This window comes from Sphaerodactylus townsendi, linkage group LG01 (genome assembly GCF_021028975.2).
Source record: "Sphaerodactylus townsendi isolate TG3544 linkage group LG01, MPM_Stown_v2.3, whole genome shotgun sequence".
Classification (NCBI taxonomy): domain Eukaryota; kingdom Metazoa; phylum Chordata; class Lepidosauria; order Squamata; family Sphaerodactylidae; genus Sphaerodactylus; species Sphaerodactylus townsendi.
In genome coordinates, this window is record NC_059425.1 from 95,425,716 (window position 1) to 95,555,313 (window position 129,598).

General features: G+C 42.3%; 3 protein-coding genes across 10 annotated transcripts; 2 read left to right on the top strand and 1 right to left on the bottom strand.

Moving 5' to 3' along the window:
* Positions 1-10,345: 10,345 nt before the first annotated feature.
* Positions 10,346-64,319, top strand: EZR (ezrin). 5 transcript variants are annotated; one of them, XM_048487961.1, is made up of 14 exons: positions 10,346-10,480; positions 12,025-12,120; positions 33,379-33,462; positions 43,951-44,046; positions 46,252-46,526; positions 47,851-47,934; positions 48,412-48,558; positions 55,111-55,207; positions 57,584-57,747; positions 59,229-59,359; positions 61,069-61,229; positions 61,482-61,574; positions 62,023-62,274; positions 62,940-64,319. In XM_048487961.1, exons 2-14 carry the CDS (start codon positions 12,109-12,111, stop codon positions 63,102-63,104), a joined length of 1,761 nt encoding a protein of 586 aa, XP_048343918.1. In that variant the 5' UTR covers positions 10,346-10,480; positions 12,025-12,108; the 3' UTR covers positions 63,105-64,319. The 5 variants fall into 5 exon arrangements, with proteins under 5 accessions (XP_048343918.1, XP_048343901.1, XP_048343927.1 ...); XM_048487944.1 differs by lacking the exon at positions 10,346-10,480 and adding an exon at positions 10,554-10,710; XM_048487970.1 differs by lacking the exon at positions 10,346-10,480 and adding an exon at positions 10,902-11,027.
* A 1,928-nt stretch (positions 64,320-66,247) lies between these two features.
* Positions 66,248-116,624, bottom strand: SYTL3 (synaptotagmin like 3). 4 transcript variants are annotated; one of them, XM_048488007.1, is made up of 16 exons: positions 116,449-116,624; positions 105,020-105,393; positions 103,591-103,806; positions 100,803-100,867; positions 98,097-98,148; positions 94,200-94,266; positions 91,253-91,325; positions 88,198-88,325; positions 87,607-87,741; positions 87,040-87,218; positions 84,298-84,400; positions 79,666-79,836; positions 75,774-75,885; positions 74,205-74,313; positions 69,823-70,028; positions 66,248-66,498 (listed from the first exon to the last, which is right to left on the bottom strand). In XM_048488007.1, the coding sequence occupies exons 2-16, from the start codon at positions 105,127-105,129 to the stop codon at positions 66,368-66,370; spliced, it is 1,857 nt and encodes a 618-aa protein (XP_048343964.1). In that variant the 5' UTR covers positions 105,130-105,393; positions 116,449-116,624; the 3' UTR covers positions 66,248-66,367. The 4 variants fall into 4 exon arrangements, with proteins under 4 accessions (XP_048343964.1, XP_048343956.1, XP_048343948.1 ...); XM_048487999.1 differs by lacking the exon at positions 116,449-116,624 and adding an exon at positions 110,531-110,644; XM_048487991.1 differs by lacking the exon at positions 116,449-116,624 and adding an exon at positions 105,968-106,025.
* DYNLT1 (dynein light chain Tctex-type 1) lies at positions 116,600-121,632 on the top strand. The gene is made up of 5 exons (XM_048488042.1): positions 116,600-116,750; positions 118,480-118,521; positions 120,237-120,360; positions 120,830-120,907; positions 121,257-121,632. Exons 1-5 carry the CDS (start codon positions 116,724-116,726, stop codon positions 121,325-121,327), a joined length of 342 nt encoding a protein of 113 aa, XP_048343999.1. The 5' UTR covers positions 116,600-116,723; the 3' UTR covers positions 121,328-121,632.
* Positions 121,633-129,598: the final 7,966 nt, after the last annotated feature.

Consider the following 129,598-nt stretch of genomic DNA (forward strand, 5'->3'; position numbering starts at 1 on the left):
CTTGCCAAATGGCCTAGTATGACCCAAGGGATCTTCCTAGGGCCGTGGTGGCGAACCTTTGGCACTCCAGATGTTATGGACTACAATTCCCATCAGCCCCTTGTAGTCCATAACATCTGGAGTGCCAAAGGTTCGCCACCACTATCCTAGGGCTATACCACAACTTTCTGGTCAATGCTCCCTATTCAGCTTATCGGTGGCTTCAACACATATGGAAGGAGGCCTGTCATAGCCCAGAAGGCATACTTTGACCTGGTGATAGTTCTTCTCTCATCTAGTATTACTGGTATCTTAATGTCCCCATTTCCCTGGAGTGCTGGAGGAATAACAACATACAAATTGAGGCTTATGTGTGCTAAGTGGAACAAAAAATACGTTCTGGAATTCTGATGAAACACAATAGATAGAATTCCCCCTGCAACACAATTTTGCTTAGAAAAGACCAGAAAATTGTAGCTACTCAATTCAGTGCTGTTACTTCATTCATCACCCGCAAGAATCAAGCTGCTTGATATGGGAGGTTGCCTTCAAATACTGTGAACCAAATTCATTGAGGGTTTTAAAGGTCAAAACCAGCCCCTAGAATTGAGCCCAGAAGCAAATGGAAAGCCTGTGCAGCAGAAAGAGAACAGGCTGTACATGTTCATAACAGGTTCCAGTAAGGCCTTCAGCTGCAGTAGTTTATACCAGCTGAGTCTTCAGAACTGATTTAAAGTACAGCCTCTGTGTACAGCATGTTGCAATTTATTACTCCTTCTCTTTTGTCAGTAGCTATTAGACATTTTCTTGCTCAATACTGGGACGGTGCCCTTTTGGTTATTAGTGGCTTTAGTCATAGGTCTTGTTATTTTCTATTTACAGAATTGGTGATTTATGGTAACCAAGCTGCTTCCCATATAAGCCAAAACTGGGCATGCACTTGGTGGTGGTAGAAAGTGCCATCAAGTTTCAACCAACTTATGGGAACTCTGTAGGGTTTCGAGGCAAGGGATGAACAGAAGTCGTTCGCTATTGGAACATGCACTTAGCAAGGTTTAAAGAGAGAATGTGGAAGTCTTTCACATTATTTACTACCTCATCCTTTAAACAGGAGGCGCCACGGATTGAACCTGGGACCTTATGCATGCCAAGCAGATGGTTTTTCACTGAGCCATGGCCCATCCCCAATAGGAAATAAGGATTGTTTTTAAGTTGAAGAAGAATTTTAATAAAGCAAATGGATACCATTTAGTTACTGAAAGGGTTAAACTGACATATCTATTCAAGCTTCTGGTGATAACAGCAGATAAAATTTCTGTTTGGGGTTCATGAGCAGAGGCACATCTACAGTAAACAGCCCCCGGGGCAAGCAGTGAAATTGCACCCCCTGTGGCATGGTGGTTTGTGCCTCCCATGGCAAAAGCAGTTAAATTGTACCCCCTCCCCCCTGTGGCAAAAGGCAGTGAGTTATGACCTACCAGGTCTGGGAGCATGGGCAGCAGCGGGGCACCTTTCTTGCTATGAGAACAGAGTTCCGATTAAGCCTTGCAATGTCTAGGTGGGTTTCGCTGACACCCGTGGGATCCTAGCCCTGCCTAGACCTTGGGGGAGGAGGAGAGTGGTGAGACCAGCCGCTTTGAAGTGACAGCACTGGATCCACAAGTTCACCCAGTTTCCCACACCAATTCCTCCCTGTGTTCTCTGGCCTCACCAGGTCCAAGTCTCTTTAAGCGGCCAAGTGTGTGGGGGGAAGGGGGGTCAGCAACCTGAGAGTGGCCTGGAGCAGCGGAGTTGAAGCAATGTGGCGACGGCATCAGCTGCTGCTTCACCAGGTGGACCAGGCTGAGCTGAGCTGCTCAAGGACAGGCTACGGTGGTGGCAGCCCCATCAACAGTGGTGTGCTTACTGGCTCAGCCGGCAGGACTTGGTTGGCCAGGGTGTGGAGCTCATTTGTCCCACTGCCAGACTCCCTCCCTCTTTAGGGGCAGCAGTGGCGTAGTGGTTAAGTGCACTCTAATCTGGAGAACCGGGTTTGATTCCCCACTCTGCCACTTGAGCTGTGGAGGCTTATCTGGGGAACTAGATTAGCCTGTATACTCCAATACACACCAGCTGGGGGACCTTGGGCATGTCACAGCTCTTCAGAGCTCTCTCAGCCCCACCCACTCCACAGGGTGTTTGTTGTGGGGGTGGGGGAGGGAAAGGAGATTGTAAGCCCCTTTGAGTCTCCTTAAAGGAGATAAAGGGGGATATAAATCCAAACTCTTCTTATTCTTCTTTAATGCAAGCGCCGCCTCTCCCCTTCCCGTGGCTGGAGGCAGGTCCCAGAAAGCGATCTACACCCCTGCTGGGAGCCGTGTACCCAAAGGAGTTGCTTTCTCCTCCTGAATATGTCCCTAGAGGAGCTGAGCCATGCTCAGACTGGTGGGTGAGGAAGAGGTGGGCAGGGGGCTGGCAGTGTGCAGCAGAGGTGAGAGGCAGAAGCATGGGGCTGGGTAGTGGAGGAGGCTCATGGTGGCGAGAGGCAGTGAGGCACAGGCTGTGATGCCTTGGCTGCCTTCTTGACTATCGGGGGACAGGGGAAGAGGGACGGGGCATCCAAATGTGCCCCCACATGACCCAAGCAAGTTGTGCCTGGGGCTTGTCCTCTCGTGACCCCCCCCCCAGGTATGCCAGTGTTCATGAGTAGGGCCAATTATACACTGGTGCTCTGCCCCACAGTGAAGGTATAGTTCCTGTGGGGCAGAAATTTCTGTGCTGACACTATCCAAGTTGCGATGCCAAAGATCCCAGAAGCCCCACAATTAGCAAGAGTGAGGAACCCCTAATGTTTCCCTCTTGCTTCAGGGTTTCCCTCCTTCCAGGTCTCTCCTCTGTCAAAAGCCAAGACTGAAGGTTGCCTTTTTAAAAGCCCTTAAAATGTGATATCAATATTTCTCATATCAATATTGTGCAGGCTGCTTTCATTGCTTTTGTATTTTTAGGGAATTGCCAACCCTGGATCCCTGCCAGAAGTGGCGGGGGGGAGGGGAAAGACCTTTCCCCCGCCCTGCTCCTTGCAGAGATTCACGGCCAGCATTTCCCTAAAAATACAAAAGCAATGAAAGCAGCCTGCACAATATCAATATCATGTTTAAAGAGCTTTTAAAAACAAAACAAAAAAGGCAGCCTGTGATCTTGGCTTTTGGTGGGGCAGCAACTCGGAAGGTAGGCAAGTGTGCAAGCTGCTCAGCAGGCAGTGGAGCACCTCCTTGCATTTAAACAGGGAAACTTGTGGAGACCCCGCTGCGAAGGCATTGTGGGGTGAGGGGCGTTGCGGAAAGCACTCCATGCATAATGGGCCGAGTACAAAGTTGGTGAGGCGAAGTATTTATCCAGCATTATTTATTTGGTCTAATTGCTAAATACAGTAACTATTTGTTCTATGAGTCAGCCATCCTCTGCATGCTAAATTAGGAATAAGCAGGGCTTTCAGCACATTCAGTGAGGACTAAATAAAAGCACAGGACCAGGCTGAAAGTTTCCTAAAAATTCTGATAAGGACAAGATTATGCCTACCTGCCCAGGAACTAGCAGTGGAATGAGATAGTGTGCAAAGAGACATACTTCAGATGTTGCCAGGGAGACCTAGGGTGAAAGAAAAATATGAGGTGGGCCTACAGCATTTGGAATTAGGGTCTCAGTGCCCAGTGTGTAAAGTCAACAGCAACCAGTGACATATCAGATGAGCCAGTTCTGAGGCCAAACCACATATAGGCCCTGAAGAGTGCAATGGGGAGAATTTGTGCACAACAACGGGGACTTTTGTTAACTCTCCCTGAATAGCAGCATACTGAAGAGTGCCACAGAAACTTTTTTCTTAAATAAATAAATAAGTAAAACAGCTAAAAGTTGGTGTTGGGATATCAGCTGTTTAGAAAAGCAAACCACCATGAAACCTGCCTACACAATTCTTTTTATGCATGGGTAACAGTGAACTGGATCAGGGCCAAAGACCATTAAGCATGTTAGACATTAAAAAGTACAGTATGAATAATTCATAATTATGGAAGGCTAAATGTTTCCTTTTTGTGATGATAGTTTCCTTTTTGTGATGATAGCTGAACTGATTGCCAATTTGGCACCACTTACAACAGCTGCTTTTCACTGGGATTGTATTTAAATACATCATACGTTTTGAAAGCTACTAGACGAAAGGGTGGTCTTTTCTCCTTTCAGTCTCTATCTTGCTGCTTATGTGCTCCCCAACACTTCTGTCATTTTTAATTTATGTGTCCCTCACAAATAGTGCAGATCAAATCTCCAAGCATCCAGGCCTTTCTATAAAGACATACCATTAACAGTATAAGAACAGTTTAGGCTTAGCAATGGTTTCAATGTGGTGAGTTCCCATTACCATTCCAACCCAGGTCTTCCCTTGCTGCTGCTTTCAGAGTTCCCTGCAGAAAGTGAGGCGACAGAGTGGATAGCACTGTGGATGGCACTAGTTTTGAATATTCTCCATGTAAAATCTCAGTGGAAATGGCTAGAATTTTCCTGTCTCAGACTTTTGCCTTATTCCCCATTTGCAGTCTGGAGTGGTGTAGTTCATTCTGCCACCTCAGGACTTGACCATCAAATTCTGCTGCATGTATAGATTAAGCCAGAACTAAAACCTCAGCAGTTGTTCTCCTCCAATAGAAGCGAATCACTTCCAGAATTATAGACCTTCTGCAGGTATCTCACATCCCGCTCATAGGAGATTCATAGTAGAGATGCTGCAAAATTCACAGCAAATGCATTAATCCGTTGATGTTATCCTGTTCGATAGAAGCGATCAAGGTGAGGGGATCTTAAGACTCGTTCACTTGGGCAGCAAACGACTCAAACAATTTCTGAACAGGTTGGTGGCTGCATACTGGATGTGCTTGCTAGTGTTTAATCACCTGTAGAAAATTAGAGCAGCCCATACTCATGATGCACTTGTCCCCTGTAATGGTTCTGTTTATATATCTATGCCATCACACGTTCAAGTGGTCGGAAACCACTTGCATACCTGTGTAATGCACACACTGCAAACATGCATTGTATATATACTGTTCAGTTTTCTGGAACGGTTTGCCCTCCATTACAGGGACTGTGCCAGCATGGTTTGCGCTCAGAACAATCAGGCAAGGTGTACTTGCTTTTAACATGTTATTTTCCCTTGGGTGGGGAGGGCACTTCTCACTGGTGAACTTTGCCAACAGTTCACATGTTGATTTAAAGCTCTGTTTTTGCCTGTGGAGCAGAGCAGTATGCAGCCATGACTTGGGTAGGAAGAGAGCTCCTTCGTGCTGCATGACAGCAGGCATGACTGAACACCAATCATGCTGTACAGTGGTGCCTGGAGTAGAGGGCAGTGATCTTTTCCATAGGTGTGAATGAGTTGTGAGCTGTCACAAAGATCACAAAAAACCTGGCTGCCTGCTCAGGATGTGATCTGAACGAGCTGATGCTTAAGCATCCCCAATGCATAGTTTGATAGCCTAGGTGCAACCATCAGCAGCTGTATAAACAGAAGCTACTACTTGGCTTGCCAGCCAGTTGACAGGGTGCCATAAACAATGGGTAGTTTTCATCAACTTGGTTACAGATTTTCTACTCTGATTAAGGAAGTCTGTTTCATGTGAAAGTAATACAGAAGTGAATACAGTGATAATAATAAATCTTGATTCTTTTTATTCGTCTGTTGCCTCCTAGGTCCAGCCTGACCCTCGTCCCAGACACTAGGCAGACAGAAAGAACAGGAGGATTACATTAATGAATAGCCAACAACAAAGTATCAAACAGAAGCAATGTTTTTTTTCAAAACATTTCATAATTTTGTTTCATGTGCACTTCATTCATGTAACTTCACATTGTAGCAATATTTTTACATGGCCTCAGCAGCAAGTTAAAGATGGCATGGAATAAAATAGGTTCTGACCATTTCTATATTTGGGCTGGCATGTCTATAATAATTGAATATGCAACAACATCTTAACGTGGAGACTGAAACTCAGTCTATTACTGTAATGTTCTAATTAATATGAGAGTAAATGTGATGAGGTTGATGGACCTGTTGATGGACCATAGAGTCCTACCTTCTAGGTCAAAATCCCCTACAGAGGAGCCATTTTTGATGCTTTTTGTAAGGATCTGCTTCTAGTACATACCTGTACTTAGCAAGGACACTATGCCCCCTTATTCCTTTTGCATACATACTGGGAAGAACAGAAGAAGAAGAATTTGGATGTATAACCTGCTTTTCTCAACCATAAGGAGGCTCAAAGTGGTTTACAAACTTCTTCCTTTCCTCTCCCCACAACAGACACGTGAGATAGGTGAGGCTGAGAGAGTTCTGAGAAAACTGTGACTGGTCTAAGAAACCGGACCGAAAAAATATACAAGACTCACGTATGCTGCTATAGTGGCTTCAATGTATTATACACTCATATTTCTCAACATACGTATCCAAAACAGTAATACACACTGAAGGATAAGAACCTTGCAAATATAAGGAGAATACCATTAATCTGGATATGGACATATAAAGAGCAAGATTGTTCATTTTTCATGATACGTTGGACTGAGCCGGGTGCAAACTGTGTTTAGCACATAAGGAGTGATTACAACGCTCCTTCCAAGGGAGTCTATTGAGAATAGAAATATTAATAAGCATTGTGTATATTGCATTTTATGTATGTTGAGAAATATGAGTGTATAATACATTGAAGCCACTATAGCAGCATACGTGAGTCTTGTATATTTTTTCGGTCCGGTTTCTTAGACGTTCCTTAAGACGCACGTTTTCATTCATAATTTAAAACTGTGACTGGCCCAAAGTCACCCAGCAAGCTTCATGTGTAGGGGTTGTGAAACTAATCCACTTCACCAGATAAGAGTCTGCTGCTCATGTGGAAGAGTGGGGAATCAAAGGTGGTTCTCCAGATTAGAGTCTACCACTCTTACCACTCCAGACTAAACTGGCAATGTCCACTCATTCCCCCTTCCCATGGCAGACCCCCCCACCCACCCCATGACATTCCCTAGGGTTCCCTATCCCCAAGGAGACGCATTTTAGTGGTGATCAGGAGGCTGCAGAGGGAGGGGATCGCAGGAAAATTCCATTCTGCAACTGGAAAATTTAGTCTGGATCCAACCATATGGATTCTTTCAGCTCTGCAGGTGAACTTAACAGGATAGCATCAGTTGAGGATGAGTATTTCTTTGGCAGATTATACTGGGTGTATGTATTCAGTCCCAGAAAAGAAAAAAGCAAATGCACCCTGCCCCCCGACACACACACAGAGAGCCGCCACACATCATAGCAAGTGGAGGTTCTTAGAAATGCTCAAAGAACATGTGCACATCCAAAAAACACATGGCAGGTTTGCAGTCAACAGAGGCCGTGTGTGGGTGGCGTTTAGTAATTTCATACATGCAAATATATCTTCAAATGTTGCAGAAAAAGACACAGCTGGGTGATAATGCAAACAAAAGAAACTTATTTTGCTGTACATTACTTTACTTTATATGCACCATTTCTCTCACTGATACTGGGAGATTTGATTACTATCAAACTGTTTCACATAACAATTCATCATGTGTACTAGGAGGTTTTAAACCACCAGTAATGTGGAGGCTGTACACTTCAGTCCCAACCAATGTTAATGATATTTATGCCACATATTTGACAGCAATACATAATATTATAATGTGTATACACAACAAATGCATGTTTGCAATATGTGTATTATACTGGTATGCATTTGGAAAGCCAAGGTTGGGTACAGATTTCTGACCATCTGAGTATGTGGTATATTGGATATATAAATGGAACAGTAGCATAGGAGACAGGCTTGTATGGTTGGTAATACAGCAACAATGGGGCTTTCATTTCAACAATGGGGCTTTACCCTCATTTTCCCAGCCCTCAGTCTCCCCTGCCCCCACTGAAACTTTTCCAGTTTGTTTTTTAGACTGGCAATTGAATATTGTTATAACAAAATGTGAATCAGAACTTCTGAATTCTTGAGGTTGTTTTGAACAAGTCTCTAGTCCCTTTGGTTACAGAGACATGCCTTTCCCTTTATATTTCTTCTATGAAAGGGACTAGACATCTTTAAAAGGGTGTCCCAGGGATGTCAAAACATCTGGCCCCTTGATGTGGCTTATCAGGCCCACGAGTCAGCTGATGCACCCCACCCCCACTTTCGATCTGGAGTGAGGGAGGTTGCCTCTGCTGGTTCATGGGCCTGATAAGCCCTCTCAAGGCCCCCACTGCTGCAGGTTCTCCTGTCCATGCACCACCACCACCACCACCACCCACCCACCCACCCACCCACCCAGTACCATTCTGGGACCAGCTGAGGCACTCACCCCCACCCCCAAAGGCCTGGCCCAACCAAGTCACATTTATGTCATATCCAGCCCTTGTAACAAATGAGTCTGACACCCCTGGTCTAGCCCCTTTCATTCTGGAGGCATAAAGGGAAAGGCATGTTTTTTTTAAAGCTTGGAATCCAGACACCTGATAGAAATAGTGTTGTAATGCTATAGCAATACTAGATTGCTGATTTTAAAAATTAAAAAGCCCACCAGTGGTGGCGGCGAAAATGACAGCCACAGGGACTGGAGCAGGGGAAATGGCTGCCACGTGGGCAGGACCAGGAAGATCTGAAATTTCTCTCACCCACAAAGCAGGCTTTGCTGCACTGGTGGGATTCAAATAATTTAACAAGCACCATCTTTAACAACCGGTTCTGCTGAGGTGGTGCGAACCTGCTGAATCCCACCACTGCTTTGCTGCAATCAGCAATGGGAAAGATTGAAAAGGAGTCAGAAAACCGTGGGAGGTCCACAAATGGACCACAATGTTGTGGGGACACAGTGAGGGGGGCACCCACTTCCCAACAGCATTGAACCCAGGGCATATAGTCCATGCAGAAATTGTGATAGATTACTTTTTTCCCTTCCTGAAACTGCACAGTTGTTTGTTCCTTTCCAACTTCATCAGTGACAGTAATAGCAAAGATTATTTATTACCTGGTTCAGTGGGCAGAGTATGGAATCTTAACCAGAGCTATATCTTGCTAAGCCCATTGGTATCAGTGGATTCAGAATTATGCAACTCTGCTTTTGATGGCACTGAGAGGGTACCTTTAAATTTAACAATTGCATACCACACAGAAATCAATCAGTGTAGTTTTATGCTGAGGACATTTTCATTTGCAGATTTTTCAGCTGTTAGGTTGTAAAAGGCACAACAGTGTGTTTTTTTATTCTTTTTTTAAGTGGCAAGTGTAGCCTCAGCCAGAAGTAATTGGGGTGGCTCAGAAAATAATACAGGCAGAACAAATAGTACCTTTATAAGGGCCAAACAAAATTTGCAAACTTTTTGAGTTCATCAGAAACAGCATTAAACTGAGACATTCCAACATATGTAGTGAGATTGCGAGAGTATATAGAACACGAGAGTATGATTAAGATTAGAATTATATTACATTTGAATTATATTACTTTGAAATTATAAAAAAGTAGATGTTCTTATAAAAAAAGTGTACACAGATTCCTTTTTTATTACTATACATAAACTGTAACTTGGGCTGATTTGTATACAGAGTTAAGATGGCCCCCTATTTTCTTGAAGACACATATGGCAAATACTAGTCTTCCTTTCAGGTAAAAGAAAAAGAAAAAAAGAAACAGCATTAAACAAAGAAGAGAAAGATCTGTATGCCACATGTTTTCCTCCACCTTCATAGATCTATGGCTTAATCGATTGCTGCTTCTGATGAACTCCTGAAGTTACACATCACCTTGAGTTTTGGGGCTGGAGATGCGAAAGGATTAATTTTATTTACTACTGCCAGTCTAGTCTAGTGCAATGGAGAAAAGCTGTGGACTCTTATTCAATGGACCCAGATTCAGTTCCCCACTCCCCCCCCACATACACACACTCATCTGATAGGTGACCTCGGGCCAGTCACAGTTTTCTCAGAACTCTCTTGGCCCACAAGGGGGTGGGCAATGGCAAACCACCTCTGAACATCTGGTCTCAAAAACCCTACCTAGTTGCGGTAAATCAGCTGTGAACTGACACTTTCCGCTGCGCACATAGTAGACAGGATTTTTTTTCCTTTGTCAGCCCAACCCAAATGTGTTTAATCGTTGGCCAGGTATCTGTGTACCAATCATAAGATTAATTCGAGTGGTTTGTTCTCCCGGAGTCTCCGGTTGCTAATGCCACGTCATAGTTGCACACTCAGAAACCCCGCAAAGTAATTTTCCAGGTGGGAGAGCAGTGCGGAAATCACCCAGGGAGGGAACGCAGAGAACAACCCAGACGAGACTAGTCCTGCCCTACTCAAGAAAGACTGGCACTGCATCCCCCCCGCCCCCCGCAAGCAGTCAAGGCACTGCGGGCCCGGAAAGAGCTGCCTATCCTTTTTCAATCACGGAGCTTCGCGGGGACTCTCACCTCCGCCTCCTTCCGCAGGTGAGCAGCCAGCTGAGCCCTCGCCAGGAGGAAGGTGGCGCCTCCCTGGGGAGGCGGGGTAGAGGACCAGGCTGGAGTCCTGTGGCGCTGCCCCTGCCACAGTCAGCCATATTGCGGCCATCGGGGAAGGGCAGGCAGCGACGCCCACAGGGCTAGGGAGCCTCCGGGGTAGACGCGCGGAGCTGCGGCCGTCGCTTCGCTCAGTCGGGTAGGGAGGACGCGCCTACGGGGTAAGAGTTGTCGAGTCCCGTCCCCCCCCCCCCCCTTCCGCTCGAAAGGCTGGTTGGGAGAGACGGCGGGGTCGGGCGGGACCGAGTGGCGCGAAGAAGTGGCTCGGTGCGGGAGAGACGTGGCTTTGGCAACAGGTGTTGCGGGCGGCGGCGGGGATTGTCGGCGCTCGGCTCGTCTCTCTTGGACGAGGTTGGCCACGTTCCGCCAAAGCTTTCCTGAGAGAGCCCTGTAGTTTTGAGCAAGCTTTGTGCTTTTCCCGGACTCCCTTCCAGTGAAGCGCCCTGCCCTTCAGTAGCCCCGATCCTTACGCAAAAAAGTGAGTCCCCGCCGTTTCGTTTCCTCCCGAGCGAGCGTGCGGAGGCTTGCAGCTCGGTGCCTTAATCTGCTGCAGATTTAATTTGCAAGGAAATCCTCCTCGGTTCGGGGGCGGAAGCTCATAGAAGGCGTCGGAGCGGGGAAAGGGCGAGTCCCGTCCTCCTTTTGGCGCGTTCGGGCGAGAAGTGGAGGGAGTTCGAAGCCACTGAAAAGGTTGCAAACTGGCGGTGGGAATTTACTAAAGATTAAGCAAGGCGGGGGGGGGGGGGGGCATCTTGCGTGTGTTTTGTCGGGAGCGGGGGGTCTTCCTTCGACAACTTGTTCGAACAGCACAGGAAGCTTGCAGTAGTTCCTCTCTGAGGTTGCAAGAGCGTCTCGGACCTACCGGGAAACTCTCTTGTGCCCTGCTTAAGTTTCAAGACGAACGCAAGCAATTGTTTCCTCCTTTGCGACAAAGAGACTTCCCCTCCTCGGTCTTCTTTTGTCCTTTTTGTAGAACTTGGCTTCTTCTCTAGAGTAATCTCAAGAAATCCCATGGATCTCTGATCAGGTAGTAAAGATACGGTAGTATTCACCGCTGTTGCAGAGGGGGGGGCCTCAAGGATTTTTAGATGTCCCCCCACACCAACCAAGACAGGCAGTCATATTTAGTTATTTCGCTTGGGTATAGCTGGGAGAAAAGTTTATATATATTAAGATATATATAATATATCTTTAAAAGATTATCCTCTCCCTCCTCCTTCCCTTAAAAATGAGATTATAGTTGTTCATGTGGGTGTGGTAAACCAAATGACCTTCTCTACTTGGGCTCTTTTTAAAAACTGGGTGAGGCTGCCTGTTTTATATTTTCTCTGAAGCTGTGGCGTTACTAGGTAATTATTGGTCATGAGTGAATCATCCTTGCTTGCTTAACATGCTGCTTAATCCTTAAAATTTATGTACCATGCCTGTATCTTAGTTATTACACAGTTGTTAAACTACTTGGTCTTTCTGTTCAGGCTGCACAGAGGAAAGAAGGAACACTGTAGGCTGCTGCATGACTATTTCCTTTTGGACCAACAGAAAAACTTCTACAATCCAAAATGCCAAAGCCAGTAAGTGTTTCTCACTCTCATTACCTTTTTAAGAAAAAGACTGTAGAATAATTGTAGAAAACATGGGAACTCTGATTTGCTAGTTTCAATTTTAACATCACCCTGTTAAAGTATTTTCTTTCTTTCACAATCTCTGGATAGTAGTAATTTCATGGGCATTTTTAACCTTCTGTTTTCATTCTTCTGCTTGTAAAATCCTAATAAAGTTGCACATCCCTTCTCTGTTGAGAACGTGAGCTTTTTCATGTCATGATATGTGTAAGACTAAACAAGCTGAGTTTAAATGTGGGGATTGTGCTTTCTGTGGTTTTTATAAGCTTCCGTATTTGTTTTTGTACTCTGACTTGAATGCCATTTGAATTTTTCTGTGACTTGAATGCTATTTGAATTTAGTTCTAGGTTATTCTTTTCTCTTCTGTAGCCAATGTCATGTAAGAGGATGTGAAGCATGCTCAGTAGGTTCTCTGTCCTATTTAAGGATGCCTATTTCCTAGAGAGTTTTTTAGGACCTACCCATATTTTTTTCCAGATTTGTTACTGATAGCTGTGGCTTCTCAAGTACACTTGAGTAAAGCTTGATGTCTTCTCTAATTTTGACCAGAATCATTGCTGTGGCCCTTTTCAGACCTTGGACTGTGTGTGTTCACACTGAACAGTGCAGTGTTGAATTACTTTTCACTGGTCACATGGAGACAGAAAGAATGTGCTTCTCCTGCAGAACTGGTATCTAAGAAGCAGTTTAATAATGAACTTAGGTTGCATATGGATGGCAGAGTTCAGAAGCATGATAAAAGGGAGTGCCTTCTGGAATCATACTGATATGTTAACCTTTCCCATTCATTCTCAGTAAATGGGGTATGCCAGATGAATAAGTGGTATCTAACTGCACCTAGACATAGATTGTACAATTAAAATGTTCACAAATACAGCCCAACTCTATGAATCCTGTGTAAGTTCCTCAGTGTAGTAGGATCAATTCATCATAAATGTCACGCAAGATCAATCCATGACTGTATCCGAAGTCTTTAGTGGCTATTATGATCCACTTAGCACACATATAGCTGCTAAAGACTTCCAATACAGTCATGGATTGATATCGTGTGACATTTATGATTGGACAATTGATATGTCAGAATGTCTTTTTCGTAGCATTGTATTTATTATGTTTAAGCAATTGCTTGTATATACTGCACTAGAGGTGATGGATTTAGGGTGTATATAGTATTTCATATAGACTGCATTCAGATAGAGATAAAAAGCCAATAGCAGCAAAAGTTTGCAACATGTTTTCCTTTTTTCCTTGCTTCCATTCTGTATTTTGTCTCCCTAGACCACTACCTGCTGTAGGCACAGTTGTAAGGAAAGTCTGTATTTACAATATCAAGTGAGGATGAACAGAGGATTGAAAAGTTGCTGTAATAAGGAGGTTGGGTTAAACAAAGGAGTTTTACCTGGGGTTTTCTCTGCATGCTTAAATGAGAGCAAGTTCTCCTGAACTTGGTGGGATGTACTTGTGAGTAAAAAAGCGTAGGGAGGGGCCGGAATAGTGAAGTGACTGCTAATATTTTTGTATATTTATAAGCGCTGCTAATATTTTTGAATATTTGATAGTCTGCAGAAAACTTTAATGGTATGCTTAGACTGAATTTTTCTTTTTTTACAAGAACACTTTCTTGTACAAGAACACTTTTACAAGAACATTTTCTCTTGAAAAAAAATTATTTGGTCCAGTTCTGGGAATTTTACTCCAGTTTTATTTGTTCATTTGTTTTCATTATATTTCTGCCCCACCCATCCCAGCCAACACCAGACTCAGTTCAGCTATGTGTGTGTGTGTGTGTGTATGTGTGTATATATATATATATATATATGGGCCAGTTCCTTATTCTCTTGAATCTAAACAGGTTTAGTGAAAAGGGCCTAACTTTTCAGAGGGAAATTCTAAGTTCTTCCTTTCAGGGGAGTTGCTCTCCCAAAATGCTAGGAAAATCCAGCTTCTTCAGTTAGCTGTTTGACTAAGAACCAGTTTTGTAATCGTGCACAACCTTTACAGGTCTGTACTCTTTTCCAAATAAAGATTAAAGTGCTGTTAGTTGTGGTACAGTGGAAGAGAAAGTAGTCCTGAATGCTTAGGAGCACTAAAATTCATTTTTAAGCGCAGCCTTTGTCAAAACAATTACTCTGCACAGAATTAAACATAGTACTTTGAAGAAAGAGTGTTTATAGTGCATCAAACAACTATTGGCAAATCTTGCCTTTTTAAAATGGCCAGGAGTCGCCACGCCCAGCTCAGATACGGCAGACTGCTTTCTCCCCCAAACTGGGCTGGAGGCTGTTCTTTGCCATACCAGAATGGGCGGGCAGGTGTTGTGGCCCTGCAAGGCTTGGAGCAGCAGTGGGGTCTGTCCTGTTCATTGTCTCTCAGCGGCAGCAGACCTGAATCTGGCTTGCTTTGCAGCCAGGAAGAGTCATGTTAAAGACTCCAATTTCCTGCCCTGGGGGGATGTCAGAGGGGATTGATTGGTCTCTGGGCAGCTGTTGGAGGTGAATTTCTGTCCCTGAAGACACAGAATGGTTCACACATGGAGCTGGAGTGCCTCTGCCACTTGCATTCCCCCAGATGCTGAACAAGAAGAGTGCCCACATGCAGCCCTGCAGGTGCCTTTCCAGAGCCCACTGGCACTCTGTCTCTGCCCCTGGTTTGCAGGGCTAGAAGAAGTTCCAAAGTGGCCTCTTCCTTGGTGGGTTTTTTCTTTATTTTTGTGTTCGAACAGGAGGTGGGGGGGGGGGGAGACAGAGCTAGATAGGCACTAGGACCTATGTGGAGCATTTTTAATCAAAGAAGGTCCAGCATCTGGTGGATGAATGTACAATTCTGCTTTAATCTTTATGTGGAAAAGAGTACAGCAGGCATAGGTCAGAATGGTGCAAAGAATGTGCAGTAATGGTTTGCCCTGTTTATGGGCCCTTTAGGACAGCATAACTGCACAGGTGTGGCAGGTTGGACCTGGAGCTTTTATAATATCTAGAGCTGTGACTTGGGGAAAGGGAAGATAAATATGTTAGTTGTTGACAACTTGAGTTGTCATCTGTGAAGAACCACAGGTTGGTTTCATTATACATGTAGGTGCAAAGTGGATACATTTTTGCTTCAAGATGATTTGTGCTGCATTCTGATTAAAAATGATGGCCTGGAAATTGAATTTGCTGGTCTCTGAATCTTGTTCTGTTTGTCATGTCAGTTTCATTGACAGTTGTTCAGCAGTATAAACTGTGTTTTAGTCTTCAGTTTTCTTATTCTTGGAGCAGTTTTTCTAAAGAGGTTTGATTCTCGTTTTATACGTATGGTGGAATTGAAACTGAGACAGTAAACTTTGCAGGGACATTCATCTGTAAATGAACAGGGATTTGAATTGATACACACTCTTCATGACTCACCATAGAACTAGTAGAGAAGATGTTCTTCCTTCCATCCAGTACATATTTATCCCACCCTTCCTTTAAGGATCTCAGAATGATGTCCATGGTTCTCTGTTCCTTGTTTTATCCTCACATTAACCCTTTGAGATAGTTTGGTTCGGCTGAGAGGCAGTGACTGGCCCAAGGGCACTCAATTAGCTTCATGGCAGATGGGAGAGGAGGTGGAACCCAGATGCTAATACCCTGTTTCCCCTAATATAAGACATCCCCGAAAAATAAGACATAGTAGAGGTTTAGCTGAAGTGCGAAATATAAGGCATCCCCCGAAAGTAAGACATAGCAAAGTTTTTGTTTGGAAGCATGCCCGACGAACAGAACACAGAAAAATAAGACATCCCCTGAAAATAAGACATAGCGCATCTTTGGGAGCAAAAATATATATAAGACACTGTCTTATATTCGGGGAAACACGGTATGACAACTTTGAGCACTGCTCCCCGCTGGCTCTTCCTTCCTGGCCTGTGGTTTGTTACACAAATACAAATAGGGCTACTTGTTCACACAGTTTGCCATCGGCACAAAGTATGTTTGTCCAGAGTTCCCCCAATTTATTGCTGGATTTAATATCCATAGGAGTCTTTCCAGCCTCTGCTGTCATAATTTGGCTTTAATCAGTCTGAATCGATTCCATCCCTTGTGCTCCATTTGTACCCTTGGTATTGCTCTGCTGATACAGAAGGCCCTCCTTTCCTAATGCTTTCTACACTTTTCAATCAAGTTGCATGGATCAGTGAGAAAAATTTGTCAATCAATCTCCATAATATGACCTATTCACAGTATCACTTCCTAAACTCTAGTTAGTTACACAGAAATGTTCTGTTGGTTGAGGAAAAGTTATTTCATCTAATTAAAAAAGTTGCTTACAACTATGTTCATAATTTTATCTGAACTGGGATTGTCAGCTGGCACCAGGAGCAATACCTAGCAGAGATAAACTTGTTTCTCTCATGCAGCTGACAAACGTCAGAGGGCAAAATGCTGACTTAACAGTGATTTGAGTCACATGGTTCTGCCAGAGATTTATAGATTCTGTGTCTAGTAGTACAGGGCATGCTCTGCTTTGTGCATAATCAGTACTTACTTAGCTATTTGGCTGGTAATAGTTACTGGGAAGGGGAAAGAAGAATCATATAGGAATTATGCGTGTGTGAAGTGCCATCAAGTAACTTCTGATTCATGGCAACCCTATGAATCAATGTCTTTTAAAAATATATTCATTTATGAACACATACAAAATTGAAAAAAATTAAAAATCATACCATTGAGAGGGAAGAGCGAAGGAACAAAGGCATTTAAATAGTTTAATGGAGGAAAGCAGCCTTTTGACGGTGTTTCCGCCTGCCTGCTTTCACTGATCTTGGAGTTTCTATGAATACAGGGACCCCACCAGGACCCCGCTTACAGTGGCGTAGGAGGTTAAGAGCTCGTGTATCTAATCTGGAGGAACCGGGTTTGATTCCCAGCTCTGCCGCCTGAGCTGTGGAGGCTTATCTGGGGAATTCAGATTAGCCTGTACACTCCCACACACACCAGCTGGGTGACCTTAGGCTAGTCACAGCTTCTCAGAGCTCTCTCAGCCCCACCTACCTCACAGGGTGTTTGTTGTGAGGGGGGAAGGGCAAGGAGAATGTAAGCCCCTTTGAGTCTCCTGCAGGAGAGAAAGGGGGGATATAAATCCAAACTCTTCTTCTTCTTGTCAAATTGTGGGTCCCCAGAACTGGGGAGGGAGGATGATGAATGACTCACCCTCAACCAGTGATAATTACTCCTTGGTGGAAAGCTGCCAGAATCTCTTCTCAGAGAATCCTGAGACAAGGCACCAAAATTCTGGAATCAGTGTCTATGAATCAGTGTCTTACCATCAACAGCCTTGCTCAGGTCTTGCAAACTGAGGACCATGGCTTCCTTTATATAGTCAGTCCATCCCATGTTGGATCTTCTTCTTTTTCTGTTGCTATCAACCTACTCTAGCATTATTGTCCTTTCCAGTGATTCTTCTAATTTTGTGATCTAAGTACAGCAGCCTCAATTTAGTCATTTAAGCTTCTAGGGAAAGTTCAGACCTGATTTGATTTAGAACCCACTTATTTGTTTTTTGGCAGCCCATGGCATCCATAACATTCTTTTCCTACATCACATTTCAAAGGAATCTGCTTTCTTCCTGTCGGCTTTCTTCATTGTTCACACCCATACATAATAATAGGGAATACCACGGCTTGAATTAACTTGGTTTTGGGTGCCAATGACATATCCTTACACTTAGGAGTCTTTCCTAGCTCCTTCATGACAGCCCTTCCTTGTTTCAATCTCCTTCCCATTTCTTGGTTGCAGTTCTCTTTTTAGTTGATGATGCAGCCAAGGAATAGAAGGTCTTCAACAATTTCTGTTTTCTCATTGTCTACTATAAAACTGAGCATTTCTTCAGTAGTCATTACTTTTCTCTTCTTGATGTTCAGCTGTAGTCCTGCTTTAGCATTTTCCCTCCACCTTTATCTAAATGTAATCCAGTTTTCCTTATGAGCTATTCTGCATACAGATTGGGAGATAAATACATCCTTGTCTAACACCTTTGGCAATTGGAAACCATTCTGTTTTTACATATTCTGTCTAACAGTAGCCTCATGTCTAGAGACAGGTTGCACATCAAAACAATCAGATGCTGTGGCAGACCCATTTCCTTTAAAATTAGCCATCACTTTTCATGATCCTCCAAGTCAAATGCTTTGCTGTAATCTATGAAACACAAATTGATTTTCTTCTGAAATTATCTCATATGTTCCAGCAACCAACATAAACTTGCAGTATAATCTCAAGTGCTTCTTCTGAATTCAGCTTGAACATTGAGCATTTCTTGACTATATATAGTAACAGTCTTGGTTGCTTTTGAGCATTACTTTACTCATATTAGAAATTAATGCAATAGTCTGATTGTTGCTGCAATCTTTGACAACTCCGTTTTGGGGAATCAGAATATAAAGTGATCATTTCCAGTTTGGAAGCCATTGTTTTGTTTTCCATATTTGTTGGCATATTATTGTCAAAATTTTGATGGATTTTGTTTCTCCGATTTAAAATAGTTCTATTGATTTCTGGAATCTTGTGTAACAGATGTTTTGTTCTTCTTTTTTGTTTCTTTACACTGGTTATTATAGTAGTTGTCTTTGTCTCTGCATGTGAATTGCTGGAACACTGCATTTAGATTTTTTATTCTGTTTCTGGCACTTTTTACTTTTGCTTCTTATGTATCTTCAGCAAGATAGTTGAGCTTCCTCAGTCATCCATCAAGTCTTTTAGTTCCTTTTGACTACAGGAATAGTCTTTGAGAATCCTTCCTTGCTAACATCTTTGGTTTCAATCCATAGTTTTTCTGGTTCACATTCACTTGAACTTAATAATGCAAATCTGTTCTTTGCATGGGTTTTAAACTGTTCAGAAATGTTGCTTAGATTGTATTTTGGCACTATGAATGTTCTGGTGTTTTTCTTCCGCTTTAGTCTAATTTTCAGTGTTAACAATTCATTGTCTGTATCATAGTTGGCTCCTGATCTTGTTTAAGCAGAGTGAATAGAGATTCTCCTTCTGCTTTTAGTTATGTAATCTATTTGATTTGTATACTCACCCTCCGGTGATGTCTATGTATACAATCATCTATTTGCTTGCCTGAACAAATTGTTGTCTTTACAAAATTCTATGAGTTGCTCTCCTGCTTCATTTCATGCTCCTAGCCCAAATCCACCAGCAATATTTGATCCTGCTTTGTTTCCTGCTTTTGCATTCCAGTCACCTATAATTATCAGCACATCTTATTTAGGTATGTGATCACTTTTTTCCTGGACACTTGCATAGCAGCTTTCAGTTTCTTCCTCATCAGTATCTGTAGTTGGGGCATAAACTTAAATGATGGCTGTGTTGATAGACGTTCCTTGTAGTCTGATATTATTTGGTCAGACTTTGCATTATAGCTTCTAACTGCCTGAGCTACATATCTCGCTATTAAAGCAGCTCTGTTTCTTCTGTTTTTGTAATTTCCTTTTCAAATTCCTGACTGAAGATGTCCTAATCCAGTCCACTTCAGTTCACTCGCACCCAAGATTGAAATGTTTAAACATTCCATTTCTTGTTTACGGTTTCAAGCTTATCCTAATTTATTCTTCTCGCATGTTTCTGTTATGTGCGTTGAACAATTTTGGATGTTTTTGCCTCAATTCACTGCAACAACTGAACAGCCTTATGGCTTTAGTCTAGTCATATAATTAAGAAGGGCCTGACTCGCAGTAGTTCTCCACTCTTCCCCAGTGGCTGACTGAGTGCCATCCATATGGGGATTACCTGGCTTAAACATTTAATTCTCACATACCAGTTTCAGAAGAAAAGAGATTATCTTTTCACTCCCCTAGCCATTCTTTCCCGTGCTGCTCTCCACCATTCTTGATGTGGTTGAAGGAGAGATATATGACCATTGGAAGTTTACTGTGATAGTTAAAGTGTTACAGTTGCAACACTGGGATCACTTTATACTCTTTGAAGCATTTTATGGTATTTATCCAGACTTCGGCCCTTTGATATTGGTTGCGTTCTTTGGCTGATGACCAAAAGAACAGAGCTGAGAGTGACTTACCTAATATATCCATTGAACCTGTGCCCTACCAACAAGATTGAACTTGCACCAAGTAATTTAAATAAATAAAGTGGTACTGGCAGATACTAAGATTTTCCTTTCTTGAAAACACATGTGGTGTAATCTGATTTTATGCATACATACTCAGAAGTACGTTCCGCTCTATTCAGGAGGACATTGCAATATAGGTATATGCACAGATTTTCAAAAGCAAAGACTGAAAAAAGGGAGATGAGAGACCACGAGACACAAAATCCACAAAGTCTGGATAGTGTTCTGGATGCCTACCAGGGCAGTTCTGGTCACTGGCTTGCTGTACCTTGGCAGCATTTGTTTTTGGGTGGGTGGTTGCTGTCTCCAACAGAATCACTGCTTCTGGTGCTTGGCAGATGGGAGCAGTACTAGAAGCCTTAAACTTGGGGCAAAAAAGAAACGTTTGTTCTCTGTAGGACCGGCAAAGTTGTAGCAATAGACTCGAGTATTTAACAGCCATTTTATTCATATTCTTCATCTTTTCTGATTTAGTCACATGCAAGCTTAGAAGTTAGAGTGGAATATGAGTTGTATAAGAAGCAGCCACCAGTAGGCTCATGCCTACTAGGAACACGTGGGGGCAGTATGTTCTATCCTTTTATGAATTTCTAGTTTTCATGGTTTTAAAAAAATGTCTAGCCCTTTTCTTTACAGAGATATGAGGAGAAACGTGCAAACAGTTCCCTCATTTGGGTGCTGTGTGGTTTCCGGGCTGTATGGCCGTGTTCTAGCAACATTCTCTCCTGACGTTTCGCCTGCATCTGTGGCTGGCATCTTCAGAGGATCTGATGTTGGGAAAGCGAGTGGAGTATATATCTGTTGGAGTGTCCAGGGTGGGTGGGGAAACCTTGTCTGTGAGTCACAAAGGCGGCAACCAGGTCAATAGTTGAGGGCATCTGAATAGAAGTATGAGTAACAATGAAGACTATAGCCTGGGAGTAACCCTGTAGATAGCAAGGTCACTGGTGGGAGCATCTGAATAGAAGTATCCTGGCCTTTGTTTCTTTTGTCTATGGTCATCCTGTGTTTGTGTGGAGCTGGTTTGACACAGTCTTGACCCTAGTATTTTTCAACACTGGCAGCCAAGTTCTGTTCATTTTCATAGTTTCTTCCTTCCTGTTAAAATTGTCCATGTGCTTATGGATTTCAATTGCTTCTCTGTGTAGTCTGACGTAGTGGCTTTCAGAGTGGTCCAGAATTTCTGTTTTTTCAAATAATATTCTATGTCCAGGTTTGTTTATCATGTGTTCTGCTATTGCTGATTTTTCTGGCTGAAATAGTCTGCAGTGCCTTTCGTGTTCTTTGATACGTGTCTGTGCGCTCCGTTTGGTGGTTCCTATGTAGACTTGTCCACAGCTGCATGGTATGCGATAAGACTCCTGCAGTAGCTAAAGGATCCCTCTTATCCTTTGCTGAACGTAGCATCTGTTGAATTTTCTTAGTGGGTCTGTAGATGGTTTGTAGGTTGTGCTTCTTCATCAGTTTTCCTATGCGATCAGTGGTTCCCTTGATGTATGGTAAGAACACCTTCCCTCTAGATGGCTCTTTATCTTTGTTCATGTGGCTTGTTCTTGGTCTTGCAGCCCTTCTGATTTCTGTGTTAGAGTAACCATTAGCCTGTAAAGCCCTGTTTAGGTGATTCAATTCATCTTGTAGGAAGTGAGGTTCACAGATTCTGTTTGCACGATGTACCAAAGTTTTTATGGTGCTCCTTTTTTGCCCTGGATGGTGATTGGAGTTTTTGTGTAGATATCTGTCTGTGTGAGTAGGTTTTCTGTATACTGTGTGTCCCAATTGCTGGTTTGGTTTGCGGATGACTAAAACATCTAAAAATGGCAGTTACTAAACATCTAAAAATCTTGTTACTTTTCTAGAAATGATGGAAGGAAAATTACAAGACTACTGTGGAGCTGGAGCTTGTCATGAGATCACTAAGCCGCTGAATTAATGCATTATTGCTGCCTTATTTCATAACATTTTCTCCTTTACTTCTTTCTTTCTTTTATTTTCTGTTTCTCTCTCTATGTCACCAGTGATAATTGAGAGAACTAGACAGAAAATTGCACTATTATGGATTTCTTCCTCTGTTTACTGTGAGAAATTTACTTCAGGAGTAGTTTGGACCTTGGGGAGGCTGGATGAAAGAAATGAGTCCCTTGGCTAGGTAGGGTATCTTGTTTTAAAAATCATCAATTACCAGCCTTCTTGCTATAGCTTGGCTGTGTGGAAGCATTTTTGCATCTGAGCATATGCAGAATTCTTTGACTCATTGGCAGACTATTACTATCAAGTTCCTGTTCTCACCTCCCCCAAAATCTGTAAATATGGCAAAAGAACTGCAGAGGCATAATGCTTAAGTGGGCTTAAATTCCAGAATCACTTGCTACAACAAAAGAAATACGCGGTTGATGAGTACTGATAGCTAAGGGAGCAGTTTTAAGCACTACCTCCTCTTTCTACAGAAAAACACAACGTTCAGGGTAAGGATAACATTTCCTCTCAATGCCAAGAGAGGTGACAAGAGTACTGTGGTCATGTGCAAAGTGCCTTTTCTTCAGTGCACAGTAGTAGCATGCATTTATCTGATTGATATTATGGGAGGAATTTCCCACTTTAATAATTAAAGCACTGCCCCCTCTGTTCCTTTCACAGCATAGGTCTGAATCCTTCTGTATCTTTCGCTCTGCAGCATTTCGTAAGAGAAGAATATAGGAACACATATTAAATCAAATATAGTAGTGCTGTGTAGTGGTTAGAATACTGGACTAGGGTCTGAGAGATCCGGGTTCAAATCTCCAGTTTGCCAGCTTGCTGGTTGACCTTTGGTCTAGTCTAGTGGTTCTCAACCTTCCTAATGCCGCGACCCTTTAATACAGTTCCTCATGTTGTGGTGACCCCCAACCCTAACATTTATCCATTTTACAGATGGAGAACACTGATGCAGAGAGTCTTAGGCGACCCCTGTGAAAGGGTCGTTCGACCCCTAAAGGGGTCACAACCCCCAGGTAGAGAACCGCTGGTCTAGTCACACACTCTCAGCCTTAAACTGTCACACGATTTTTGTGAGAATGAAATGGAGGAAGGGAGAGGTGAGCAATGAAAGCTACTTCGGGTTGCTGTTGGGTAGAAAGGCAGGGTATAAAACATTCACAAGTATTGTTTCAACTTTTCCCTGAATAGCTGATTATGTGCCATACTACAGATATTTTGGTTTAACCACCACCCCCCAGTCCAGAGCACATCTTTAGGTTTTAAATGTGTTGTGTTTGTACTCCATCATTTCAAAGCCACCATAATTGCTCCTGGGCAGATGGTTGACATGTTTAAAAAATTAAGGAATAACTAGTAAAATATGAGTTAACATAGTTTCCAAATAAAGCTTGCAGGATTTTATAGTTTACATATAATTGAATGATATGTCCAAGGGCTCGTCCCTGTCAACCTCCTTCTCTTCCTAAAATCCCCCTGAAAACTTGAATTCTAAGATGTTCTGTCTGTTAAGGAATTTAGAACTGTGTGTTTCTACATTATTGCCCTTCCAGACAAAGGCCTCTCCCAACTTAATCCTATTAACATATAAATCCATTCAGTTCAATGGGATTTACTCTCAAGTAAAAATAGATGGGCCCTGTGCCACAAAAATATATATACGTTAGAATAAGACTTTGTTAGTCTTTAAGGTGATACTGGAGTCTGGCTTGTTTCTGCTCCAACAGACTAACAAGGACTTACCCTCTGAAGTGACACCCACGCGAGTGTGCCTAGAATTGCAGCCCTAATCTGCTTTCCAGCCCTTGCACACTAGGCACTGTCACAGCACAATTTTTTTGCCAGGGGCATGGCACTTCATTCATCCTTAGAAATTCCTGTACAGTGTAAGAATGTGTGTGTTTAATAGGTTCATTTCAAAAATAAATAAGAGTTTCATGGCACTGAAGAAAACTGGTCAATAAAGTTGGTATTTTGTTTAGATCTGTGCCTTGTGAATAAGGTATTGATACTGGTTGCACAATTTTGGAGGTTGCGCAGTTGATCTGAGTTTGTCGAGGCCTGCTGTCATATGCCATTAAGCCAATGTGCATACCCATCTGTTGTCTGCCTTTGGCTGCGCCAACAACTTGGTTTCAGTACTGCCCTGCTCTGAACCCTCTGTCCTTGTGCGTCCCACCTTCTGTGGCTATTTGTATCATGAAGATCAGCACTATAGAACTGAATAATTTGGGAATAGTTGTACGAACAGCATTATTCCAGAAAGAGGCATCTTTTCCCCTCAATGATCTGGTGTTCAGAAGACTTAGGCTCTGCATGTTCCAAATCATTTATAAATAGCTGCATCAAACATCTTCAGATTGCTGTCTTGAATATTCTTGCTTCATAGGCATTATATATCACTGCTGTGTTAATTGATAGGAATTCAGTTTAAGTCCTTGGTCCCTGTCTTTTGCTGACAGGTAGGTTACTATAGTGCTTAAACTACTCAAATATTTGGGAAACACATACATTCTCTATATGTAGACATTGTTTAACCTAAATCTCAAATGAGATACAGCTCAGGATACGGGTGGCCCACATGTATCATAGTCAAACATTGCAGCAGGGACTAGCCTTGAAAAAGGTCTTATTGCCATTCCTGGTTCCCAGATGCTGCAGGATGAAAGGACATCATTCTTCCCTCATATGCTGTTCTTGGCACCACCCTCTGGCTCTGTGTGTCCACTTCCTGTGTTTGCCAGACCCACCCCCCTCCCCTCAACCATTTCAACTGACAAACATGGTACAAGAGGCAAATATGAAGCCCTTCCTTCCCCTTTGCATTATTTGGAGTAGTGTTGGGTTACAAGAGACTTGAACATTGGGCTCTTCTGTAACCTTTGACTACAATTTGGGTTGGGTAGTCATGGATATGTGTCAAATGTAATGCATATTTTGGCCCTCCTGTTTAGGCCTTTCACTGAGTTGTAGTTTGACATGCCTCATTGCTTCCAGCAGTAGATCCTGAATTTCTGAGGCCAGACTTGTTCTGTGTATTACAGTTTGAACGTGGAACAGAAGGCTAGATTTTGAGTTGTGCTAGACCTCTGCTCCTTAAATTGCATGGTAACTTTTTGTGTCAATATTGTCACATTCTTGGGAGTGCAAGGTAGTGCTGAGCTAGAGATGTAAATTATCTTGAAACTTTGAAGGTGGAGATTTTTTTTTCTTCCTGGAAAAATGTGAACATGTAAGGGGAACACTCAAGTATGTGCAGTACTTTCTTATCAAAATAAATTGTAATACTGTAGGCATAAACTTTATCATAAATTCATTATGTAAAATAGTACAGTCTGGCATAAGCCTAAGGTGTAAATACTTTGCAGTCCAATCGGGGAGGGGGGGCAGTTCGGTGGTACCCAGGGACAGTGCCACTGCGGTACAGCCATGCCATCTCCAATGGAGTGCTGGTCAGTGCAGCTCCAATGGAGTGCTGGTCCGTGGGGGAAAAGGGAACCCACTGCTGCCTGGAAAACTCTGTAGAAAAAAGTTACTTAATGCCACATATTGTCGTGCTGCAAGACAGAGTGTTGTATCAGGGTTATTCCTGGGCCAGAAGGCCTTTGGATTCCACTACGGTCAGGTCCTCCCCCAGGAATTCCCCTAGCCCACGACCAGCTGTGCTGGTGTCCCCTTTTACACCAGCATAGCTCCAGGGTAGCATCCTCTTCCAGGTTGGGTGCAGTGAAGTTGCATGGTGCCTACTTGCCAATATGTTCATCTCCACTGGTGTACTGGTGGGGTCAAATGTCCCCGGGCTGCAGCCATTTAGTCATGTGGGAGGTGGAAAATCGCCCCCCCCCCTCCTCCTCCTTTACACTGACTTCAATACGTGGTGCAAAAAAAGTTGTTTGGTTGTGGTGGGGGAGGACGGCCGCTCATACAGGGAGGGCGGAAAACTCAGATTTTGCACCAGGCTACATTTTCCCGAAATACACCTCTGTTTAGTCGATTTGATATTTTGTTTGAATGTATCGATGGAAATCTATTGGTTGCAGAACAGAGATAGAGGAAGCTTTTGCTCCTGTTCCCATAATACTAGGAGGGACACTCAATTAAGTTGGTGGGCAGTAGATTCAAGACAGACAAAAGGGAACAGCAAGCAATTGGATTATGGAATTTGCTGTTAGTGGAGTTCATGATTGCCAGAAGCATAAATGGTTTTATTTATGCTTGTGGCATTTAGCATTTTGAGTGAGTAAATTCTTATCTTAAAGTTTCTTATTCATTACGTACAAGATTATTTCATAGGATAAATATTTCATTTTTACAGTGGAAAAGCTGAGGATTAAGTTCTTGTGGAGGAGAGTATTTTGGCTTTAATTTTCTCCTCCAACCCCACGCCACTTTCACAACTTTTTCTTTTTACTTTTTTTGTCTGTTAGACAAGAGTCAGGTATGATGTCTAGTCCTGAATTATGTTGCTTCTTCCCCCAACACACACCATAAGCTTCCTTCTGTATTATATTGCTTCCTAAATGAAACTGAACATCTGTTGTCGTAGCATTATCAACTTCTTTGTTAACGAACTTTCTATTTACATATAGTTATTGTGTCAAAACAGTCCAATTAGGGAGGAGTTTAGTACAATTGCCCACTCATTCTCTTTCTATTTGTTTGACCTCTTGTACAATGATCCTGTTGTTTTCTTGACAGCCTCTGTGATACAAAAAGCACATGAATCACTTGTCACCCAAATTTAGGCAGTGCTAACTGATGTGTGTAGATAGAAACATGTGCCTTGTTTCTAATTTTCAGACACCTTCATTAGAATTTCCTTCCCCCTTGAAAATAAAGGTATAGTGTTTGGACAAGCTGTACAGATTTGTGAAGAGTCTTCTTAAGTGGAAAGTTTATACTGACTAGATCAGGGGTCTGCAACCTGTGGCTCTCCAGATGTTCATGGACTACAGTTCCCATCAGCCCCTGCCAATTGGCCATGCTGACAGGGGCTGAAGGGATTTGTAGTCCATGAACATCTGGAGAGCCGCAGATTGCAGACCCCTGGACTAGATCCAGATCTAGGGTTTTATCCTACATAGAAACTGTTTTTTTAGATATGCTGTGATATCCCCAGGTCTTTGACAATGACCAACAGTGCTAAATTTTAAATGATAATGTTATGGAGTCAAACATTTCAGCATCCTTTTGAGAAGTGTCAATTATACACACAATTCCTATTTTCAGATGGTAGACCACAAAGCAAGCTTTTCTTTTTAAGAAAAGAAACCTTTATTTTCAAAAGTTGTTGAAATTGTTTAATATCTGACAGTGCTGGAAACTATAGTAACGGGTTGAATAATTGATCACACTCTTTCCTAGTGTTTTCTGCCATTCTCACACTTTGCCAGTAGTTGCAATATTACATATACCCTATATTTTCCTCCATGTAAGAGGATCAAGACAGACTGAAAAGCAACTTGCTTCAAAGTACCCATTCTATATTTGGGATCAGATCAGCTGTGATACTTGTGTCTCTCATGAGTTGTTGTAACAGTGACAGGCCCATCTGGTGAACCAGGTTTGTCTCCCTGCTTCTATTCATGAAGCCTGCTGGGTGACCTTGGGCTAGTCATAGTTCTCTCAGAACTCTCTCAGCCCCACCTACCCCATAAGGGGAGAGGAAGAGGAGTTTGTAAGATCCTTTGAGACTCATTACATTTGAGAAAAGCATCCAGACTCTTTTTCTTTTTCTTCATATGGAAAAACTTTGAATATATGAATTGCCAAGCTATGAATAGTTATATCCCAAGCTATGTTCAGCATTGTTGCAACCACAAGCAGACAAAGGGCATCAAAGTTGGAAGAAAAAACTATGGGGAAATGAAGTGGTGCTGTAATGTAAAGCACTGATAACTGGACATGCAGAAGGCAACAGAATTTAATATTCTGCCCTACTTTAGGTCTGCTGTTTTTAGAATCCACAAATCATGACCTGTTAGACATAAAAGTAAAGCTCAATCCCTGACATCTCTAGCTAAAGGGATCAGGTAGTAGTTGATGTAGAAGACCTTTGCTTGAGACCTTGGAGAACCACTGCCCGCCTGAGCAAACAATACTGGCTTTGATGGACCAGAGGTCTGATTCAGTGTAAGCAAGTTCATTTGTTCTCTTATTGCTGATCCATCACTTTCTGTTTCTGAGTATTGACTTAGTATTAATAAATAGTATCACATATGACTTGACTTGCCATAGTTTCAGTGGGAATGCCAGCAGTTTCCATACTCTCAGTTGTTCCATGTTCTCCATCACAGGAATAATCTCAGTAACCTCTAACATATAGACATTTGCAGCAAGTTTGACATGTCTGCTAATGTGGTACAGGCAATAACATTGAGCTTGTTCAGGCTGACTGAGTTTCTGGATGTACTTCTGTTGAGGGGAATGTACTTTGTGTGTTCCTAATTCTCCTTCTGCTCCCAAGTCAACAATAGTTGGAAGGCTTAGAACAGGGATTCTTACAGTTCAAATCAGAAGTGTCATATTTTATCTGGATAAGAATTTCATTACTTACATGTTGAAATCTGTGCATTTTAATTTGATTCAAGATTTACTTTATAAAGTGTATATTTTGAGCAAAGGTAACATGGAAGTATTAGTTCATTATAAGAAAATTGGAAGTCTGTAAAGTATCTTGTTGAGATTCTACTTTTTGATTTAGCTGGGATCCTTTAAAAATGTCCACCTAGTTCCTTGAGCCCAAAGGATCTGCAGGTGTATGTTTCCAGAACAGTAGTACTCTATACCATGTGGCAAAACACTCTTTAAAACATACAAAACAAATATGACACGTTATTGGAGTCCTCTGGTCATAGAAAAACAACTCAGAAATCTCACTTCATTGCCCAGTCCCTTGAGCAAGCCTAGCATAAGCTTCTGGATGCCAGCCTATCAGTTGGGTAGGAGGATAAAGATTCTAAAGATGCATTGATCTGATCACAGCATAATGTTGAGTGTCTAGAAATGGTTGGTTGACCAATTAAAGCTCTTCTCTCGAATATCAAGGAGACCATGGAACTTGCAAATTTACAGACGTTCCATGCAACAAAGACATTCATCAAGGCATCAACAATTCCATTTCTCATTTTCTGTACAAAAACAGCTTAAATTTTAGATGCCATCCCACCCCTTTAACTCTATGTTTTCTGTACATTTAGTCATGCTGAAATGAATGTGGTTCCCCAAAAGCAAAGGTGGGGGGAAACAGCAAATCCTCAACCTCACTTCCCTCCTGAAGTTATAACAAACAGCTACTCCTATCCTCCCTACTTTACATTCATCTGTGTTGTGCTACCATCCAGCATGAAATGTGTATTGCAAAGAGAAGATGTTGCGTTAAAGAGTGGTATGGGCCATTCTGGGTCACAATTTTTTTTAAGCATTCTGTCATCTCATGGCAAAGCAATTGCAGGTGATGGGAATCTTGAGGTTATGCTGCTCCTTTCCCCTCCCCCCACACAGACAAGCTTCTTAGCATTAACTTCAACCTGTTCTGGGAAGATGGCCCACATAAGTCTCCTGACCTTGATGTAGCTGATAAAAGACAATTTCTGCTGATCCCAAGACTAGCTTTAATCAGCACCAAAATAAAAACATGCTGCTAATAAAACATTCCAGTAAAACTGCAGCAGATTACCTAACCTTCAGTAGGAGGTATTGCCTAGCTAATGTATTGGAAAATGTATTTCTTAGAATCTCTTGGAGCATTTGGCCTTCAGTCATACCACCCTGAACATGTGCAGTCTTGTCTGATCTTGGAAGCCAAGCAGGGTTGGGCCTGGTTACTACTTGGATGGGGGAATCTCTTATAGCACAGGTCAAGATTGCCATAGATAAATAAATGTTTAAAGAACTTCCACACAGTGCCTTTAATATAGATAAGCGAGAGCAGTAATTCACCCTAAAGCCATCATGGACATGAATTACATACCATATTCTCTGGCTCTTTGCCAAAAGCTGTCTCACACATTGAACATGCCTCCATTGAAAAGCACTGGTTGATATCCTACCTTAGGCTGGGGGAACTTCCTGTAGCTCTGAGGAACTTGAAGTGAGAAAAGGCTTGTTAAAAGCTTTTATGAGAGCCACTTCAGTGGGCAAAAGGCTCCTTAGGCTGAAGGAAGGTTCCACATGTTGCTCAGGACTGCTTGGCATATGGTGGTGGTTGGCCACCTGGAAGTCTTTAAGATGAGGGAATCCAAGTGATAAGCATTTGCATGCAAGTGTGGCACTAATTTTTAGCTGTAGACTGGACTTTTAAGTTTCAATTACTTTCCCATTTGTTGGTACTGAAAAGGAACTTGGGTCATTGTGTCCCATGCTGAGTGGGGAAGTATGAATGTTCCTCTGTGGTTAGTGTTTATTGTTAATCTTGTAGCAAACTTGTAAGATAGGAGACATTGCTAAGGTGACATGCACAGTTGACTTCTTCTATGCATGGGTTTGTGCTTTTATCCCAAAAGTTCTTTCCCATCCAAGTATGAAATGATGATTCAAAAACCTGTAGGGGACTCAGAATACATTGATTTTCTTTAAGCAGGTTGTATGTTTTGGAAAGGGGCAAGTGCAGAGAAATATGAAAGAAACATAGCTCTCATGCTTTCCATAGCAACTGAGTGTAAATTTGCTTTTCATGGGTGGGTATTGGTTAACACCAGGAAGCATAAACAATATAAGGGAGTTCAGCTTTTGCAAGGAATAAAGTTACATATGTTCTTCAAGAAGAGGCTAGAACTAAATCTTATCACTTAAACTAAATTAACCCAAGTGGGGTTGGGAGTTAGATTTTTTTTTTTTTTGTACTGTGAAATGGCTTCTTAAAACCTTTTGGAATCATTAAATCCACACACTGCATAGATGTCCTAAGATACATTGAGATACTTTTTTTAAAAAAAAAAGGCTTTGGGTATGCACTTTCAATACACTGGCTGCTGGTGTTTGATATGATAGTGTTTTGAAAATCAAAATTCATTCAATATTTCTCATTTCCTTTAACACATGTATAGGGCTATATCCGAATATATTACTTGCATGTATTCCCTTAAGCACTTTACTACTTATGAGCTTGAAATACTCAGACTAAGAGTTCTGACCACAGCTTCCTGATTAAGAAATTGGTGGTGGTCTTGTACCATTGCACTTCTTCATATAATATCTTTCCCATTTCTGAGAGGAGTCCTTGCTGTATTGGTTTTCTTCATGGAGATATTTTGTAAGTAAGCTGTGTGGTCTAGTGTCTTGTCAGCAGCTTGGGTGAAACTTGTTTCTATTAAAGCAAAATATCTTTAGTGTTTCAAAGTGTTTTTTACACAGACACAAAGGGATTCAATCCATCTGTCTCTCATATCTGATACAATGCAGCATCCACTGCCCTCAACTTGGGTATTCATGGTTGGTTGGATTGGTCTGTTGGATTTGACAGCTGAATAGAATCTCCTATTCAGAAGTAATATACGAACAAGGAATGTCACTTTTATAAATTGCTTGTTCCTCTAGGATGGCTATCAGAATCAGATCTCTCTTCTGGCTTGTGGGCTTTGGTATGATCTTCATAGTTCAGTCTTAATAGTAATATATTTGCCTCACCAATGCACTTCAATCTACAAAGGAAAATAAAGCATGTGCAGTGAAAAGCAGCCATCTTAGCATGTTACTTCTGTATGAAGTAACTTCTCTGTCTAGGTCGATTACAAAATATAAAAACAATTCAGCTAGATTGCATACCAATAAATGATGCAATAGAGCTAGGTTTGCATATCTGAAGACAATGCAAACAAAAGCAGTACAGAAAGTGGATTACAAAAGTAGAAGATGGTATTGTAAAACCAAGATGGTCCATCCATCCAATAATCATCACGGTCAAGTACTGTCCCTATACATAATTTGCTAAGGGTTTGGAATGTCCAACAATGAACCCCCAATGGGTTTGCAGGACTCCCATTGGTTGGAAGTGTGTCCCTCACATTCCAACCCCCCCCCACCTCCCTTCCCGAGACCTGCAGGCCTTGGGAGGTGAGGTGGGGGGGGGAAGCACAAAGGATTGCCACCCCACCTACCATCCCTGTTTCCCAAGCTATGCAGAGCTTGGGAAACAGCCCAGTTCTCCTTGTAGGGCTCAGCTAGGATCTGGGCCCCTTCCTTGTTTCCCACATTGCATAGGGCTTAAAAAACGGGGGAGACATCCCTCTCCTGCCTCCCTTCCCCTCCCCCTATAGAGTCCATTATATTTCATTTTTAAATGGGCTTTATTGCTAGTTCTCTTATAAAGGACCTTCTGGACTGTTTCATAGAGGTCCTTTCCAATTCTGTGTTTCTCTGATAATGTGATTATATTGCAATTCTAATCCCCTTATAAAAATACTTCCCTGAGCATTTCTGTTTCTCACATTCTGTTTCCGTGAGAAATGTATTCTATATATCTGAAATAAATTAAATTGCTTGTACGGAATTGGCTATTCAAATAGACTTCAGTTGTCAACTCTGAGCTCATTGGAGCTCTACTGAAAGCAGAAAGAGGCAAGATAGTGTTGCATGTTTATTGGATTAATGTCAATTGGCTTGGAGGAAGAATCTGTGTCCTTTTGCCTGCTTAAAATCCCAGAATAACTCCTGCTCTTAATGAAACCAGGGGGGAGGGTCTATGTTGTGTTTTAAAGCCTTCCCCTTAATATGATCATTCCTTGTTCTAATTCCAAGAGGATGTTAATTAAGATGTCATGGTCCACACATATAACAGTCCTGACTCAGTATAAAAATGTGCTGCAGAATTAAAAATGCAAAATAACACAAAGCTCAGTCGAGTGCAACAATAAATTGCACCTCTTGTAAAGCACTCTGGATAATGTTTGGTTTATTGCCTTTTGTAAACAAAGCTGTGGGTAATGAATCTAAACAACTGGGGTCTTGAAAGAAGTGCTGTGATCATGTTTCTTAAACATTGCAAAGGTCATTAATATGTTTAAACATTGCAGTGTATTTTGAAAAAGTGTAGATTTTATTCCCAAACTATAGAACTCCAATATGTGTTCAAACTACATTCGGTTGTGTAATTCTTGGATTTGTGGCCCTCATTTGTCACTTTCCTATCTCACTTTTAGGTGAACGTTCGCGTTACCACTATGGATGCAGAGCTGGAATTTGCCATCCAGCCTAATACTACAGGCAAGCAGTTGTTTGACCAGGTTAGTATGAATGAGTGCGGTACTTTCTATAAAACTACAGTACTTTTCCGCAAATTACTCAAAGAGTTGTTTTATTATTTTTTTTAAAGAAAACTGGTTTTTGAGTAGCTTCTTGAAGAGCTACATTCACACAGGTCAATAACAATAATAATAATAAATAAGTATCCATGAAAGAAAAATTATTCTGTGGGTGCCTAAAATATTTAGGGTAGAGTAAAGGCCTTTAACTTCTGAATAACATTCACATTACATGCATTGTTTCTGGCATACATTGTTTTGTCCTGTCAAGTCATTCTATCAGATCAAAATTCCATCAGTATAGGGATATGGCAAAGCTGTACTTTGTGGACCTTGTTAAACCAAATCAGTTCCTGTGTCAGGTCTGTCACATGAAGAATCCTCTATGCATGAAGAAGTACAACGTAAGTCCTGCGTATGAAAAGGAATCTTTAAGTCTTGCTTATGCATAATTCCCAGCTTGATACAAAACATCTCATAGGGAGGAAAAGATGGAAGGGAGACCAATGCTTAACTAGAAAGTAACTTTATTGCCCCATCCAAGAGGTAAAATAGAAAAGGGGCAAGCAAGACAGCAGCAGAAGACAGCAAAACTGAACTATTCAATGAAAACAATACAACAGCAATTCACATTTGGCAATTCAACAGCAGTCTTTCCTGTGTACAGTCCTAGTGTTAAGTTGTATTTTAAGCTAAATAACTAATTAAAGTCACTTTGACAACAGATGGTGTTCTTCCACAAGGCTAATGCAAAGAAAATCAACCTAAAGACAGGAGATTTTGAAATGAAAAGAGCAAGAGTCCGTGGATAGGCTACGATGCTATGAGGAAGAAACAGAGGTGGGATTCGGCCCAGTTCGGCCGAACCAGTTGTTAAAAGTCCCCTCACTCCCCCTATCCTGGGAGAGGGAGTGATGGGGATTTTTAGCGCCTTGGATCCCAGGGCGGGGAGGAGATCTCTGGCTCAGCTCTCCTTCCCCCTGATCTCCTGGGTTGGTGAGGAGACTTCCCCGGGGGGGGGGATATGGGGGCAGCCAGGAAGCACTGGGGGGGCTGGCTGGCCACCCTCAGAGGCCTTAAGCGGTTGCAGTCCTACTGGAGGTCGCCAGGCTTCCCAGCCACTGCCCTAGCCAAGGAAGACCACCCAAGTGGCCTTCCCAGGCTAGGGCAGCGGTTGGGAGGCCTGGGCAATCTCCAGCAGGGCTGCAGCCACCAGCAGACCATGTGGCAGTGGCCTTCTAGGGTTAAGACAGCCACAGGGAGTCCTGGGCAAACTCCAGCAGACCTTCAGTGGCCTTCCTAGGCCGAGAAAGGGCCCTCCCCAGTGGCGGCACACAGGCTGAGCCGCAGTCGCTGCCTTCCCTCACCTCCCCCCAGCCCAACATTGAAAGGTGGGGCTCAGCAGCCAGGTAAGTGGGTGGCGGCGGGGTGGGGCGGGGCCAGGAGGGGGCGAACCAGTAGCTGAATAATTAGAATCTCTCCACTGGGAAGAAATGAATGGCTGTAATGCAGATCAGTGGCATAGGAGAGGCAGGAGCAGAGAGGAAGATATGGAGTGTGAATTCTAGGGCAGGGAAGCAACTTATGAGATAAATATTACTCTGTCTTGGTGAGGGATGAGTGATTTCAAGCATCTAGTGATTGCAAGAGAAGTAGGGGAGGGGTCAATCCTGTGATTTCAGCACTGTAGGATGACCTAACAACAGAATCCATGATGAAATTGGAGGGCTAGAGATAACGTTTATAATATATACTCTTTTCTATCTCAGATCTCTTCAGGGAGTACTTGGGAACTAATGCTGTTACCTAAAAAATCAGTGCTTTAATAGTCCTGGGAAATATAGATAGTCCAAGAGCTGAGCCTTTCTGACTGACCAAATGGTGGACTGATGGTTAGGTGACTGAATTAGAGTAGGTGGCAATCTTGTCTCTGATTTGCCTTCAAATGGCTTTTTCTGGGCTCACAGCTGAATCATCAAGGAAGAGCTTTGACTATTGTTCTACAAACATGGGTTTGTTGCATTGTGTCCAAAAAAGTGTGTGAGGGGCTCTGGTAGGATTGATGATTGGTGTTTGTCAGCAGGGACGTAGGTATAGATTTTTTATGGGGAGGTTCGGTGTGGGGCCATCCCATCACCCGCCCCGGGGGGCATGGCCACGCCTCCCCAAGCCCCACCCCGACCTCAGTACTTATAAAATCAGTTCTCTAAGGCCAGGGACGGCAGACTCCCCTGCCCCTCCGCCCCCCCCCCCCCGACTGGGTTCCCAGCCGGCAGTCCCTTCTGTCCTCTCCTCCGGGCAGAGGTGTAGCTAGGGAAAATGGAGCCATGGGCGACTTCTGTGATGATGGAATCCACCCCCAAACAGCATCACTTTTAATGGTGTTTAAACTAGGGAGCCCAGATTCTCCTTTAAATCCACCATCAAGGGAGAATCTGGGGTCCCCAGTTAAAACAACATTGAAAGTGATCCTGTTTTTGGGTGGATTATCCCCCACCGTTAAACAGCATCACTTTCAATGTTTAAACTGGGGACCTCAGATTCTCCCTTTAAATCCATGCCGAAGTGGGTGGATTTAAAAGGAGAATCTGGGGAAATTTGGGGGGTGCCTGCTTTCAGGGGTGCAATTGTTAAGCTAGCACAGGGGTCTGCAACCTGCGGCTCTCCAGATGTTCATGGACTACAATTCCCATCAGCCTACCAGCATGGCCAATTGGCCCCTGAGCTAGCATGGCCCCTGAGCTAGCAGCATCAAACTTTCAGGGTATCTTTAGGAGACCCTCCTGATGATACCACCCAGGTTTGGTAAAGTTTGGTTCATGGGGTCCAAAGTTATGGACCTTCAAAGGTGTAGCCCCCATCTCCTATTAGCTCCCATTGGAAACAATGGGGGATGGGGCACCCCGTTTGGGAGTCCATAGCTTTGGACCCCCTAGACCAAACTTCACAAAACCTGGGTGGTATCAGTGGGAGGTTCTCCTGGTGATATCACCCAAGTTTAGAGAAGTTTGGTTCACGGCGGCCAAAGTTATGGACCCTCAAACATGTAGCCCCCATCTCCTATTAGCTCCCATTGGAAACAATGGAGGATGGGGCACCCCCTTTGGGAGTCCATAACTTTGGACTCCATGGACCAAACCTCACCAAACCTGGGTGGTATCATCAGGAGAGTTTCCCAACAAATCCTTGAAATTTTGGTGCTGCTAGCTTAAAAATTGCACTCCCTGCAGGCCAGAAATCGAAAGAACACTTAAAAATGCAAAAAAACCCCACAAACCGGGGCGGGGGCTGAGCTTCAGGATTGAACCCGAGGGGGAAAAAAACCCTTACCTACGTCCTTGTTTGTCAAGCACATTCAGACAATCTGGCAACTTTCCCTTGAAAGCTCCCAGGAAACTTGCTTTCTTTCAAATTGGACTGGATCGATTTCCCTGCCCCTAAAGCATCTGAAGACCAAAAGATCTAGGGGTGCAAGCAAAACAGGCCTGTAGTGTTTTAGAAGTGAGGACCACATATAATGTTCTGTAGTAATGCTCTGTTTTGGAGTAAAGGACTGTCACTTTTGTAAAATATGTAGAAATCCTCCTGTGTCAAGTTGTGTGGTGTTTCCTTAGACATCTGAAACATCACTTTTGTGGGTTGATGTTTCTCCCTACCCCCACTGGCCTTGTAATTTAACAGAGTACTTAGTTAATAAATATGTTGCTAGATTAACTGGCTGCTAATGAATTATTGCTAGGGTTCAAGTACAGGTTCTGCTATGTTAAATCAACAGGAGTAATTGTAGAAGTATGTATTAATCATACTTAAATTACTTAACACCTGTCGCTGCTGTGGGATTATCAAACAGAGAGAAGAAAATACCCTGTAATAAAAGGAAGTGATAATGACCTAATGGTCTACATCCCGAAGGGTGTTAATATGTTTGTTCTGTATAATTTGGAAGCAGGTTCTAGTTTTGTTTTTCTTGCTTAGCAGAAATGACATCGCAAAACTAGTGAATAGATAGCCTCCATTATCCTACCTGGTTACTTCAGAATGTTCTTCAGGGATTTTTGTGGTGTTCGTGGTTTTAGAAAGAATATGGAAGACTTAAGATAGAGCATAAATGTTTCCTGAACATTATTGCAAGATGGTGAGACAGACAGAGAAAATTGTCCTCTTGATAAGGTTATTGTATACAGATGTGGGTGTTTGCACATTTGCAGCTTTCTTTACCTTTTGTTTCCTCAGCAAGACACAATTGGTAGGTCCACACCCATAAGAAGTTGCTGTATGCAGTTAACCATACATGGGGCCTTCAAATTGGACTGATACCATTAGTATAATTGTAAGAATGTCTGTCTCCACCAATGAAAGTTGAAACTGTTTTATGGGTTATGATACCACAGTGGTGGGGACCTATATTTGAAATTTAGTAATAGAGGTTTAAATAGCTATCAAAGTGGGGAGAAAATTGGTGGGTTTTTTTTAAAAAAATAACAGCTTAAAAGAGTTTCAGAGGGGAGCTATATTGGTCTGCAGGAGAACAGCTAGTTTCGAGAACAACAAGATTTTCAGTGCATGAGCTTCCAACAGTCAAAGCACTCTTCATCAGATATCTCAAAGATCTTGTTTGTCTTGAAGGTACTTTTGGACTCAAATGCAGTTGTTCAACTGGAAGAGTTATTAGCTAAAAGTTCCCTCTTGGTGATCTAACCCAGTGCTTCCCAACCTGTAGGTAGGGACCCAAAAATGGGTCACAAAGCCTCTGGAAGTAGGTCACAAGCTAACCCTCCCCAGTGGCTGCTCCTGCCCTTTACATCCCTTTCATTCTTTCTTCCTCCTTGCCAGCTTTGCATATTCTCATCTCCTTCTTTGGGACAATAACAGGGAGGGGGAAGCTGTCTGGCAACCATTAAATGCATAGTAGTAGCTGAAAGAAGCGGGGTGGGGGGTTGGAGAATAGGAGGGAGGCATGTGTTCTATTTTGGTGCCGCTCCTTCAGCAGCCCAACTACTTGCCCACCCCCTGGTGTTCCTCTCTGCCCTCCATCTTCTGTGGGAAATGTACTGCCCTGTGCCCTTAGTGCCAGCCTGTTCCCTGCCATCTTCATTCATTTCCTCAATCCAGCATCCTCTCAATATGCCTTCTCAAACTCCAACTCTGTCCCAGCTGGCAGAGGAGGAGATGAACCTTTCTTGCTTGGAGTTCATGGTGTGGGGCAGCTGCACCCATTGTGTGATGACAGTTGATTTCTCAAAAGCATCTTAAAACAGAATGCTGGAATAGATGGGTTCCAAGGTCATAGGGCACCATAATAACATAGGCCAGCCCTGGATTGGTCACCGTACAAAATAATTTGGATTTGTGAGCTGCCGTTCCCAAAAGGTTGGGAACTGCTGTTCTAACCCTTTATAGCAGCGAGGTGTCTCTAAGAATCTCTTCTCCATAGTGAACCCCACAATGAATTCCAGTCAGTGCCAGTACCTTGCACCAGAGCATGCAGATTTTCCTCTCCTATCAGTCCTTTTTGACCCTAGGAAGGATTCTTTCTAGAACAGTGAGAACTGCACAAAGAGACAGTGGGAGGGTAGGGGGAAAATTGTTCTTGTTATGTCAGTGGGGTTTGTCCTTTATATGAATAGGGTAGCCAGCCTCCAGAAGATATCTTGCTATTACAAATGATCTCCAGGCAACAGAAAACAGGAGAAAACAGCCACTTTGGAGATTGACTTTATGGCATTTTACCTCATTGAAGTCTGTACTCTCTTCAAACACTGCCTTCCTCAGGCTCTATCCCCCAAATTTCCAGATATTTCCCAACCCAGAGCTGGTATTGTGTGGAATTTGTCATCAGTAACAGTGTTTCTGGTGTCACACTTGTATGTTTTCAGCCAGATTCCAGGCTCTGCTTTAGAAAGCTGAGAATGTGACTATGAAGATGCAAATGTTACTTATCTAGAGAAGGTAGTCTAGTTTAATAGTATTATTCTAACTTTCTTTCAGGGCTTCTGCCTGGCATCAGTTGCTTTCTGCTGGCAATAAACTTGGCCTAGCAGGCCTACAAACATTGCCCTAAGGGTGTTTGGAGCAGTAGAGTGAGACCGAAGACTGCTTGACTGGGCACTAACTGTTATATTTCAAGGTCTGGCAAAGATTGATCTCAATCGCCCTCAGTAATTTTGTCTAATAGCAAACATTCAAGCTTATTTTTCTGGTGGTCAGTAAACAACAGAAATGGATTCTGATGAAGACTTTTTCAGTATTTGACATACATAACTGCAGTATGAAGAGGTAAAGGAAAAAGATGGGAGGAATGTAGTACAAGCTTTCGGATATTTAAAAACAATGTTGTGGTCATCCTCACACAGTTAACTAGATAATAACTTTTCATGTCCCATAAACAATATGAAGATTTGGAACATAATTATCTTTATTGCTCAGAGGATCTGAGAAAAAGTTCTGAGAACCCTGTTCATTCCATCCCCCCCCCCTTCAGTATAGATTGTATACCACTCTTAGCTAGATTATGCCCTGTTGCCAGAAGTATGTGGGATCAGTTATGCATGTCCTTCTACACTGCCGCTTTTATCACGTAATTCAATCCAAGCTTATTAATCCATTGTTAATAGGGAGTGGCAAGCAAGTGCGAATAAGGTAGCCTTCTGTATGACTTCTCAGGATAGTGATATAATAGATTTAGTTGCCAAGTTTCTGCCGCAAGCAGTGAGGATTTGTCAAGATTATATAACACCATTTTAACTGTTAAATACGGTTCCCACAGTGCAATTTTACATTCCTGTACTCTTTTGGATCCCCTTTTATATACCAACAAAGGTTTTTGTACTTGTATTTGCTGAAACTATAGATTGTTTTACTTTACATTCAGGAATTTTTCATAGTTGTTACTTTTTTATTTTTCACATGTGCCTTGGAATCCTGCACTTGACAAAAGCCTTCAATTGATATCTAACTTTTTAATGGCCTTTACAGGATTGCCAGTGTGGGTTGAAAGGGAGAAGGATAACATTACTGGTAGTTCTTTTTTCTAATTGATGAGCGCTGATTGATGGTGTTGGTGGAAAGTGCCATCAAGTCACAGCTGACATGATGACCTTGTAGGATTTTCAAGGCAAGAGACTTTCGGAGGTGGTTTGACATTGTCGGTAACTACATGGGCTGAGAGAGTTCTGAAAGAACTGACTGGCCCAAGGTCACCCAACAGATTTCATGTCGACGAACGGGGAATCAAACCTGGTTCTCCAGATTAGAGTCCACCACTCTTAACCACTACACCATGCTGGCTCTCTGAAAGCTGGGATGGGGGAGGGGCAGCCATTAAGTCATAGCTGATATACGGCAGCTGGATAGGGTTTTCAAGACAAGAGGAGTTTAAAAGTGATTTGCCATTGCCTCCCTCCCTAACACCCTGGTATTCTTCAGAGGTCTCCCAACAAGAACTACCCAGGGTCAGGGCTGAGAGTGTGTGACTGGCCCAGAGTCACCCAACAGACTTCCATGGTAGGAGTAGGGATTTGAACCACCTTAACCACTGCATCTAGCTGGCTCTCTGGGATATATAAGCAGTCTTTAAGCCATCATTCCTACTTTGCTAGTCCTGAAACTCGGCTACATGATAAACTGAAGTGCTGTCATGACTTTGGTGCTTTGTTATTTCATCTTTAAATCAATATGATGCTTTATCATGACAACTGAAACCATCACCATTCGAAAGAACAATCTTACCAATCACTGGATAGTGCATGTGGAAAGGGCTGTCAAGTTGCAGCCAGCTTGATGACTACCCTGCTTAGCTTCTGAGACCTGATGAGATCAGGCTAGCGTGGGCCATCCAGGTCAGGGCTACTGAATGGTAATATGAAGAAATGGATAATTTGGTTACATCAGGCTGAATATCATTAGCCAACTTCACTTTCACAGGAATTCAGCACGTATATACAAAAATGGGGGTATATATAATTTTGTTTTTATTCATATTTGTTCACATTCACAGCAAGTCTTCCCTAAGCAAGCATGGAAAGGGAGATGACCATCATTAAAGCCACTTCATCTTGTAGCCGAGCTATAGATGAGGCAAATATGTGGAACAAATGGGAACAAGAAATTACAATAAAGATGGAGTGAGGCAGAGGACCTGAATAAGTCATGGTTCCGGCATAGTCAGTGTTTGTCAAGGATATAGGTATTGTATGGGAGAAGTTATTGGTTTGAACAGATTCTATAAAAGGAGTCAGTTTCGGAGGAAGTTGACCTATACCTGTTATGTGACTAAGATTATTCTGTCATTTCAACCGATGTTTCTAAAGCAATGGTTGTCTTTTATGGGAAAAAAAAAGAGATTTGGAAAGAACCAGTCAGCCCAATTTAGCAAAAAAGATCCCCTAATAGTGTTCAAGCACTATTGATTTAAACTTAGTCATGCAGAACATAAGTTAACTTAGGCCCTTTCCGCAAAGCAGAAAGGGTGCTCCTCCACCGGCAGGAATTATGGATCCACACGAGTCTCCTCTTCTGCATCCCCCCCACACACCTCGTCCTCCAGCATTGGTCTGGAGGCTTCAGGGACCCGCCCATGCTGCCCAGGGGTCGGAGGGCAGCGTGGGCGGGTCTCAGCAGCCCTCCAGACCAACGCTGGAGGACGAGGTGAGTGGGGCGGACGGGAAAGCGGTGAACCGCACCAAGCCGATGGGAAGGCGCCGCTTTCCAAAAACTTCCCTTGGGAAGGGAGGTGGAAAGCGGCGCCTTCACGCCACTCGGGGCCGCACAGGATGGCGCTGCTGCATTGCAGCAGCACTGCCTGTGCGAACGGCTGCCCAGGGACTGGTGTTTTTCCGTCCCTGGGCCGCTGTTTTTGGCCCCGTGCAGAAAGGGCCTTAGATTCCATGCTGTTAAGCCAGTTTAAGGAACTCAAATACATCTGTAAAACATATCTGAGTCTGTTGCAGAACTTGTGGTTCTAGATATTTGCTTCTCTTGGGACCTTTTAGGGTCTCTTCCTGTGTCTCTCTTTAAAAAGGTTTGTGCTACAGAAAATATTTGGATTTCATATTGACACCTTTATATTTAGGTATTGTGTCACTTTTTGCTGCTGATAGGCCTCTAGCCAAGCTATTGCTTTTATTGAAGAGGCTAAGTAGAGGTCACTTTGAGAGGACTGCTTTTTATTACTCGCATATAAGTTGATTTTTTCAGCACATTTTTTGTGCTGAAAAAGCCCCCTCGACTTATACGCGAGTGTGGTGTATTTAAAAAAATATTTAGGGTTTTTGCTTTGGTGGCTGCCAGGGGGTGCAGTTTTTAGACTAGCGGCACCAACATTTCAGGGTATCATCAGGTGACACTCCTGATGATACCAGCCAGGTTTGGTGAAGTTTGGTGAAGTTTGGTGAAGTTTGGACCCCCAAATGGGGTGCCCCCATCCCCCATTGTTTCCAATGGGAGCTAATAGTAGATGGGGCTACATTTTGAGGGTCCATAACGTTGGACCCCTTGAACCAAACTTCACTAAACTTGGGTGGTATCATCAGGATAATCTCTTGCTGATACCAACCAGGTTTGGTGATGTTTGGTTTTGGGGGTCCAAAGTTATGGATCCCCAAAGTGGGTGCTCCCATCCCCCATTGTTTCCAATGGAAGCTTAGTAGGACCCTTTTGTAGGGTCCATAACTTAGTAGGACCCTTTTGAGGGTCCATAACTTTGGACCCCCTGAACCAAACTTCACCAAACCTGGGTGGTATCATCAGGAGGGTCTCCTAAAGATACTCTGAAATGTTGGTACTGCTAACATAAACATTCCTCCCCTGACAGGCACCCTCAAATTTTCCCCAGGTTCTCCTTTTAAATCCCCCCCTTCTGAGTGGATTTAAAGGGAGAATCAGGGCTTACAGAGCTAGTTTGCTGTTTTCCTTTTAAATAAATATTCAAAAACATTTAACCTAATGATGCCTCAATTAATGTTATTCTATTGGTATCTATTTTTATTTTTGAAATTTACCAGTAGCTGCTGCATTTCCCACCCTCGACTTACATGCGAGTCAATAAGTTTTCCCAGTTTTCTGTGGTAAAATTAGGTGCCTCGACCAATATGCGGGTCGAGTATATACGGTAGTTGTAAATACCTGCTGTAACATTGTCCCCTTTTGTGAGAAAAGTATTCTCCTTTGATAATGAGTCGAACAGAGGATCAATCTATCATTTGCTCCGCCGCTCAGATCTTCTTTTTTTTAAATGCCTAAACCATGCACTTTCAACTTTCTTCCCTTTGTCCTTTGTTTCTTCCACACTGGAATGGACCTGGAATTCTTTGATGTCCAGAGTTGGCTGCAAGAAGGCCAGCATGTTTTTGAGTTCATACAGTATAAGTGAATATATTTGGTCAAGCAATTATTTGGTAGTCAGCTGTAGCAGGAAGCTTGGACTAGTAGATGATTTAACCAACTCTGAACTCTTCCCTTCTTTTCTTTCAGGTGGTCAAGACTATAGGCTTGCGTGAAGTGTGGTACTTTGGTCTTCAGTATGTTGATAATAAAGGCTTTCCAACCTGGCTGAAGCTTGACAAAAAGGTAAATGAGAGTTAACAGTTGATACATTATCAGATTTTTGAAGAATTATCTGTGCTTTGTAAGCATTTTAGTTCAAGAGCCAACTTAAAGGTTTGTAAACAGGAGTACTAATGTAAAGGTTTGTGTTTTCTGTATAGATCAGCTGAAAACATAGAAAACAGCATAGCCTAAATCTTACTCAGCCATCTTATCCTTGGCCTAATGTCAATTGGGGAGGGGCTGTAGTTTATTCTAGAACAGGGGTAGGGAACCTGCGGCTCTCCAGATGTTCAGGAACTACAATTCCCATCAGCCCCTACCAGCATGGCCAATTGGCCATGCTGACAGAGGCTGATGGGAATTGTAGTTCCTGAACATCTGGAGAGCCGCAGGTTCCCTACCCCTGTTCTAGAATCTTAAGGATTGGGCACTGGCAGAGAAAGAAGTTGCCACAGTTGTTGATCAGCGACCTAGACATAAGATACCATGCAGTAATTAGTACCAGATTGGAACCAGGAAGACCCAAGTTGAGATCCTTGCATTCTGTAGAGCTCATTTTGTGACCTTGGATTCATCATCACCTGTTACCTCAGGACCACCCTGTGAGGAAACAAGTGATGCAATCCAGGGTTACTTAAAGGAGAGGCATTGTAATTTTTTTCCTTTGTTCTATGTGACCTCTTTATAAGTAAAGTCACCTCGCTGGAGTGTTCTGAAGGGACCTGTTATGCTGCCTCCTTGCCTTCCTTATTTTCACTGCCACCCAAGGCTCTCTCCTTAGAATTCTCAGTAGGACCCAAATAACAGGTTGGCTTAGTTATATATGGTAGAATGACCGAATGGTCAGCATGTGGGGGTGGCTGAGGTAAAAGGAGATCCATTAGTCTAGAATTAAGAGTTGTTTTTCTGAAATATGAATAGAATTTATTTGTATGCAAAAAATATATGCTGTATGGTTAATAAGGGTAATGGTTTCAGGTTCCTTAAATAGACCTAGCCACACAAGCTCATGTTCTCACTTGCCACCTAGGCTAATAACTTTCACATATAACACAAATGTTTCTTACAACACTTCACTCTTCACCCACTTTCTTTCACACACTCCCATGAAGCCTCTCTGAACCAACCAGTAACTCTGCCCCACAGATACCATCCAATCATAACACATTTCAATTACCCATCCAGCTGCCCCTCCCCCTTTCTTACTCTGTTAAGCCTACATTTTATATCGTAGTAATGTATGTTTAAAACTCCACATTAAACCAAATAAAACACATACAGTATTTACATGGCAAAACATCACAGGCAGAATTTTAAAAACATGATAAATTTTTGGGTTCCCTTGATACCCAAATTGCTGTATGTTTAGCATTCTCAAGAAGATAGTCAGGCATGGAGGATAAGGCACTATTAAAAACATAGCATATATTGAATTGTGTTTAGCCAGTGATGGGAATCTAGCAATGTCAAGCATTTGATCTATTAAGAGAGATTGACTTACCCACTTGGTATGCGGTGTCATTTTTAAAAAGGATACAAGTGACAATTTGTACCAGTCCGATGACTTGTGGCCTGGCAAACTAAACAGACTCTTAATTTCTGTTCACTGATACTAACAGTCTTAACTGTTTGTACACAGTTTAGTCCTAGCATGTCTCTGCCTGCTGGAAAATACCTAGCTATTGTTCTTATTTCAGTTAGTGGAATCTCTCAGTGTACCCAGCTTAATTTTTTTAAAGGCTTTATTTGACTAGTTGCCAGGCTGCATAGAATAGATTGTTCTCATAGATGAATTATAGCTGAAGTACTCCATGTTCTGAAGGTGTATGAGCCACTGTTACAGTTAATGCTATGCTGGAAAATAACATGAAAGCCTTTTAGTGTCGCTCTCTCCATAACTTGTTGCCTTATGGTCGCTTCCAGTTTTATGAAAACATGTTAAAAAGTAAAGTAAGCAGTGATAGCTGGTTGTCTGAAACTTATGTTCCCTGGACAGATCCCTTCCATGCCTAAATGGAGTCTTTGATTTTCAAATGTATCTAGTGAAATATGGAAACGTGTCTTTCAGAATAGAGAAGGGCCTTAGTCAGAATTTCTGAAATGAGCCTGTGTAAGATTTTTTAAAAGATATTTAATGGTTTTGTAAAATTGATACTGTTGTGCTTAGCAAACTGGTCACTGTTGTTGCTTTCCTCCTCCCCCCACCCCTTGCCATCTTCCTATTAGGTCTCTGCTCAAGATGTCAGGAAAGAGAATCCCCTGCAGTTTAAATTCCGTGCCAAGTTCTTCCCTGAGGATGTGTCTGAGGAGCTAATCCAGGACATCACGCAAAAGCTGTTTTTCCTACAGGTCAAGGAGGGAATCCTGAGTGATGAGATCTATTGCCCACCTGAAACTGCAGTCCTCCTTGGGTCTTATGCTGTGCAAGCCAAATTTGGAGACTACAATAAGGAAATGCACAAGCCTGGATACCTCAGTTCTGAGCGGATGATCCCCCAACGGTGAGGCTTTCTGCTGAATCGAGGGGGACCTGGCATTCTGGAATTCCAAGCTCTTTCCACAGAATAAAACACAAAATAGGGTGGGAAACCCCTTAAAAACCAGGATCTGCAACTTGTTCAGTACAGATGATCAGTTTAGAAACCCTACTGTGCTACAATTAACTTGCTTTGTTTTGGGTGTGCATACATGTCCTTCAAATATACCCAGCCTAATTGGAACAGAAAAGTAACAACCTAGTTGTAATTCTTCGAACAGTTTGAAATAGGAAATAAAGGGACTATTCTTACAGTATCGTAGATATTTCTTCACTGATGAGTTCCCAGCAATTAACATGTTAACTAGCAAATGAATACTGTGGAAAATCATGATTTGTTTTATGAAAACAATGCCGGTCTTCTTTGTGTGTGGGGGGGGGGGGGGTAACTGTCAAGTCTCCCTTGGTTGGCTGATTTCTGTTTCTGTTCAACCTAATTCTGATTTACCAACAGCTCTGAAATAATCATGAACAGCCTTTTAGAAAGCATGATGCCTGAAGACTTAAAAGCAGAAGTGTTCTTTTTTAGTTTGGTAGTCATGAGGCATCTAAACCTTGAATTCAATATATATGAATTCATATTTTGAACTGGAATTCAGTATTTTAATTTTAATGTCAAAGTTATTTTAGTAGTGTTGAGTGGGAGGCATTCCCTGTTCCACACAGACCAAAATCTAGATCAACTGGCTTGTACTAAAACTGGTGACTACCATACTTCTGAAAATCTTGTGTAGGAGGAAAGCTGCTTCCTGCTCCGCCACCTTTGTACAGGAGAGACCTTCCATAACCCTTTCTTAGAAAAGTTAATCATCCTGGTGTTCTCTCACCACTCCCTGCAGTTAATCAACATTAAATAAAAATCCCACATGTCACCATGAGATGTGCAACCTTCATAGACAGTATTTTGCAAGCCTTGATTACTGTGTAGAACTGCCTAATACTTGCCACTTGCCAACTTGGGGGTAGTGTGTAGAGTCAAGAGGTTTTTGATGCAGAATTCATGGGGCCATACATCTGTACCCTTGATGTTCCTAAAGAATCATGTTGTCATGCCAGGTCAGTGGGAAGGGCCGGATAATTTTCAGAGCTTTAGTTCATCTTTTTTTTCCTGATAATAACTTGTAAATGTAAAAGTCTTATAGGCAATTTGCTGTTTGTTTTAAGTTTTGCTAATAAAATGATGGTGCTTTTTTATTATGCAGAGTGTGAGAACACAGGCCTTTATATATTGCTAATGAGGTTCCCTATAGGAATTACAAATCTCACAGTGTTTCTTTACTCTCTGTTAGAGTAATGGACCAGCACAAACTCTCTAGAGAACAGTGGGAAGACCGGATCCAGGTCTGGCATGCTGAACATGGGGGAATGCTCAAGTGAGTGATGACTCTGAAATGCCTGACTGTTTAGTATCCTTAAGTGGTTTGTATTGTGTTCAGTTTTTTTTAAAAAATAGCATTTCCAAGACCCTTAAGAAGCCAGAAATTTGCAGCTTCCCTTATAACTGGGCCCCACTTCTGAGAAAATAAACTAGTAAGAACAGTTCAGAGCTCTTGCAGAATGTGTGTTTGTGTTTGAGCATGGAACATAAACTCAATGAACGCATACATCTCAGTAATGTGCATACAATGAGGCTCAACGGGATTATGACTGAAGTTGCTGAGATATCTCAATAGTACAAGGAAACATTTTGCCCAGCAAATAAACATCTACTATTTGCTGTAAAATGAAGTGTCTGAACACCTTTTATGAGGACCTTTCCTCTATTTCAGTGAGCATCAATATTCTTAGTGGCCTTTGGGCCAATCTTAGAAGGTTTGGTAACATTTTTGTGTGTGATTTCTGTCAATCAGAGAGAATGCCATGCTAGAATACCTGAAGATTGCCCAGGACTTAGAGATGTATGGAATCAACTATTTTGAAATCAAGAACAAAAAAGGGACAGAACTTTGGCTGGGGGTAGATGCCCTTGGACTAAACATTTATGAGAAGGATGACAAGTAAGTTGGTTTTTATTGTTCCTTTGACAATTTGAGGAGTAGACCCTAGTGTAGGGGTGGCCAACCTATGGTGCTCCCAATGTTCATGGATTACAATTTCCATCAGCCCCTGCCAGCATGGCCAATTGGCCATGGTGGCAGGGGCTGATGGGAATTGTAGTCTATGAACATTGGGAGCACCATAGGTTGGCCACCCCTGTCCTAGTGCCAAAGAACTCTCTATAGGTATTTCTGTAGCAGTCTTATTGGTGCAGATCACCTTGGCTTTCAAAATATCACTGAATGCATGTGGTGTTGGCTTTCAAAAATATCACCTTGGCTTTCAAAATATCACTGAATGTTGTGGTGGGATATAGTTGCACCAAAATAATGTATTTGCCTTTCTTCAACCTATGACTGGATTTTGCACTTAAGCTCATTTACTAGCATAATACTTTGGAATGGTAGACAGGCAAAGGAAAGGATCTGCATGCATTGGCAAAGATAAGGTAACATTGGGTCTGGGAGAAACTCCAGAGGACATGAAGTCCATTTTCAGTGCCAAAACATTACATAAAAGTAATATTAATGATCTCTGGTAAATGTGGCAAAGAGGGGAGGTCTGAGGCTATAGAGGACCAGGAGTGGGAGTCAGAGCCAAAAGATCCTGCAGAACAGGACCCTTCTTATACGGTATATCTCTACCCTATGCCTATTCTGCCTGGGATGATGCTAAAGTGCAGCATGACAAACTTCCTATCCTATTTAGCTCTCTTTAGGGAATTAGAATTAGTATACATAATGTTAAGTCTGGTAAACATAAGGAACTTACATCATTGATAGTAATGTGAAGGAGGGAATAAGGGAACCTTTGAAGGAAAAATGTTTTGTTCTGAGGACTTCTCAATGTTCCATTTTTAAATATGTTCCAAAAGAAAAGAAAGGGGAATTTTGAGGCAAAAAGAAATATTGCAGGGCAAAGTTTAACCCATTCAGTGTGCAATACGAAAATTTTATATAAAACCTGAAATAGGTAATGATGCCTGTGTATACTCTATAGACATACATAATATGTTTTTAAAGATATATTAGTGTACAAGTAACGAATTTGGCCATAAATATGCTATGAGTATATAGTGATACAGTGCTGGATAGTTCAGTTTTCGCTTAAAGTTTAACTTGAAATCCAGGTGTTGCTAGTGTTATTGTAACTGTGCAAAACAATTTCTGTTCAAATAATTTTCCTTGATTTAGTATAAAACTGGTTTTCAACTTCTGTTTTTTTCTACCTCTTAGATGACAAAAACTAAGATACACCTGCAAAGGCAGGCTAGGGTGCAGCAGTTCGCAGCTCTCCTAAGTGTTGGGCATATTTGCAGATTTGTATGTAGAAACAGTCCCACCACTTGAAAAGTTAATCCAGTTAAAGCCTATTAAATCAATGCTCTTAGACTGGAATAAATTCTTATAAGATTTCATTCTAAGAAACGTATACTCTTTATATACGCTAAATAGTACAATTGATAAAATGCTGTTCACATATTTTCTAGTTTTTTTCTCCTGGAAAAAGTCCCCCTGGCCCCCTGTTTAAATTTTTTGGCACTGGCAGCCCAATATAGATGGGAGAGGTCTAATGGCTTATGGGAGTGGTAGAGGGCCATGCTAACGCATTTGCCCCACCCCCACCAGCGTAAGGGGCACCCACACCAGTGGAGGGAATGAACATGTCACTGTCTAGCCCACAGGTGTCAAACTCACGGCCCTCCAGATGTTATGGACTACAGTTCCCATCATGGGAACTGGGAACTGTATGGAACTGGGAACTCCATGGGAACTGTAGTCCATGACATCTGGAGGGCCATGAGTTTGACACCTATGGTCCAGCCACTCCACAGCTTTGCAGCAGGTAAACCCAGAAGTGAGTGCTGTCACAGAACTATGCTGGTGCCCAAGTGGATGCTGGTATGGAGGGGCTTGGGCATTCCTGTGGGTGGAGCCAGCATGTGAATGCCACCCTTCTGGTCTGCAGTTTGCGTGCTGTAAGCCTGTTTAGGAATTACCATCCTTTCCACACTGCCCAAGATCCCTTTGGAGGCGGCACCACGCCCCCAGGACACGCTATCCCCAGCCACCTTAGCCCTCCTCACCCCCAGTTTAGATTCCACTGTTAATTTGGGAGAAAGGTTCAAATTGCTTTACTATGTTCCAGTTTCTAGCTGGCAAAATTGGTGTTAATCTGGAACATAAATAGGCTGCATCCTTTGTGCATGGATTTGCAATCTGTCTTTTTGGGAGGAAACTAAAAGGTATTAATTATGATAAAGAGATTAGGAAATGATATGAAGATCTGAAAGCAAAAGAGAAGAAATGTCATGAGAACAAATGGTAAAACTTTTCCTGTACACATGAACATTTGCCGAGTATCAGAAAGGAAGCTCAGGATCAGGAGCTGAGGAGATATAAGGAAGATGCGTGACTTTGTCATTTGCATCCAGTGCAAGCTATAAGCCATGTAGTCACACAAGCAGGAGAGTGGCACATACAAGTGATCTCAAGGAGGAGGTAGGCTAATTCCTGGTATTGCCTGGAATAGGGATTGCATTGAGGTTCCTGTTGAAACTGCAAAGTAGGAGACTGAGGCCTTTCTGTGACGGTAACATTCTCCACTGCCTAGAAAACAAGGAGTGACGCTCTAGGTATTGCATGAGTGAAACTGCTTAAAGCTGCTTGAATGATGAGTCTTTTTGTTCAGCCACAGTCACACAAACAGGTCTTGCAAGCTACATAAAATGCCCACAAAAGGGAGTCTTGGCCTTCGCAGAAAAATTAAGGGAATTGTTTCTATTAAGAACCAAGAGACTAAATATTGGTATATTTCATTATTAGTTTGTACTGGTAATATGAAGTAGCTGGCGAATTTCTCCTGTCTCCACACAGTTATGCTTCAGTTCCTTTAAGGAACTGGAGCAGAAATGTATTGAGAGAAAAGAACAGGGCAAACCACTCCTGCGGTAACCCAGTGTTTAACATAAACATATTTGTGCCTCTTCTTTTCATAATGAAAACAAATTCTTGCCCTCCCACATTTAATTATTAAGGTAGTATTTCACGATGGGGAAGATTACAATTACCAGATTACAGCTATAATTTAGTAAATTACCTTTTTTATATCAGCAATGAGGTTAGCTTGATTTCTCTTCTCCCCCTCCCAATGATACTTTTAAATAAAACATGTAAGTCCATGATTATTTCAGAAATATCTTTGAATGCATAGAATACATAAAGATAAATAGGTGCTATATTTTTCATTTTGATAAATTGGTCATTAAATGGAGGTGAATTTGTATTTAACTTATTCACACCATAAATGATACATGAAATTACACATAGTCTAGAAAATGGCGTTTCTGTAATGCTTAGTAAAGGCATGATTAGTAAACATGTTGCAATGGAAAAGTAAGATTTAGATAATTATTGTAATTAAGTCCAACAACTTAATATTAATGATACATTAGCAAAAGAATATTGTAGATACATTTTTAAGACATATTGACATGTTACTGAAGTGTAGTATCATGAGTAATTAACATCATCAGAATCAAGGTGATATAGTGCCTACTAACTTAGGCAGAAGACACTAAAGCAAAAGGTATGAAACAGTTGAAAATGGGCATAGATTTTCTTATATAATTGAGCAGCATGTTCCTGATAATGAACCAGAAAAAGTGAAGGACTCTGGGAGATGTAGTCCAGAGGGTACCATTTTTCATGTACAAAGGGGCTGACAGAACTGCAACTCCCAGACTCCTCGTTCAGCTGGTAACACTTCTTAAAGCTTTGGGGGCACTTGCAGGGCTGTCCTATCCGTTGCCTGAGCCAACACTCAAATCAGCAGAGAGCCTAGTGCCAGCAGCCAGGCTACCTTGTCCAGGCTGTTTGGAGGGAAGGTAAGTCCTCGCCACAGCCAGAACCAGCTGAGTCAGACAGGACAGAGCTGTGGGAGGAGAAGCCTCCCCATGCCCACCCAGAGCACTCCAGGTAACCTATCAAGAAGAGGGGGGGGGAGAGAGAAAGAGAGAGCCAGGGTAGGTGTCCAGAAAGAGAGAACGAAAGCTGGGGTAGGATGGCAGAAACATAGAGAATTGGGGTAGGAAGAGAGCAGGACTAAGTAGTCAAACAGAGAAAGCTGAGTGAAGGTAACAGAAAGAGAATTGGGGTAGCAGGGCAGAAAGTTAAAAATAGCTGGGATAGGGTCAGAAAGAGAGTCAGGGTTCCATGACAAAAATAGAGAAGATTAAGAAAAGGGTTTGCAGGTGAGAGGTAGAGAAGAAGGGGAAGAACAGAAGAAAATAGGTGGGGGTACTGTCCTCTCGAGTCCCCACTTGTTGGTTCTTACTTCCATAGCCCATTGTATTGTGTCCATAGCCCATTGTATTGTTTCACACAACAGTAACCCATCTTCACAGGCACTCTGCTGCCTCTCCTTGGCAATGCTGGGATATTACGGTGGGGGGCAGAGGACACACACACACAATTGCAGTGTTTGTGCCAGGCGCCATTGATATGCCTCATCCATGACTCTTACCCTGGAGGATTAATTTTCTAGAGCCTTTTGTTATTTTTTCACACAATGGACTTTATTGCTAGTATCATCAGTTAATTGGTAACTCCAAATGAGTCAAGATTGCCTATCTTTCAGGAAATGGATTATTTCTCCATTTGCACATTAATAAGTGATGTTAGGTAGTGCCATGTCCCAAATTCAGTAGACTGTTTAGAAATAGGTCAATCGTCTTCCCAAAAATATTCAGCTACCAGCTTCTGTTAGAAGTTTATCATGATTTCCATATCTGTCTTTTCAAAAAGATTTTCCAAATAATGTAATATTTGAAAGTGGATCAATTGGAATCTCATGTCTAGAAATCTATTTAGCATTCCTCGGACCAAATGCTGAAAATATAGCTTTTATTAAATTTCCAAGAGATGTAAAACATCTGCCTCCATATTGCCAACAGAGAAACTTTCCAGTCTGTTGAAGACAGTGTAGCGTGCAAGATTAGTCATGCAATAGTTTAAAGCAGTTTTCTTTTAAACATGCAGAAATCAATTTTTTTAGAACAGTAGGCTGAATAAGACAGATCTGCTCTGCTAATGGCAACTTCCTCTAACACATGAGGTTCTTCCATTGCATTAGCAGAAGAGATTAATAGGATCCAACCCATTGGTACTAAATAAATGAATTTCCTTACCAATATCTTTAGCACCTTTTCTCATACAGATTGTCTACTCTGATAAGTCTTATAAATTAGCTCTATAAATTCTTGTCCATTCAGTTGACACAGAGGCATATCAGCTTGCGATAGACTTCTTAACTTACAGTTTTCGTAATAAAAACATTCACTGAATGACTAAACTCATTACTGGAACAAAATGTGATTAGTTGTGTTGAAGTTTCTTAATTCTAAATATGAAAAATATTCTCCACATCTATGAGATCTTATAATGAAATTATCTTCCTCGTCTTCCAAGAGAACCCTAACACTGTGATACCAGCCATCTTTTAATTGTATATGGAGAGAGACCTAGATGTAATATTTACTTACTTCAACCACATTTATGCTGCATTTGGCTGTTGAAAAGCATGGGCGACAATATGGAATCTTGCAAAGTCCCTAAGGGCTGGAGGCAGAGCAGGAATCCTGCAGCATCAGTCAGAATCCTGTGTTTCAAGTAGTACTTGAACCACTGCAGATCAGGGCCTCCTAGTCCCAACACCAAAAAGCAGTCCAGAAGGATATCATGATCTATGGTATCAAAAGCTGCTAAGAGGACCAGGAGAATCAACAGGATCATGCTCTCCTGTTCATCATCTACCAGGACAACCAAGGCTGTTTCAGACTAATAATCAGGCCTGAAACTGGGCTGGAATGGGCCTGAGCAATCCATTAAACAATCCCAGAGTTATATTTTTACAGATCTCAGTTACTGGATTCCCTGCTTAGTTGTGTTACATTTTTACTATCCTTTCTATTTAGTAGAAGTCTTAAAAGGATGTCCAGTTTACTTTCTTTCATGTTGCTCTGGTTCATAGAATGAGTGTGCATACTTCATAATTCCTGAAGAAATCCAGAAAGGTCACACCACTTGCATGTGATGATCTATATAAGGCAGGAAAGGTTATTGTAGGCAACAGTCCATGCAATTAAAAAGAGAGAAATATTTCCTGCCATTCACCCCTAAATTATTTACAGCTACTGGGTTGTTTATCAGCCCACCAATTTCAGGAAGTAAATTAATCTTTATAAATGACCTTTTGCTGTAATACAGACCGTTTCTCCAGATCTTTGGTGATAAAATTACAGTGCAGTGGTTAAGATCCAGTGTTTTATCCATATCTTATTAACCAGTTTCCCAAATATTTAACTGGTGAATTTGTCTACAGAATCTTATGTTGCCCATTCAGATTTAGCACCATCTTTCCAAAGCATTTCAGTAATCACAGAGTATATAGGCACCTGTGTTATATATAGTGCTATATCATTACAACAATAGTAATAATAATTCTGTTTTCAGATTGACCCCTAAGATTGGCTTCCCTTGGAGTGAGATCAGAAATATTTCTTTCAATGATAAGAAGTTTGTTATAAAACCTATTGACAAGAAAGCACCAGTAAGTATAACTGCTGACCTTTTTGAATTTAGCAGAAATGCTTAATATATTCATTACTACGGTAAAACTCTGCTGAATTGTATGTGTCTTAGCCCTTGTAAAGGAGAACTTATTTCTGCACACAGGCTGTTGAGGATAGTGTTATTGAAAATCATTAAAGGAAACCGTGAGATAAAATGGCATATTATAAGCAGACACCTCTTCATGAAAATGTATTTGTCTTCTGTATGGGAAGGAAACATTTCCTCCAAGACATTTAAATAACTTATATCACAGGGCAGCAGCTTCACATAATTTGTGTTTGTAAATTGCTTTGATTACTGATGCTGTTCTTTGTGTTCGTCAAACTTCTCTAACTTTACATTTTTTGAACAGTGTTGCCAGGCAAAGTCATAGCTATTTGTTCTGTGCTGCTGGCAGCCATCTGTATATGTCAGAGAGGGGATTGTTGTGGAAGAGTGCACTTGGGAGGTTCCTGTACATAGGAATTGGGGTTCAGCTGCCATGGATTGGAGGCAGTGCTGGTTAGCAAAACTGTCCCACCAAACCATTCTGAGTATTTCCCAGAGTCAGATGATACAATAAATAGCCTTTATTCCCATGAGAGGCATATGTTAGACTGTGAACCAACAAAGTCCAGAATGTTCTTTTACCATCTTCTACAAATAAGCAACCCATGCCATATTAATCAATTTGGGAATCTCGTGCTCTTGCAAGTTATGCTGCATGCAGAATACTTGAGTATATCTTCGCCACCCGCCATCCTGGGCAAGGTGGAATGCACATTTTAAAAAAGCAATAACTTAACTGACAGTTACAGCAAGTGACTTAGTTTGCATTGATCCTTCATACATGTCTCCTTGTTTAAATTGCTTTAAAATTTCTGGTGTGGCCCTGTGTAGTGAATAGGTCTGTCTTACTGTTGGCAGCTCTGCAGGATAGCAGGCTGTATGCTTTACAGGACTCTGCATTACAGCCAACTTCCAGAAATTTCAAAGCAGACAGTGTTTTCATTTTTTGTCCCTCTTGAATATGACACTTTATAATAATTCACTGGCTTTAGCAAGCCATTCTCTCTTCTATTATCTGCATAAAAGATAAATACTCCTTTGCTTAAAAAGCAACCTATATTGATTTGAATAATTAACTTGTTACAAATCTAATGAATACTTAACACTGTTAGAAGAGGCAGTGTGATCTAATGGGTTGGGTATGAGTCTGAGTCTCACCTTGTAATGAGAGTGAATATCAGTTCAATTTCCTATGTTCCAGTGTGAAAAGTTTCAGAATGAAGAGGCACCACTTTACATCCACAGGCAAAAAATTTAGAATAACTGATTTAGTCAGTATTTTTAATAATTGGAAGCAGCATTACTAGATAGTGCATTTTTGAACAGATCAGCTACAAGTATGGCGAGGGGTTGCTTTTTGTGCCCTTCTGCATGGGTGGATGAACTAAAGCAATGCTGCTACTTAAAAATAATTTTCTTCCCTTTTAAATGTTGGCCGTGTAGCACATGGCTTGAAAGGAAAACAATAGTCATTTGTACATTGGTACATAATGCTTTAAATATTTATTAAAACAGCATTGGCAGAGTAGGAGGATACATCTCTGCCTTTTCTTTGTTACCTCTTCACCATCAAAATCATATGCTGCTTTACTTGTATCCCTGAAATTGCACACTCAGGCATGACTTACACCTAATGGTTAGTCATGGGGGGTGGGGGGGACCGTTGTTATGTGAATGAATCTGGGATTCTCACACTCACGTAACTCCCTTCATGTGTTGCTAGTTAGTTACCTTTGCTTTTGTGGCAAGCCCTGGTTTGTCTCTGCATCCACGCCACGAAATTGCAAATTGGGATTTCCTTTTAAACCAAACTACAAAGACTAGTTTGGAGTCCTGATCTGAAGGCAAAGTGCATGTTTGAATATAATTATAAACTTGGGTTTGCTTAAAAACCAGACAACAACTCACTAGCTGGCCATATGCACAGAAAAGAAGGAGTGCATGATTCAACAGGATCACTCATGTCTGAACCATGGTGCATAATCCTGGCACTTGTAAAATATTAAGCTTCAGTACCCTTCCGTACCTTTACTTATACACATTCTATCATCCTCAATCATTTCAGAGAATAAATTAGAGGAAGTGGTGTTAACAGCAGTTGCAGAAAAATCAGATATAGATATTAACAAATGTGAGTTGTTGGAATACTTTCAGGAAAACAATAAATATCTAACTAAATGTATACGTTATTGGTATCATATTACTACCTGGATTTTCACTTAGAACTGAGAGATGTCTACAAAAATTGGCAAGTAAGAAAGGGCCAGGTGTATCTTGCATTTTGACCAGTTTTTTTTCCTGCTAGGATTTTGTGTTTTATGCTCCTCGTCTGAGAATTAACAAGAGGATCTTGCAGCTGTGCATGGGAAACCATGAGTTGTACATGCGTCGCAGAAAGCCTGACACCATTGAGGTCCAGCAGATGAAAGCTCAAGCCCGTGAAGAGAAGCACCAGAAACAACTGGAAAGGTGAGGGTGAAAGGAGAATAGGAGAAGTCCCAGAAGACTGGAGGAAGAGTAATGTTTTCCCCATCTTCCAAAAAGGGGAAAAAAGAGGATCAAAACAGTTAAGGACCACTCAGTCTGACATCAAAATCAGGAAAGATTCTAGAGCAGATCATTAAACAAACAGTCAGTAAGCACTTAGAAGGGAATAGTATGATCACTAAAGTCAAATGGTTTTCTCAAAAACCAGTCCTGCCAAACTAATCTTATCTCTTTATTTGATAGAGTGATAAGTTTCATAAATGAAAAGAATGCTGAGGATATAGCATCCCTTGATTTCAGTAAGGCCTTTGACAAGGTCCCCCGTGATATTCTTGCAAGCAAGCTAGTAAAATGTGGGCTAGACAGTGCTACTGTTAGATAGATTTGTAATTGGTTGACTGATCGAACCCAAAGGGTGCTCACCAGTGGCTCATCTGTATTCAGCATGGATTTAAAGGGAGAATCTGGGGTCCCTAGTTAAAACAACATTGAAAGTGATGCTGTTTTGGGGTGATTATCCCCCACCCTGAAACAGTATCACTTTCAATGTTTAAACTGGGGACCTTAGAGTCTCCCTTTAATTCCATGCCGAAGGGTTGGCCAGCCGGGATGACCATCTGACCCCCATACCATCTTGGTCTCCCGTGGGCGGGAATGGGGTTGGGATAAGTCGCCATCTGTAAATTGTAAATTTTAAACTGTTTAAATTCTATTAATTTAAAGTTGTTATAGATTGTTTTATATTTGTATTATTATGTTGATGTACACCGCCCTGAGCCCTTCGGGGGAGGGCGGTTTAAAAATGAAATAAATAAATAAAAGGAGAATCTGGGGAAATTTGGGGGGTGCCTGCTGTCAGGGGTGCAATTGTAAAGCTAGCAGCACCAAAATTTCAAGGTATCTTTAGGAGACTCTCTTGATGATACCACCCAGGTTTGGTGAAGTTTGGTTCAGGGAATCTAAAGTTATGGACCCTGAAAGGTGTAGCACCCATCTCCTATTAGCTCCCATTGGAAATTATGGGGGCACCCCCTTTGGGAGTCTGTAACTGGACCCCCTGAATCAAACCTCGCCTAACTTGGGTGGTATTATTAGGAGAGTCTCCCAAAAAATCCCTGACATTTTGGTGCTTCTAGCCTAAGAACCTCACCCCCTGAAGCCCAAAAACTGAAAAAAAACACTAAAAAATACAAAAACCCCACACACTAACCTGGATTTTTTTGCGCCCCCCCCCCCCCACTCCCGGCGCACACCCAGTGCAACACACGCACTCCAGCCCCCTGGTAGCTCCGCCTCTGCTGCCATGTTTCCAGGATCCTTCTGCTTCAGTAACAGTTGGGTGTTGTGTAGTGCTTGAACGCTACTACTGTTCCAGAACCTTTTCTTCCCTCTCCAGCCCAGTCATGGTTTTAAGCAGAGTAAACAAATGTCTAACTTGGATTTAAAATGTTACATCCTAAAAGGCAACAATTAGAAAATGAAAAGAAGAAGAGAGAGACAATTGAAAAGGAAAAAGAGCAGATGTTAAAGGAGAAAGAAGAGCTGATAGTGAGACTGCAAGAATATGAACGGAAGACACAGAAAGCAGAACAAGGTACAACTTGAGCTTATGCCACTGGGCCCCACTGTAACATATTCACTTTCTTACGCTTGGACATCCAACCATATCATGCATTTCAACAGTCAATTATTCATCAAAGCGATGTTTATTCATATAATAGAGTTACCAAAGTAAATTATACACTTTTATACTACTGTCAGCGTAAATATAAGCCTTGAACAAAAATTTAAGTACGCTATGTGTTGTCTCTTTAAATTCTATTTCTTCTTATTTTCTGTCCTGACAGGAACTGGTTTCTCCTTGCTTCGCCCATGGCTTATTTGAGACTTGTAATCTCTGTTTATTTTTCTCCAACTTGTACTTCCATGTGAAGATCACAGTTGATCTTATCCGAAAACCAGTTGGTTAGGGACACTAGTCTTCTTAATGCTATTGTTGGAAGAACAATAACCTCAAGAAAACTGGTGTCCCTAGACTACTGGTTCCCAGATAAGATCACTTGTGATGTTCACATGGAAGTATAAATTAGAGAAAAATAAACAGATTACAAGTCTTGAATAAGCCACTGGGCAAAACAAGGAGAAACCAGCTCCTGTCAGGCCAGAAAAAAAGCAGAAAGAAATAGAATTTAAAGGGACAACACGCAGCATACTTAAATTTAGGTTCAGACTTATGTTTAATCTGACAATAGTGAAGAAGTGTGTTATTTACTTTGGTAACTTTATTATATGAATAAGCATTGCCTTGATGAATAATAATTGACTGTTGAAATGGATGCCAATTTTACATAATCTCATTAATTTAGCTTGCATGTTTTTGGTTGCACTAGCAGTGTGTTTATAACTCTTAAAAGTACTACTTTGACTTTTCCCAGGCCGGCAATTAGAAATATGTCTGCATAGAAATATGAATACAAGGAATCACTGTCAGCTGGTGCTAAGATTTTAATAGTACCACCTTCTTAATCTTTGGCTTGGCTGTGACTGATGCGATTCTGTAAAATGCAGTTTATATTGCTGCTACTAATGCTACATGCAGAATGAATGAGTGAACAATTTCATTAAACAGCAGCTGTGTTTTTCATCAGCTGCCCTACCTAGCAGACTGACTTCATTTGTTAAATTAATTAATGTGTTCCCCCTGCAAAAAAAACTATATCAGGGCCACAGAAACTATACACAGATTAAATGGTTTCCATAAGAACTGGAAAAGTGTATTTGAAAAGATAATGCAAGGTCCAATATCTGACATTAAAGCTGCACATTTCGGCTTCTTGTGGGCGTCGGCTGACAGGAAATTTTACTATAACTGCCCACATTGTATTCTCAGTTTCCCTAGTAGGATAGCAGGATGGTTTATTTTTAAAATATTTAGGTTTGGAGGCTGCATTGAACTACTTGGGGAAAACTAGATAAATTGATAGATAAGATACTTCATTTACAGTCAGTGGCCAATAATAACAATGGTAATAATTTGTCTAAAAAGGATAAAATGCAAGTAATCATACCTAAGTCAAATAAATATGTAGATATAATTGATTATACAAATAGAAAGATATAACTATTTACCTTCTTGCCATATGGCATGCAAACTCAGAAAGCTCTGAGGCAACCATTTCTCCCTTTTTTAAATTGTGCTATACGTAAGTAGAAGACAGTAAGCTGAATATCTTTAACCACACACCCCAAAAAAGGACAAAGTTTTATTGTGCCTGGGCATGTATATGATTTCTTTCTCTGCAGAGCTGTCTGACCAAATCCAAAAAGCCATGATGCTCGAGGAGGAAAGAAAAAGGGCTCAAGAGGAATCAGAACGTCTAGAGAATGATCGTTTGGCTGCTCTGCAAGCTAAGGAAGAACTAGAGAGACAAGCTGCCGACCAAATGAAGAGCCAGGAGCAGCTGGTATGAACATTTTGTAGATAAACCTGGGAAACAACTATGCCTCATCATCTAGCAGGAAGAAGTTATTGGCCAGACCAGTGCCAGTCTTATGGTGCTGTTATTGGAAGCAAGTACAACCTGAATAAATTTAAATAGTGAAACAGAATGTAAACCATAGGGGTTAATCATAGGAATGCATTTCTAAATTTCATGACTGAGAATGATAGGGGAGGAAATCACAAGTACTAATACAACTCCCCCCTTGTTGAACAGGCTACAGAGCTTGCAGAATACACAGCAAGGATTGCACTTTTGGAAGAAGCAAGAAAGCGCAAGGAGGGTGAGGTGGAAGAATGGCAGCACAGGGTAAGAACAACGTTTCTTTAGGGTTGTGGATCTGCCTGTCCTGCTTTCAAATGCATCCATAGATCACACAGACTGGGAGAGTAATAGTTTTTTGATGTTCGTTCAACGTTCCACAAACTCTATTGGGAAATGGAGGGCACTGCATGTTATCATTGCAGATTAACTAATATTGCATTAGACTAATGTGGGTGAGACTGTTTGTTTCCTTCCACCTAGTATTATATGCACGGATATTTGTAAGTAGCAAAATACCTGAAACCATGCTAAAGGAAATCATGCTGATGCGACTTAAGCCTCAAGCATTAAAAAAAGGGACTACCATGGGGCTTTTAGCAAAATTATCTTCTTACAGCTTGCTGAGTTCTGGATGTTCGTACCTTAGGAGCACAGGGGCATTCGTATGCCCCAGTAAAATGTAGGAATTCATTTCCTGATTCTGATTTTACAGGCTAAAGAAGCCCAAGATGATCTCGTAAAAACAAAAGAGGAGCTGCACTTGGTGATGACTGCTCCACCTCCTCCTCCCCCACCAGTGTATGAGCCAGTAAACTATCATGTCCATGATAATCTACAAGATGAAGGAATGGATTCATTTGGCTACAGTGCAGAATTCTCAAGTGAAGGCATACTAGATGATCGCAATGAAGAAAAGCGTATTACAGAAGCTGAAAAGAATGAGCGTGTTCAGAGGCAGCTGAAGGTTTGTGTTTTTAGCAGCCACCCCACTGTTGAAGGTTATCATTAGTAACTGGCATTACGCATTGAATTATTCATGTTTTGATGTATTCAGAAATATGTCCTGACCAAGTCAGGAGGAAGCCATGCTTATAAATATGTTACATGTTGTTTTTTTACTCCCATTGGTCCTCCAAAAAGGTCAGAGGTAGCTTAGACTAGGGATCATTCAGATTCACAAACAAATCAGTTTCACTATTGCTTGATTTCTGTTTTCTTCCATGTGGGCTACTACTAATGGAGGCTTGTTCCTTGTTGTTTTTAAGATTTTTTTTATTTTGCTGCAATAGGTAGGTGGTGCTCAGGTTTGAGACGTTCATGCATATTTAAAATGAACCTAAACTGGTTATTCAGTTTTTTTCTTTGGGAATCTTCTCTATGGTGTTCCTTGTTGTATACTGGAGAAGGTTAAGTAGACTCATTAGGAATAGAACAACAGAGGGTTTGAGATGTTTTCAGTCTCTGTTACTACCAACTACATTTTCTATGTAAGTGGGAAACTTGAGCCTTTGTTTTAAGAGTGTTCAAACTCCAGGGTTCCATGTTTGCATTGTTAGTCCCATTAATAATCATGTATTGATAGAACCCTGACTCTTAAAAGTATTTGCACATTCTGTGTTAATATTGCAGACCCTGACTGATGAACTTGCCCAAGCCAGAGATGAGAACAAGAAGACCCAAAATGACATCATCCATACAGAGAACATACGACAAGGACGTGACAAGTACAAGACGCTGAGACAGATTCGACAAGGCAATACCAAACAGAGGATTGATGAATTTGAAGCCATGTAAAAGCACCAAGAAGGCAAGATGGCAAATGCAGATCTTGAATACTGACTTTTCTGATTGAAGGGTCACTGAACAGACACACCAAATAATATCCCCACTCCCTCTCACTTGGATGCTACCTGAACTTAGCAATCATCAACTTCAGTAAGTGCACAGGGGTTGCTGCCAGAGAATATCAGTCAAATCTTGGAAACTTCACATTTGGCCATATCCTAGTGCCAAAAGGCCTTTCTTTGTTGTCTAATTTTAAGATTTACATGAAGTTAAGAACAGGAACTTCCACAGTGGCAGACACATTAGGCTAAAAAATTAGTAATAAACCTACTGTTAGTGTGGTGTGCCATGTTTCTTATTGCTAAGCATCACAACAAATTAGACCGCACATAGGGCTATAAAAGCCAGCATGTCTGCCATGTAATCCCCCTGCCCCATTGCACAAATGTCACAACAAATGCAAAGAATCTTCTTTTTCTAGTTCTAAGTCTAAGCGAAGTTAAATTACCATTTGATCTGGAGACATTTCCACAGTGACTACTCATATACTGTGTTACACTTGGATACCCTCCTGTGTAAGAGGTAGGCAGGAATATTATTGTCCTTCAGCCTGATTGAAGTGTGGTACTCCAGCTTAACCAATCAGCTGTAGTGTAGTATTTATATACCTATATTAAAATGTAAGTGCAAATATGAATTATAATTCTAGTTTGAAAAGGGAGGATGAAAGTTTTTGCTTTGTATATTTTGTTACCTCTTTCAGATTTAATATTAAAATAATACGTTAGAATTAGCTCCTATTTGCTGCAAAGCAATGTAGGGAACTGATTACTATCTAGAAGACATTTGTAAAAGTGATTTTTTTTACTTTAAAGAACATTGTGATACATACCTATGATTCAGTATATACAATTTCACTGTACCTATTTTTTCTAACCATTTTTGAATTTTTAAAAAATGATAATAGTTTCAGACTCCAACCATGAAGGGACCTTCTGTCATCTTGTTATTCTCTATTAAAGAGTGTTCTATGGATTTCTTCCACCACTTTTCCCATATTAGTCTTCATCCCCCAAAACAATTCCCCCTTAAGACTGGCAATCTGATAGAACACCAGAGTAATGTATCAGTTTGGTTCTACATAAACTCAAAGTTTAAACCTTCATGTTAAGTGTTATGGGATTTGTTTGCAATTCACCAACCAATAAAAAAATCTTAAGGCAACAGGACCTTGAAGTTGCGTGATTTCTTCCTGTCCTGAGAGTCTTTCCACCTTCAACTTATTGCAGTACATGTACACACACTGTCTGCCAATACTTACAATAGAGTGAAAAATAATAAATGACAAAACCCCATATAACCGCCTTGAAAGGGAATGAGGAAGTAGAATGGCTGATCAAAATTATCTCTGGTGGTTTCCGCACATGTGGGCTTGCATCAGCACAATTGATGCTGATGCAAGTCCTGGGACCATTCGCACGAACGGCCGCACAGCCCCCCAAACAGCGGCCTACCTTTCCCCTTTTCCCTTTTCCAGAGCAATGGCTGAAGTGACGGAGGCAAGGAGGCTTGTCCCCTTCCCTCCTCAGAGCGACGAAAGGCAGGAAAAAGGTAGGCAGCTGTTCGGGAGCGCCACGGGAATACGCCGGCATCCACCCACTGCTGTTCGCTTGGCAACGGGTGGCAACCAGCGTATTCCATAAAGCTCACCCCCCGAGCGAGTTTCAGAAGCGGTGTCTTCACGCCACTTCAGGGGAGCCAGGACGGCGCTGCTGCAATGCAGCAGCGCCTCCTGTGTGAACAGTGCCCCAGGGACCGTTTTTTTCCTGTTCCTGGAGCACTGTTGTTTCCCCATGCAGAAAACACCTCTGATAAGGAAAGTAAATTCTTATCCTTCATTGCCTCCTAGCACAGAAATTGGTAACTCAAAGATCAATTTTCCTAAAGATAAGAGTGGGCATGGGTGTGCTGTTGAAGGGGCAAAATGTTTGGTTGAATTTAACGTGAGCTGTATGTGAAAACTATCATGTGAGTACGTAGTTTTACAGATTTAAGATGAATGCTTATAAAACTGAATGGCAGCTTTGTGTCATCACTGAAATCCAGATTGATCAAATAAAAATGCTGACAAAATAGTACAGAAATATGAAGGAAATAGCGGTGCTGAACAGAGGAGCAAGCAACTGTGGAAGAAAATAATGGTCTAGTTTTGGATGACTTGACAGCCTCTTGTGCATGAAATAGGCATTACCTGTTGCCTCTCAAACCACTCTTATCAGGTTTGAGGTGAGATTGATCCATTTGCATTGTTTACCCACAACTAGGCCTAGCTTCAGGAAAGCAATGGAACACGGAAGTACATGTTTTCTATGGAATATACATCCTAAACCAGTGATGGCAAACCTATGGCACAGGTGCCACTCACAGCCCTCTCTGTGGGCACGCGCAAACACGGTCCCCCCACCCCACCCCACACATCTAGGCTGGCCTGGGCCACTGGGCTCAATTATTAGCATTAAACCTAAGACCTAGTTTTGGGGAAGTAGTGTAGGTAACCTTGTTAAACCCCACTGGTTTTCATGCGAAGAACTAAAGCGCAATCCTTTACCTGGGAGTAAGCTCGGTTGCTGGCAATGGGGCTTGCTTCTGAGTAAACCCTCCTAGGGTCGTGATTCACCCGTTGGAAGAGTTGCACAGTTGCTTCAAAGCAAAGCCATCGACTACCAGCAAGCTTACTCCTAATGCATGCCTCTGAGCTGTTTTTTCTAAACCTCAGTATTCAGGTTAAATTGCCGTGATGGCACTTTGCGATAAATAAGTGGGTTTTGGGTTGCAATTAGGGCACTCAGTCTCAAAAAGGTTCACCATCGCTGTCCTAAACAATAAAGCACTACAGAATCAAATGTTGCAACATCGAACCCTTCACCAAGGGGGAGAAGGACTCATAAAGTGAGCCTGCTCCCTGCGGGCCCCCAGAAGCCCTCCTGCCCCAGCCCCCAACAGCCAGCTCAGGCTGTGAAACAACTGATCTGTCTCAGATGCTCTGCAAATAAAAATTACTAAGTGGTCTCCTGTAGATGTGCCTTATAATGACTTAAAACTTCAGACTTCTACACAAAAGTAGTTTCTAAAGGAAGTCTGGGTAATCCTGTTCTTCATGACTTTATTCCTTGGGTTGAAACAACAAGCAGATTGTACCAGTTATAAAAGAGTTAATGCTGCAAAAATAGCTTTCTATTTACGGCAACTGGGCGAGACAGTCTGAAAATGGTTCAGAAGTTAAACTCATGAGCATTGGAATGTAAAGTAAGTGTTATCTCTGTCCATTCGTTTGGGCTGCTGAGCACTTTTTGCCACTGAAGACATGCCTGGGAGTTTGCATCTGAGGTTCTGGTTTGGAATGCTGCAAAAGTAAGAAAACAAGAATTAACTCCTGTGACTCTTTTGGTTCTTTAGCTTTCTTAGTTTACATCCTGCAAGATGCAACTGCATATAAAACTTTCAGGTTTCAACTATTTTACCCATCACTTTCCATATATATCTTTAATGCTGACATGCAAACCTTGACGTAAGGAAATTGAGTGATGAAGTTTCCTTTTTATCACTTTATTTAACCAAGAAAATTATCAGGAGAGGGAACCCAGGGAATAATCAAGAAAGATAATAGGTTAATTCAGCCTGCAGCCACTAGGCAACAGGCCTGGCATTCCTCACTTGCTCAGTGGGACTAGATGCGGTGAGAATACTCCTGCTGGCCTGCCATTGGCCAGCTGAGCTGCAGCGCTTGTGTGATGGAGGTAGCCTTGGGAGGGATTTTCCAGGCCAGCTGGTCGCCTCTGAGCTCAGAGGAGGGGTAGGCTTGGGTGCATTTTAATTGCTTGCTCTAGGCAGGTCACTATGCCCTTCTCGCTGCCTGCTCTAGCTTCAGCAGGGTCTTACAGTGGGTGGGGGGAAAGCAGGAAGGCCTGAGGAGAGTTACCCTGCTGGCCACACTCTCTCAAGCAGGAAGGGATGGTGGAGGATGCCAGGGCCAGCAGGTAGTCTGCAGAGGTGGGCAGTCCAGGTGGCTGAGGCTAAGGCTGGTAGGTGAGGGTGCTTTCTTAGTTTACATCTTGCAGGATTCAACTGCATATAAAACTTTCAGGTTTTAACTATTTTACCCATCACTTTCCATCACTTCTAGGGTGCAGGAAGAGGCTGTGAGTCGGAATTGTAAGTGGCACTGGGGGAATTGGTCTACTCTGTTCACCTAAATACACCACTGGTCAAGAACTTTCTATAGCTGAAATTCTTGATTAGTTTCACTTTCAACCCACTGGTACAACTTGTGAAAACTGTGCCAGATGCTCTGCAAAGCAAAACTACTAAATGGCCTCCTCTAACCATTGAACTGACTTCAAAATATTTAATTAGAGCAGCTGTAAAACCTCCATGTCTGACCTAATTGAATTAGTCTCTGGCAGTGGGAAAAAAGAATAGTTTGCTACAGGGAAGGTCTGAGCAGGCAGACAGCAACTCCATTTAACATTGCTAGAGATGTGACAGTTTCCCTTTTATCACTTTGTTTAACGAAGAAGAAATCATTAGGAGAGGGAGCCCAGAGAATAATGGAGAAGTACAATAGGTTAATTCAGCCTGCAACAACTAGGCCAGGCCAATGGTTCTCGGTCTCTGGCCTCTGAAAGCAGATGCAGACAGCTGCCAGGAGGGAACTGAAGTTCCCTTCTGATTCCCTCCTAGTACATGAGGCTTAGCCAGCAGGCCAAGTACCCATATTTTTTTGTTTGTTGTCTATGCTGGGATGCCTGATGGGTTTTCCAAAACTTTTTGCTACTTGGTGTGTGCTTCACGTTCATCCATTTCAAAAATTCTCACATAAAATGAAACCTCGGGGGAGACAGCCGAGAATCAGACAGCTCATTCCCAAGGAATGTATTGTCTCATTTCTCCTATCCTTGCCTGCCCACTCCTTTCAGAGGGAAAACACATAATACCCCACAATGATGGTTGACCAAAAATCCAAGCATTGCCATTGATGCTCTAGCTCTTGCATTATTTTTCCCCGTGTGGCCATGATGGGAAAGTATGCAGTGGGCATATTTATAAACAGAGCAACAGGAACAATGGCGCTATTTCCTTTCCTTGTGTGGGAGAGGGGAGAGAAATGTTGCAAGCCAAAGACCCACCAGGGTCATGGCAAGTGTCATCGGAGGAGAAAACCATGGCTCACCTGCATGCCCTCTGAAGATGCCCAGGGCCACAGATGTGGATGAAAGGCATTAGGGAGCAAAAAGCCACCTACTGGGAACCGCCATGTCCATATAGCCTGGAAAACCCACAACAGCCAGTTGATTCCAGCAGTGAAAGCGTTTGACAATCCACCAGGATAGATTGAGAATTTTAGGACTAAAATGGTCCCATTCTGCATAGACCTTTAAGGCTGCAGACCTAACAAAAAGAGATCTATCCGTGACTTTAGAAGCATTAATGGGGATTTTTCAGTGTAACAAGCTCTGCAGCCTTAGGTAGTGGTGGGTCAATTTAAACTTTGTTTTAATTTCATCCCAATCACCATGGCACTCGCTGCCAGTATGGACTGTAGATGACTGAGGTACATCAGTCCAGTTGTGCCATTAATAACCAAGTATTCTTGTTCTTAAAATGTTTGGATTTTTTAAAAAAATATACTCCAACCTATGGAAACACAGGGTTTTGAAATGTATGCCTTTTAAGATTATTTTACATTTCTTTTTTTAAGCACTAGAACAAAGTTGACCATGGAAGTGGTTTGGGGGTGGCAGACAGATCCTTCTGTTGATTGTGATACTTGATTTTAACCATGAACCAAGCTGGTATAGTGGTTAACAGCCTGAGCTATGCATCAAGTTCTCTTATTTCAAATCTAACTCCATTACAGTTTCAATAGATAGCCCAAGGTAAGTTGTTCTCAACCTCTACTTGTTACACAGAAATGAATAGTATTATCTACCCTGCACAATTGTTGTAAGAGTTAATAATTTATGAGCAATGCTTTGAAAACTCAACATGTACATTCTTATTATTATGAAAGTTAAATGTACAACATTAAAACTAGACAAAACACCTCTGCAAAAATAAAAGAATGAAGAGGATTTAATGCTAATCCCTGTAGCAGCCAAGGAGTTAGCTCCAGGTAGACAGGCAAATTGACACAAGGGGTCTAGCCATAGCTACAGTTTAAGAGTTCTGCAAACATGGGGAACTCTAATTTGGGGGTTAGCATCACCACCCCAATGTTGATTGTAATGTGGCTATCACTCCCCTCCCAAAAGTGCTACAGTTCAGGTGGTATTCTGAGCTGACACCACACCATCCACCAGAAAGAGACAACAAGGGTGGGGAAGGTAAGCCAGAGCCACAACAGGCAGCAAGATGAAAAATGGGATTTCCTGTCTTTTTGGGTTCCCTCTTATGTTTAATCTGGTGCTGTTTCTTAAAGAATTTTACATTAATCTCTCAAGTAATTCCTATAACTCAGGGGGCAGGGGAGAGAAGCTGAGAACTTTTGAATTTATGGCTTAGATTGTGTTTGAACAACAAGAGCCTCCCTGGCTAGCAATTCATTCTCTTACTGCACTATTGCACTTGCAATATCTTGGCACTACTGTGACATATGCATTATTCATTATGGCTATTTCCTTGTCACTTGATACTGCCAGGATTTGTGGGTTTTTTTACAGTAACTTACTTGTTCCGAGCCTTGCGCCACCCAAAAACTGATCGCGTAAGCCCAAAGGTGATTGATCCCAGACAGTTAAGTCTAAGCAAGACTGCTGCAGCTGAGATGTGGTGACCCCATTAAAGACAAACAAGTGTTTCCATTGTGGATGGGCTTGTTTCTTCAGCACGGGAGTCCTTTGTTTCATGCCATGTTGCCCCAGAATGCACAGGCAGCTTCCAAAAAGAGATTTAGACAGCATGCAGTGAGTTTCAGAACAGGAGAAAGTGAGGACACAAGTTTACCGCATTTAGAAAGTCCGTTTGATTTCAACAGGAGCTTTGAGCACACAAGTACCTCACTCCTGTTGAAAGCAATGGAATTGAAAGGGGCTTGATGTAGGCTGAATTGTGCCCATGTCTGATAGAATGAAAGCGTAACAGCAGTGGAGGCAGGTGTCTTTGTTTGTGGCTTGAGCTGGCATACATTAAGGTACCAGGCTCTAGCCTGTGTGTCCAACAAACGCATTGCTCATTCAGGCCCCAGGAGATCATGTTTTCTGAGAAAGGCTAACATAGCTATACTTCTTAATCCCCTCAGAGAAGCATTATGAAGTATCCTTCATTTCCTCTTTTGTTTTGGCAGAAATTCCCACATGAGCACCCACATACTCCATCTGTGAAAGAGCTGCAACTAGGACAGACTTCAGGCTTCTTTCCCGTCCGCCATAATCCTGAGCCAAATCAGGTCCCTGGAGGCCTGGCAATTTAGTTCTGAGCATGGAACACACACACCCAACAAATCTGTTGACAGGACCCGGGTAGCATGTAGTTAGGTACTTCAGGAGCAGCTTTTGGGGTGGCATGCTCTGGAATATAGCACAACATTCACCCAAAAAGCTAAAATCCAGATCCCAGTAGAAACAATTAGGAAATTATTGCATTTTTGTGGAAGCTCAGGATTTGAGTCCTTGAGACATGAAAAGTTCACAGCACACATCTGTCTTGTTCCCATCCCCTTGCAAATTTAACTAAAATAATAATTAAAAAATCAGAAATCAAAAGCTTAAGTAGTTAGACATCTGACTGAATTTTCAGCAAAGAATCTCTGGTACTAGTGAGAGCACGGCGCTGTACCCAGCACAGTGCTCTTTACATCAACCTGGCATCTAACTACTTAAGCTGTTGGTTCTAATTCTATTTTCCTGATTTTTATCCTGTACTATCTCAAAAACTTAATACAGTAAACAGTATAAAATACAACATCAAAACACAATATTAAATCAAACTTTGTATTACTGCCGAGAACAGTGTGCTGATATAGCACTTAAACCTCCTAAACCACTGAAAATTTTGGGTTTGCCAGCCTGTTCCACAGCCCTTGGAAAACAGTGTTCTTGATTCTGGGTTGTCATTTCAGATGAAAAGAGATTGATGGAAATCCTGGAACACGGCAGTAGGTTGGGACATTCCTTCTGGTATTTCACTGTTTCCATACATTTTTAACCCTTTATTAAGCAGCAGGGGCATACTGCCCATGGGGACATGTGGGGTCAAATGTCCCTGGGCAGTGGCCATTTAGTCATATGGGGGGGCGGAAAAATCACCCCCCACACACAGCCGTCCTCCTTCCCCCGGGTCCAGAGAGTGCAGCAGGTCATCCGCAAGTGAGTGAGAAATGTGGGCAGGGGTGAGCTACGGCCCGTGGGTTCCTCCCTCCCCTCCAGGCCAGGAAACTGAAGAGGAAGAAGCAGGATCTGGTGAGAGTCTGAGACTGCACGTGCAGGCAGGCCGGTGGTGGAAAGCGAGCAAGAAAGGTGGGTGGTGAGCCGCAACCCGCAGGATCCTCCCTCTATCTGACCCCTGCCTGCCCGGAAGAAGTAGAAAGGCTCCTCCATCCAACCCCCACCCTATGCCTGCCAGAAAGAAGAAGCAGGGGCTGGTGAGTGAGAGTCACTGAAAGAGTGCAGGCAGGCCTTTGGGGCCTGGAAACCTTTAGGAGGCCAGTCTCACCAATCTGAATTAATTTCTCTTGGCGGCCAGTGAAGCAACAGGAAACCCCCCCCCCCCCCCCCACACACACACACAAAATTTCCACCCAGGCTGTTTTGAGGTGAAAGCACATCACAACTACAATTCAAACCCAAGGCAAAATGTGGCCCTACTTTCAAGAGAATGCATATCTGGATAAAGACAGATCCAGACTGGGGCTGTCCTGGAGCCTCTAGTGCAGTGATGGCGAACCTATGGCACGGGTGCCAGAGGTGGCACTCGGAGCCCTCTCTGTGGGCACGTGCACACAAGAGTTCGTCATGTGGGGGGCGGAAAATCACCCCCCCACACACACATCTAGGCTGACCTGGGCCGCTGAGGACGATGGGCCTGGTGCCTGTGCTCCAGGTGGCTGCTGCCCGAGGGTAGGGGGCGCAGAGGAGGCAGAGATGCTAAAGAGGCACAGAGCAGTGCGTGCGGGAGGCTAGAGCAGGCTGGCCTCTGCTTGAGCGGGTGGGGCAGAGGAAGAGGGAGTCAACCGGTTTTTTCTAAACTAAAACCTCAGCATTCAGGTTAAATTGCTGGGTTGGCACTTTGAGATAAATAAGTGGGTTTTGGATTGCAATTTGGGCACTCTGTCTCAAAAAGGTTCGCCATCACTGCTCTAGTGCAAGGAACAAGGAATAAGAGGGAACTCCTCCTATGGATTAAAAACTGGTTGAGGAACAGGAAACAAAGGGTGGGTGTAAAAGGGAAATTCTCACAATGGAGAGATGTAAGGAGTGGTGTCCCCCAAGGATCTGTTTTGGGACCAGTGCTCTTTAACCTATTCATAAATGACCTGGAAGTAGAGGTGGGTAGCGTGGTGGCCAAGTTTGCAGATGATACCAAATTATGTAGGGTGGTGAGAACCACAAAGGATTGCGAAGAGCTCCAAGTGGACCTTGATAAATTAGGTGAGTGGGCTAAGAAATGGCAAATGCAGTTCAATGTAGCATAATGCAAAGTGATGCACATAGGGGCAAAAAATCCAAACTTCACATACACGCTACAGGGGTCAGTGCTATCAGTCACAGACCAGGAAAGGGATTTGGGCGTCTTAGTTGATAGTTCCATGGGAATGTCAACTCAATGCAATGGCAGCTGTGAAAAGGCAAACTCTATGCTGGGATAATTAGGAAAGGAAATTGAGAATAAAACTGCACCGAGATTTTGCTCAAGTGCCCTTTTATATAAAGCAGTGGTGCGACTGTGCAATTTGGAGTACTGGGTGTTCAGTCTCTGGTCGCCACATCTCAAAAAAGGATATTGAAAGAGATAGAAAAAGTGCAGAGAAGGGCAACCTTGAGGATGATGGAGGGACTGGAGCACCCTTCCCTATGGAGAGGGAGGAGGAAGCTGCAGCGTTTGGGGACTGCTTTAGCTCTTAGGAGAGGAGACGCCTGGAGGGGGGGGGGATATGATTGAAGTCTATAAAAATTATGCATGGGGTAGGAAAATGTTGGACAGAGAGAATTTTTTCTCCCTCACAATCACTAGAACCAGGGGGCATACATTGAAAAATGCTGGGGAAGAATTAGGACTAATAAAAAGGAAACACTTCTTCACGCAATGTGTGATTGGTGTTTGGAATATGCTGCCACAGGAGGTGGTGATGGCCACTAACCTGGATAGCTTTAAAAGGGGCTTGGACAGATTTATGGAGGAGAAGTCGATTTATGGCTACCAATCTTGATCCTCTTTGATCTGAGATTGCAAATGCCTTAACAGTCCAGGTGCTCGGGAGCAACAGCCGCAGAAGGCCATTGCTTTCACATCCTGCATGTGAGTTCCCAAAGGCACCTGGTGGAGCCACTGGCGAAGTAATTTCTGGCAGAGAGCTGGACTAGATGGACTCTGGTTTGATCCAGCTGGCTTGTTCTTATGTTCTTATGGATGGTCACAGGGGAAGGGCACAAAAGCAATTCTTGCCCCAGGATCCACTTTCTGTAGATACGCCACTGTTAAACAGATAGAGCATTTTTCTCCAAGCCTGTTGACAACTGTATAGTTATTTCATAAGCATTTGGGAAAGTGGGCTCTAGCTTGGTTTCTTGTCATATCTGAAGTTGTTCTCCAAGTCCTCTTGAGTTTCAGGAATGGCTTCTTAAGTAGTGTGGACAGTGCTGTCAAAAAAGGCAACATGCCCTTCTTTCAGTGTCTCAACTGTTTGCTTCATTTTACTGTTTTGTCTTTTTTGTTCTAGCTTGTTATTGTATTATAAAAAACATCAAAAAGAGGTGATGCTACAGAAACTGCACTGAATATAAATGGACCATCGCTGCACAGCTTCTAGGGTCCAAACCAAGGGTATGAAGCTTTCTTCTAAACTTAAAAAATATTTCTCATACGGATAAGTAATATAATCATTATCAACCATACCTTTTAACAAATGGGTTCAGAACCCCATTAGTTCTTATCACTGGCAAATTTCTGGCTTCAAGTATCATAAGATGGAGCTGATAATCAGGATATGCTTTGCCTTCTCTCCCTGCAAGAGAAAACATTACTTTAAAAAGGATAAAGGCTAGAGAACATTTAGGATAAAATTTTCAGGTGCTTTTCCTAAAGATTTCCCAAAAAATCTCACTAATCATTAGACATGTGTTGTGTGTATGCCTGGGCAATGGATTCATGTAAAAATAACAAAAAGTAATGTGATGTCTTCTAATGATGAATTGATCTATGATGCAAGCAGAAAACTCCGAAGCATACACACAGACTGCAAGCACCCAGAGCTGTGAAAACACCCCACCCACACACCAGTAGCAAGTGCCACAGGAACAGCATCCTCCTCTCCCACCCCTTGCTCTGCTGCTACATGTACCCCCAATCACACTTCCCCTCAGCCTGCAACAGCCTCCCCTTGAGGTCTGTGTTCCTTTTGTCCCCAGCCATGCTGCAGTTCTACAGAGCAACTCAGTAAAGATACAATGGGGGAAAGCTCTGGGAAGGGGCAAGAATGAGGAGATGCAGAACTCAGCTCTGCCCTTGTTAGCATAGCAGCTATGGTTCAGCATCAAAATGGACACTTCACCCAAATCCACCTGCAGTTTTCTTTTTCCTTCAGTGAAAATGTGATGAACGGCCACCTTTTTCTGCCTAATGACAGAGTTAGCTGTGCTCTGGGACTTTAGTCACTCATAATGCTACAAGCATTCTACTGGCATCCAAAATCATACTAATTATCATCACATAAGAGGTCTATATCAATCCTATTCTCCCCTTTTTTAAAAAAAAGTTATGAGAATTTGGATGGTATGGGGAAAGGTTACACCAGGCAAAAGCCACCTTGAGCTCAAAGCCAAATTATGAAGGTCTGATGGGACAGTAAGGGTTTGAAGATGGGGAAAACACCTGGAGAAAGAGACCAGGGTGAATTCTTCACAAAAACAGATGAAATGTTAAATTTGTGTCTGGACTATACCACTTCAGATAGCAGATGGGAATTTTTACTCTGTACCAACACACACACACACACCCCGCAATGCAAAGAAAATTAACATATCAGGGAAATCTCCAGTTTACAATATGTGAGGAATATTTTATAAGGACAAGCATTCAGTTATGGAACCGTTAGAAGTGGTACAGTCCAGGAAGAGGTTTGTCACCTCACCTGCTCTTTGTAAAGGCGGAGACACTGATAATGCTAAGATAGAATTGTGCCACTGTCTTGCAACCAAGCTGTTGGTTGCTCCCACTTCTTTGTAACTGACCAGGGCTTAAAACCAAATGTGGCATAAAACGTTCAACCATGGAAGGGAAAAAGGACAGGACTAGAAACCCATTAGAAGCCTAGATGTTTCGCTCAGTCTTTTCCTAGTTTGCCACAATGGAAGTTTCAAGACTATCTGGGGCCCTGAACAAATAGTAATTTTGCCTTTTAAAGGCTTTAAACTGATTAGTTCAGAATGTTAACAGTAAAATACATACATACATGTTCAGTATTACCTTTCATTTGGTCTTCATATTCAGAGTTATTATAGAGAGAAGGTGAAACCAGCTTTGCACGCACCAGAAGTTCTCCATTGTAGTGAATCATGTTATCTTCAGACTTTTCAGGCTGAACCAAAGTTGAGAGAGGAACTCGCATGAAAAGATTTGAAACAGCTTGTGAACATTCCGTGCCACACCCTTCCTCCCATGATTTATTCACATGATCAGCTACAGAAGCGGTAATAACGTAATTTTAAAAAATCAAAGAATGGAAGCATATTTGTGTTAATTACAGCAATTACATGAGATAATTGTCTGCATATTTGGCTTGACTTTATCTTTCTCTGATCTACCTATCAAACTGGAACTGCTAGCAAACTAGGTCAGACAGGGAATCTCAGTAGTTGTATTTTAACTAAGCAAATTTTCAAGGAACTTCCACTCTGTCAATCTGCTATCCCACCCAGTAGGCTGTTCTTTCCACCCAGATTCAGATACCTCTACCTCTGCTTCCCATCTAGAAAGAAGCAGGCACTTCAAAATAAAAAAGTTGTATTCATTCTGGCTATAGATTTTGGAGGATGCTTTTTGTTATCCCAACTGTTTGAGACTCTCCTTACCATTTCAAAATTTCTTTCAGGGGGACCCAAAAATTCAAGACCATTTTAACAATTGTTTCCCCATTCCCTCTCCCACAAGGAGAGAAAGATTGCCCCCAAAAGCAGCTGTTTGGCAGCATCTCCATTAGGGATATGTGTATTCAGACATATCTGGTTCAAATATATATATCCAATTTATGGCAACCCCAGCAAGGGATTTTCAAGGCAAATCATTAAGCAGAGGTGGATTGCCATTGCCCTCCTTTGTAGAGCCCTCCTTGGAGTTCTCCCTTCCAAGTACCAATGCAGCTTAGGCCGTTTCTCATGCACCGGGCGCGGAAGCGGCTGGAACCGGCGCGAGATTCCGCGCCAACCTCGAAGACAGCTGTGGGACCGCCCGCACCAGGACGGTCCTGGGAGGGAGGCCGTGGACGCTGGCGCCGCGGAGCCCTTGGAGCCGCCAGCCATACAGTCCCTGGACGCACCTCGACGCGTAGCCGAGGCCTGGGGACACGCCCCTGGGGCTCCCCTGCGGCGCCTGCCTCGAAAGCGGCGCGAGGCCGGAAGGGCGTGGTCCCCAGGCTCCTCGGCGACGCGCCGGAGGCCCAGGGACAAGGTAAAGATGTCACCGGGTGGTAGAGGCGGCGTGAAGCCGCTGCCGTTCGCTCGGCAGTAGCGGTGCTTTCACGGGCGGCGTAGAGTTCCCGAAAAGAACGCTTCCCAAGCTGCTTTCTGGGGAATCACGCCGGCTGCGGTTTCCAGCCGGGCGGGCGCGAGGCGCGCTGCTGGGCGCTTGCAGCTGCTCTCGCCGCGTCGCGAATGGCGGCCTGGAGACGGCATTTTTACCGTCTGCAGGCCGTCATTTTCTGCCCGTGCGGAAACGGCCTGAGTTTCTGAGATCTGACAAGAGCAGGCTATACACCATATGCTGCCTTCCCTCCCCATTCATCTGTTAATACTGCATAAAAGAAATGTATGTTGAAATGTAGGAGCTAAAGGGATGCATTGTACCCAAAGATAGAAAGCTGATTTGTTGAACGCTTCACCCCTTGGAAGGAATAAGAACATACATAAGAAGTATCTTGCTGGATCAGACCTGTAATCCGTCTAGTCCAAGCACCATGTTCCACACAGTGGCCAACTAGTTGCCCTGAAGGGCCTACAGACAGTGCATACTGGGCAAGCCTTCCCCTGATGCTGCCTCCTAGCACTGTTAATTCACAGCTTTGCTGCCTCTGAGAGTGGTAGACTCTAATCTGGTGAACCAGAGTTTGTTTTTCCCACTGCTCCACATGAAGCCTGCTGGGTGACCTTGGACCATGGGTCACAGTGACCATATCACTCCTTGTTCCCTCTACACTGGCTCCCAACTTGCTTCCAGGTCCAATGCAAGATATTGGTATTCATCTTTAAAACCCCATATGGCTTGGGGCCAGCATTCCTAAAGGACTGCCAATTACCACATGAACCTACATATTTACTTTGGTCATCTTTGGAGGCCCTGCTTCAGATGCACCTGCCATCTGAGGCTAGATGGGTGGCAAGCTGAGAAAAGGACTTCTTAGTCATAGCACTAAAATTTTGGAACTCCCTACCCAAGGAAATCAGTCTCCTTCCATCATTGTCTCCTGCCAACTAATATAAAACTCCTTTGTTTTGTTTGCTGTTCCCCAATAACTTTTAATGGCCAACCTCTTTGGTTGAGTTTTTATGTGTGTTGCTTTCTTTCATAACATTTTTACTTGTACTTCAAAATCTTTCCAACACACACACAAGTTAAAAAATTCACCATTACAAAGTACATATTCCTTTGGACTCCTGGTTTCTTCTGCACCCAATATTAACATGTAAAAAAAAATTTCTTTAAGAACTCTGTCATTAAGCATCTAGATAAAATGAATTCCTTAGCATCATTACTAATAAAAACTCCCAGGAGCAGCAGTGGCATAGGAGGTTAAGAGCTCATGTATCTAATCTGGAGGAACCGGGTTTGATTCCCAGCTCTGCCGCCTGAGCTGTGGAGGCTTATCTGGGGAATTCAGATTAACCTGTACACTCCCACACACGCCAGCTGGGTGACCTTGGGCTAGTCACAGCTCTTCTGAGCTCTCTCAGCCCCACCCACCTCACAGGGTGTTTGTTGGGAGGGGGGAAGGGCAAGGAGATTGTAAGCCCCTTTGAGTCTCCTGCAGGAGAGAAATGGGGAATATAAATCCAAACGCTTCTTCTTCTTCTTCTTCTGTTGGTTCTTCACCTTCAAAACCACAAGCCATCAATTTATTTTTTCTTGTTTTGTCTAAATAGTGTATCGAGTATCAACTGTCCGTAAACATAATTAAGTTATTTTCTTTGAATAGCAAAGCTAACTTAGCCATCTCTGCCAAGTCTAATATGGTCATCCACCATTCTTCGATTGGAGGTATAACTGGAGTTTCTATTTTGTGCATATGGTATTCTTGCTGCTTTTGTCATATATAAAGACCAGGTTCCATGTTTTCTTTCTAAAGATCTATCCATAAACCCCAACAGATAAGTTTCAAGTTTCCTTTGTATATTATTCTTTTGAATTATTGCCTGTAGTGACCTCCATTTTTACATGTGTTTCTATGTTTTATTGGTTTAAATATTTTATATATCCAAGTAACTTAAATGCTGTTTTAATGTCTTGACCTTTTATGTTGGATTTTCTTTTAATGTTTGGCACCCTAGGGGCCCAAGTTGAATGGGAAGGTAAAATAAAAATGTTTGAAATAAACAAAAATAAATAAATGTTGTACACATTAAAAACCACATGCCATTAAAAAAAGACACTGGCAAATTAAAGTTAAAATAAAGCTCAAGTTGTTGGAAGTGAAGGACTTTACACTTTCTCCTGTCTCAATGACAAAGGGGGTTTGATCAGTGAGTCAGTTAACAGACACCGGGCATCTTTTCTCTACTGTTCTGACACTATTGTTTTTATGTGTAGATTTCTACTCTCAAGGAACTTCCTTCTTTCCTGCTTTTCCTCCACCTTCCACCATTCTTGCACACACCCTCCACCTTGCACCATGTGTAAAGAGAGAGATGCAGTCAGCAACCCTCACCAGCCAGCTAATTAACTTAGAACAGAAAACCTCTCAATTTTCTATCCAGAATGGAATTCACTAATAAAGACTGCTCTTATTAGTCAGAAAGTATGAATTGGCTCCAAGTTTCTTTTGTTATCAGCACACACACACGGGTAAACTCTACTGTGTTTTGCCTCTGAGCACTCTGCTGTAATGAAAAGGTATCTCTTACCAGAGAGAATTAGCAACACAAGTTACCTTTGCTTTGAGTTGATACCAGCTACACAACTGAGCTGACTTGTCTTCAAAATCCCATGATTTAAATGATATGACCACTTCTCCAAGGAATACTCGGCGTCTGAAAGTTCCAGAGTGCCAGACAGACACCTGAAGTTCTCGCATTTCCAGCTGGGAGTATTCAATCTTGTACTGTACAGATAATTGGAGCTGGTATAAGACATCTTCCACATAATATAGTTATTAACTAATTTTGATTAATTGTGCCTCCTCCCCAACAAGATCTATAGCAAATGTGAAATTATCTTCTCCCTGCTTTGCAGTGGCGAATTTGCCTAGGGACGAGGGGTACCCCTTGTCCCCGGGCGCAACATTTTCAGTCACGTGGGGGGCGCCAAAATGTCCCCCATAGACTGCATCAGTTAAGCGAGCAGCACCGGCAAGCTTTACAGAGCAGCCAGCTCGGGCTGCCTCAGCCCCGCCCACTCTGTACGGTGGCCCACTGGCCCAGTCCCACTGTGCATTGAGTGTGCTCCGCCTCTCAGTCCCAGCAAGCCACCAGAGCAGGAAGACGGGGAGCTCCGCCTCCCTCCAACCCAGCCTTTTCCTGTGTGTGGTCACAAGCCTTCTCCCCGGCTGACTGACTGGCCAGCAGCACAGAAGGGAAGGAAAACCGAGCCGGCCCCTGCAGACCCAGGTAAGTGAAGGGCGGCCTGGCGATAGGGTGGGGTGCTCGGGAGGGCATTTTCTCTTGGGTCTCCGCTCCCGACGTTGGCCAATGGGCCCCTTCAGGTGGGGTGTGAGGTTGAAGGGCAGCCTGTTTCCATCCCCTTTAAGGGGAGTCCCTTCCCTGCGGAAGAGAGGCGCTGCCCACTCCCCTCCATTCATGCCAGGCCAGCCCCTATCGGGTGCTCCCCCCATGCATTTCCCCAGCCCCAAGTGCCTCTCAGCTGGTGCACAGGGCTTGGGAAATGCAAAGTCCCCCATACACGGGCTGAGAGGAAAGAGGTAGTTTTGCGTGGTGTTTTAAAACTTTTACAAGCCTCGTGGGGCAGCTGGGGAGGGGGGGATTGCCAATCCTCCCCCCCAGATGCCTCATGAGGCTTATAAAAATTAAATCCACCTGCAATCTACCTCTTTCCCCTCAGCTGGTGCACAGGGGCTTTGCATTTCCCAAGTCCCCTGCACCAGCTGCGGGGAAAGAGGTGATTTTGCAGGTGGATTTCCTTCGCCAGAACCTGCCTCCCCCTTTCCCATTGCTACCCACATAATTGTATCTTCTCCCCCCCCCCCCCAATTATACCGTCTTGATTCAGTTTCGGCAGTCCCACTTCGTTTTAACGCAATTTTTTATTTTCACCTCACTCCCATACATACACATTATTACAACTACCACTACTAAATTGCAAGCCTTCCGTTTGCTTTTTCTACTCCTTGCACATTGCATGGGCTCTTTTACCGGGTTACTCTCCGCTCCCCAGCTATAGTGGGAGAAAGTGGGATGGGAAGGATTATTTACATGCTGGGGCATTATAGCTCGCACAATTGTCAGGGGAACTGGTAAAAGTGAGCAACTATATAACCAGAAATGTCAGTCTCTTTTCTTCATGGGTTGTACCTCCTCACCTTCCTGCCGCTCTCTAAGCTGTGCAGTTTTAGAAGAAGAAGAGTTTGGATTTATATCCCCCCTTTCTCTCCTGTAGGAGACTCAAAGGGGCTGACAATCTCCTTGCCCTTCCCCTCCAACAAGCACCCTGTGAGGTGGGTGGGGCTGAGAGAGCTCAGAAGAGCTGTGACTAGCCCAAGGTCGCCCAGCTGGCGTGTGGGGGAGCGCCCAGGCTAATCTGAACTCCCCAGATAAGCCTCCACAGCTCAAGCGGCAGAGCTGGGAATCAAACCCGGTTCCTCCAGAATAGATACACGAGCTTCGGCCTCCTACGCCATTGCTGCTCTTTTTTAGTCAGAAATAGGTATGTGTGAACTGCTTCGAGGTAAGCAGTAAAGGTTTGCTAATCTGTAAAGCGAGAAGGGAGACACACCCGACACCACCTTCTCCTGAGCAACCTTTCACAAGAAAGGCTGGAGATGGGGCTGCTTTTCCCAGTGGTTCTTGCCTGAACTCTAAGCCCTGCCTACTGAGGAGACAGGTAACAAAGTAGATAAATTTGTAATAAATCACACTGTGCAGTGCTGTATTTTAGAGAACAACTGATCACACACACACACACACACACCCAAATCTCCTGATCTCATCTTTTCTCAGAGGCTGGAGTTTTTATCCTTCTGCAGAACTTGTTCCACATTCAAAACATGTATTGCCTTTGAAATGTGTATTTTCCAATTCTACTGATCCACATAAAATACTTAAGGTTTGGATAGACCATCAATTTTTATACTTTGCTTAAGAGGTGACATGATAGCCATGTTTAGATATTTGAAGGGATGTCATGTTGGTGAGGGAGCAAGCTTGTTTTCTGCTGCTCCAGAGACTAAGGCACTACCTTTGGAGTGTGGTGGAGTCTCCTTCATTGGAGGTTTTAAAGGGAGGCTGGATTGCCATGTGTCAGAAGTGCTTTGATTATGTGTTCCTGCATTGCAGGGGGTTGGACTTGATGGCCCTTGGGGTCTCTTCCAACTCTATGAATCTAGTTGAACACATGAAACTGTCTTCTACTGTCTTCTACTGAATCTGGCTGTTTTTCCAGCAAAGTCAGCACTGTCTACTCCGGCTGGCAGCTGCTCTCCAGGGTCCCAGACTGAGGTCTTTCCCATCACTCACTGCCTATTCCCTTTAATGCCAAGGATTGAACCTGGAATCTTCTGCATGCAAAGCTGATCCTCTTATCACTGAGCCATGTCCCCTTCTTAAGTAAACCTGCCTTTATTGAGTTAGAGCCAATGTTTTCAACCAAAAACATGACAAATGTCATATTCAACATCAAAATATATTGAAACTATGTATTTGGAGGTAAAATGCTGGGGGTGTCTGCTGGTGACGGGTGATGCGGCCTCGAGAGGTTTAAAACCCACTTGCACTGGCTAGGAGCTGTTTCTCAGATTAACAACCTACCTCATAGGGTTGGTGTGAGGATAAAATTAGGAAAGAAAGTTGGTGGGGAGAGAGCCATGTATGTTTGGCTGGGGGGTGTGTGTTTTGTGAGCTGGTGCAAAAAAATCATTGTTTGGGAGTAGTGTGGGAGGGTGGCCGCCCATATGGGGGGGGGGCGCCAAACTCAGGTTTTGTCCCCGGGCGCCAGTTTGCCTAGAAACGCCTCTGCTGCTTTGAGAGTACAATAAACTATACTACAAACAGGATCAACCTTAGAAGGAAACCAGTAGCTTTTTGAGCATTACCATTCCTTTCTGTGAACTAAGTGCACCCTCAAGCAAATCCATCAACTTATTAGGGTCCTATATTTTGGGAGATGATTACTTCTGGGCAGTGGTGGGATCCAAAAATTTTAGTAACAGGTTCCCATGGTGGTGGGATTCAAACTGTGGCGTAGCGCCAATGGGGCTGGGCATTCCGGGGGTGGGGCATTCCTGGGCGGGGCTGTGGCAAGGACACAGTCGCTGCGCCGGTCCTTGGGCAGGAAACGAATGCACGCAGGCGCAGGCTGCCATGCACGCCGGCGCACCTCCTGCTAGACTGCTTCAAGTTCTGTGCACTACTGCTGAGAGGAGGGGCGTAACTAAGGCAAAAATCACGTGGCAAAATCACCAATTAGTAACCCCCTCTTGGCACACACAAATAATTAGTAACCTACTCTCGGGAACCTGTGAGAACCTGCTGGATCCCACCTCTGCTTCTGGGTAAGTTTTAGGAAAATTTTCTGCCATTTTAAATTGGAGAACTCCATATAAGCTTCAGAGGAGTCCAGACTTGCTTGGAACATAGTCTGAAAACTGTACTAAAGCTGTAGATATCATATTGCCTGGAGGGTGTTTTGGAGTGGATTTGTGCTAATAAACTGAAGCTCAATCCTGATAATATGAAAGTGCTACTTGTGGCCAGATTTAAGGTGTCACCCATTCCAAATGGGGTTGCATCCAGTGGTGGGATTCAAATAATTTAACCACAGGTTCCAGTGATGGGATTCAAATAATTTAACAACTGGTTGTTTACAAGTACCATTTTAACAACCAGTTCTGCTGAAGTAGTGTGAACCTGCTGAATCCCACCACTGGGTGCACCCCTTGAAAGAACAGGCCTGTAATCTGGGAGTTTGAATAAGCAGGTAGCAGTAAGTGTTTGGGTGGAAGAATGCAAATGGTCTGAAAACCCCACCTGCAACACAATGCAGTCAACCATACCTTTGCATAGCAAGTTCCACCCACTTAATGATTGGTTCCCCATACTGGGACATGGACTATATATACCCAACTAAACATTCCCTTCTCACTGGACACTTTGTGTAACACACTTCTCTCTGCGATACACCTCTGAAGACACCAGCCATGGATGCAGGCGAAAAGTCAGGAACAAGATCTACCAGACCATGACCACACAGCCCGGAAAGCCCACAACAACCAGTGCCTTTAACTGATCTTGCTTCACTGGAAGTTTCCTTAAACGTGAGGCAGAATTTTGCTATGTAAGAAACAGAGTTGTGGGAGGGAGATATCCAGATTAAGACTATTGCTGCAATGTACCTTTAATGTTTCATGGAATGCAGGATCCACTGTGTTCTTTTTGACAGATGTCTTCCGTTTACTCTGAGGAGATTTATCAGGTAACAAATAAGTCTTGACATACCTTGTAATTTAGAGATGGAAACAGCAATTAAGAGCAGTTAAAAGGAAAAAGGGTAGGCAATAAAGCCAATGTTTGCTACTCATTAAATTCTGCAACATTCAAAGAGTTTTTTGTTTTGTTCTCACAGTTTTTCTGTTTCTAGCTACACTATCAGTGTACCATTTATTGAACACCTTTCTCACATTTCCTCTCAAGGTTCTAGAGATATATTCATTTGTGAGCATTCAAAACACAATATTTCCTCCTCAAATATTGATATTATGGTAACTGCATGGAATGTAGGTCTGTGAGGGCTTGTCACAAGTTTTTATTGGGAGTGATTAAAAGTAATGAATATTTCTCAGCAATACCGCTGCCAGAATCATCTTGCAGTTTTTTAAAAATTCTTACCCCCTCTGGTGGCTGTGTGTTCCTGTCAACAGAACTTCAGCTCAAGAGTATCTATCCAGCCACAGTTACATTTTAACTGACAATCATTAGCAAGGTAAAACTCCCCATCTCAAGTTGTCCCTAAGAAAAGCCCCAACCAAAAAAAAAAAAAATTGGGAGGGGTTTCTCATCCAAGTACCTGCCAAGGTTATTAGCCCTGCTTAACTTCTGAGATCTGACAAGATCAGTCTAGACCAGGGGTAGGGAACCTGCGGCTCTCCAGATGTTCAGGAACTGCAATTCCCATCAGCCTCTGTCAGCATGGCCAATTGGCCATGCTGGTAGGGGCTGATGGGAATTGTAGTTCCTGAACATCTGGAGAGCCGCAGGTTCCCTACCCCTGGTCTAGACTCTAGTCTAAGCTAGCCAAGCGAGAGAACTGGGGGATATATCCACATTTAAATATTGATTACTGGTATGTGTCAATGGCTATTTATGCACAAGGTATCTACTGCACAATGGGGGTGAATGTCTGTTGCAGCAAAATTTCTTGTACGGACATATTTCCTTCAACCCTGCTTTCACTTTCCATTCTCTTCAAAGCAGGGCCAGAGCAAGGAGGAACTGTGCCTGGGGCACACGTGCCTCCTGTTTCCCTGCCATGCCACACCCCTGCCATGCCCAGTGCGTCGCGCACGCACACACACCTCGTCCCCTTGGCGCTACGCCACTGCTTCACAGTAAGCACCACCGCTTCTAGCATGACTTTTAATTTGCTTGGCAGCCAGAGCGGGCAGAGAGCATAGCTTTGCCCCAGACATCTTCCCTCTGCCTATGGTCAGCCTATCCAGCTCCACTCTTCCCATTCCCTCACATAGTCCCCTTCTTCAGTAGGGTGTAGTCCAGGGAATTGCTTTTCCTCTTTCACTTGTGGAGCAGAAATCATTTTTGGGATGATCTAGAATATTGATATAACTGCAATTTAAATAGCTTTAACAAAGCCCTTTATCTTGCAGCTGTAGGTGTGATGAAATCTATGCCTTTAAGAATGAGTTGATGGGCAGACTTAAGAGAACCAGGAAAAGCAGAGGGAGACTTCAGCAAGCAGCTGCAAGGCAGGCAGAGAATGGCTCCTTGTGTGTAAACAGAGAAATGCGAGGAGACCATACTACAGCCCTACTGCACAGCAAACAACCCCAAGGTAAGTGTTCCATGCATAATGAGCCAATGAGTTATTTACACCACAGTTAGAGTTTCTTATCACTTTAGAGCAACAGAGTTTAGATATCAGTTTACACATGTAGCTGCTAATCAACCAGTGATGCAAAATCAGGGTGCTGCATAGACATATGAAGAACCACGCTCCATCTGGTGCAACAGTGATTTCCCCAGGTCATTCAGGAGGATAACAAAGGGGAGGAGTGGCCATACTTTAAAAACTCCTTAATCTCCTTTAGAAAAAGTTGGGTCTATCAAATTTCTACCCAGACTGAGCAGTTAAAAGGGTTTAATATCACTCTCTGTTAGGAGTTAAGAACTCTAGCTTACAGGAAAAAGGAAAATGTTAAGTTCAGTACAGGGGCTGAAATTCCATTGACAACAGTAGAAACATTGGTCAGATTCAGTTTTTTAATAAGGCTAGTTACAGCTCCCCTCTTGGGTCAAATAAGACCCAACTCTGGCTTCTGTTCATAGACTCTTTACTTCCATCAGGTAGTTATCATCACTCCTGCACACTTGAGCCCCTGCATCACACCAGCCAACCTCTCTTGTGCCCTGCTTCCCTTTTATTCCTCTCAGGAGGTTCCCTCTCTCCTGGGAGTCTCCTGTTCCAGCCTCCTAGTGGCTGGCAAGCTGTCTGTCTTGCCCTGCCAGTCTTGTACTGGTTCTCCAGTCTTCCTCCTTGACTGAAGCCTGGGCGAGGCTGTGCCAGTCCCACCCCATCCTCTAAGGCTGCCTGGTGCTGGGAGGCAGCCCTATCCCTGGGCAATATGACACTGCTCTAAAGCACACTTACTTGCCCAGACTGCTTTAAAAATCTATTTATAAGGAAGTACAATTTGTAACTTGGTTTCTTTTTAAATAAATCACTCTTTTGCCCCCTTCTGGCCAGTAAATAAATTTCTGCAAGTAGAGCCCTATCTAGGTGGAAATTAATAGATTATTTAAGTTAGTTTGTGACCCATATTAGTCCCTGTAGATTAATTCAGTGGCTGCCATCCCCCCCCCCCCCACACACACACACAATGAGTGAAACAAATGAAACTTACGGATTGCATTTTTTCTTTCTTTCCTCTCCATAAGCCAGATTCTTGCATGCCTTTATGCATATTTCTAAGATGCTAGATTTGAAAATATATCTGATGGCAAATCCTATTTCACCACTGACATCAGCTTTCTCAAAGGTGCCAGCCTCACTACAAGTACTGTTTAGGCTCCACAAACTTCCCTGTAAAAAGACAAGGAATAGAAATCAGGTCTCTCTCTTTAGATTTCACTCCTGTGCATCATATAGAACACTACAGCCACCTTCCCCTTCAGAAGAAGATTGCTTTCTGGCTTTCCTGGCAGCAGTCTTACAATTGCTTCCTTATGGGGTGTCCAAACCCATGCTCTGCTGACAGGAACTGTAGACAGGTCAATCATAAGCATAAGCTCTCTACAGACTTATCATGGTTTGTGGAACTCAGTATATTTTTTTGTGGAGGGAATTTTCCATTCTTTGACTAAAAGTAGCACCAGACCCACCAGTGAAGATCTGCTGAAATAGATGATTGAAGATTAACCTATTTCCATGCACTGGGAAGGTAACACAGGATGAAAACGTCAGCACTTACTCGTATGCCTGCAGAAAATATGCCCCTCAGGGGACTACACGACAAGACTGTTTGAATGGAATCCTTTTCAGGAATAATTCCACTGTCCTCTTGTACTCCACTTATAAGTCGCTGAAGACTCGGGGCCTGTTTTACCTGTAAATTAATTTCAATTAGTTTGCTTAAGGCAATAGATCCAATCCAACAGTTTTCTGAAAGTGCAGGAACTCCATTCATATATGAAACTCTCCCACTCAAAAAGATCACTCTGCTCACAGTACTGGAAAGCACAGACCTGCATGTACTCCTTCAATTAAAGGAAACCAGCCAGTCCACACATACAGAACTTCTAATGTTCACTGTGACACTCTGCTTTAATCTCAGAAGGAAAACAATCTAAATAAAAGATTTTCCAAATATACAAATCATGTTCTTTGAACAAAAAACAGAAATGTCACATTTAGGTGAGTATTAGTACTTTCAATACTCTTTTCCATTCTCAAAATCTATTGTGGTTTCTGATTCCAGAACAGGTATTGCTCTCAGAATACAATGATAAATTGACTTAATAAATTTATTTGCTAAATGACCCTTTAAAATATGTGCAAATACCCTGGTTGCCATTTCAATGGCAGTATCAGACTGACTCCTCTTCTCTTTCCTTAATTCCATCTCCTGCCCATAATCTGCCGTCAGAAAACATTTGTCAACTACCAGATCATTCTGAGACTTTGAGATATCTAGAAAATAAGAGAAAGTGGAAAAAACAAACGCATATATGCAATATTTTTAAATTCATACTGGGTTTTTGATAATTCTGAAAAAGAAAAAAAGTGTTCTGTCTGGTAGAACCAATCCAGCCATCCTCCACAGAGCCTTCCTCCAATTTACAAGGCATTTCCATTGAAGGAAGAGCCACTTAAGTTGAAGGAATTCTACAAACTTTGCTCAGTGGAGTGGTATCATCCATCCTGATACATTATACTCTGCTGATCTGAACTCCAACTGTAATTTCAGTGAAGTATTTCATTCAATACATTGTAATCATTATACTTCAGATGCATCTAGTAACATTTACATTTATCTAACTGTTTAATTTTAAAGCAAAAGAATTGACTAAGGCTGCAATCTAAAGGAGGGGGGCTGAAGCCTCACTGAATGAAGTGCGACCCTTACACAAGTGACAATGCCACCAGTGCCGCACAAAGAGACACAGAAACTGGCATAGGGGTGATTAGGCTGGTGCAGGGGAGGCACAGAATTCCCACAGCACTGGAACTTTCCCCTTTCCCCTGCTGTCACTTCTGTGCTTCAGGAGACTTTTTTATTTTTATTTATTTATTATTTGGATTTGTAGACCGCCCCATCCCCGAAGGGCTCTGGGCGGTGCACAACAATATCCACATGTGTACATCATTACAATCAGTGCAATTACAAAAACCAATAAAATCCATTAAAAACAGCGGTCAATACAAAATATCGGCGTCCCAAAACCCAATTTATTTAAAGGCCTCCCTAAGAAGAGGGAGTGGCCGGACTCCCTCTAAGAGGGCAGCATAAGGTGATAAAATATGAGGGGGGGCGCACATTTCAGCAACTGGACACTCCAAAGGCCTGGCGGAACAACTCAGTCTTACAGGCCCTGCCTGGGAGGGGGGCAGTCCAGTCATTAGGGAGGGGGGCAGTCCAGGAATGCCCCCTTTCACCAGCACAGACTTATGCCACAAAAAGTGTGGCATAAATCATATACTTCTGTGAGGAAATGGCTCCTTCCCCCCCCCCCCAGGTTTCCCCCCAGTTTTCCCTCCCCTTCTCCGAGCAGGTATCATAGATTTGGAGGACTTAAAAGTGCTAGAGGGACATCAGGAAGAGCTACCTGACCTAGGGGAAAAGATACCTTAACCCAGAATGACCTTGAGAGAAGGGTGGCACTGGGAAACTGATAAAACTCCTGGGAGCAGGGAGGGGAGGTCACTTTTTGCTGAAGGAAGCAGAGCTCTTGCCTGGGCTCTGGAGACAGCAGCCATTTTGGGACCATGTGCTCACCTAGACCCAGTCTTCCAGGTAATGGGAACTCTGTGAGGATTGTAACCTTCTAAGCTTAAGAGCCTACCTTATTGTAACAACTGCAAGGCTATGTATAGAGAAAGAGACAGAGGAATTGTGATTATATCTCATTTGTTTTGGGAATCCTTGCTCAATCTGGTGCAGTGCTAAAACATACTTGTAACCATTCCATTGTTAATAAATACTTTTGAACCTTAGATGTGGGGAACAGTTCTCTGTACCACCTGGGCCTCCGCCATTGTGGATGCGCTATCAGAATAGGAGGGCACCAGAAGGAAGACTGGCAGTTGGCTGCTCCTCCGGGGGCTCCAATCAGCCCTGTGGAACCCAGGAGAGGGGAAACCGAGGCTAGGCCTCAGAGTTGGAAAGAAAGTTGGGGAGCCCTGACCTTCCCCAGCAGGAAGTTCCTCAAATGGTCAGGTGGTGACAGCAGATTACTCAGAGAGAGAGAGAAAGCAAGCCCTTTCCAGGAAAAGGTAGCAACTCCTGGTAGAGGCTTGGTGTGGAACAGGGCCTGCTGGCCAAAACTTCTATGGGCTTTCCCAAGAGAGAAAGAAGTTTCTCCTACTTCCTCTTTGGATGCAGCACCATGGCATCATTCCAAGCCACCATTCTACCACCCACTCTTTGGATTGGCCTGTATGTGCTGATATACACATTATAGGACATACATGTTTGCAACATACATTGGAGTGCTTGCTGGGGTCAATGAAAAGGTGAAGGACACACTCAAACCCAGAAAAAATACACCAATCAAATCCAATTAAGTACTGTTATTTAGCAAAAGGTCTAGACCTTGACAATTGTTGAGCCAAACTAGACATCATGGTGCCCATGGGTCCAACTCATGAGATTTTAAAATGTCACAAGGATCAGGATCAGGCCCACAGTGCAGATGGCTGAGGCAGTTATATCTACACACACACACACAAACACCATGTGCCTTTTCAAGCTGCACAAAGAGTCACCACTTCTGTTTAAGCACTTGAAAAGGTACAGGGAGGCAGGGACAAGAACACTTCAGCTCATGCACTGTGGGCCTGCCCTGATCCTGATGTGGTCTTTACAGAATTTTTAAATCTCTGTAAATCTCGTGGGTTGGCCCAGTTGGCATCTTCACATCTAGTTTGGCCTTATGTCATTTTTAAGCCTTTTAAAAGTGGTGCAGACATCAGACCTATACATGCCATCATATCTAGCCTGGCCCTCAGGTGGTTCTTCCCAGAGAGATGCATAGAGGAACTGGGTTTCCAACCAGTTTTGTTGAACATGTTAAATGGGGAAAGCGGGATGCATGTCTATAAGCATACTGTGAACCCCAAGTGGACTTACTTAGGATTGGCCTTAGAACAGCCTTGATTTGGTGGTGAAAAGTGCCATAAAGTCATGACTGACTTATGGCAACCCTATCAGATTTTCAAAGCAGAAGATGAACAGAGGTGGTTTATCATTGGCTGTCTCTGATAGTGACCCTGGACTTCCTTGGTAGTTTTCCATTCAAACACTAACCAAGGCCAATCCTTCTTCACTTCCAAGATTGGGCTAGTCTGGGCCATCTAGATCTGGTTTTAGAACAGTGAAAGTCCTTACAAACACTTACTTTTCATATGTGTGGTAAAAGACAGAAATAGGTTTTCTACAGATCTATGGAAACTTTTCTTCTGGTCATGTTCCTGTGATAAAGAAACAAAACAGGCAAAGAGATAAAATAAGGAGCTGGGTAATCAAGGCTTCTGGTATCATATGCCCTTAGAAATTGCAAAGGAAGTATGTGTGCAGGACTTGCAAACAGAGATATCATTTCTACAGCCAAGCAAATCTGGGCAAATGTCCTGGCAGGGATGGTATTATAAATGTTTGCAGAAGGACAAGACTGTGCAGTCCAGACCTTTGGCATGTACCAAAGAAGTGGGAGTCTGTAACAACAACATACATACATACATACATACATACATATCTAAAATGAATGTAAACAGAAATATAACTGCCTATCCATTTTAAGCTTGCTAAATTCCACTGTTCAGGGCTGACATATGCACAAAATAAGTAATTTTATCCACAGTTGCCATTAAGCCATTATGCTGCTCCTTAACATCAACTTTTTAATAACAGTCAATCTTCCCCAGCCTTTCCACCTCAGAAAGTATTTACACACATCTAAAATATTAACAGATGGACTTCCTCCCTTTGACTTCCTCCCTTCATCAAATACGTTTTTTAAAAGTGTTGTTGCTCTGCTAATTTGTTACTGCTCCTTTTACTATACCAAGTTTTAAAGTGAGGAGAAAGTACTTTTTAAAAAACTGTGCCCTAATCTAGTGATGGCAAACTTTTTGGGCTCAGCATATCAAATATTCAGAAAATGCTTAACTTGAATCTGCTAGAAGAAGAAGAGTTTGGATTTATACCCGACCTTTCTCTCCTGTAAGGAGACTCACAAGCTTCTCTCCCTCCCTCCCTCCCCCCATAACAGACACCTTGTGAGGTAGGTAAGGCTGAGAGAGTTCCGAAGAACTGTGACTAGTCCAAGGACATTGAGCTCTTTGAGAGACAATCTCCTGTGGTGAGAGGTCATTTCACATGTGGCAAATGCAGGGCATGTGATTTAGCTATTCCTGCCAAAGAGTTTATTCACCCATTTATTAAGTTTAGATATACTTTCAATCGCTTTACTAATTGTAAAACTAAGGAGTATGTCTATCTGATTTCTTGTACCTGTCCAGCCCTTTATGTAGGTTGCACACTTAGACCCATTAAACAAAGAATTTTGGAGCACTCTTCAAATATCAGACTGAAAAAAAATTGAGGAACCAATTGTACAACATTATTTACAGAAAAATCATACAGCTAGAGATCTAAGATTCTTGGTTTTATATAAGCATCAGTCCAAACATCCTTTTACAAATGTACAACAGACCCTCCTTAGAGAATAGGCTAAATGGATATTCAGACTCAAAACTGTTCATACTGATTGGGGCTTGAATCAAAATTTAGATTTGAGATGGTATTTGTGAAACATTCCCTTTCTTATTTTTCTCAAGATTACACCCTGTCTGTTTAAATTTTACTCAGCACTATGCTGCATTTGGCCTTACACCCTGTCACAGCTATAAACATTCTAAGTGTATAGGCTTGGTTACTTTGCATTGACCTTGTGATTCTTCAGTAACTGACTTTCAAACATGTAACTGACTTTCAGTAAGTGACTTTCTAACATGATTGTATGCATGTAGGTGATGTCTTGCCTTGGAGCTAGATAATTTTTTGTATGTGTGAGCCAGATTATTCTGGTTTCTAAAAATACAAATATATTTGTATATTTAACATTTGTAAGTATACTCTCTCTCTCTCTCTCTCTCTCTCTCTCTCAGCTTATTATAATTACTGTGTCTATGTTGTGGAATTATTTCTTTGTTCATATTTTCTACCATTATTATTGTGATAGAACGATTGTGTCTAAAGTGGCTGAAGAAGACATATGTGTCGAAAGTATTGTTCTTTCCCCGGGTCAACACTCCCACCTTCCATTGACCATCAGCCAAGGATTTTATCAACATCCTGTTCATCTATATATACATGAAACCTATCAACGGATGTTGAGTTTTTTAAAAGCATTAGACATTGGTATCCTTCTACACTATGAGAGCGATTCCCCACTCACTAACTCAACCTAGGTTCATCCCGTCGGGCTGAAATTGCCGACCTAGGTCAATTCCTCCATTACTCCGCACAACAGCTGAGGTCACCTCGACGCGTCATTTGCTCCTCGTTCCTGATAGGCTGCTGCATTGCTATGAGCAGCATGTAATCTGCCCTCCATTTATGTGCATGGCCATCGCTTCTATACAGAAGCGGGGGGGAGGCACACTTTTTGCCAGTGCAAGTGTCCCGTTCCGCACATGCCCAAGACATTCATCTGTGATTGGCTGAACGGGCGAATCAAGGTGACAGAGATTCCCCACTTTACCAGCTTTGACCTGGGTTTGCTGAAAAAACTGTACCTCCCTGGTGGAGTCGGAAATTTAACGGCAAGGCAGAGCAGAGCAGGAACGGACCCGCGTGGAACTCGCCGGATGTGGGGAGTACCTAGGTGGAGCCTAGGTTGAGTTAGTGAGTGCGGAATCTCCCTTAGTGGATCTCTTACTCCATTACAGAGACTTGATATTATTTTATTTGGGATCCTCTGTGTATGCCTTCTTCCTCAAGATTTCCCATCTGAAGTCACTTCCTATATCAAGCTGAGGGATAAATGAAGTTGGGAGGCAAACTAAAGGGTGGTAAGCTCAATGGAGGGGAGATTTCCCCCCCTCCCCACCACCATTTGTCTGTTACAGATCTTGGCCTTAAACACACAGATTTGCCATTATCACATCTTGTACATCTCAGAAACTGACGTACACACCATGTCACAATGTCATCCAGTAAAACATGGACAAAAAGATAAAAATTGGAAAGAGACTGTGCACATGGGAAATAGCAGTTGAGTAACACTAAAAGGAGTCTGCCTAAATTAGCGCATTCAATGGAAAGACAGAAGTATACTTTACCACTGTATTAACTCCACTTGTAGATTCAGAAAATGGAGGTGGAGTTGGAGGAACCACAGAAATGTTACTATGTAAGGGGAGAAAGAACACAATTAGAACAGATTTAAATAGGTTTCTGCATCATCATTCTTTCCTCCCACTTTATTTACCATTGCAATTGAAAAGTCATCAGCCACAGATGATTGCCCCAAATGGCTTACAACAAATATGACAATATGCAGCATAAAATGTTACAATACCATGGAAACCTTATAAGGCTCTAGAGAGCAAATAACTGACTAAAGGAAGCGAAAATCTTCCTCTAATGCAAGGGTCGGGAACCTGCGGCTCACGAGCCGCAAACGGCTCTTTCCCGCTTGTGGTGCGGCTCCCGGCATGGCTGCCCCTTCCTGGGGAGTATGTAGAATCCCCCTCCCCTGAGGGGAGGGGAGAAAAAAGCAGCGCCCAGCTCAGGCCGGGTAGCTGGCTGCACGCTCCCCGTTCATGCGGGAGCGTGGGTGTCCAGGGGTGCCCAGAGGACCCTCCCTGGACCTGATGGGGCAGTGGCAGACGCCGGCCCAGCTGTGCGCCCTGCGGCGGTGGGAGGCCCCAGACTGGCCACGCAGCCCCGAGCCCCAGCGGCGACGTGCCTGGCCCCAGCCTCTGGGGCAACAGGCTGAGCGCTGCAGGGGCAGGCCGCAGAGCGAGTCACGGAAGAAGCTGGGGAAGGTGGAGGGTGCTTTCTGTTCCCTTTTCAGCTCCCCCCCCCCATTCTCTACTACATTCAACCTCCTTCCCTGCTTTTCCTCCCCTCTCTGGGGCTTTTCCACAGCAATCTCCCTCTCTCTCTTGTCTCTCTCTCTCTATCTTCTCCTCTCTCCTAGGTTCCTCCGTTCTCCTTTCCACCCTCCACCTTCCCCAGCTTCTTCCTTCTCCTCAGAGCCTTGTTTGACCACCCCACCCCGCCTTAAATCCTGCCCCAGGAGAATGGAGGAACCTAGGAGAGAGGAGAAGAGAGAGGGGGGGAGGGAGGGAGGGAGATTGCTGTGGAAAAGCCCCAGAGAGGGGAGGAAAAGCAGGGAAGGAGGTCGAATGTAGTAGAGAACGGTGGGGGGGGAGCTGAAAAGGGAACAGAAAGCTGTGTAGAAATATTAGAGACAGAACAAGGGGGAAAGGAGGAAACAGACTGGGAAAAGGTCACAATCAGAGGGTTTGAAGCGGACCCTGACGAGAAGGGAGAAGTTGAGGAAAGAGGGGTGTTGCCCTTTATACAAAGCGTAAAGGTAAAAAAACAAAATACTCAGTGTTATCTTCATTTTAAATGTCAAAAAGTATTTGTGGCTCCATGAGTTTTCTTTTCTGTGGAAAATGGGTCCAAATGGCTCTTTGAGTGTAAAAGGTTGCTGACCCATGCTCTAATGTCTAAAGGCATGGAGCAAGTAGGTAGCAAGTTCCTTCAGAAAGAATTCCATAACTTATACAGCTCAACTCAGAATGGCCTTCTCCAAGTCTTTAAGATCCCTAACAAACTACTTTTGTTAGCCTACTGAGATAAGTCAAAATTCTTAATTAAACAGTTGAGCACATTACATTACAACATGCAAAAAGGATCCATTATATCATAAACAGCAGAATTTGAGTTTCCTCAGGAGTGGCAACCACAAACCTAACTAAAGAGGGATTATCTCTTCAAAGGGGAAGCTATTATCATGCTGATTTGGAGCTGGCAGTGCTGGTGTTGTCAAACCATGGGAAGAAGGGGGAGGGGGTCCATCATCTGGTTGTGGTCCACCCACCCTGGGAAGAGGGGGCATTGAACATTGTTGCTCAATGCTAATATTGCTAATGCGCCTAGACTAGAAACAGTCTTACTGGGAGTCCGCACATTTAACTTCGTTTCTGGATGTCCAGCCTGCTCGCATGTCAGGTGACCCTCCCATAATACCATTATAAGTAACTGCGTATACATGATGCACCTTCACCTTACATTTGGCTACAGGTTTGTTTTTTCCTTTAAAAGGATCATTTCCAGCTGATTTCATTACTTGCATAAGTGAACCATTGTAATAGCATTTAGCATACAAAGTATAATTAAATACAAACAAGGGAGCAACAGGGGTCAAAAGAGACAGATGCAGAAGAAATGGTACAGGTGTGTAGTGATAGTGATTGTTTAAAAAAAAAACCTCAGTCAGATTGGGGCTTGGATTTAGGGGAAGTCTTTTCCCCACACTGTTTTCCCAATGCCAATATCCTCTCCACAGACTTGTAACTTGCTGGGCAGGGTGGGGGTGCAGACACCTGTGGGTTTTCTCTCATGGGGCAAATTGCAGCATGGGGAAAGTTATTATGTATGTATGCACTATCAAATCACAACAAACTCATGATGACCCCAGGAAGGGGCCTTCAAGGCAGGTGAGAAGCAAAAGCAGCTTGCCAGTGTCTTTCTCTTCAGAGTCTTCCTTTGTGATTGCCCTTCCAAATACCGCTCCAGCTTAGCTTCTGAGATCTGATGTGATTGGGCTATGCCATGCTGCCTTCCTTCTTTTTGGAGAGTTATTAATATAGGGAAATGATGCAGGGGGAACTGATTTCTTTTCTGCCCTCCCCCACAGAGCAACATTTTACAAGGGGCGGGGGACCTGCTGTAAGATCTGTGGTCAGTGTTTCATCTTGTTCAGCACAAACATCTTTGGGAGTCAACATCTTTGTTCCATTTTTAACCCCTATTATGCTTATAATTAAGACATCAGAGCAGAGAGGACAGTGAATGGTAAAGAGGCAACAGTTGTTTTAATCAAAAAGTTTAAAATTGCGATCAGAATCCCTTTGTAAAATATTTTCATAGGTGTGAAATATAATTACCGTTACTGATCATTGAGTGTAAAGAACATGTAAAGAATGTATAACATTTTTTATGCATAGCATTTAAATTTAGTACTGGGAAAGGAAATGCACCAAATGTGCCTATTTACAGTAAAATAAAGAAAAAATATGGCAAATCTCTTGATGTCTATTACCGGCCTGAATTAAATACATGATTTAGTATTTTGCTGAAAAGTAATCTTCAACAGTTGGGGCTTATTAGTCCACAGTACTTTCGCTTTTTATCACTTTCCCGTCAGTCTCAGTAGTTATGTTTAACTTTTTCTGTGTAAAAAAAGCTGTCAGCATGAAAAACAATGATTTATTTAACACTTTAAAAAAGTACAGGGAAATAATTCCAACTGAAAGCAGAGCCTTTTAAATAAGGCATTTCAATTCAGAAAGTAGGTAGGACTAGACCAAGACATTCTGGTGTACAGATTTGCTGCACTGCATAATCCAAGCATTCACCCAAGAATCTTTGCCTTTTTGCAGACTGCAACGCTTGAATTGTGAATTGCCACATCTGATCTCAGTCTTTCCAACCATCCTTCATGAAATACTTCAGCAGGGCTCCTATAAATAGCCATTACTTGGGTTGCTAGCGTAAATAGGAAACTGATGGAAATAAATCATATGCATGTGTTCCAACTAAAGGGAGGAATTGTCACTATAAATATTTTTGACAGCAGCAACATAGGAAGATTCCCACCACTTCCTGTTTAGCATAATTTGCCCCATGTCCTGATCTCATTACACTGCGTACCTCCCCAAATCATCTCTGCATCGTTGGTTGGCAAGGGTAGCAAGAGACTTAACACAAGGTAGCCCTTCTGGCAGCAGTCCTTTTTTTTCAGTTATCACCTATTTATTTCCTAAATTATTCAAAAATTTAATTAAAACCATCAGAATACAATTCTGCCTTCTTATGGCAAACCTGTAAAAACACTGACACCTGCTGAAAATTTCATGTGACAGTTTATTCTGTATTGTTTAATATATGTCCTGTACAACATTGGCTTCTCTAGGACACCATGTCCTCCTTAATCTTACCTTAGTTTTTGATAAGATTTCAGGAGCTTTGTGCCAGCAGTTTCGTGCCTATCTATGAAACAAAAAGAAAATCCACCAAGGTCATTTGGCACCAATAAAACTGCACTCAAACAGTTCTGTCTGTTGCAGTGTTTAAACTTTTTTCAGGTTGCCCACCCTTAGGGATTCTTAAAAGATTTTGTGAGCAATTTAAAAGAAATGTGATTTTTTTAAAGTGCTCTTTCAGATTTTCATTCAATGTTCAATCATAGATGGTAGAAAATTTAATTGGAGTCAGAAAATCACTTATCAGTACAACTGAATGAAAACAGTATAATCAAAGCTACTGTTTTTCTGAACATTTATAACATATTAGGAAAACTTCAAAATCCAAATAAAAATATGAATAAAGATTATCTTTCTGCTTACTAAACTTTGTTACTGCAATCAGCTAAGCGATACTTGCAATTCAACAGAGCCAAGTGACCAATCACATGAAATGAATGAACAGTGCAGAGCAAAAGCACCAAGCATCAATTATTAACAGTAGAAATCTCATTCTGCTATCACAGCTACTTACAAAGATAATAATTGTGCCTTAGATTAATTATTGACTAAGAAAATACAGAAACTCTTACATTGCTATAATCAGTTAAATATATAATGATTATTTTTCACAATAATCAATTACCTGGTCTTGGTAGACTTAAATCACTGCTCTCCACCCTATCACGTGGGGATAATACTGTCCTCTACTTTATAGTGTTGTTATAAGAAAAATCATGATAAATAACTTTGAACAATTTAAATGGTCATTTATAGGATAAATTCTAACAGATTAAAATAGGCCCCTAACGGTTGGAGTTGAGAATTAAAGTACACTTTTTAGGAGGTGCAGGAGAAAGTATTTGTTTCTGGTGCATTGAGAAAGAAAATTTGGCTCATGAGAAGAAAAAGTATCTTTCCTTCATTAAACTGTGAATTATCACACAGATCCTTATAAAATGGCATCTAGGCTGAGGTTTCAGAAACATTAACACTTTAAATGTAATTGATTAAATGGTAAATGATGACTTATCAGTTACATTTGAACTGACTTGACAGCTCCAATTTCTGCACTTCCCTGCTGTTACAGCATGTCAGAATGTTCATGTTGCCCAAATGACAATTATTGTGAAGGGGAAAAAATAACTCAGTAATCATTACAATGTTGGTTCCCTGCTTTTTTCCAGCCTATTAGTTCTTCCTCCAAAAGAGTAATAAACTAGGAAAGCAAATGCATTTGACTACAATCCTGTGCATAGCGAGGCTGTTGTGATTTCATTAACCAACAGGATTTAAGCAGCTCATATATCCAGGATCGCAGTTTTTAACTTGGACCAGTTTGAAATTCTTCACAGATTTACAGAGATACTTTGTTTAAAAAAATCTATTTTGTGAACTGTTCAAGTTATCACTCTTTAAAATTTAGTTCCTGTAATAACATGGGTGTCATGCAGTGTTTAGCCTGTCATTTACACAGTGCACTGCTGATATACATTTTGAAGTACACAGTTATGTTTTTCAGAAATATTTTAAACCAAAAGTACAAACAAGTTCTTAGCTTTCAAATCAGTGGAGGGCAGGCTATTGCCCAGCAGATAAAATCCAGCATGCAGCAGACGGAATAGAATAGAGCCTTCAGCAATTTTAAAAGGGTACTTAGAAAGTGGTCTCTGTTATAAGAATTAGGGTGTTAAAAGAATCTCTCTATTTTTACCTGTAAAAATATTCAAGAATGTATCTTCTCAAACTTTCTGTTTTCTGATAAAAGAGACCTTTGGGTTGGAAGGAGACCAAGGGATGGAATGTACCCAGCTGGAATGCAGCCAGATGCCCTGAATGCAGAGTTGGTTCCTTTGGTTTAGTTTTCAGCTACGTTTGTTAGGCCCCTTCCGCACATGCAGAATAATGCACTTTCAATCCATGAATTGTTTGAAAGTGGTTTTTGCTATTTCAGAAAGTAAAATCCAGCTGCAAAGTACATTGGAAGTGGATTGAAAGTACATTATTCTGCATGTGTGGAAGGGGCCATAGTGCTCCAGAAAGGTTGAGTTGTTCCATCTGCACAAACATATTGTACACCCTCCTTCATTATCAGCTTCCCCAGTTCAGGAAACTCATATTGTTTTTTCTTTATGGTTAATCGTATGGCTAATCATGCACAATACTATAAATCTTATGGATCCAGCCAGGTCCTCCCACTCACAGAATGTCTTTTGTGAGTGGAATTACTTCTTCAAGTAACCAAGTCTCCATGTTTATCAAATTCAAATTCCTTGTGCATGCTGCATACACTGAACAGGCTGATGAGCACATATTTCTCCAATGTAAGGAGAGGAATGATGCAAGAGGTATGCATTGCTGTCAATAGCAAATGGGTATCAACAAGGATCCAACATAAACAGTTATCCATATTAAACAGTTATGATTAAGATGAAATACATTCTACATAGCTAAACAACTTGACTTTTAATATAATTTAAGATCTTCAGGTCTGTAGCCAAAGCAAACAGCATTTTGCAGTCTTATAGACATATATGTTCACATACCTGAGGATCCATTATTTCAGATTAATCTTATTTCTTGCTAAATGAGACTGATGTGAAGTGCAGAATTAACAGATTATCAATTTATCTTATATTTTATTTAGCAGCAAATAGTTATTGTAGCTATTTTAATAACTACCTTCAGCTGGAAATTTCTTTGCTCGCTCCTCAAAGAACCATTCGCCTGCTTTTGCTTTAATATCTCTGCAAAACAAACAATAAACATTTGAACTTTCTATACACACTTTTACAAGAGTTATTTTAATAATCATATGTGAACATTCAAAAAAATCATTCTCAAAGATTCTAGAAGCAAAGGAACCTCTGCGACCATTGAACCAGGATTGTAAACAGGGTTAAAGAGCCAATGTGGTTTAGTGGTTTGGAACAGACTGTTCAGCCATGAATCTCATCTGGAACTTAGTCACTCTCTTCACTCTTAACCTACCTCACAGGGTTGTTGTGCGGGCAAAAGGAGGAGGAAAGATTATGGTCAGCTTTGATCACAGTGCAGATATTATTTATTTATTTGTTTATTTATAATTGGTTTTATATACTGCCCCTCCCCCGAAGGGCTCTGGGCGGTGAACAACACAATAAAACAATAGTCACAATAAAACCCCATTAAAACAGCAATTAATAATGTTACATTGGCGTCCAATCGTAAAAACAGAACTTCATAGATCCACCCTGGAAAATAAAACAGAGAAGCGGAGAACCCAGAATGTAAGGAAAAGGAGGGGGAAAGGGGAGGGGGGTGTCACACTATGGTCAACTTTTTTTAAAGGTGCACTTACTTCAGATTCAAAACAGAATTGGAGTTCCTTGCACCTGAATTCTATCAGTTTGTTACCAAAAGCTTCCAGTGTATATTTCAAATGAAAGAATCAGCATCTGTTTGTGTTTCACAGACACACAAAACACCAGAAGGGGAGAAAAGCAGGCAGAAAAGAAGAGGGGTGCATGGGAGCTTGCTATGTTATGTCTGCATGGGCCAATGGTTTTTTTAATCTATGTAAAAAATTTCCCCTGAACATTTCACATGTCTAAATTTAATTAATTGATTCAAAGAGTAGCAATTAATTCAAAGAATAGCAATCCACTTTCAATGGACTAAACAATGGGGTATGCAGTACAGACCTGTGTTGAAAAACATGTATAAGTGTAAAAGAGCTAGATAACACAATATGAACAATCCAGATAAATAATGAGATTACAGAAGTTAACTTTGTCAAACCACAGAAGCTAAGCAGGGCTGGCCCTGGTATATTTTTGGATGGGAGACCTCCAAAAAGTCCACAGTGGAAAGCAATAGCAAACCATCTCTGTTAGCATCTTGCCTTGAAAACTCTATGGGATTCCCATAAATCAGCTGAGACTTGATGGCACTTTCCTCCATCAACTTTTAATTATTCACTGTTTGCCATCAGGATATGTAGATGTAGGATTCAAAGCTCCAAAGTGTGGCATGGGATGCTCCTAGAATTACACCTGATTTCCGAACTATAGATAAAATTTTCTCAGGAGGAAATGGCAACATCAGAGGGTAGATTCTATAATATACCATAGAGTCTAGAAGGCCTAGAGGGCTTGCAGAGAGTACATGTTGTACCCTGTCTTTTATACTAGAGAGACTCTGTGGTTTTCCATATCGACTAGGGGAAATTGATTGTCATCTGTAAAGACTACAGACCAGAAGCAGGTTAAGGACTGAGAAAGGGATGAGATTGCTGTTGCATCCCAACTGACAAGGAGTTAGCTTTCCTTCTCAGCAGTGATTAAATAAGAAAGCCTCATATGATTAGACCTCCCATGTACTTTCAGTTGTGAAGGATTGCACAGAGGCAAGTAGCTTCCATGCTGTACCTTTGACTACCAGCCAGAGGCATACCATGAGGGTGGGAGAGGAGGCATTTTCCCCAGGCACCATTCCCATGGGTCACATGGGGGTGCATTTTGGCCATCTGCCCCTCCCCTTGCAGGCCAGGCTGAGGCAAGCAGTGCTGCCCTCGTCACTGGTCCTTTAGGTGTCCAGCTACTGGGGGTGCCCCAGCAGTGGCACTGCTGCGAGCAGGATGCAGTTGGTGGCACTAAGTGCACTCTGCCTTGAGGGGGTGCTACTGCCCCTACCTACTCAACACCTAAGAGCTATGCTGTCCAGAGAGGCCCGGGAGGCTCCAGCCAACAGCTCCCATAGTTCCCCCACCAAGCAAAGTTGCAGGAAGACCCTAACAGGGCATGCTCCCAAAGTGGCTAGATAAAAGCCCCCCTCCCCCTGAGACTGGTGGCATTGAGACTGGAGTGCAATTTCAGTGCTTGCCTCGGGTGCCATTTTCTCTAGGTATTTTCCTGCTACCAGCTAGAGGGGAATAATAAAAGAGAAATTATGAGTTCCATGCAAGCCCCCCTAAAACATCTGACTGACCAATTCTGGTAGTTCAAGTTCTGAGCTCAATGACCCACTGATTTGATCATACGTTTTAACTTATCTATATTTACTGAAGTCTTTTTAACAGGCAGTGTCACATGCTAATAATCAGCTCTGCAGAAGATTTTATGGATGAATAGAGAGCAGTTTTTCACTCTGAAAATCAGCTCATACCTGCCATAAACACAGTAACTTATGATTGGGGAAAGACCCATTTCAGGCATTTCAGCAGCATCATGGACAGAGATTCTAGACTCTCTTCCTTTCTCTTCTCCCAAGATTCTGATAATGCCTCTCTGCATTATTTTTTTGGACCTATGCTATTTTCCACTCCTCATACATAAACCTTCCCTTGATCTTCTTTTCTAGCAGCTGATTACTCGGCAATTCCCGAGAGTCTGATGCCTAAGACAAAATTCTGGCAGACAATATGTGTGGTGCAACCAACATATAACCAACTATGCAAATATTGTTGAACAACCAATGTAGAATTTCTCACTCATGAGCGTAGCAGACAGTGCATTTCCATATGTAGGGATTCAGAATGATGCGACATCCAGAGCACACTTGATGGCTGCACCCATTACACACAGCACCTCTATTTATCAGCATTCCAAGAGCTTTCTGACAGCGGGCACAGGACTTTTTTGGGTACTCATGGCTCGAGCTTCTTGATTCTTTCCACCGAAGTTGCTGCAGCTGCATTTTTAGCTTTCTGCTCTCAAAAAAATAGAAATATGTACATGTATTCACAGAGAAGCAACTGCAATATCAATGCTTCTGGACAGTTATCAGCACTGCAATCACTATCTGGGAAGTTGCAAGAAACTGTTTTAGGACATAATTCACTTTACTTGACACAGGCAATCTAGACCAAGTGCAGATGGGGATCAATCCATAATTCATTTTCCCCACAGTATATTTATTTATTTATCTTTCAGATTAATAACCCAACACTCCCTTGACAAGGAAGGGTCAGGGTGGCTTACAACAAAGTAAAATTACAATAGACAATCTAAAAAGCAAGAACAGTAAATACATAATATATAACACAATTTGAAACCAACTGTAAAAATCTCTGTATCTACACACTATGATATGATGCTAGAGTACTAGCTGACCTCGGGGGATGTGAGAGAAGATTTGCTTCTTTGCTCCTGTCCTATGGCCAAATTAGATGAGATGGCACTTCCGTTTGTTTGTTTGTTTGTTTGTTTGTTTGTTTGTTTGTTTGTTTGTTTGAAATGTTAAAAGCAGTCAGGGCTCCTTCCATATCATTGGGACTGTGACCATGGCAAGAGAGGAAGTGTAACCTTTTCTCCCACATAGTTTTTCCACTTTAAATCACTTCCCTCAAGCTATTATTTGCCCCATGATGGAAAACATATAAATTCCCATATAACTATATGATCACTCTCATGAGGAGCTCTGGATTATACAAATCAAGAAAAAGTTAAACTCATTCTCCTTATGCTGTGATCCCAGTCCAGTGAGGGGTGCTTTTAACATCACAAAACAACTCTGGGAGTTCCATGTGATTTCAATTAATTTGGCCCATAAATAACAAAGTCTTTTGGGGGGAAAAATTACTAGGGAGCTCCACTGAACAATCACAATTGGTTTCCAATTATTTTTGAAGAAGACTAGCACAACTGAAGTTGCGGAAACCAGAAGAAAATAAATCCAATACATTGTGAAATAGATAAGGAAGTTTGATATAATTTTTATGTGTTTAGTAAGGTTTGCAGCAATCTTTCCTGTATGAATGGTCATCACTAAATGCATTGCAGCTAACTATTTAAGATGCGATTTCATAACTAGACTAATCCAGTGAAGAAGCTGAAAGAAGCAAATATTGTGCAAGGAACAGCCAAAAGGGAGAAAAAACAAAAAACAATGACACATCATATTCTAGAATGGTAACATACCGTATTCTTTCATCATCCAACTTCCTCAATATTTGATCACGATACAAGACATCCAAAATAATCTCTTGCTCCAATCCCTTCAGGAAGTTGAGGTTTAGTTCTTGGGACATTTTCCTTCCAATTTTATCAATTTCAGATAATTCTACAACATCTCAAAATAGTAATGCTGCTAACGTTTAGTGACAAGATTCAGGAAAGAAGAAATGTGAGAGTCTTTTTAGTGGCCAGTGTCTTTCTTTCATTAGTGGAACTTTTGAATTGTTTCATATTTTTGCAGAAGGATGAAAAGAGTTTCTACATCTGCCAACCATCATTTCCCCAGCCTCAGTGCCTGATGAGCATACTTGAGCTGAGTCGCTGTAATATCCAATCTCCTGTAAACAAAGAGGAACACAAACTCTTAATTTGCTGTAAGAAGCTCCTTACCAAGCACAGGCCTGGTTCCAGACAGAGGGTTCTGTCAAGAAGAAAGTGATGTATTTCAAATTGATAGGTAACAGTAAGAAGTGGGGAGGGAAGAAATCTCATCTCAAATATCTCGTGAGGAATTTTTCATTAGGATTTGATTTTAAGTAGATACATTGTACTTTGCAGGACTGACAGATAAACCTTGTCCCCAACCTTGTCTCTTCCCATGCCCTTCCACAGCACTATACTGCTAGCTCTCAATATTTTCTGAAAAAGTGCCAAGACTCATTCATAAAGGTATCAGATAGGAGCTGAATTGCAAAATGTGAATAATCATAGTTTAGACACTCTCATTATGACAGACCCTAAATAGCCTATCATAATGCATTCTTACTCTGAAGCAACAAAAGGAGAATCTACATAAACTGCGTCCTGAATTAATGAAAAAAAGAAAACAACTAAATTAACAAAAGTTGTGACGGAAGTCAGTGTACGTGAACAACTTAAAACAAAAAGATAATTGAACTGGGATATGACTACCTCTCCTTGCTTGTTGATGCTCTTCTTGTCCCGTCAAGTGAAATGTGTAAAAACTGGTGTGGCTCAGAGAGTATGTTTTAAAGCAATCAATTATTCGTAGGCCTTTACAGCTAATGCGTATGTCATCTGAATCAAGCCTAGTTTGTTTCTGTTGAGGCTAGATAAAAAGGTTCTGCACAAAACAGCTGTTATCACTGACAACACACATCCTACCGCAGTCAAGAGGATGTCATTTTATTTTGGTCATTGTACACTAATACCAGTTTCTGGGTTAGCTACTGACAAATGCAAATTAGAAAACCTGGTGTACATGTAAACACTCTAAAAACTAACAGGAAGTTAAATAAAAGCAAACCACAATCATGAATACATTTTGAAGAAACTGGCCATAAAAGGGGATAACAGTAGACTGCAATGGTTTTAAAGATAATCATTCTTTACCTGGTGCTCTGAGCTCCAGAGGCAACCCTTCGTCAAAAGGCACAATCTGTGGGGAGATAGTGATTTCCAGTGCACTCTAATAAAAAACAATGTAAAGCACTCACCCACGCTTCTTAAAGTAATATAGAAAGATATGTGCCTTGATTGCTTATATTAAAGATCAAATGAAATCTTTTGCAGAGGGTTTGGGGGCGGGGGGGAGTTTTGGTGCTAACCTTTAAAGCCCTAAATGGTTTGGGATCATCTGTGGGACTATCTTTCTCGCTATAACCCCTGGAGGGCACTCTGTTAAATGGAAGTCATCTGCTGGTGGTCCCTAGTCCTAAAAGCCTTCAGCTGCCCTCAGCCAGAGTCAGAGCTTTTTTGGCTCTGTCCCCAGCTTGGTGGAAAGCTCTGTCTGCAGAGCCATGGGCCCTGCAGGCCTTAGTTCAGTTCTGCAGGGCTTGTAAGATGTTTGAGGCCCATGGTTGATGCAGCAAAGGTTACATGATTGCTGGCCTCTCCACGTTTTTACCTTTCTCATCTTTTCTTTATTCCCTTTCTTTTTTCTACCTTCTTTATCTTTGGTTGGGTCTCCCCTCCTAGGCTGTTCAACCTAGGTAGCTGTAAGATGTTAACTATAATGGCACCATGGGGTAATTTTAAACCATCGGGGGTTTATTTTTATAAACAGATGTGTATTTATGTACTTGTATTTTATATAGTAAGCTGTCTGAGATTGCCTCTGTATGGGAAAGGACAGGATATAAACCTAATAAAGTAAATGGATAGCATACATTTTGCTTTCTGATATAAAAATAGTCAACGTTATTGAATTAAGCCATTATTTTATTTGGTAATTGAATTTAGAATTCATATACCACCCTCCCCCGAAAGGCGGTATATGCTATTTATCCTAGCATTCACAAAACTGCTGAAAACGAGGTGTATAAGACCTCAAGATTGATCGTGGTACTGCACTGCAATTGCATTGTATCAGCTAGTGAAGAATTTCAGAGTGGTCCTGGATCCAACCTTTCAGGTTTGATCAGTTGCTACAAGGATTTTCTTTAATCTTGATCTTGTCTATAAGAAATCCTCCCTTCTAGACTTAGTTTACCTGGTTACATACATCCAAGCTTCTGTAACCTTTAGACTGGATTACTGTGGGTATAACTTGTGGCTACATATTTATTGTCTGCAATCAGTCATCATATACTCTTTGGGTTGCCAACTTTCAGGCGGAACTTGAAGATTTTCCAGAATTACAACTGAAATCCAGACAACAGACATCATTTCCCCTAGAGGAAATAGCTATGTTAGTGGGCAGACTCTATGGTATTATACTCGGCTGAGCTCCTTCCTCTCCCCAAACTCTCCCCTCCCCAAGGCTTCATACCAAGATCTCTGGGAATTTCCTAAGCTGGAGTTGGCAACCCTAGAACTTGCCACCTTCCTCAGTACAGTGGGCAAGCAGGAGGAGGAACTTCAAGTAGAATGGGTTCCAACATAGGGTTGCCAGAATTAGATTGGGAAACACCTGAAAAAACAGAGGGAGGAATTTCTATACTATAGCATATAATGCAGTAGGGTCCATCTTTCAAAACCATCATTTTCTCTAGGGGGTATTATCACTGTTGGGGTTTTCTGGGCTGTGTGGTTGTAGGCTGGTAGTTTTTGCTCCTAACGTTTTGGCCACATCTACGGCGGGCATCTTCAGAGGCATGTCACTGTGATTTCTCTTTCACCTTGGGATCAGTTATGAATCCAAGGAGTTCTCCAGCCACCAGAAGTTGGCAAATCCATGCAACCATCAGCTAGAAAGCTCTCAATACCAGCATGAAAGGCTGCCTTATTTAAAAATGCCTTTATTGAGAGCATTTTATTTTATTAAATTTGTATCCCACCCTTCCCAACTAAAGTTGGGGTCAGGGTGACTGGGATTTAACCTTTTTCACGGAAGGCTGAAAAGTTTTAAAAATATGGAAATTGTATAAATGGTGGTTCATTGAGGACTCTTGTTTTCTAGGTAATTTTTGAAATTCATTATGAAATAAGAATTCGCTACACAAACCTTTTGATTGTTTTTAAGTCCTGAGCTGCAAAAAAAAGTGGAGCATAAAAAAATAAATAAGCCATTGAAGCAAGACCTAGACACCCAAACACATAGTTGCCACAGGGATTTTCAGACAGATGGTGGCTGTGAGCTCTCTGTGAGAACTCATGTGTTGCTGGCATGTGTCAGCTACACTGTCATTCGGGGGGACAGTATTTATTTATTGATTGATTTACTGTACATTTATTTCCCGTCCATCATCGAAGTCCCTGGGCAGGGTACAGTAGGCGGCAGACAAAGGCATCGTTAGACAGTCCAAGTTCAAGGCAGGAGGTAGGCAAAAACGTGGTTTGTACAGTCCAGGGGTCAAGGCAGGCAGCAGGCCAAGGCATGGTCAGACAGTCCAAGATTGAGGCAGGCAAGAGGCTAAGGCAAACATATTTTCACGTTTGTTACCTTGAATGAAGCAATAATTCACCCCATTTTAGGAACAACTGTGCAACATTTCTTTTAAAAGCAGAGATAGCTCTTGCCTATCCAGAGGTCAAAGCAGTCCGGGAGTTCAGACAGGCAGGTAGGCTGAGAACCAGAGTTCAGAAAAGCCAAGGCCAGGACCAAGTGTGTGGAGCTTCCCAGTGAAACCATTTGTTACACCCAAACCAAACACAGCTCACACTCAGGCTTAAATGGCAAGGGAGGGAGTGACTCCCTGCAAGGACTCACTCCCCCACTGTGTCTGCTTTGAGTCTCTTGTCTTAGTGTGCAGCTATTCTGGCATCTGGGAAGAGGAGGATGAGGAGGGAGCTGGTTATGTGGGGTCAAGGGTAAAAGAAAGGCAGGAAGGGTTGGCCCCCTCAGTGGGTGCTGTTAACCCACCAACAGTTTTCTAGAGTCTGTTGTATTTGTTTGTACAACAGGCTTTACTCCTAGTCAGGGGTCTGCAACCTGCGGCTCTCCAGATGTTCATGGACTACAAATCCCATCAGCCCCTGCCAGCTGATGGGATTTGTAGTCCATGAACATCTGGAGAGCCGCAGGTTGCAGACCCCTGCTCCTAGTACATCAATAAACCTATTATTCTTGAAGATACCAAAAGATTCGTTTCTGGGAGTTGGGGGTGGGTTCTGCAACATTAACAGTGCGACTGCACCTGAATTTCAATCCTTCACATAAAATAGAATGGTATGTTTCAAAATGCACTGGCTGTGTTTCTCTGTCAAAGAAGAGCAACTACCAAGCTGCGTATCTCAATGTCTATTTTGACTGAGACATTCCACTTGAAGAGGCTCACAGAACACCATTCCAGACTACAAGAGTATTTTCTGAACCAGTAAGGAACACCATAGTGATGTGTTCTCCTTCATGGCTTTACTGAAAGGACAGAAGGGCACACTGAGGCATTCATTTACATGATGTCAGTCATTGAGTACTAATAAAAATAATAGAGAATGTCATCCTCTAAGCAACATACTTTTTCTGAATTGAACAAAACAATTCATGTGCATTTTTTCAATAATGATGATAATTTTGCAAAGTTGGATGGCATTATTATATTGCAGATGTTTAGCTGAGGCATTTTTTAGGACCACCCAGCTTACAACTCATGTTTATGGTCACTATGTTAATTATTTATGCTTCAATAATTTATTGATTGAATTTCATTTCTAAATAGGACAAAAATCAATGCAATGCCATACATTTGCCATACAAGAATAATGAAAACAGTAAACTAAAATTATGAGGTTGAATGTAATAGTATACACAACGTGTAACAGCAAAAAAAATACCCCTTTGAGTAAATCACTATTTTCTCCTTTAAGTTTTATAAAACATTCCTAGAACCTTTCACTACAGCTGCATTATCTGCTGGATGTGCAACGAATACAAATGCCTGCAAAATATTCTGAAGCAAGAGGATAGTTGCAATAATTTCTAAAGAATATGTAATATTTCTGCAAGAGTGATAAAAGAATAGGAAGTAACCAGAGACAAGAGTAGGGAGTGCTAGCCATGCAGTCAGTTAAATAGCAGTATGTAGCTCAGCAAAAATCCTTCCTTTTCCCCTGGCAAAGCCCAAGTTGACTTACCTTTTCCTTCCATGTAAGAGATACTGCTGGGGTCACTTCACTTTACTAAAGACTTCTTTGTTCCTTCTTGCTGAACCCTAGTTTGAGTAGAGCCCCTCAGTGAACACAGCTATATTGTCCAACAGCTATCAGTATCAATGTGAATTGTTACTGATGTAAATAGTTATCAAAGAAAGGCTGGAAATGCCTCAACTGTTTGGGCGGAAACACTGAAGTGTGAGAAATGGCATTCATTAAAATCTATTTAAAACCCATAAGCCACTCAACAGGAAGACTAGTGGCTGTTAACATTCAACGTGCTTTCTCTGTCTCTAATGTTAGATGTATGCAACGTTGAAAACCGCAACTTCCACAAAACTTAGAAAAAAAAAAGCTTCAGTATTCTCCATATACCATTTACTGGAAACAAGATGGTTTTGTTTTTTCTTCAGAGAGCCTGTGTGTTATTCCTATTTGCTTGGTATTGGTAGATAAGTACGTACATTTCCAAATGCCTTAAAGGTTCGAAAAGGCAGAGTTGACCCACTTATCTTTCATACAGAATCAGGCACTATGTAGAAGAAGAAGGAGGAGGAGGAGGAGGAGGAGGAGTTTGGATTTATATCCCCTCTTTCTCTCCTGCAGGAGACTCAAGGGGGCTTACAATCTCCTTGCCCTTCCCCCCTCACAACAAACACCCTGTGAGGTAGGTGGGGCTGAGAGAGCTCCGAGAAGCTGTGACTAGCCCAAGGTCACCCAGCTGGCATGTGTGGGAGTGTACAGGCTAATCTGAATTCCCCAGATAAGCCTCCACAGCTCAAACGGCAGAGCTGGGGATCAAACTCGGTTCCTCCAGATTAGATACATGAGCTCTTAGCCTCCTACGCCACTGCTGCACATTGTCTTAGATTTTTACATTTATACTCTAAGCCACCATCTCTTCCTGAATTGTTTTGCTGGAGTGCGCAATATGGGCCAGACAGCTGAGAGGGAGCAATCTGGACTTCGTGAATTGAACCAATTACTTTCCCCTGAGCTGCCCCATTTCTGTTCCCCTAAAAGTTCCACAGGGAAATATAACTATGGTATCTTGTGCAAAGAGTAATCACATTAATCTCCACCCTCACCTTAAATCTATTTGCATGCATATAGGCCTTACTCTTAACAGATAATACTGTCATACTTAATAGGTCTGGAAGCAAAAGACAATCCTGAGGTCGTATCAAGACCTGCCTGGCCTCCCCTATCCACTTCTTCCTCTCCTGTTTCTGAGTTACTTATTGCAGTTATGTTGTTGTCACTGGATTTTAAAAGGTTTTTAATGTATTATGAACAGTTGTGGTTTCATATATTCATTGGAAGCCACCATCAGCTGTCAGGGAAGGTGGCATATAATACTGATAAAACAAACAAATAAATAAAGCTGGCATCCTATTAAGTCTCTATTGAAGGTGAAGGCAGCTAGCAACCCTACTTACCAATCAGTTCTGCTGCACCTGGATGACGTTACCACGATAACTGGGAGAGGTGCCATTGAAAAACTAAGAAGCAAGAATAGTTACTAGGTTGGGTTTGGGCATTTGATACATTTTACATGAGAAATAATTCTTAAAAGCACCTCTGTGTTTACCTCTACAGTATGCAAAGCTTCACCTGTCCATTTCCACTTGTGAAGGAATGGAGTCACAAGCCTCATTCCTTGGGTCTTGGGATGATGCCCCTTTCCCTTACTACTGGAGTATGCTAACTTCTCTTTTGGTATGTTTGCAGATATCAGGCCTAAAGCATTCAAAATATATGATAATTTAATAAACAAAAAAGAGAATACTTGATCGGTTCAAGCATCAAGCTGAGGCAGGATATAAAGAAAAGGTGAAGACACAAAACGTTCTTGTCCTAAAAACTCTATACCAGGGATCCTCGACCTTTTTGAGCATGTGGGCACATATGGCATTCTGACCCAGCACAGTGGACGCAGCAACAAAATGATGGTCATAAAAATGCTCCCTTGCAGGAGGCAGAGCCAGGCACAAAATGACAACCACAGCTTAACTTCAGTTACACAGCATAGATCAAGAACCCGTGTGGTGCCTGTGGGCGCCTTGGCGCTCCCCATCACCTTTTCTGGTGTCTGCCAAGTGTTTTAGGAAGGGGAGACAGGTAGGGCTTTTGGCCTTAAAAGCTTCTGATTGATTACTGGAGACTTGATTGGCTGTTTAGATTTTTTAAAATGTTGCTTTGGTAGCAGCTGCCACCACAGAACAAGAAACTGCACTGGGCTACTGAAGTTTAGCTGTGGCAATCATTTTGTTACCGCTGCTGCTCGGGTAACAATAAGTGATTTCAGCTCAGCAACGTAATGAGGTGCAGGAAGCCGACGTTCTTCAGGCAAAGGATTTTATTTGCAGGTGATGGTCACAGCTCGGGCAGGAGAATCGCGCTCTTGCAACCCAGTGCAAGAACTTTTATTCCCAAACTTCAAAAGGGGCAGAGGGGCAGGGAAAAGGGGAGGTGAGGGGGCAAGTCCCTCACCAAACACCAATAAGAAAACAAACAACACAAAAACAAGATACAGTTACAACTTCTGAATGGGATTTACAAGAAATCCCAGCTGTCCAAAGCTGTCTTCCTGGTCGAGATCTTGACTTAATGGTGCTGAAAGAGGAGAGCAGATAAAGGTCCATTCAGAAAATCCCAGAGTGGAGCTTGCTACCGCGCAGCTATCTCCTTTATCAGATGGCTGTTTCCTTTAGTAATACCCTGAGGCTCCCGCCTCACATCGTTGCAACAAAGAAAAGTTCAAACTGTCCAATGGTGGTCCCTGCACGTCTTCCAATGGCTGGGGACCTCTGGGTGCTGGCAACAGATCTGATTTGCAAGTCCAAAGAAGATCTTTGTCTTTATTAAGGAGTCGGCTGGGTGTTGGTCTAAGGTGCATTCCAGAGCCAACTTTCTTGTCCCTTAATATCAGACTTTACAGGCTACTGCTTTTGCTATCAGACACAAATGTCAAAAATAACATTAGGGAAACCTTAAGGGATAAACACATATACTTATAGGCAAGACTTTCCAAAACCTAACAATAACAGAACCTTAAACTAACTGGAGAACCTAGTCAAACTAAAATACTAAACAGCGGGCACATCATACATTCAACTCTGAAGGGGCTTTTATTACATCCTAGAATGGCATAAACAAGAGGGAAACCATATATAATTGGCACAATTCATATGTTTGCAACCTTTGCAAGTCTTATGAAGGCTTCTGAGACACACAAGTCTCTGCGTCCTAGCATGGAGACCGAAGGTGTAATCCAGGGCATGACCCTGACTCAGGAAAATATTTTGTTTATTTTCCTGGCGGTAACAATTTTGCAGCTGGGTTCACATCCTGAGGCAGCTATTTTGTGGCAGTCATTTTGTTGCTGCACCCACCATGCTGTGTTCAAATGCCGAATGTGTCTGCAAGCTCGAAAAGGTTGTATATCCCTGGTGTAGATTCTTGTGTTGTGGTGCTAGCTGTTGCCAAAGCAAGTTTTTTTAAAAAAAATCTGCATAGCAATCAAATCTTCAGTAAACAATAAGAAACCTTGCTGGATAAAACTCTTACCTGGTTCCACCTACTTCCTAAAAATACTTGGGTGCCAGAAAAGGTGTCAGCAGGAGCCATATCACCCACAGAACCACATTGGGGGCCCCTTGCTCTATATTTATTCTAGGAAAACATGAAGTTGTAGCACTTAAAAGTCCTTCAGTGCTATTGTTCTTATAGGTGGTTCTTCTCCCACTGTCCCTCACCATGTGGACAAAGTGAAGCTCTTGGTAAAAGTTTAGTCTTTCATGGCTTGACCCTTTCTGGCTAAACAATAAGAGTCTCCTCCTGTGTCCTCTCTGGATTAGTCCTGATCTTCCTGCCTCAAACTGAAGAAATTACTATCTAGGCTTCTGGCTTTCCAAGTCTTTGTTTCTTTAGGTGTGACATTCTAGCAAGTGTGCACCAGTAAACCTTACGTTCTTACTTTCATCAGAGCTATTTGCATCTGCAAGCATTAAAGTGCTGGATGCTTGCTGGAGGAATCTGCCATTCGGTCAGTTACAGATTTGAAGGAGGGCCCCTTTAATATGGATAGAGTGTAACCCAAATAGTGAAATATCAGTCTGATCTCGACAGTGGACAATGTTTCTTCATACCACATTAAACTTCAATGAAAAGGATAGGGTGTTTTTTCTCCAGATTGTTGGCAACTCTACCAACAAATGTCTCAGGGAGTCTGAAAGAATATGGGAGACTGAGAGTAAACAAGAAGGTTCAGGGAACTGCTCCCACTCCGGAAGTTCTAGCAAGAATTAAATAACAGGCATCACTGTGCTCCTGAAACAGCTGAGGAAAGATCTATACAATGTCACAGTTAGATAAACCAAAGCTATCCTATCTCCAAGGAATATATGTGCTGGAATATATTCTGTTATTTTTAAGGTGCCACTGGACTTCTGTTTTATTCTAAGGACTGAAACACGTGTTATTTTGTTAATGCATCTTCCCAAACCCCATTTGGGAAGGCAACATGGCCCTTGCAAAACCGGAAAGAGTGAGACAGGAGGACACCCCCCCCCCTCCAATCCACTTTCACCTTGAATAATGCCCTTTGTTGCCATTCTTTCCTCTAAATTCTTACACTATTCAATTTTAGGATAGCCCATGCTAGCTTCATCTCATCATGTTTGGAAGCTAAAAAGGGTGACCTTGGTCTGTATTTGAATGGGAGAACACCAAGCAATAGTACAGTCCCTATGCAGAGGCAGACAAGGCAACGGCAAACAACTCTGAAGATCTGTTGCCATAAGTTACCTGTGACTTGACAGCAAAAGAGAGAAATGAAAAGAAAGGTTGCCAAGAACATAGACACAACATATCTCTTTACCAGATGCTTAATGTGTGGAAATATAAAGGTTAAGCTTTTCATAGCATGGAGGGAAAATCCCATTAAAAGAATAGGGCTTCTTTCCTACAGGTAGTTGGCAACACTAGAGGCTTGGTGGGGGGAAACGAGGGCTGTTAATTAATTATTTTAATTAAACCCATATGAACCAACAGATATAATAAACAATAGTTTCAAAGAGGCTGTTTGAGATGATAGGTAGATGTGTTGGAACAGACCCCATCTCTAAAAAAGCATTTCTTTAGTACTGTAGAGGAGGGAGACTACCTCTTCAGTGGTGGCATTAGGAATTTTTTTCTGTCCTGTGCAACAGGTAAGCAAAGCAAACTTTGCAGTAGCTGGTAAAATGACACACCAAGAAAGAGGTCACCACTCCTGTTCAGTGGGGCATGGGGAGGCGGGGGGACTTGACACCCTTACTGTCCTCCATAATAAAAATGACAGAAGATCTGTGACTTTATCCATTTCCTGGGCCATCTTTATTCTAGAATACTCTGCTTGGGTCCTAGGGTCTTGGGGACAGAATTAGGTAGGCACTAGGACACAAGAATCTCCTGTCATCTTTTTCCTGAACAGGGTATAGTTGGTGCTGCTAGATGGAAGCATGCAGGTTGCTAGGTCCACTTACAGATACATGGCAACTACCAGCTAGCCAATGCAGGATCCAGCTGCACCTGCCTGATGGGGGGGCGAAGAGAAGCCTTCAGGACTCTGCCTCACGAGCCTGCCAAGATGTGAATCGCGTCCCGCCCGCCCCCCTTTTTTTCGTTTGTTAAGAAGCAGTAGTAATTCCACTGAAAGTGCAGCTGAATTAATGGAGGGCATTTCAAGAGATTAAAATTCAGACAAGGTGGGACCACAGCAGTTTCCTGGAAAACTCATCAACATTGTTCAAACGCGTTGGTTAAACCCAACACTGCCAGGGATCCTGTCGCCATAGAGACCACCAAGCTGAACGCCTCTTTGGACAAACCCAGAGAACAGGAAGTCCGAACATTACTCAGTCCGCAGGCGCAGTAACAGATCTTCCCGGGTCTGGGCGGCTGAGCTTCGTCGCGAAGATGACGTCAAAAGTAGACCGCGGCTAACCATATTCCTCCCACCTTCTTGATTGGTCGAGAACCGAATGACGACTCTGCGCAGTCGCCTTATCAAAAAGACAATGGAAAGTTCTTTTCTCGATGTTCTGCGCGTGCGTAGTTCACCGCTGGCGCGGAGGAGTGAGCCGGTGCGGTTGGACTGTGCTGGAGGCGGAGCGGAAGGAGAAGGACGAAGATGGACGAGCTCCAGACCGGCGAGGAGGTATAACGGTTCCCGCGGGGGACAGTCCCGCTCTCTCCTGGCTCTGTGGGGTGAATGGGGAGAGAAGAAGCCGCGACCGCGTCCGGTCCTTTGTTCTCAGCAAGCGTTGCTATGGGAGACGGCCACAAAGAGGAGAAATCGGACCCCGCCCCGATTCCATTGTGGTTCAGCAATAGGAGGCTGATAACGTGTCATTCTTCTCCCAATAGCGCACCTTTTCCCATAGTACTGTAATGAAATGTTAAAGGCATGCCCCCGTTCGTTGCAGTATGGTGCCTTGTTGGGAAGGTATGTGCAGAACCATCTTCCCTGTCCATAACAAGCCCTGATCTGTATTTGGATGGGAAACCAAGGAATGTCAGGGTCCCTATGCAGAGGAAGGCAATGGCAAACCACCTCTTCAGGGTCTCTTGCTTTGAAAACCCTAACGGCACCATAAGTCAAACTTCCAAAAGAAAGAAAAAGAAATCAGTGATAAAGGGAATTAGTAGGAGTTGGGGCATTGCTTTGAAGCAGAGGTCTCCAATCTTTCTGAATCTGCAGACATCTTTATAATTGACAGGAGATAGGTGCAAACGCTGAACGTGGCTGCCACCCAAGACGGAGCCAACTACAAAACATCGGGCAGTGAAATTATATATAATTTTAAGAGTAATTTCTCAATATTTCAGGCAGAAGCTCTGTTTAATAGAATGCCATTACATCTGCACAGCCAATCCGAAGGCATGCTGGGCTAAAGCCCCACCTGTCCTTGCTCACTTTCTAAAAATCACTGGTGGTGGACAGCAGAAAAGATGTTGGGAGCCACATTGGGGACCCCTGCTTTAAAGTAAACATTCCTTCTAATAGTGAAGTCCCTGTTAGGGTTATAAAAGCGGCAATGCCACTCGTATGTAGATTTATTTATGTTCTACATACCTGGGAGGATATCCCAGGCATGTGGATAAACAAAATTCTATAAACTAATTATAAATAATTCTATAAACTAATTAAAAAGATGAGAACTTTCCAGAAGATATGGACTGTTGTAAGCAGGGAAGAGGGAAAGGAGTTTGGGAGATTGGACTGCTGAGACCCTCGAGGGTTTAGGGGGGAAGGGGAAATCCCATACCATTTTCACTTGCAACTCTTTGTGGGGCCCAGGTTTGACATTTTCAGATCTTTTTAAAAGGCAACCAAAACCCTCTGCTGGGCAGTTCTGTAAAGGGGAAGGAAAAATCTAGTGTGTGAGGGTTGCCTTTTGTCTTTGATTATTGTTCAGGGTCAGAAGAATGGCTTTTGTTTTGCTTTTGTTATCAACTGAATGGGTTTCATTTCTTTAGTCCAAAGACTCTTCCATTGATTTCATATTTCTGTTTTCTCCAGCTAAGTGGATTGTGTTCTATGGGGTCATATATGTGACGCAATTCTTTGGAAGTTACTTTTATGTAAGTCCTCAGTAGTACCTAAGGAAAGTTACACCCTTCGAAGTCCATTGAAGTCAATCCTCTGTTTAGGATTCCAGTGTAGCTTTGCAGCTGTTGCTAGTTACTGGGTACTGTTGTGTAGAGTCTTGAACAGTCTTATGATCAGTAAACCAGAAACAAGGTGTTAAGTGTTTAACATAGTTACTCAGATACCTGATTAATATTTAAAGCAGTATATCTTTCAGGAGTAACTTATTGTTGTCTGTTGTTCATATTGCAAATAGTATATTTGATTGACAATTAATTTCTGTCCTTTTTTAAAGACTTCATTTATTGTGGATGAAGTCAGCAACATCATAAAAGAGGTAGGCAAATGTTTCTGCAATTCACCAAGAATGTAATCTCACATGTATTTTTCCCAGCAGTAGTTTTCTCTTAAGGAGTAGTGTTGCTTCTGAAGGGATCAGTTGCATAGATTTCACTATGTTGAAATATTGAGACAACTTAATAATCAGTTGGTATAATTACGTTAAAATATTTAAAATATTTTTATATTTGAGTTCCGTAATGGAATTTTGCACAGATCTGTTCTGTTGCCCTAGAAATCTGTCAAGAGGGCTGTGAGATCATGCACATTTATTCCTCATGTCATTTATTCCTTATGTTTATACTCATTCCTCCAAGGAACTGAGAGAGATGTATCTAGGTGGAAACAGCCCATTTTTTTACCCCTCTCAACAATGCTGTGAGATAAGGTAGGCTAAGAAGGAGTGACTGGCATAAGGGGAGATTTCTGGCCCAAGAGGAGGTTCAGTGTCCAGCACAAGTCCCCTGTGCCCAAAGTCCCCTGTTCTCTTTATGTATTATGCTGCACCGGTTCGTTCTCTCAGAAGAGGCCTAGCTTCAGATAATGCTACTGGGGCAGTGGAGGGCGGGGGAGAAAGGATCTGTGTTAACTTGTCTGTTTTGCATGCAGAATGTTGTAGGTTCAGTCTCCAGAATTTTAACCTGTGTAAGGCAACTTCATGCATACATGGTTCTTAATCAAAGTATAAAGCTGAAGAAAGTAATTGGAGCTCCAAATTATTGGATTCTTAAAATTATTATTATTATATCAAGCCCTACAGTGGGTTGAATCTCACTTCCAGATGTTTCATTTAATTCCAGATAAGTGGTTTGTGATGTAGCTTGAGAGCAATGTAGTTAAGCTTAAGATGGTAGAATTCTAGGGAAGTGTTGCCAAGACTCTGGTGTCTTGTTTACTGAACTTTTGTTGTGGCAACCTCCATGACAAGTAGTGAAGGTTATCAGAGGCTTACTAGCATGTGCCAAATAGGGTAAAGTATAAAATTTAAGGTTCATGGCATTAAGGTTCATGAAGCAAAGTGAGTACTGATAATTTATTTGTGCTAGTTCCCTTCATAGTTACTATCTTGAAATGCTTACCAGGTTCTGGTATGTTTAGATCCTCTGTTGTTTATGGGTTAGAATTTGTAGAAAAACCAAAATGGGGCCACAGTTGGCACTTGTGTTTGATTAAACCTCTTCATTTACCAGTCCATAGGTACATATACTCTGCTGAGGCTTTATCTACAAAGGGTGGAATCCATTGTTACAACCACAGGATAGGATGGGGTAGCCAGATGCCTTTCCTTAAGTAGAGGTTAATTAGGGCAGTGTCATGCTGGGCCTTCAGTTTATTTCTACCACCACTACTGTGTATCCAGAATTTTTAAAAAAACAACCTCACATCTTTCTGGTGATACAGTACAGTGAACTTTGTTGGCACATTTTTTATATACCACAGAAGTGTTGCTCTAGCTCTTATTATTTAGATTTGCCAGGATAAATTTGAAGGCAGTGAGATTCCTAAATAATTGCCTCCTTTCTGCCTGAAGCTTTAAAGGGAGCTGCGGGAAAAACTATGGGGAGTGGTATAGCTATAGTGATATTGCAGGCCAGGTGCTTGTCAGATCAGTTGGAGAAAACCTATTCACTTTAAAGGGTTTTTTTAAAGTGGTGTTGAGTAGAAGAGTGGATGAACAATGCTGTTGGCTTACTTACCTCTTCTCACTTATAGGCTATAGAAGGCACAATAGGTGGCAATGCATATTTGCACAGCAAAGTGAACCAATGGACTACCAATGTTGTAGAGCAAATTCTAAGTCAGCTGACAAAGCTGGGGAAACCTTTTAAATATGTTGGTAAGTTAACATATGTCTACATGGAGTGCTTTATTGATTTCATAGGAACAATTCAAATAAACTGAGAATTCCTTTTGCTTTCAGAAATTTGAGCGCCTTTGTGCCAAAGTACAAGGGTGAATAAAAAAACAGATCCCAAACTATTTTTTTAAAATATCAGTCCCCTGATTTTGATAATATCTACAAGCTCCTGATTTTAAGAGCAGAAAGAATTAATTTAACTTCAAAGTGTGACTCCCTTAATCACTACCAGTCAAAAGAAGTAAAAGGTGAAAATTCAAGTTCAAATGAAAAGCAGTAGAGGCAAGATGGACAACAATCATTAGTTGTTTTATGTAATCTTCAAAGGACATGGAAGTGAAAGATTACCATATCAATTCCTTTAAAGCTAAGATAGATATAATTGTATTGCTCAGAAGGTGGACACATGCCCTTTTCTAACAAGTAATATCTCTTCTGCAATTTACAGTGACATGTGTGATTATGCAAAAGAATGGTGCTGGACTTCACACAGCAAGCTCTTGTTTCTGGGACAACTCTGCTGATGGTACATGACTGCTTTCATGCTTTCTCTTGACTTACTGAAATATTTCATGTGATATTTGTGGAAGCTAGGAAGCGTTCTCTGCAAACACCCCATGTTAAAAAGTTTGGTCCCAATACTTATTTTAGGGTAAGGCACACTTGTTATTACAAGTTACTTCCTCCTTTATTGCCCCTAGAGAATAATAGGGTTTTTGTGAAACTATATAGTGTGCCTGAATATGGGAGCAGTGCCAATCAAGTAAGTGTCTCAGCTGGGAGCTGTTTTTTAAGTTATCTGCATGATACAACATTGTCTTTGGCCTGAATGTTGCAAGAAGAGCTGTCCTAATTCTGAGTGCTCTTCTTTGTAGGAACCTGCACTGTGAGATGGGAGAACAAGACCATGTACTGTATTGTTAGTGCCTTTGGACTTGCAATCTGATTGCCTTGGAATTCTTCAATCTGACTCATCACTTCCATTTCATAGTTCACTAAAACTGTGAATTCACTGAACTTTCGGTTTAAAGAGCTTTTCCTTCCCATGTGAGAATGGGAGAGAAAGTTGTATGTGGCTATACAAATACATCATTCCTTCCCCATATCAATTCATTCTGTCTTAACACTTTAAAGACTCTTTCTCAAGGTGCTAAAACCTGAAACCTGCTGCAGTTCTTCAGCTTTACTCCACCAAGTTTGAAGATTTAATTTTTCACAATTTTTTTGTTATTAAATTATTGAAATTCTGAATGTGTGTATGCATAGTCATTGTGAAAGAGTACAAATTCAAGAAATGGGGCTGACATTAAGTGCCTCGATATCCTGGTCCTAATAGGCTATTTTTTTGGTGGTGATCTTCACATAGAAACTACTTGGAAGATGAGGTTTTATGTGAAATCTTTATTCATAAAGCAGTATATAAGTGGCTGATGGTGTCCACTGGAATGGACAGGGGTTTTTTGTAGATAGATTACAACTTTATATGTAGGAAGGCCTGGGTTTGGGCAGGGGTACTCTAGTTACAAGGATCCTGGGTAATAGGACTGGGCTGGACCTTTGCTCAAGACTTTTTTGTCAGTTGTAACAGATAATTCTCTTGTCCAAAGCATTTTGTATTGATGGTCTTTAGGTGAAAGCCTTATGGTAGTTACATCAGGTGGGATATTAATAACCTGCCCAGTGTTCCCTCTAATTTCTTCCCACCACTGAACCAAACATTTGATGGTTTGAGCAAAAATATTTTAAATTTCAAGAGAAAGAAGGAGAGAACGAAGGAAAGAGAGAAAGAAAGAGTCCAGCAAAGGCGTATCCTGCCCTTCCTCTGTCCCCTTTTGGAGGAGAACTGGAGTCTCCCCTCCCCACTCACCAGCACGGCTCCTGCCCAGCAGGAAGCCAACTCCTCAAGGAGCAGCAGCAAGTGCTTCCCCAGTCCTCTTTTTCTCTCCAAGCCAGGCTGCACCGCTCCCCAGCCATGCCAGGTTGCATCTCCTGCATCTGGGCCAGCCCTCGCACACCTCTCCCCAGTCAGGCTGGTGGCACCCAGCAGAGCATGCCTTGCATGGGACTGAAGAATATCACTGGCTACCTGGGAGAGCTCTCCCTGCTGGCCCCTCACACCTGCTCAATGAGCAGCAACCTTTTTATCTGCACAGCACAGAAATGGTGAGTGCATGGCCGCTCACCCACGTAACCTACAGGAACATTGACCTTGCCTGCTTTCTTAAAAATAAGAAACATCCTTATGTCAAATGTCTTCAAGTACATATATTCAAGAGCTTCTGTGTGCATAACATCAACCTGTGTGTTAAACTCTGTAGTACAGCACACTGCATTTGGAACTGTACTTCGCTCTTCTTCTCGCCCCTCCCTCCACAAAAAAAACAAGAAGAATTCAGAAAACTTGGTGTATGACACTTTCAAAACAGGCCATTGGTTCTGTTCTCTACATTCAGATATTTCACAGTATTGCCACACCACTCATCTGGATTGACAAAATAATATGTTCAGCTGTAATGGTAAGTGCCAAGTGGTTTTTTTGTATAATGATCACAGTTGACAGAGTGATAATAAACTTGACACGCAAGTATATTTATCACTGCAAAAACATGAAGTTACAGCTGCTCCATTGATGACATGTTACTGTAACATATAGTTACTAAGGTTCCAGAAGGCCTCCAAACGCTATAAAATCTAGCACTCTGTTAGGAGGCACATCAGCAACGTTGAAGCTTTTGAATTCTGAAACAAGGGTAATAAAGTTTTCCAGGAATCTAGTGTATCAGATGGTCCTCAAGTAATATTCTAGGGCATGGTCATTAAGGTTGTGTCAATAGCTTTATCAGCCCTCATACTGGTAGCTCCTAGGGAAAGGGGCAGCATCTAGACTTCATTGTGTTCTCCATGACATAATTGACAGTAGAGAAGGACTTGAATGACTTGAAGACCCACATAAATTAACTGCTTTTTACACAAGTGCATTCTGAATATAGTGTAGGGATGCTTACCTGTCACCTTTTACCTGTCCCACCCTTAATATGTACATGGATACAAGCCAATATTTCAACAGGGAAAAACCATTCATGTTATCTTTTGCTACCTCCTCCTCGTCCACAAATTTAGCAGCATCAAAGCTCACTTGTTTGTTTGCTGGGGAGGGGGGAACACTAACAGGAAGTGCAACAGCAAGTGCTAGTATCTGATTGAAAATTATTTCTAATAGCATGTTAGCAATGCACTATTTTAATGTTAAATAACTTCTACAAATTATAAGCATGGATCATCTATAGCCGTGGGAGTGTAGGACCATAGGTGATTTGTCACTGAGCAATGACTTCAGGCAGCACAGATTTGCTGATTTATAGACCTGTATCTATGTTGTAAGACTGCCCAAGGCTATCTTTTTGCATCTTATATTGCCCTCTACTGGACACAGGGTAATATTGGATCTTAATTGTTCTTACAGGAGGTGGTAAAACAATCATCAGTTGATCAGTTACAAGATACAGATCTATTAACTTGTCAAATGAAGACCTGATTTTATATCCCCACTTTTTTCTACCTGTAAGAAGTCTCAAATGGTCTTACAATCACCTTCCCTTCCCACAACAGACACCTTGTGAGGTAGGTGGGGCTGAGAGCGTTCAAAAGGAGCCCAAGTCACCCAGCAGGTTTCACGTGCAGGAGTGGGGAAACAAATCTAGTTCACCAGCATAGAGTCCACTGGTCACGTCGAGGAGTGGGGAAATGAAATCCGGTTCTCCAGATAAGCATCTGCCGCTCTTTACCACTACACCATGCTTAGATTCTGAAGATTATTAAGACCACACACATCCTCCAAGAACATCATTCCATAGCTGCTTTAGAAACTAAAATACTAGTTGTGTGCAAGCCATCAAGTGCAGAGATGTGAAGCCCAGCCTTTGTTTAAATGGTGTTCATTGTTTAATTGGAAGGCTTACGTTTGGAACCTGCTATCCCCCAACCTCCCATAATGAATCAAAACATCTGCATAATGTGATCAGGGACAGATAGGGATCATTTTAGAACAAAACTGAGGAAAGGTTTGCAGAGAAAGCTAAAACTAAAAATATTACAGTGAGGAAGACAAAAATAAACCCACCCTAGAAGCAACATCTAGCTTTAAGAGATTAACATTCACGGAGATCTCATGATACTCTGTTCTGAGATTTTTGTAGCCATTCTGGGCAGTCACAGCATTGCCAATATTGATTAAACCTCTTCATTTGGATAAACAGGTGCTCAGGGTGACCAGTGGTACATTTCAGCAGTTCTGGTTGATGAGACGGCTGCAGCCCTTCCTGGGCAGGAAAGGAAATTTTGCTCTTGTGGTACGTGTCCTGGTAACACTAGATTACATTACTGATCTTAAAAGGTTGTCCTGAACCTACAATTAGTACAGAATGCTGTGGCCAGAATACTGACTGGTATGGGTAACAGGGACCATATCACTTGAGTCCTGTTCCATCGGCACTGGCTCCCAATTTGCTTCTGGGTTCAATTCAAGATGTTGATATTAATCTTTAAAGCTTTGTATGACCTGGGACCAACATACCTGAAGAACCATCTTCCCCCATATGATCCTACCCATTGACTCTGGTCATGTTCAGAGACTCTGTTTTGGGTTTCTCCACTATCTGAGTCTAGACATGTGACGAGAGAAAAAGCCCTTCCTGGCCATGGTGCCAAAACAGAACTCCTTCCCTCAAGAACTTTGTCCTATTCTATCATTGTCTTCTGTCAGCAGCTAAAGACTTTTGTTTGGTGTATCTCACAACAACTGTTACTGGGCCTCCTTGCCAGTTACGTTGTGTCTTTGTATGTTTATATGCTTTCACTGAAATGTTTTGATGTTATTGCCTTGAGGACCCTACTTGTCTGGAAATGCAGCATAGAATGTTTTAAATAAAATGTTGCTTTGAACAGGATCAGGAGTTGAGATTGAAATAGGTAAAAAATGAAAGATAGCTGAGGAACCAGGAAAAGGAGGGAGAAACTCACAGTAAGGAAAATGAAAAGTGAAGGTGCAGTTAGAGGCAGGTTGGATGATGGAAATGAAAAACATGAGCAAAGAAAGAAGAGAGGCTATGGAGGCTGCCAGGGAAGAAAAGAGGAAACAGTAAGGGGAGGAGGGCATGACTCCTACAAGTCCTCCACTATATATAGCAACCAGCCAGACCACTAGTCCATCTGTTCAGTATTCTGGACTCCAGCAGAGACCTTTATTGGTTCTTCTCCCCAAAATGTATTCAATCAGAGATGTGCTTTATCACTGTACTATTTCCCTTTTCTAAATCACAGGAAATATTAATAAACAGATTTCTTTTGTGTGCTGCTTTATTTATTTAACAATGACTTTTTAAAGCAGACCAGCTGCATTTGCTCCTTAGGATGCAGTCAAAGCTGTTTCTACCACTAAAGTTAGAAGAGTCTTAGGAAATTAAAAGGGATCATAACAAAAGTATTTCCACTTGACTGTTATCAGAGTAGTTTTACTTCTATTAATGTACATATCCAGGCACAATCTTTTAAAAATGACTCTATTATCATCTGCAAGAATGAAAACAATGTATGTAGGTGCCGTATAAAACTTTATTATGAACATATTGAACACAATGGTTTTATTATGCACACTGCCTCATAAGCATTTCGGTACCCAGTATTTACTGAAAGCAGAGATTAATTTTGCAGTTAGTTTCCTGCCCAGAGAATGTATCTCCAGTATTCCCAGTGACTCATGATTACAAAACAGCAACTCCGCCAAGCACGGAGAAGACACATCAAGATACACCATGCGTATCCCCCGCAAAGCAAAACTGAATTTACAGCTTCTCATTAACATGAACGTATACTCTGCACATCTTCTAGCCATATTCTGGTATAAAATTTCTCTCTAGAGATTTACTTCAATTTACATTTATTTACAAAGATTAAATTCAGTAGTACAGTGGTTTGAAGACGTCTTCATTTAAATTACTGGCACAGTTGGAACATGGCTAAAAATGCAACAGACAGGACTACATGTTTTCAATGAAAAATTGCCTTTTGGCTTCATCACTGGTCAAGAAGATCCTCACTGTAAAGCTGCAGTTCTTTGTACATTTAAAAGCATGTCACGCGGAGTTCACAGAGAACCCAAGTAAGCATGCTTACTTGGGCTGCAAGTCTCTTGGTAAACACCCCTTCCTTCTCTTTCAAAGTATTTTGGTATAAACAGAGATTCTCTGTTCCCTAGCATATCATTTTGAGCCTTCAGGCACCTCTGGCATTCTGATCCAAGGTGGTCGGCACAAGCACAGCAGGGCTCCCAAAGGAGGAAAAAGCCAACCACAAGAACAGTGGGCTTTTAAAAAATCTGCACAAACAATCAGATATTCAATAGCCAATTATAGGCCCTGCTGAACAGAAGTTCTACCTAGCCCCACCCACTTTCTAAATCACTTTGGGGACTTCAGGTGTCAGCAGGGGCCACATTGGAGACCCCTGCTTGAATGGCTTTTTAGAGTTCATCCAAAGTTTTTGCTCCTTTATATTTCAGTAGTGCTGAAAGCTTTTTCAAAATTTTCTGAACAAATCTCATTATCCTCGCCCTCCATGACAACATGCACACTTAATTGGAAGAGCAATGTTATGTGTCATACCCTTTGAATTGTGATTTCTGATTGTGTGGGATCGCCCACATGACTAATCCAGGATAGCAGAGCAGGCAGCCAACAGCAAGGACAAAGACAGCATTAAAGAAACAGCAGCCAAGGAAATGAGAACACTGAACAGGTGGGGTAAGAAGAAAGGACGGATGAATATTCACATGGTAATTAACTGAGGAGGGGAGAGAACACCCTCCCCCTCCAAAATTTGCTGGATTCTGTTCAAAGGTTCAAAGTGAAGAATATTCAGTGCAGCCCTAGTTATGCTGCTTTTTCAGATTTATTGGTACAGGAGGTTGTCTTGTTGCAGTTCAAGAGTTATGGACAGTTACAGGGCTTCAGATACAAGAGCAAATTTAGATTTGTCAGACAATTGCATGTAAAAAGGTGATGGGGAACATCAGAAAATGTGCCAGCTGGGAGTGCATGCAAACAAAAAGCACCCCAAATCAAGATATGGAGTCATCCCTTCCACATCGCAACTATCCACATCGTGATTTTGACTGACCACGGGTAGAAAGTTGCCACCCAACACAACCCCAAGCAGTGCTTACCTGGAGGTCCTGGGCAGGGGAGAGGCCAATGGAGGCCCAAGGCTGCTGGAAGACAGGCACAGTGCGGAGCAGCGGCCTTAAAGGGCCAGAGTGATTAAGGCCCTAGGAAGAGCCTGGGGATGGGGAAGTAGGGGAAATGATTGGGGAGGTCAAAAACAATTTTATGCAGTTTTCCACATGGGGGGGGGCACAGTGCCCCTAACCCCTGCAATGTGGGAGGGACGACTGTACACTTACAGGTGTACCACTATTTTGGGCTGTAGCAACAGAAGCGTAGTGTCCAGATCATGCAGAGTGGTGGTAATACTTTGCTCTGCTTTGGTTACGCCTTGCCTGGAGTATTGTGTTTACCTTTGTGTCCCAGAATTTAAGAAGTATATAAGCAAACTGGAACATGTCCAGAGGAGGGCAATGAAGATAGAGAGGGGTCTGGAGACCAAGTGCTGTAAGTAAAATTTGAAGGAGCTCAGTATGTTCAGCCTGGAGAGGAGACAACTGAGGGAGATAGGATAACCATCTTCAAGTACTTAAAAGGCTGTCCTATAGATGATGGTGTGGAGTGGGTTTTCTATTGCCCCAAAAGGTCGGAGCAGAACCTAGGGGTTGAAATTAAATCAAAAGAGTTTTCAGCTTAACATTAGGAAGAACTTCCTGACCCTTAGAGCAGTTCCTCAGGGGAAAGGCTTCCTTGGGAAGTGGTGGGCTGTCCTTCTTTGCAGGTTTTTAAATAAAGGCTAGGTGGCCATCTGACAGCAATGCTACTACTATGAACTTGAGAGGGAGCGTGGCCAGAACTTTCCACAATCTTAGTTTCTCATTTTTAGCTTTCATTGTTGAATGATGTTTAAAGTGATCAATCTTGGAAATGTATCTACGATTATAAATATAATGGGTAGTGTCCAGGCTCCCATGGGTGAAGCAGAGCTCACGGGGCATAAGGCAAAAGAATTATTCTACCGAGCATCAGCCCCCATGCCCTCCCCCAAAAGTTGCTGCTGAAAGTTAAAAAAAAATTCAGGAGGCTACAGGAAAGCTCTTATGTGTAAAAGAATTAATCCCATTCACCAATATGGATGGAGAAGAACTCAAAGAACAGAAGGAGATCCCCTATATACACCGTGGGCAGACTCGCTTTTCTCAAGGCTCCCCCAGGCTTCAAGAGAGCCTTTTCAAGGGACATAGTAGGGTTGAAGAGAGAGGAGACGAAGAAAAAGAGCGTGCCGGAGAGCTTCGCTTCCATAGGTTGGGAGTCAACTCTCAAGATTTTATAAGCTAAATTTTAGACAAGATTTTTTTTTGCCATTCATGAAGCCCTACAACAATACCAATGCTTGCATTTACTTTGTGAGTTCATCATGTGTGTATTGTTGAAGCACAATGTTACAATATTTGCTATGTACGATATATAATGTGTTCTTCATATCTTCAAAATTTTAATAAAAATTAATATTACAAACAAGCAAAAAACCAATACCAATGCAATCTAGCCAGATTTCAGTGAGACAGATCTAAGCAAGTGCTTAGTCTTCCCCTCTGAATTAACTTGACTTTGAAGTCAAGAAGAAGTGCACAGAATTTGCAGAACTATGACTTCATTACCTTATATAAATTAAACATTTTTAGAGCCGTTGAGTAACACTGATAAGCTTCAAACACATGAACAAATTCTTTTTTTTTTCTTGTGAAGTGCCAAGAAACAGGCAAATGGAAATGCTAGATGCTGCATTTGGGTTCTTTGGAGAGCAAATCCTAAGCAGAAGTATTCAGCTTGTTTCCAGCAGTAGCATATCTACGGGGGCAGCCCCCCTACCGTGTCCCAGTCAGGAACTCGCCGTTCAGGAGTGCAACTAAAGGCTGGGGAGTGGGGCTCACCCCATTTGCAATCTTCAGTCCAAGTGTGGCTGGGCCAGGCTTAGAGCCAACTCTAATCCTGCAGCTTAAGAGTTGTATCCAAGCCTGGTCACAGCCAGGCTCGAATGGGCTCCTGCTTTTTCCCTC

Coding starts and splice junctions, on each gene's coding strand:
- EZR (XM_048487961.1), top strand. Junction 55,208..57,583: donor CTATTGACAAGAAAGCACCA/GTAAGTATAACT, acceptor TTTTCCTGCTAG/GATTTTGTGTTTTATGCTCC. Junction 62,275..62,939: donor GTGTTCAGAGGCAGCTGAAG/GTTTGTGTTTTT, acceptor TTAATATTGCAG/ACCCTGACTGATGAACTTGC.
- SYTL3 (XM_048488007.1), bottom strand. CDS start 105,129: ATGTCCCAAGAACTAAACCTCAACTTCCTGAAGGGATTGGAGCAAGAG. Junction 88,326..91,252: donor TTTTACCACACATATGAAAA/GTAAGTGTTTGT, acceptor CTTATTTTCTAG/ATATCTCAAAGTCTCAGAAT. Junction 84,401..87,039: donor AGAAAGAAAAAATGCAATCC/GTAAGTTTCATT, acceptor CTAAATTACAAG/GTATGTCAAGACTTATTTGT.
- DYNLT1 (XM_048488042.1), top strand. CDS start 116,724: ATGGACGAGCTCCAGACCGGCGAGGAG. Junction 116,751..118,479: donor AGCTCCAGACCGGCGAGGAG/GTATAACGGTTC, acceptor CCTTTTTTAAAG/ACTTCATTTATTGTGGATGA. Junction 120,908..121,256: donor CTGGGACAACTCTGCTGATG/GTACATGACTGC, acceptor TCTTCTTTGTAG/GAACCTGCACTGTGAGATGG.